The 132,220-nt window shown below is 46.3% G+C and overlaps 19 non-coding genes across 19 annotated transcripts; all 19 read right to left on the bottom strand.

Annotated features, from left to right (window-relative positions):
• Positions 1–1,160: 1,160 nt before the first annotated feature.
• On the bottom strand, positions 1,161–1,233 carry TRNAM-CAU (transfer RNA methionine (anticodon CAU)). Its single transcript has one exon. It is a non-coding gene; the product is annotated as a tRNA-Met (tRNA).
• Positions 1,234–8,359: 7,126 nt separating this feature from the next.
• On the bottom strand, positions 8,360–8,432 carry TRNAM-CAU (transfer RNA methionine (anticodon CAU)). Its single transcript has one exon. It is a non-coding gene; the product is annotated as a tRNA-Met (tRNA).
• A 7,125-nt stretch (positions 8,433–15,557) lies between these two features.
• Positions 15,558–15,630, bottom strand: TRNAM-CAU (transfer RNA methionine (anticodon CAU)). The gene has a single exon. It is a non-coding gene; the product is annotated as a tRNA-Met (tRNA).
• Positions 15,631–22,756: 7,126 nt separating this feature from the next.
• Positions 22,757–22,829, bottom strand: TRNAM-CAU (transfer RNA methionine (anticodon CAU)). Its single transcript has one exon. It is a non-coding gene; the product is annotated as a tRNA-Met (tRNA).
• Positions 22,830–29,954: 7,125 nt separating this feature from the next.
• Positions 29,955–30,027, bottom strand: TRNAM-CAU (transfer RNA methionine (anticodon CAU)). The gene has a single exon. It is a non-coding gene; the product is annotated as a tRNA-Met (tRNA).
• A 7,124-nt stretch (positions 30,028–37,151) lies between these two features.
• Positions 37,152–37,224, bottom strand: TRNAM-CAU (transfer RNA methionine (anticodon CAU)). The gene has a single exon. It is a non-coding gene; the product is annotated as a tRNA-Met (tRNA).
• Positions 37,225–44,349: 7,125 nt separating this feature from the next.
• On the bottom strand, positions 44,350–44,422 carry TRNAM-CAU (transfer RNA methionine (anticodon CAU)). Its single transcript has one exon. It is a non-coding gene; the product is annotated as a tRNA-Met (tRNA).
• A 7,125-nt stretch (positions 44,423–51,547) lies between these two features.
• TRNAM-CAU (transfer RNA methionine (anticodon CAU)) lies at positions 51,548–51,620 on the bottom strand. Its single transcript has one exon. It is a non-coding gene; the product is annotated as a tRNA-Met (tRNA).
• A 7,124-nt stretch (positions 51,621–58,744) lies between these two features.
• Positions 58,745–58,817, bottom strand: TRNAM-CAU (transfer RNA methionine (anticodon CAU)). Its single transcript has one exon. It is a non-coding gene; the product is annotated as a tRNA-Met (tRNA).
• Positions 58,818–65,942: 7,125 nt separating this feature from the next.
• TRNAM-CAU (transfer RNA methionine (anticodon CAU)) lies at positions 65,943–66,015 on the bottom strand. The gene has a single exon. It is a non-coding gene; the product is annotated as a tRNA-Met (tRNA).
• A 7,125-nt stretch (positions 66,016–73,140) lies between these two features.
• Positions 73,141–73,213, bottom strand: TRNAM-CAU (transfer RNA methionine (anticodon CAU)). The gene has a single exon. It is a non-coding gene; the product is annotated as a tRNA-Met (tRNA).
• A 7,126-nt stretch (positions 73,214–80,339) lies between these two features.
• Positions 80,340–80,412, bottom strand: TRNAM-CAU (transfer RNA methionine (anticodon CAU)). The gene has a single exon. It is a non-coding gene; the product is annotated as a tRNA-Met (tRNA).
• Positions 80,413–87,537: 7,125 nt separating this feature from the next.
• TRNAM-CAU (transfer RNA methionine (anticodon CAU)) lies at positions 87,538–87,610 on the bottom strand. Its single transcript has one exon. It is a non-coding gene; the product is annotated as a tRNA-Met (tRNA).
• A 7,125-nt stretch (positions 87,611–94,735) lies between these two features.
• TRNAM-CAU (transfer RNA methionine (anticodon CAU)) lies at positions 94,736–94,808 on the bottom strand. Its single transcript has one exon. It is a non-coding gene; the product is annotated as a tRNA-Met (tRNA).
• Positions 94,809–101,934: 7,126 nt separating this feature from the next.
• On the bottom strand, positions 101,935–102,007 carry TRNAM-CAU (transfer RNA methionine (anticodon CAU)). The gene has a single exon. It is a non-coding gene; the product is annotated as a tRNA-Met (tRNA).
• A 7,125-nt stretch (positions 102,008–109,132) lies between these two features.
• On the bottom strand, positions 109,133–109,205 carry TRNAM-CAU (transfer RNA methionine (anticodon CAU)). The gene has a single exon. It is a non-coding gene; the product is annotated as a tRNA-Met (tRNA).
• A 7,125-nt stretch (positions 109,206–116,330) lies between these two features.
• On the bottom strand, positions 116,331–116,403 carry TRNAM-CAU (transfer RNA methionine (anticodon CAU)). The gene has a single exon. It is a non-coding gene; the product is annotated as a tRNA-Met (tRNA).
• A 7,125-nt stretch (positions 116,404–123,528) lies between these two features.
• On the bottom strand, positions 123,529–123,601 carry TRNAM-CAU (transfer RNA methionine (anticodon CAU)). Its single transcript has one exon. It is a non-coding gene; the product is annotated as a tRNA-Met (tRNA).
• A 1,641-nt stretch (positions 123,602–125,242) lies between these two features.
• TRNAM-CAU (transfer RNA methionine (anticodon CAU)) lies at positions 125,243–125,315 on the bottom strand. Its single transcript has one exon. It is a non-coding gene; the product is annotated as a tRNA-Met (tRNA).
• Positions 125,316–132,220: the final 6,905 nt, after the last annotated feature.

Below are 132,220 nucleotides of genomic sequence, written 5' to 3' on the forward strand. Positions count from 1 at the left end.
TTGTATGGGCCGGCAATAAAATGCAGTGCCTCTCTTCTCTCATATCTCGTCGGTGATCTGAGGATGGCTGTGTGACAAGCAAGGTAAACAACCCCGCTCAGGCAGAAAAGAGCGACCACCGTGGTATTTGAACACTTAACATCTCTTTGTAATCGTCAGTGAATAGTAATGAGGGGACATTAGTTATTTTGTAGCTCAAAGCCCAAAATTAAGTTGCAGAGAGTTATCCAAGTCTTTGCCTGTTTTCAAGGCAAAAACATTTGAACTGTTTCTCATTTTCAGGCCCCTGCCGGCAGTGAATTCACTGTATCACTGGCACCGTTAACAGCGGTGCCAGTGATTCAGTGGTTCTCAATGGGCACTTACCGTGACTGCGCCAGCTGCAATATCCCGGTAATATCGGGATATCGGGCGGTGGAAGCAGTAAGCTGTGTTTGCTGTTGGCGGCTTACCGGCAAACTCGTAAGGAACACCATAGTCTTTCCGATAAAAGACATGCCGCTACTCTGGGCTGGCAAGTACCCGCCCATTTAAAGCACATTAGTACATAATGCCCCGAGAGTAGATGATGCTAGACTTTGGTTTTTGTGTTGTGTTTCAATGTACAGCTCAGATGAAGCAACTGCAGTTGTCTTGTTCTCGGACCCAAAATGGGATGCTTTCTTGAATCTATAGGTTGCCTTGATAACTAACCGGTAGGCTTTCAAAGGCACTGGACCATTCTTATTGACAGGAGTGGATATCAAGAAAATGGCAGACCTGTGTGATTTTGGGAATTCATTTTTTGAAATCTCCTGTCAACCTTCAACGTAATCCGTGATGAGATTCCCCCGGATCCATATATATTGGTTTGAGTGCGGCACCATACGTTGCCTGGATCACATGCTTTTTTACACACGAGCACAAACTATCTTTCTCCTGCACTTTGAATGACATGAGCTGGTAATCCCGCGTTCCTTTGAGATTAATCGAAAACCAGGCCACTGTTACTGCAATTAATGTGATTTATTAATGGATGACTTGATTTATGAATGGATGAATTGGAGTGAGAATGTGCAGTGATTTCATGGATCTGCACAACAGCCGAAGGAGAATAATATTTAAAAGTAAAGGTTGAAAAGGCCCGAAGCAGTTAATTCTAATGAATAGTCAAAAGTAAATGCCCTCTGTGAGGCTCGAACTCACGACCTTCAGATTATGAGACTGACGCGCTGCCTACTGCGCTAAGAAGGCACTGTCGTTCTGTACCTCAACACGGCTTATACCAGAAACCCAGGCCAATTGCATTTATGTATATTGGCTTCCATGCTGTCACTGCTATCATTACATTCAAACTCTCCTTAAGACTACCAATAATAGTTTTCAGATTCGATTTTGTTCTGCATATGCTAATGATTCTGCATCTAAAACTTGCCACAATACTACAGAATCGGATAAAAAAAAAACAATGTTGAAAAGTAGAACACCTGCTGAGCTCATTTCACCCATAAACATTTTTACTGAAGGTGATTTCCCTTGCAGAAAAAGTCGTCTACAACCAGAGAGGGTGAGGGGAGTTAGTCATGCTGATCGAATTTCACCGCTAGACGGCGCAGAAAGTTGTCAACAGTGAAGGAAATGTGATGTATACTAGAATGGCCTGCATCCCTTGCGGTATAGATCCAGGGATGGAGCCAGCCTCCATTTTCTGGTGGGATGCTGGAGGGAAGGTTTGCCTGCTGATCAGCTTCCTGCATGACCACGAGAGTGCGTAAAAGCTGTCATATAGCAGTCAGGCTCGGACTGGGACAAGAAAGACGGCCGGGCACCTAAAAGAAAAGTGCCCAGTCCTTCGCCTCAAAAAGAGGGGCCCTCAAACCAGCATCCGTGAATCACGTCAATTCACAACATTGCATGCACCGGTAAGATAACCAAATGGGCGACTACACCTGCTGCAGAAATCTGTGGAGGCATGTTATGGTATCAGGTGTGACCTGCCTTACAGAGGCAGCTCACATCCTGTAAGCTGGTCTTGAGTACCTGGCACACACTGCCAACAACTCCCACACTTTGTTGGGGCCACCTGTTACCGCTGGCGATACCACAACTCTCTGAACTTGCAGGGCATAGCTCCTGCAAGAACACGTTATGCTCGAGGCCACGCACCGGTATGATAATCCAGTGGGTGAACACACCTGCCGCAGGAATCTGTTGAATTAGGTTGTGTGTCGCACAGGCATCACCCGGCATTACAGAAGAATCACAGATACACCCCACGTTGTGAATGCGAGTACCTGGGCTGGCCCACGCTGCCTCAATCTACCACTCTCCATTGGTGCCACCGCGGACCCCAAGCCAATCCGACAACTCACCCCTGCAAGAACAGGCTATGCATGAAAAGGAGTGGATTAATGCATGTGCTGTACAATTCTGGGGACTGTGATGTGTGCAGTGGTGGAAGTGGAAATACGAAACTAGTGGTACTCTGGCTGCATCCAAAAAGGAGGGAGTGGGATGGCCAAACAGCTGTTGGAGGGGGGTGGGTGGAATGGACTAGGAGGATCACAAACTTTGGCTGAACGCTAAGCGCCACTCTTCAAATTTGATCACATACCTTCCAAGCTTGACTGGGTACAAATAGTTTGGATTTCAAGGCCTTCAGTAATAATGTCTTATAGAGTTTACTTACAAAAAACAGAAATGGCATAATCGAGCCACATGTCAACATGTAAATCCGTATAGCAACATGTTAAGCCAAAAGAATATTTTGTGGCTTTAATTTTCACATCCTGAATAGTAAGCTATACGTCCCAGAAGGTGAGATAATGGCAACCTGAAAAATCTATATAAACACACTGTACTTTCAGTGATTTAACACATGCAACAAAATAAGTTGTGCAATAAACACTGATATGGAGATTCATTGTCACAAAATTCCAGCTGGCCCAACTTCCTCCTGCCCATCCATCCATCCATGGATCCATTACTATATACACCAACCTATGCCGTCCATCCATCCATTCATCTATCCATTGGTCAAGGCACTCTGTAGCGCATAAAGGAATTCAGGTGGGAATTCATGAACCTTGAAGAGGGTTTTTCTTTTAAACAGGTGCTTTTTGGTTGGTGAAGCTCTGTTGCTGGCACACAGATAGCTGCATCATAAGAGCAGCAGAGTAAATATGTAAACTTTGTGTCTCAATGATGCTTCTGTGCTTTGCTCTGTTAAGCGAGTCCACTTAAAAAAGGCACATAATTAGGATAATACATTAATGCACTTTCTGGCTCCATATTTACAGTCTCGTTCACAGGACTGAGCAAAATTTGCAGTGAACTGCATGTGCCTGCAGTTTCTGGGGCATTTCCACGTAAAGCGCACTCACATGCTGAGCGGCAATAGACAGGGACTCTATGCCTGCAAAGTTCCCATTGCCATCAACTCTCAGATCCTCCAGCACACGACTGGCCCTTACAGCAGTAGTGGTGGAAGAAGGGTGCATCAAACTGGCTGTGCTAGGTCAAAACTGTGTGGAGTGTGCTCGGCGTTGAATGAACGAGCCACGTTTCAAGAGACCTAAAACTGAACAGATCTAATCTTTTGCCCTGCATTTCCAAGCACTAATTCAACTTATTTTTTCATCAGAAGCATACACATTGAACCACCATTCTCCAATCTGTCTACCTGCCCCAGGCTAACCACAAGGTACTCTCCCCAGAGAACCGGACCTGATGCATCAGCAGATTAATAATTGCTGGAATGCCTCATCTGCTCGTTGTCCATGAAAGCGATGTTGAAAAAATTTGATTAGTGACATAAAGCAACTACTTTTGGTGCATATTTCAAGATATCAGTCATCAGGTGGAGCGTGCTGTGTTGCTGACCTGCACCAACCATAAAGAAGATCACTGCAGGTAAAAGGGGAGTTTAGAAATAAAAAAAATATTTGTATGCATATGCAGTGTGTATGTGCGTCGCAAATTGATACCAGCACAGGGTGGGTTAGTCTCTCCAAAACATCTCTGCAGTCATGGACCTCGTCTCGGCCGATTTAAATGAACATAAAACACGCAGAATGTGTGGAGGCATGTAGTCCGTTTACACGCACTTCCATGTACTGCACGATCCTACAGAGAGAGAGTTACAGAAATGGGCAGGGCCAGCCGCACAATGGAACTTAATTGTTTGAAAAAGAAACTAAACTCGGAGCATGATTTCCTGAACTATACAGAATGGAACAGACAGTTGTGTTAGATCAAACAAATCATTGAACTCTGCCATGCGTACACTTTAGCGTATTCACTGTTAGAAATGTAAAAGATAAGGGAATGGGATCTTAGGGCACATATTTCTTTAAGATATATAGATTGTTACTGGGACATTTCACTCTGTCAAAAAGGATGTTTTCATGATGTCATGTTCCATTGAAGTATGTGTACATTGGGCAGTTTACCCGCTGGGTATGTCATTTCAGTTATACACACTCTGCTATCTGGTGCTGGGAATTATTTTCTTGTTCATTCAGTTAACTTAATAAAGGTTCATTTTTAACAAATACATATATTTTTAGATTTACTGGTAGCACTAGGAATACTAGTAACAAGAGAATAAAAGTACAAAGCAAGCAAAACTGCAAAATAAACGGTGTGCTCTTAGCGGCATGCCTACAGTGACTTCTAAATGAAGCAATGCTTCAACGGGTCTATGGCATGGATGGCTGCTCTGCTTTCTTTCTCCTTTTGACCTTCAGCACATCTATCCTTTTCAAGAAGTAGCCGGGTCCTTTCTATTCATTTTAAAGAGGTTTCAGACGGCAGCAGCTTCAGGGCAATCACTAGTTAATTTAAGTTGCTTAACAGCAGGGGTCTTTGCATGGAGTGGATGGGCCTCGAGTACTGGGCTTGCAGACGGTCTACAAGCCCAGTCCAGTCCTCCAGAGTAAAAAAAGCTATAAAGGGTAGATGACCTGGCCGGGCACTGGCCCCTTTATTTTATGTTTTTATCTTTACTTACTATTTGTGATCACGTCGGCCCACGTGCATGCACAAATAATGTCTTCTGCTGTCCACCTCGGCTGGGTTGCAGAGCTGGGTTGAGCTAGGCGGAGCCTTCTGTTGGCCTGCTGTAGCTCCGGATAGAGGCCTTGTCGCTGTTGTTACACTTGCAAGTTGCATGTGCTTTGCTTTGCAATAGCCAGAGGGCCAGAGGCCTGCAGGCTGCTACTCCATGTCAAAAATTCCTTCCTTGTTTACCAAATGTGCGGGGGGCTGTCGTGGTGAGTGACCGACCGCACCCAGACCCAGCAGCACAATACACCATGCACATGCGGTCCGCTCACGTGATTGACTGCCAAGCCAGCCCAAGCCACATTGCAGCAGCAGGCCCCTGGCAGTTGCCTGGTCGCTGCCCCGACGCTCACAGCGAGGAGGACTATACACTAGGCAGGTCACCCCGCGCACCACCCTAACCCAAAACAAACATGCACACAACACAGGACAGGAACCGCCCATATCAGAAGGCGAGCTCTCAGCTCTCTCCCTCCCAACCCCCAGGACAATTTGTTACAATTTGGTGTTTAACCTGGCACCACACCGGCAGATGGCTGGGGACACACACTGCCCATCACGGCCTCAGCTATTGTGTGCATTCATCAAAGCAAAGTTAACACTTACTAAGTGTTAACCTTCTTTGATGGATGCCTTCTGCATTCCATCAGCTGTGCGGCGGCGAGTAACTCAGAGCAATATGTAACATTACCTTGCCTAAAGTAACTTAAGTTACTCAATCGCAAAAATAATGTTATATTCCAAACTGGCCCCAGGGTGGCTTGTAAAACTGGCCCCAGGCCATCCCGAGTCCGAATTGCATTCTGCCGGTGGCAGAACGTCCGATAGGGCAGTCCGCCCCTGACAGCAGTGAAGGAAATGAGATGCAAACTACAGTGCCCTGAATCCCCTGAGGTATAAATACAGGGTTTGAGCAACTCTCAACTTTTGTTTGGGGGGAGGTTGCATTTTGGTGGCTGATGGACAGTTTTGAAAAGTGTGTTACAAGTGGAGCCATGCATGGTCACCCAACGCCTAGTGCCCCTCCAAGTGCCTGCAAGCCCACTATCAATTGTGCCTATGTTTTGTGCACTCTTACCTCGGTAACCCACAGCATACAAACGTGTCTCTCTGCACCCGACTGACATGAGGAAAATATGTGAAGCTTAATGTCAGTGCTGATAAGTTTTCTGTGCTGCGAATCAAACAGGGCAACTTCTCGAGACCAGGCGAGATGACTAAAGTTCCCAGCCTATCAAGCAAACATGCATCGGAGTCTCACCAGAACTGGATGTGTGGCCTGCAGGTTATACAGAGAGGTCTGAAGTCAGTCCATTAACCCATTGGGCACTCTTATCTGGTTTCAAACTGGGGACTTGCACATTTCAAATTCAGAGGAGCGCTTCTGGAAAATTAGGTGTTCTGGAATGCAGGTCGGAATCTGTCAGTGACTGGCCATGCAAATAACTTTCAGGTGTGTCATTTATTCTTTGGAGATGACCCCCACACACCGCTCCCTGCCACTCCTGACCCCAGGGGAGTATACAGCATTGCAAGAGTGGGGGAGCGAACCACAAAAAAGTCCTGCAACATGTCCCCCAAACACAGCTTGGAAAATCCAGACTAAACTGACATGCAATCGTTTCCGCCGCGCCATTTGATAAACAACGGCGTGTGCGCTGCAGCTAGAACTTTACTTTCTTAAGTCCCTGAGCGCATTCACTAGTCCGATTTCAGAAATTAGTCAAATCATTTCTTTCTGGAGTCGTACACTCTGACCCCGGAAAGAAATGACCTGACTTCTTTCAGAAGTTCAGACTAGTAAATGCGCGCAGGACTGGAGCTGAAGTCAGAGCATGCAACACTGTCTGGTGTCCATGTCCCTCACCGCTCCAGGCTGCATCTGATGCAGCAGCCCAAAACGAGGTGGGACATGGGCACCTATTTGCCGTGTGCTGTTGGTCGAATGGCAAAACCCTCGTTGTTAGGGTGGACAACTTCACAAAATGGTTTCACAGGACACTGTCCTTGCCCTTCCGAACTCCCAAGCATCCACAATCCCATTTGGCGTGTTATGTGCCCCACCGAGACCTATCAAACCTTGGGGATTGTCCCAGGGTCTCTGGGTTTTCATGCTCTTCTCCGAGTACCTGGGGAAGAGCAAGAAATCTCTGGGTTTGTATGGGCCGGCAATAAAATGCAGTGCCTCTCTTCTCTCATATCTCGTCGGTGATCTGAGGATGGCTGTGTGACAAGCAAGGTAAACAACCCCGCTCAGGCAGAAAAGAGCGACCACCGTGGTATTTGAACACTTAACATCTCTTTGTAATCGTCAGTGAATAGTAATGAGGGGACATTAGTTATTTTGTAGCTCAAAGCCCAAAATTAAGTTGCAGAGAGTTATCCAAGTCTTTGGCTGTTTTCAAGGCAAAAACATTTGAACTGTTTCTCATTTTCAGGCCCCTGCCGGCAGTGAATTCACTGTATCACTGGCACCGTTAACAGCGGTGCCAGTGATTCAGTGGTTCTCAATGGGCACTTACCGTGACTGCGCCAGCTGCAATATCCCGGTAATATCGGGATATCGGGCGGTGGAAGCAGTAAGCTGTGTTTGCTGTTGGCGGCTTACCGGCAAACTCGTAAGGAACACCATAGTCTTTCCGATAAAAGACATGCCGCTACTCTGGGCTGGCAAGTACCCGCCCATTTAAAGCACATTAGTACATAATGCCCCGAGAGTAGATGATGCTAGACTTTGGTTTTTGTGTTGTGTTTCAATGTACAGCTCAGATGAAGCAACTGCAGTTGTCTTGTTCTCGGACCCAAAATGGGATGCTTTCTTGAATCTATAGGTTGCCTTGATAACTAACCGGTAGGCTTTCAAAGGCACTGGACCATTCTTATTGACAGGAGTGGATATCAAGAAAATGGCAGACCTGTGTGATTTTGGGAATTCATTTTTTGAAATCTCCTGTCAACCTTCAACGTAATCCGTGATGAGATTCCCCCGGATCCATATATATTGGTTTGAGTGCGGCACCATACGTTGCCTGGATCACATGCTTTTTTACACACGAGCACAAACTATCTTTCTCCTGCACTTTGAATGACATGAGCTGGTAATCCCGCGTTCCTTTGAGATTAATCGAAAACCAGGCCACTGTTACTGCAATTAATGTGATTTATTAATGGATGACTTGATTTATGAATGGATGAATTGGAGTGAGAATGTGCAGTGATTTCATGGATCTGCACAACAGCCGAAGGAGAATAATATTTAAAAGTAAAGGTTGAAAAGGCCCGAAGCAGTTAATTCTAATGAATAGTCAAAAGTAAATGCCCTCTGTGAGGCTCGAACTCACGATCTTCAGATTATGAGACTGACGCGCTGCCTACTGCGCTAAGAAGGCACTGTCGTTCTGTACCTCAACACGGCTTATACCAGAAACCCAGGCCAATTGCATTTATGTATATTGGCTTCCATGCTGTCACTGCTATCATTACATTCAAACTCTCCTTAAGACTACCAATAATAGTTTTCAGATTCGATTTTGTTCTGCATATGCTAATGATTCTGCATCTAAAACTTGCCACAATACTACAGAATCGGATAAAAAAAAACAATGTTGAAAAGTAGAACACCTGCTGAGCTCATTTCACCCATAAACATTTTTACTGAAGGTGATTTCCCTTGCAGAAAAAGTCGTCTACAACCAGAGAGGGTGAGGGGAGTTAGTCATGCTGATCGAATTTCACCGCTAGACGGCGCAGAAAGTTGTCAACAGTGAAGGAAATGTGATGTATACTAGAATGGCCTGCATCCCTTGCGGTATAGATCCAGGGATGGAGCCAGCCTCCATTTTCTGGTGGGATGCTGGAGGGAAGGTTTGCCTGCTGATCAGCTTCCTGCATGACCACGAGAGTGCGTAAAAGCTGTCATATAGCAGTCAGGCTCGGACTGGGACAAGAAAGACGGCCGGGCACCTAAAAGAAAAGTGGCCAGTCCTTCGCCTCAAAAAGAGGGGCCCTCAAACCAGCATCCGTGAATCACGTCAATTCACAACATTGCATGCACCGGTAAGATAACCAAATGGGCGACTACACCTGCTGCAGAAATCTGTGGAGGCATGTTATGGTATCAGGTGTGACCTGCCTTACAGAGGCAGCTCACATCCTGTAAGCTGGTCTTGAGTACCTGGCACACACTGCCAACAACTCCCACACTTTGTTGGGGCCACCTGTTACCGCTGGCGATACCACAACTCTCTGAACTTGCAGGGCATAGCTCCTGCAAGAACACGTTATGCTCGAGGCCACGCACCGGTATGATAATCCAGTGGGTGAACACACCTGCCGCAGGAATCTGTTGAATTAGGTTGTGTGTCGCACAGGCATCACCCGGCATTACAGAAGAATCACAGATACACCCCACGTTGTGAATGCGAGTACCTGGGCTGGCCCACGCTGCCTCAATCTACCACTCTCCATTGGTGCCACTGCGGACCCCAAGCCAATCCGACAACTCACCCCTGCAAGAACAGGCTATGCATGAAAAGGAGTGGATTAATGCATGTGCTGTACAATTCTGGGGACTGTGATGTGTGCAGTGGTGGAAGTGGAAATACGAAACTAGTGGTACTCTGGCTGCATCCAAAAAGGAGGGAGTGGGATGGCCAAACAGCTGTTGGAGGGGGGTGGGTGGAATGGACTAGGAGGATCACAAACTTTGGCTGAACGCTAAGCGCCACTCTTCAAATTTGATCACATACCTTCCAAGCTTGACTGGGTACAAATAGTTTGGATTTCAAGGCCTTCAGTAATAATGTCTTATAGAGTTTACTTACAAAAAACAGAAATGGCATAATCGAGCCACATGACAACATGTAAATCCGTATAGCAACATGTTAAGCCAAAAGAATATTTTGTGGCTTTAATTTTCACATCCTGAATAGTAAGCTATACGTCCCAGAAGGTGAGATAATGGCAACCTGAAAAATCTATATAAACACACTGTACTTTCAGTGATTTAACACATGCAACAAAATAAGTTGTGCAATAAACACTGATATGGAGATTCATTGTCACAAAATTCCAGCTGGCCCAACTTCCTCCTGCCCATCCATCCATCCATGGATCCATTACTATATACACCAACCTATGCCGTCCATCCATCCATTCATCTATCCATTGGTCAAGGCACTCTGTAGCGCATAAAGGAATTCAGGTGGGAATTCATGAACCTTGAAGAGGGTTTTTCTTTTAAACAGGTGCTTTTTGGTTGGTGAAGCTCTGTTGCTGGCACACAGATAGCTGCATCATAAGAGCAGCAGAGTAAATATGTAAACTTTGTGTCTCAATGATGCTTCTGTGCTTTGCTCTGTTAAGCGAGTCCACTTAAAAAAGGCACATAATTAGGATAATACATTAATGCACTTTCTGGCTCCATATTTACAGTCTCGTTCACAGGACTGAGCAAAATTTGCAGTGAACTGCATGTGCCTGCAGTTTCTGGGGCATTTCCACGTAAAGCGCACTCACATGCTGAGCGGCAATAGACAGGGACTCTATGCCTGCAAAGTTCCCATTGCCATCAACTCTCAGATCCTCCAGCACACGGCTGGCCCTTACAGCAGTAGTGGTGGAAGAAGGGTGCATCAAACTGGCTGTGCTAGGTCAAAACTGTGTGGAGTGTGCTCGGCGTTGAATGAACGAGCCACGTTTCAAGAGACCTAAAACTGAACAGATCTAATCTTTTGCCCTGCATTTCCAAGCACTAATTCAACTTATTTTTTCATCAGAAGCATACACATTGAACCACCATTCTCCAATCTGTCTACCTGCCCCAGGCTAACCACAAGGTACTCTCCCCAGAGAACCGGACCTGATGCATCAGCAGATTAATAATTGCTGGAATGCCTCATCTGCTCGTTGTCCATGAAAGCGATGTTGAAAAAATTTGATTAGTGACATAAAGCAACTACTTTTGGTGCATATTTCAAGATATCAGTCATCAGGTGGAGCGTGCTGTGTTGCTGACCTGCACCAACCATAAAGAAGATCACTGCAGGTAAAAGGGGAGTTTAGAAATAAAAAAAATATTTGTATGCATATGCAGTGTGTATGTGCGTCGCAAATTGATACCAGCACAGGGTGGGTTAGTCTCTCCAAAACATCTCTGCAGTCATGGACCTCGTCTCGGCCGATTTAAATGAACATAAAACACGCAGAATGTGTGGAGGCATGTAGTCCGTTTACACGCACTTCCATGTACTGCACGATCCTACAGAGAGAGAGTTACAGAAATGGGCAGGGCCAGCCGCACAATGGAACTTAATTGTTTGAAAAAGAAACTAAACTCGGAGCATGATTTCCTGAACTATACAGAATGGAACAGACAGTTGTGTTAGATCAAACAAATCATTGAACTCTGCCATGCGTACACTTTAGCGTATTCACTGTTAGAAATGTAAAAGATAAGGGAATGGGATCTTAGGGCACATATTTCTTTAAGATATATAGATTGTTACTGGGACATTTCACTCTGTCAAAAAGGATGTTTTCATGATGTCATGTTCCATTGAAGTATGTGTACATTGGGCAGTTTACCCGCTGGGTATGTCATTTCAGTTATACACACTCTGCTATCTGGTGCTGGGAATTATTTTCTTGTTCATTCAGTTAACTTAATAAAGGTTCATTTTTAACAAATACATATATTTTTAGATTTACTGGTAGCACTAGGAATACTAGTAACAAGAGAATAAAAGTACAAAGCAAGCAAAACTGCAAAATAAACGGTGTGCTCTTAGCGGCATGCCTACAGTGACTTCTAAATGAAGCAATGCTTCAACGGGTCTATGGCATGGATGGCTGCTCTGCTTTCTTTCTCCTTTTGACCTTCAGCACATCTATCCTTTTCAAGAAGTAGCCGGGTCCTTTCTATTCATTTTAAAGAGGTTTCAGACGGCAGCAGCTTCAGGGCAATCACTAGTTAATTTAAGTTGCTTAACAGCAGGGGTCTTTGCATGGAGTGGATGGGCCTCGAGTACTGGGCTTGCAGACGGTCTACAAGCCCAGTCCAGTCCTCCAGAGTAAAAAAAGCTATAAAGGGTAGATGACCTGGCCGGGCACTGGCCCCTTTATTTTATGTTTTTATCTTTACTTACTATTTGTGATCACGTCGGCCCACGTGCATGCACAAATAATGTCTTCTGCTGTCCACCTCGGCTGGGTTGCAGAGCTGGGTTGAGCTAGGCGGAGCCTTCTGTTGGCCTGCTGTAGCTCCGGATAGAGGCCTTGTCGCTGTTGTTACACTTGCAAGTTGCATGTGCTTTGCTTTGCAATAGCCAGAGGGCCAGAGGCCTGCAGGCTGCTACTCCATGTCAAAAATTCCTTCCTTGTTTACCAAATGTGCGGGGGGCTGTCGTGGTGAGTGACCGACCGCACCCAGACCCAGCAGCACAATACACCATGCACATGCGGTCCGCTCACGTGATTGACTGCCAAGCCAGCCCAAGCCACATTGCAGCAGCAGGCCCCTGGCAGTTGCCTGGTCGCTGCCCCGACGCTCACAGCGAGGAGGACTATACACTAGGCAGGTCACCCCGCGCACCACCCTAACCCAAAACAAACATGCACACAACACAGGACAGGAACCGCCCATATCAGAAGGCGAGCTCTCAGCTCTCTCCCTCCCAACCCCCAGGACAATTTGTTACAATTTGGTGTTTAACCTGGCACCACACCGGCAGATGGCTGGGGACACACACTGCCCATCACGGCCTCAGCTATTGTGTGCATTCATCTAGGCAAAGTTAACACTTACTAAGTGTTAACCTTCTTTGATGGATGCCTTCTGCATTCCATCAGCTGTGCGGCGGCGAGTAACTCAGAGCAATATGTAACATTACCTTGCCTAAAGTAACTTAAGTTACTCAATCGCAAAAATAATGTTATATTCCAAACTGGCCCCAGGGTGGCTTGTAAAACTGGCCCCAGGCCATCCCGAGTCCGAATTGCATTCTGCCGGTGGCAGAACGTCCGATAGGGCAGTCCGCCCCTGACAGCAGTGAAGGAAATGAGATGCAAACTACAGTGCCCTGAATCCCCTGAGGTATAAATACAGGGTTTGAGCAACTCTCAACTTTTGTTTGGGGGGAGGTTGCATTTTGGTGGCTGATGGACAGTTTTGAAAAGTGTGTTACAAGTGGAGCCATGCATGGTCACCCAACGCCTAGTGCCCCTCCAAGTGCCTGCAAGCCCACTATCAATTGTGCCTATGTTTTGTGCACTCTTACCTCGGTAACCCACAGCATACAAACGTGTCTCTCTGCACCCGACTGACATGAGGAAAATATGTGAAGCTTAATGTCAGTGCTGATAAGTTTTCTGTGCTGCGAATCAAACAGGGCAACTTCTCGAGACCAGGCGAGATGACTAAAGTTCCCAGCCTATCAAGCAAACATGCATCGGAGTCTCACCAGAACTGGATGTGTGGCCTGCAGGTTATACAGAGAGGTCTGAAGTCAGTCCATTAACCCATTGGGCACTCTTATCTGGTTTCAAACTGGGGACTTGCACATTTCAAATTCAGAGGAGCGCTTCTGGAAAATTAGGTGTTCTGGAATGCAGGTCGGAATCTGTCAGTGACTGGCCATGCAAATAACTTTCAGGTGTGTCATTTATTCTTTGGAGATGACCCCCACACACCGCTCCCTGCCACTCCTGACCCCAGGGGAGTATACAGCATTGCAAGAGTGGGGGAGCGAGCCACAAAAAAGTCCTGCAACATGTCCCCCAAACACAGCTTGGAAAATCCAGACTAAACTGACATGCAATCGTTTCCGCCGCGCCATTTGATAAACAACGGCGTGTGCGCTGCAGCTAGAACTTTACTTTCTTAAGTCCCTGAGCGCATTCACTAGTCCGATTTCAGAAATTAGTCAAATCATTTCTTTCTGGAGTCGTACACTCTGACCCCGGAAAGAAATGACCTGACTTCTTTCAGAAGTTCAGACTAGTAAATGCGCGCAGGACTGGAGCTGAAGTCAGAGCATGCAACACTGTCTGGTGTCCATGTCCCTCACCGCTCCAGGCTGCATCTGATGCAGCAGCCCAAAACGAGGTGGGACATGGGCACCTATTTGCCGTGTGCTGTTGGTCGAATGGCAAAACCCTCGTTGTTAGGGTGGACAACTTCACAAAATGGTTTCACAGGACACTGTCCTTGCCCTTCCGAACTCCCAAGCATCCACAATCCCATTTGGCGTGTTATGTGCCCCACCGAGACCTATCAAACCTTGGGGATTGTCCCAGGGTCTCTGGGTTTTCATGCTCTTCTCCGAGTACCTGGGGAAGAGCAAGAAATCTCTGGGTTTGTATGGGCCGGCAATAAAATGCAGTGCCTCTCTTCTCTCATATCTCGTCGGTGATCTGAGGATGGCTGTGTGACAAGCAAGGTAAACAACCCCGCTCAGGCAGAAAAGAGCGACCACCGTGGTATTTGAACACTTAACATCTCTTTGTAATCGTCAGTGAATAGTAATGAGGGGACATTAGTTATTTTGTAGCTCAAAGCCCAAAATTAAGTTGCAGAGAGTTATCCAAGTCTTTGCCTGTTTTCAAGGCAAAAACATTTGAACTGTTTCTCATTTTCAGGCCCCTGCCGGCAGTGAATTCACTGTATCACTGGCACCGTTAACAGCGGTGCCAGTGATTCAGTGGTTCTCAATGGGCACTTACCGTGACTGCGCCAGCTGCAATATCCCGGTAATATCGGGATATCGGGCGGTGGAAGCAGTAAGCTGTGTTTGCTGTTGGCGGCTTACCGGCAAACTCGTAAGGAACACCATAGTCTTTCCGATAAAAGACATGCCGCTACTCTGGGCTGGCAAGTACCCGCCCATTTAAAGCACATTAGTACATAATGCCCCGAGAGTAGATGATGCTAGACTTTGGTTTTTGTGTTGTGTTTCAATGTACAGCTCAGATGAAGCAACTGCAGTTGTCTTGTTCTCGGACCCAAAATGGGATGCTTTCTTGAATCTATAGGTTGCCTTGATAACTAACCGGTAGGCTTTCAAAGGCACTGGACCATTCTTATTGACAGGAGTGGATATCAAGAAAATGGCAGACCTGTGTGATTTTGGGAATTCATTTTTTGAAATCTCCTGTCAACCTTCAACGTAATCCGTGATGAGATTCCCACGGAACCATATATATTGGTTTGAGTGCGGCACCATACGTTGCCTGGATCACATGCTTTTTTACACACGAGCACAAACTATCTTTCTCCTGCACTTTGAATGACATGAGCTGGTAATCCCGCGTTCCTTTGAGATTAATCGAAAACCAGGCCACTGTTACTGCAATTAATGTGATTTATTAATGGATGACTTGATTTATGAATGGATGAATTGGAGTGAGAATGTGCAGTGATTTCATGGATCTGCACAACAGCCGAAGGAGAATAATATTTAAAAGTAAAGGTTGAAAAGGCCCGAAGCAGTTAATTCTAATGAATAGTCAAAAGTAAATGCCCTCTGTGAGGCTCGAACTCACGACCTTCAGATTATGAGACTGACGCGCTGCCTACTGCGCTAAGAAGGCACTGTCGTTCTGTACCTCAACACGGCTTATACCAGAAACCCAGGCCAATTGCATTTATGTATATTGGCTTCCATGCTGTCACTGCTATCATTACATTCAAACTCTCCTTAAGACTACCAATAATAGTTTTCAGATTCGATTTTGTTCTGCATATGCTAATGATTCTGCATCTAAAACTTGCCACAATACTACAGAATCGGATAAAAAAAAAACAATGTTGAAAAGTAGAACACCTGCTGAGCTCATTTCACCCATAAACATTTTTACTGAAGGTGATTTCCCTTGCAGAAAAAGTCGTCTACAACCAGAGAGGGTGAGGGGAGTTAGTCATGCTGATCGAATTTCACCGCTAGACGGCGCAGAAAGTTGTCAACAGTGAAGGAAATGTGATGTATACTAGAATGGCCTGCATCCCTTGCGGTATAGATCCAGGGATGGAGCCAGCCTCCATTTTCTGGTGGGATGCTGGAGGGAAGGTTTGCCTGCTGATCAGCTTCCTGCATGACCACGAGAGTGCGTAAAAGCTGTCATATAGCAGTCAGGCTCGGACTGGGACAAGAAAGACGGCCGGGCACCTAAAAGAAAAGTGGCCAGTCCTTCGCCTCAAAAAGAGGGGCCCTCAAACCAGCATCCGTGAATCACGTCAATTCACAACATTGCATGCACCGGTAAGATAACCAAATGGGCGACTACACCTGCTGCAGAAATCTGTGGAGGTATGTTATGGTATCAGGTGTGACCTGCCTTACAGAGGCAGCTCACATCCTGTAAGCTGGTCTTGAGTACCTGGCACACACTGCCAACAACTCCCACACTTTGTTGGGGCCACCTGTTACCGCTGGCGATACCACAACTCTCTGAACTTGCAGGGCATAGCTCCTGCAAGAACACGTTATGCTCGAGGCCACGCACCGGTATGATAATCCAGTGGGTGAACACACCTGCCGCAGGAATCTGTTGAATTAGGTTGTGTGTCGCACAGGCATCACCCGGCATTACAGAAGAATCACAGATACACCCCACGTTGTGAATGCGAGTACCTGGGCTGGCCCACGCTGCCTCAATCTACCACTCTCCATTGGTGCCACCGCGGACCCCAAGCCAATCCGACAACTCACCCCTGCAAGAACAGGCTATGCATGAAAAGGAGTGGATTAATGCATGTGCTGTACAATTCTGGGGACTGTGATGTGTGCAGTGGTGGAAGTGGAAATACGAAACTAGTGGTACTCTGGCTGCATCCAAAAAGGAGGGAGTGGGATGGCCAAACAGCTGTTGGAGGGGGGTGGGTGGAATGGACTAGGAGGATCACAAACTTTGGCTGAACGCTAAGCGCCACTCTTCAAATTTGATCACATACCTTCCAAGCTTGACTGGGTACAAATAGTTTGGATTTCAAGGCCTTCAGTAATAATGTCTTATAGAGTTTACTTACAAAAAACAGAAATGGCATAATCGAGCCACATGTCAACATGTAAATCCGTATAGCAACATGTTAAGCCAAAAGAATATTTTGTGGCTTTAATTTTCACATCCTGAATAGTAAGCTATACGTCCCAGAAGGTGAGATAATGGCAACCTGAAAAATCTATATAAACACACTGTACTTTCAGTGATTTAACACATGCAACAAAATAAGTTGTGCAATAAACACTGATATGGAGATTCATTGTCACAAAATTCCAGCTGGCCCAACTTCCTCCTGCCCATCCATCCATCCATGGATCCATTACTATATACACCAACCTATGCCGTCCATCCATCCATTCATCTATCCATTGGTCAAGGCACTCTGTAGCGCATAAAGGAATTCAGGTGGGAATTCATGAACCTTGAAGAGGGTTTTTCTTTTAAACAGGTGCTTTTTGGTTGGTGAAGCTCTGTTGCTGGCACACAGATAGCTGCATCATAAGAGCAGCAGAGTAAATATGTAAACTTTGTGTCTCAATGATGCTTCTGTGCTTTGCTCTGTTAAGCGAGTCCACTTAAAAAAGGCACATAATTAGGATAATACATTAATGCACTTTCTGGCTCCATATTTACAGTCTCGTTCACAGGACTGAGCAAAATTTGCAGTGAACTGCATGTGCCTGCAGTTTCTGGGGCATTTCCACGTAAAGCGCACTCACATGCTGAGCGGCAATAGACAGGGACTCTATGCCTGCAAAGTTCCCATTGCCATCAACTCTCAGATCCTCCAGCACACGGCTGGCCCTTACAGCAGTAGTGGTGGAAGAAGGGTGCATCAAACTGGCTGTGCTAGGTCAAAACTGTGTGGAGTGTGCTCGGCGTTGAATGAACGAGCCACGTTTCAAGAGACCTAAAACTGAACAGATCTAATCTTTTGCCCTGCATTTCCAAGCACTAATTCAACTTATTTTTTCATCAGAAGCATACACATTGAACCACCATTCTCCAATCTGTCTACCTGCCCCAGGCTAACCACAAGGTACTCTCCCCAGAGAACCGGACCTGATGCATCAGCAGATTAATAATTGCTGGAATGCCTCATCTGCTCGTTGTCCATGAAAGCGATGTTGAAAAAATTTGATTAGTGACATAAAGCAACTACTTTTGGTGCATATTTCAAGATATCAGTCATCAGGTGGAGCGTGCTGTGTTGCTGACCTGCACCAACCATAAAGAAGATCACTGCAGGTAAAAGGGGAGTTTAGAAATAAAAAAAATATTTGTATGCATATGCAGTGTGTATGTGCGTCGCAAATTGATACCAGCACAGGGTGGGTTAGTCTCTCCAAAACATCTCTGCAGTCATGGACCTCGTCTCGGCCGATTTAAATGAACATAAAACACGCAGAATGTGTGGAGGCATGTCGTCCGTTTACACGCACTTCCATGTACTGCACGATCCTACAGAGAGAGAGTTACAGAAATGGGCAGGGCCAGCCGCACAATGGAACTTAATTGTTTGAAAAAGAAACTAAACTCGGAGCATGATTTCCTGAACTATACAGAATGGAACAGACAGTTGTGTTAGATCAAACAAATCATTGAACTCTGCCATGCGTACACTTTAGCGTATTCACTGTTAGAAATGTAAAAGATAAGGGAATGGGATCTTAGGGCACATATTTCTTTAAGATATATAGATTGTTACTGGGACATTTCACTCTGTCAAAAAGGATGTTTTCATGATGTCATGTTCCATTGAAGTATGTGTACATTGGGCAGTTTACCCGCTGGGTATGTCATTTCAGTTATACACACTCTGCTATCTGGTGCTGGGAATTATTTTCTTGTTCATTCAGTTAACTTAATAAAGGTTCATTTTTAACAAATACATATATTTTTAGATTTACTGGTAGCACTAGGAATACTAGTAACAAGAGAATAAAAGTACAAAGCAAGCAAAACTGCAAAATAAACGGTGTGCTCTTAGCGGCATGCCTACAGTGACTTCTAAATGAAGCAATGCTTCAACGGGTCTATGGCATGGATGGCTGCTCTGCTTTCTTTCTCCTTTTGACCTTCAGCACATCTATCCTTTTCAAGAAGTAGCCGGGTCCTTTCTATTCATTTTAAAGAGGTTTCAGACGGCAGCAGCTTCAGGGCAATCACTAGTTAATTTAAGTTGCTTAACAGCAGGGGTCTTTGCATGGAGTGGATGGGCCTCGAGTACTGGGCTTGCAGACGGTCTACAAGCCCAGTCCAGTCCTCCAGAGTAAAAAAAGCTATAAAGGGTAGATGACCTGGCCGGGCACTGGCCCCTTTATTTTATGTTTTTATCTTTACTTACTATTTGTGATCACGTCGGCCCACGTGCATGCACAAATAATGTCTTCTGCTGTCCACCTCGGCTGGGTTGCAGAGCTGGGTTGAGCTAGGCGGAGCCTTCTGTTGGCCTGCTGTAGCTCCGGATAGAGGCCTTGTCGCTGTTGTTACACTTGCAAGTTGCATGTGCTTTGCTTTGCAATAGCCAGAGGGCCAGAGGCCTGCAGGCTGCTACTCCATGTCAAAAATTCCTTCCTTGTTTACCAAATGTGCGGGGGGCTGTCGTGGTGAGTGACCGACCGCACCCAGACCCAGCAGCACAATACACCATGCACATGCGGTCCGCTCACGTGATTGACTGCCAAGCCAGCCCAAGCCACATTGCAGCAGCAGGCCCCTGGCAGTTGCCTGGTCGCTGCCCCGACGCTCACAGCGAGGAGGACTATACACTAGGCAGGTCACCCCGCGCACCACCCTAACCCAAAACAAACATGCACACAACACAGGACAGGAACCGCCCATATCAGAAGGCGAGCTCTCAGCTCTCTCCCTCCCAACCCCCAGGACAATTTGTTACAATTTGGTGTTTAACCTGGCACCACACCGGCAGATGGCTGGGGACACACACTGCCCATCACGGCCTCAGCTATTGTGTGCATTCATCAAAGCAAAGTTAACACTTACTAAGTGTTAACCTTCTTTGATGGATGCCTTCTGCATTCCATCAGCTGTGCGGCGGCGAGTAACTCAGAGCAATATGTAACATTACCTTGCCTAAAGTAACTTAAGTTACTCAATCGCAAAAATAATGTTATATTCCAAACTGGCCCCAGGGTGGCTTGTAAAACTGGCCCCAGGCCATCCCGAGTCCGAATTGCATTCTGCCGGTGGCAGAACGTCCGATAGGGCAGTCCGCCCCTGACAGCAGTGAAGGAAATGAGATGCAAACTACAGTGCCCTGAATCCCCTGAGGTATAAATACAGGGTTTGAGCAACTCTCAACTTTTGATTGGGGGGAGGTTGCATTTTGGTGGCTGATGGACAGTTTTGAAAAGTGTGTTACAAGTGGAGCCATGCATGGTCACCCAACGCCTAGTGCCCCTCCAAGTGCCTGCAAGCCCACTATCAATTGTGCCTATGTTTTGTGCACTCTTACCTCGGTAACCCACAGCATACAAACGTGTCTCTCTGCACCCGACTGACATGAGGAAAATATGTGAAGCTTAATGTCAGTGCTGATAAGTTTTCTGTGCTGCAAATCAAACAGGGCAACTTCTCGAGACCAGGCGAGATGACTAAAGTTCCCAGCCTATCAAGCAAACATGCATCGGAGTCTCACCAGAACTGGATGTGTGGCCTGCAGGTTATACAGAGAGGTCTGAAGTCAGTCCATTAACCCATTGGGCACTCTTATCTGGTTTCAAACTGGGGACTTGCACATTTCAAATTCAGAGGAGCGCTTCTGGAAAATTAGGTGTTCTGGAATGCAGGTCGGAATCTGTCAGTGACTGGCCATGCAAATAACTTTCAGGTGTGTCATTTATTCTTTGGAGATGACCCCCACACACCGCTCCCTGCCACTCCTGACCCCAGGGGAGTATACAGCATTGCAAGAGTGGGGGAGCGAGCCACAAAAAAGTCCTGCAACATGTCCCCCAAACACAGCTTGGAAAATCCAGACTAAACTGACATGCAATCGTTTCCGCCGCGCCATTTGATAAACAACGGCGTGTGCGCTGCAGCTAGAACTTTACTTTCTTAAGTCCCTGAGCGCATTCACTAGTCCGATTTCAGAAATTAGTCAAATCATTTCTTTCTGGAGTCGTACACTCTGACCCCGGAAAGAAATGACCTGACTTCTTTCAGAAGTTCAGACTAGTAAATGCGCGCAGGACTGGAGCTGAAGTCAGAGCATGCAACACTGTCTGGTGTCCATGTCCCTCACCGCTCCAGGCTGCATCTGATGCAGCAGCCCAAAACGAGGTGGGACATGGGCACCTATTTGCCGTGTGCTGTTGGTCGAATGGCAAAACCCTCGTTGTTAGGGTGGACAACTTCACAAAATGGTTTCACAGGACACTGTCCTTGCCCTTCCGAACTCCCAAGCATCCACAATCCCATTTGGCGTGTTATGTGCCCCACCGAGACCTATCAAACCTTGGGGATTGTCCCAGGGTCTCTGGGTTTTCATGCTCTTCTCCGAGTACCTGGGGAAGAGCAAGAAATCTCTGGGTTTGTATGGGCCGGCAATAAAATGCAGTGCCTCTCTTCTCTCATATCTCGTCGGTGATCTGAGGATGGCTGTGTGACAAGCAAGGTAAACAACCCCGCTCAGGCAGAAAAGAGCGACCACCGTGGTATTTGAACACTTAACATCTCTTTGTAATCGTCAGTGAATAGTAATGAGGGGACATTAGTTATTTTGTAGCTCAAAGCCCAAAATTAAGTTGCAGAGAGTTATCCAAGTCTTTGCCTGTTTTCAAGGCAAAAACATTTGAACTGTTTCTCATTTTCAGGCACCTGCCGGCAGTGAATTCACTGTATCACTGGCACCGTTAACAGCGGTGCCAGTGATTCAGTGGTTCTCAATGGGCACTTACCGTGACTGCGCCAGCTGCAATATCCCGGTAATATCGGGATATCGGGCGGTGGAAGCAGTAAGCTGTGTTTGCTGTTGGCGGCTTACCGGCAAACTCGTAAGGAACACCATAGTCTTTCCGATAAAAGACATGCCGCTACTCTGGGCTGGCAAGTACCCGCCCATTTAAAGCACATTAGTACATAATGCCCCGAGAGTAGATGATGCTAGACTTTGGTTTTTGTGTTGTGTTTCAATGTACAGCTCAGATGAAGCAACTGCAGTTGTCTTGTTCTCGGACCCAAAATGGGATGCTTTCTTGAATCTATAGGTTGCCTTGATAACTAACCGGTAGGCTTTCAAAGGCACTGGACCATTCTTATTGACAGGAGTGGATATCAAGAAAATGGCAGACCTGTGTGATTTTGGGAATTAATTTTTTGAAATCTCCTGTCAACCTTCAACGTAATCCGTGATGAGATTCCCCCGGATCCATATATATTGGTTTGAGTGCGGCACCATACGTTGCCTGGATCACATGCTTTTTTACACACGAGCACAAACTATCTTTCTCCTGCACTTTGAATGACATGAGCTGGTAATCCCGCGTTCCTTTGAGATTAATCGAAAACCAGGCCACTGTTACTGCAATTAATATGATTTATTAATGGATGACTTGATTTATGAATGGATGAATTGGAGTGAGAATGTGCAGTGATTTCATGGATCTGCACAACAGCCGAAGGAGAATAATATTTAAAAGTAAAGGTTGAAAAGGCCCGAAGCAGTTAATTCTAATGAATAGTCAAAAGTAAATGCCCTCTGTGAGGCTCGAACTCACGACCTTCAGATTATGAGACTGACGCGCTGCCTACTGCGCTAAGAAGGCACTGTCGTTCTGTACCTCAACACGGCCTATACCAGAAACCCAGGCCAATTGCATTTATGTATATTGGCTTCCATGCTGTCACTGCTATCATTACATTCAAACTCTCCTTAAGACTACCAATAATAGTTTTCAGATTCGATTTTGTTCTGCATATGCTAATGATTCTGCATCTAAAACTTGCCACAATACTACAGAATCGGATAAAAAAAAACAATGTTGAAAAGTAGAACACCTGCTGAGCTCATTTCACCCATAAACATTTTTACTGAAGGTGATTTCCCTTGCAGAAAAAGTCGTCTACAACCAGAGAGGGTGAGGGGAGTTAGTCATGCTGATCGAATTTCACCGCTAGACGGCGCAGAAAGTTGTCAACAGTGAAGGAAATGTGATGTATACTAGAATGGCCTGCATCCCTTGCGGTATAGATCCAGGGATGGAGCCAGCCTCCATTTTCTGGTGGGATGCTGGAGGGAAGGTTTGCCTGCTGATCAGCTTCCTGCATGACCACGAGAGTGCGTAAAAGCTGTCATATAGCAGTCAGGCTCGGACTGGGACAAGAAAGACGGCCGGGCACCTAAAAGAAAAGTGGCCAGTCCTTCGCCTCAAAAAGAGGGGCCCTCAAACCAGCATCCGTGAATCACGTCAATTCACAACATTGCATGCACCGGTAAGATAACCAAATGGGCGACTACACCTGCTGCAGAAATCTGTGGAGGCATGTTATGGTATCAGGTGTGACCTGCCTTACAGAGGCAGCTCACATCCTGTAAGCTGGTCTTGAGTACCTGGCACACACTGCCAACAACTCCCACACTTTGTTGGGGCCACCTGTTACCGCTGGCGATACCACAACTCTCTGAACTTGCAGGGCATAGCTCCTGCAAGAACACGTTATGCTCGAGGCCACGCACCGGTATGATAATCCAGTGGGTGAACACACCTGCCGCAGGAATCTGTTGAATTAGGTTGTGTGTCGCACAGGCATCACCCGGCATTACAGAAGAATCACAGATACACCCCACGTTGTGAATGCGAGTACCTGGGCTGGCCCACGCTGCCTCAATCTACCACTCTCCATTGGTGCCACCGCGGACCCCAAGCCAATCCGACAACTCACCCCTGCAAGAACAGGCTATGCATGAAAAGGAGTGGATTAATGCATGTGCTGTACAATTCTGGGGACTGTGATGTGTGCAGTGGTGGAAGTGGAAATACGAAACTAGTGGTACTCTGGCTGCATCCAAAAAGGAGGGAGTGGGATGGCCAAACAGCTGTTGGAGGGGGGTGGGTGGAATGGACTAGGAGGATCACAAACTTTGGCTGAACGCTAAGCGCCACTCTTCAAATTTGATCACATACCTTCCAAGCTTGACTGGGTACAAATAGTTTGGATTTCAAGGCCTTCAGTAATAATGTCTTATAGAGTTTACTTACAAAAAACAGAAATGGCATAATCGAGCCACATGACAACATGTAAATCCGTATAGCAACATGTTAAGCCAAAAGAATATTTTGTGGCTTTAATTTTCACATCCTGAATAGTAAGCTATACGTCCCAGAAGGTGAGATAATGGCAACCTGAAAAATCTATATAAACACACTGTACTTTCAGTGATTTAACACATGCAACAAAATAAGTTGTGCAATAAACACTGATATGGAGATTCATTGTCACAAAATTCCAGCTGGCCCAACTTCCTCCTGCCCATCCATCCATCCATGGATCCATTACTATATACACCAACCTATGCCGTCCATCCATCCATTCATCTATCCATTGGTCAAGGCACTCTGTAGCGCATAAAGGAATTCAGGTGGGAATTCATGAACCTTGAAGAGGGTTTTTCTTTTAAACAGGTGCTTTTTGGTTGGTGAAGCTCTGTTGCTGGCACACAGATAGCTGCATCATAAGAGCAGCAGAGTAAATATGTAAACTTTGTGTCTCAATGATGCTTCTGTGCTTTGCTCTGTTAAGCGAGTCCACTTAAAAAAGGCACATAATTAGGATAATACATTAATGCACTTTCTGGCTCCATATTTACAGTCTCGTTCACAGGACTGAGCAAAATTTGCAGTGAACTGCATGTGCCTGCAGTTTCTGGGGCATTTCCACGTAAAGCGCACTCACATGCTGAGCGGCAATAGACAGGGACTCTATGCCTGCAAAGTTCCCATTGCCATCAACTCTCAGATCCTCCAGCACACGGCTGGCCCTTACAGCAGTAGTGGTGGAAGAAGGGTGCATCAAACTGGCTGTGCTAGGTCAAAACTGTGTGGAGTGTGCTCGGCGTTGAATGAACGAGCCACGTTTCAAGAGACCTAAAACTGAACAGATCTAATCTTTTGCCCTGCATTTCCAAGCACTAATTCAACTTATTTTTTCATCAGAAGCATACACATTGAACCACCATTCTCCAATCTGTCTACCTGCCCCAGGCTAACCACAAGGTACTCTCCCCAGAGAACCGGACCTGATGCATCAGCAGATTAATAATTGCTGGAATGCCTCATCTGCTCGTTGTCCATGAAAGCGATGTTGAAAAAATTTGATTAGTGACATAAAGCAACTACTTTTGGTGCATATTTCAAGATATCAGTCATCAGGTGGAGCGTGCTGTGTTGCTGACCTGCACCAACCATAAAGAAGATCACTGCAGGTAAAAGGGGAGTTTAGAAATAAAAAAAATATTTGTATGCATATGCAGTGTGTATGTGCGTCGCAAATTGATACCAGCACAGGGTGGGTTAGTCTCTCCAAAACATCTCTGCAGTCATGGACCTCGTCTCGGCCGATTTAAATGAACATAAAACACGCAGAATGTGTGGAGGCATGTAGTCCGTTTACACGCACTTCCATGTACTGCACGATCCTACAGAGAGAGAGTTACAGAAATGGGCAGGGCCAGCCGCACAATGGAACTTAATTGTTTGAAAAAGAAACTAAACTCGGAGCATGATTTCCTGAACTATACAGAATGGAACAGACAGTTGTGTTAGATCAAACAAATCATTGAACTCTGCCATGCGTACACTTTAGCGTATTCACTGTTAGAAATGTAAAAGATAAGGGAATGGGATCTTAGGGCACATATTTCTTTAAGATATATAGATTGTTACTGGGACATTTCACTCTGTCAAAAAGGATGTTTTCATGATGTCATGTTCCATTGAAGTATGTGTACATTGGGCAGTTTACCCGCTGGGTATGTCATTTCAGTTATACACACTCTGCTATCTGGTGCTGGGAATTATTTTCTTGTTCATTCAGTTAACTTAATAAAGGTTCATTTTTAACAAATACATATATTTTTAGATTTACTGGTAGCACTAGGAATACTAGTAACAAGAGAATAAAAGTACAAAGCAAGCAAAACTGCAAAATAAACGGTGTGCTCTTAGCGGCATGCCTACAGTGACTTCTAAATGAAGCAATGCTTCAACGGGTCTATGGCATGGATGGCTGCTCTGCTTTCTTTCTCCTTTTGACCTTCAGCACATCTATCCTTTTCAAGAAGTAGCCGGGTCCTTTCTATTCATTTTAAAGAGGTTTCAGACGGCAGCAGCTTCAGGGCAATCACTAGTTAATTTAAGTTGCTTAACAGCAGGGGTCTTTGCATGGAGTGGATGGGCCTCGAGTACTGGGCTTGCAGACGGTCTACAAGCCCAGTCCAGTCCTCCAGAGTAAAAAAAGCTATAAAGGGTAGATGACCTGGCCGGGCACTGGCCCCTTTATTTTATGTTTTTATCTTTACTTACTATTTGTGATCACGTCGGCCCACGTGCATGCACAAATAATGTCTTCTGCTGTCCACCTCGGCTGGGTTGCAGAGCTGGGTTGAGCTAGGCGGAGCCTTCTGTTGGCCTGCTGTAGCTCCGGATAGAGGCCTTGTCGCTGTTGTTACACTTGCAAGTTGCATGTGCTTTGCTTTGCAATAGCCAGAGGGCCAGAGGCCTGCAGGCTGCTACTCCATGTCAAAAATTCCTTCCTTGTTTACCAAATGTGCGGGGGGCTGTCGTGGTGAGTGACCGACCGCACCCAGACCCAGCAGCACAATACACCATGCACATGCGGTCCGCTCACGTGATTGACTGCCAAGCCAGCCCAAGCCACATTGCAGCAGCAGGCCCCTGGCAGTTGCCTGGTCGCTGCCCCGACGCTCACAGCGAGGAGGACTATACACTAGGCAGGTCACCCCGCGCACCACCCTAACCCAAAACAAACATGCACACAACACAGGACAGGAACCGCCCATATCAGAAGGCGAGCTCTCAGCTCTCTCCCTCCCAACCCCCAGGACAATTTGTTACAATTTGGTGTTTAACCTGGCACCACACCGGCAGATGGCTGGGGACACACACTGCCCATCACGGCCTCAGCTATTGTGTGCATTCATCAAAGCAAAGTTAACACTTACTAAGTGTTAACCTTCTTTGATGGATGCCTTCTGCATTCCATCAGCTGTGCGGCGGCGAGTAACTCAGAGCAATATGTAACATTACCTTGCCTAAAGTAACTTAAGTTACTCAATCGCAAAAATAATGTTATATTCCAAACTGGCCCCAGGGTGGCTTGTAAAACTGGCCCCAGGCCATCCCGAGTCCGAATTGCATTCTGCCGGTGGCAGAACGTCCGATAGGGCAGTCCGCCCCTGACAGCAGTGAAGGAAATGAGATGCAAACTACAGTGCCCTGAATCCCCTGAGGTATAAATACAGGGTTTGAGCAACTCTCAACTTTTGATTGGGGGGAGGTTGCATTTTGGTGGCTGATGGACAGTTTTGAAAAGTGTGTTACAAGTGGAGCCATGCATGGTCACCCAACGCCTAGTGCCCCTCCAAGTGCCTGCAAGCCCACTATCAATTGTGCCTATGTTTTGTGCACTCTTACCTCGGTAACCCACAGCATACAAACGTGTCTCTCTGCACCCGACTGACATGAGGAAAATATGTGAAGCTTAATGTCAGTGCTGATAAGTTTTCTGTGCTGCAAATCAAACAGGGCAACTTCTCGAGACCAGGCGAGATGACTAAAGTTCCCAGCCTATCAAGCAAACATGCATCGGAGTCTCACCAGAACTGGATGTGTGGCCTGCAGGTTATACAGAGAGGTCTGAAGTCAGTCCATTAACCCATTGGGCACTCTTATCTGGTTTCAAACTGGGGACTTGCACATTTCAAATTCAGAGGAGCGCTTCTGGAAAATTAGGTGTTCTGGAATGCAGGTCGGAATCTGTCAGTGACTGGCCATGCAAATAACTTTCAGGTGTGTCATTTATTCTTTGGAGATGACCCCCACACACCGCTCCCTGCCACTCCTGACCCCAGGGGAGTATACAGCATTGCAAGAGTGGGGGAGCGAGCCACAAAAAAGTCCTGCAACATGTCCCCCAAACACAGCTTGGAAAATCCAGACTAAACTGACATGCAATCGTTTCCGCCGCGCCATTTGATAAACAACGGCGTGTGCGCTGCAGCTAGAACTTTACTTTCTTAAGTCCCTGAGCGCATTCACTAGTCCGATTTCAGAAATTAGTCAAATCATTTCTTTCTGGAGTCGTACACTCTGACCCCGGAAAGAAATGACCTGACTTCTTTCAGAAGTTCAGACTAGTAAATGCGCGCAGGACTGGAGCTGAAGTCAGAGCATGCAACACTGTCTGGTGTCCATGTCCCTCACCGCTCCAGGCTGCATCTGATGCAGCAGCCCAAAACGAGGTGGGACATGGGCACCTATTTGCCGTGTGCTGTTGGTCGAATGGCAAAACCCTCGTTGTTAGGGTGGACAACTTCACAAAATGGTTTCACAGGACACTGTCCTTGCCCTTCCGAACTCCCAAGCATCCACAATCCCATTTGGCGTGTTATGTGCCCCACCGAGACCTATCAAACCTTGGGGATTGTCCCAGGGTCTCTGGGTTTTCATGCTCTTCTCCGAGTACCTGGGGAAGAGCAAGAAATCTCTGGGTTTGTATGGGCCGGCAATAAAATGCAGTGCCTCTCTTCTCTCATATCTCGTCGGTGATCTGAGGATGGCTGTGTGACAAGCAAGGTAAACAACCCCGCTCAGGCAGAAAAGAGCGACCACCGTGGTATTTGAACACTTAACATCTCTTTGTAATCGTCAGTGAATAGTAATGAGGGGACATTAGTTATTTTGTAGCTCAAAGCCCAAAATTAAGTTGCAGAGAGTTATCCAAGTCTTTGCCTGTTTTCAAGGCAAAAACATTTGAACTGTTTCTCATTTTCAGGCACCTGCCGGCAGTGAATTCACTGTATCACTGGCACCGTTAACAGCGGTGCCAGTGATTCAGTGGTTCTCAATGGGCACTTACCGTGACTGCGCCAGCTGCAATATCCCGGTAATATCGGGATATCGGGCGGTGGAAGCAGTAAGCTGTGTTTGCTGTTGGCGGCTTACCGGCAAACTCGTAAGGAACACCATAGTCTTTCCGATAAAAGACATGCCGCTACTCTGGGCTGGCAAGTACCCGCCCATTTAAAGCACATTAGTACATAATGCCCCGAGAGTAGATGATGCTAGACTTTGGTTTTTGTGTTGTGTTTCAATGTACAGCTCAGATGAAGCAACTGCAGTTGTCTTGTTCTCGGACCCAAAATGGGATGCTTTCTTGAATCTATAGGTTGCCTTGATAACTAACCGGTAGGCTTTCAAAGGCACTGGACCATTCTTATTGACAGGAGTGGATATCAAGAAAATGGCAGACCTGTGTGATTTTGGGAATTCATTTTTTGAAATCTCCTGTCAACCTTCAACGTAATCCGTGATGAGATTCCCCCGGATCCATATATATTGGTTTGAGTGCGGCACCATACGTTGCCTGGATCACATGCTTTTTTACACACGAGCACAAACTATCTTTCTCCTGCACTTTGAATGACATGAGCTGGTAATCCCGCGTTCCTTTGAGATTAATCGAAAACCAGGCCACTGTTACTGCAATTAATATGATTTATTAATGGATGACTTGATTTATGAATGGATGAATTGGAGTGAGAATGTGCAGTGATTTCATGGATCTGCACAACAGCCGAAGGAGAATAATATTTAAAAGTAAAGGTTGAAAAGGCCCGAAGCAGTTAATTCTAATGAATAGTCAAAAGTAAATGCCCTCTGTGAGGCTCGAACTCACGACCTTCAGATTATGAGACTGACGCGCTGCCTACTGCGCTAAGAAGGCACTGTCGTTCTGTACCTCAACACGGCCTATACCAGAAACCCAGGCCAATTGCATTTATGTATATTGGCTTCCATGCTGTCACTGCTATCATTACATTCAAACTCTCCTTAAGACTACCAATAATAGTTTTCAGATTCGATTTTGTTCTGCATATGCTAATGATTCTGCATCTAAAACTTGCCACAATACTACAGAATCGGATAAAAAAAACAATGTTGAAAAGTAGAACACCTGCTGAGCTCATTTCACCCATAAACATTTTTACTGAAGGTGATTTCCCTTGCAGAAAAAGTCGTCTACAACCAGAGAGGGTGAGGGGAGTTAGTCATGCTGATCGAATTTCACCGCTAGACGGCGCAGAAAGTTGTCAACAGTGAAGGAAATGTGATGTATACTAGAATGGCCTGCATCCCTTGCGGTATAGATCCAGGGATGGAGCCAGCCTCCATTTTCTGGTGGGATGCTGGAGGGAAGGTTTGCCTGCTGATCAGCTTCCTGCATGACCACGAGAGTGCGTAAAAGCTGTCATATAGCAGTCAGGCTCGGACTGGGACAAGAAAGACGGCCGGGCACCTAAAAGAAAAGTGGCCAGTCCTTCGCCTCAAAAAGAGGGGCCCTCAAACCAGCATCCGTGAATCACGTCAATTCACAACATTGCATGCACCGGTAAGATAACCAAATGGGCGACTACACCTGCTGCAGAAATCTGTGGAGGCATGTTATGGTATCAGGTGTGACCTGCCTTACAGAGGCAGCTCACATCCTGTAAGCTGGTCTTGAGTACCTGGCACACACTGCCAACAACTCCCACACTTTGTTGGGGCCACCTGTTACCGCTGGCGATACCACAACTCTCTGAACTTGCAGGGCATAGCTCCTGCAAGAACACGTTATGCTCGAGGCCACGCACCGGTATGATAATCCAGTGGGTGAACACACCTGCCGCAGGAATCTGTTGAATTAGGTTGTGTGTCGCACAGGCATCACCCGGCATTACAGAAGAATCACAGATACACCCCACGTTGTGAATGCGAGTACCTGGGCTGGCCCACGCTGCCTCAATCTACCACTCTCCATTGGTGCCACCGCGGACCCCAAGCCAATCCGACAACTCACCCCTGCAAGAACAGGCTATGCATGAAAAGGAGTGGATTAATGCATGTGCTGTACAATTCTGGGGACTGTGATGTGTGCAGTGGTGGAAGTGGAAATACGAAACTAGTGGTACTCTGGCTGCATCCAAAAAGGAGGGAGTGGGATGGCCAAACAGCTGTTGGAGGGGGGTGGGTGGAATGGACTAGGAGGATCACAAACTTTGGCTGAACGCTAAGCGCCACTCTTCAAATTTGATCACATACCTTCCAAGCTTGACTGGGTACAAATAGTTTGGATTTCAAGGCCTTCAGTAATAATGTCTTATAGAGTTTACTTACAAAAAACAGAAATGGCATAATCGAGCCACATGACAACATGTAAATCCGTATAGCAACATGTTAAGCCAAAAGAATATTTTGTGGCTTTAATTTTCACATCCTGAATAGTAAGCTATACGTCCCAGAAGGTGAGATAATGGCAACCTGAAAAATCTATATAAACACACTGTACTTTCAGTGATTTAACACATGCAACAAAATAAGTTGTGCAATAAACACTGATATGGAGATTCATTGTCACAAAATTCCAGCTGGCCCAACTTCCTCCTGCCCATCCATCCATCCATGGATCCATTACTATATACACCAACCTATGCCGTCCATCCATCCATTCATCTATCCATTGGTCAAGGCACTCTGTAGCGCATAAAGGAATTCAGGTGGGAATTCATGAACCTTGAAGAGGGTTTTTCTTTTAAACAGGTGCTTTTTGGTTGGTGAAGCTCTGTTGCTGGCACACAGATAGCTGCATCATAAGAGCAGCAGAGTAAATATGTAAACTTTGTGTCTCAATGATGCTTCTGTGCTTTGCTCTGTTAAGCGAGTCCACTTAAAAAAGGCACATAATTAGGATAATACATTAATGCACTTTCTGGCTCCATATTTACAGTCTCGTTCACAGGACTGAGCAAAATTTGCAGTGAACTGCATGTGCCTGCAGTTTCTGGGGCATTTCCACGTAAAGCGCACTCACATGCTGAGCGGCAATAGACAGGGACTCTATGCCTGCAAAGTTCCCATTGCCATCAACTCTCAGATCCTCCAGCACACGGCTGGCCCTTACAGCAGTAGTGGTGGAAGAAGGGTGCATCAAACTGGCTGTGCTAGGTCAAAACTGTGTGGAGTGTGCTCGGCGTTGAATGAACGAGCCACGTTTCAAGAGACCTAAAACTGAACAGATCTAATCTTTTGCCCTGCATTTCCAAGCACTAATTCAACTTATTTTTTCATCAGAAGCATACACATTGAACCACCATTCTCCAATCTGTCTACCTGCCCCAGGCTAACCACAAGGTACTCTCCCCAGAGAACCGGACCTGATGCATCAGCAGATTAATAATTGCTGGAATGCCTCATCTGCTCGTTGTCCATGAAAGCGATGTTGAAAAAATTTGATTAGTGACATAAAGCAACTACTTTTGGTGCATATTTCAAGATATCAGTCATCAGGTGGAGCGTGCTGTGTTGCTGACCTGCACCAACCATAAAGAAGATCACTGCAGGTAAAAGGGGAGTTTAGAAATAAAAAAAATATTTGTATGCATATGCAGTGTGTATGTGCGTCGCAAATTGATACCAGCACAGGGTGGGTTAGTCTCTCCAAAACATCTCTGCAGTCATGGACCTCGTCTCGGCCGATTTAAATGAACATAAAACACGCAGAATGTGTGGAGGCATGTAGTCCGTTTACACGCACTTCCATGTACTGCACGATCCTACAGAGAGAGAGTTACAGAAATGGGCAGGGCCAGCCGCACAATGGAACTTAATTGTTTGAAAAAGAAACTAAACTCGGAGCATGATTTCCTGAACTATACAGAATGGAACAGACAGTTGTGTTAGATCAAACAAATCATTGAACTCTGCCATGCGTACACTTTAGCGTATTCACTGTTAGAAATGTAAAAGATAAGGGAATGGGATCTTAGGGCACATATTTCTTTAAGATATATAGATTGTTACTGGGACATTTCACTCTGTCAAAAAGGATGTTTTCATGATGTCATGTTCCATTGAAGTATGTGTACATTGGGCAGTTTACCCGCTGGGTATGTCATTTCAGTTATACACACTCTGCTATCTGGTGCTGGGAATTATTTTCTTGTTCATTCAGTTAACTTAATAAAGGTTCATTTTTAACAAATACATATATTTTTAGATTTACTGGTAGCACTAGGAATACTAGTAACAAGAGAATAAAAGTACAAAGCAAGCAAAACTGCAAAATAAACGGTGTGCTCTTAGCGGCATGCCTACAGTGACTTCTAAATGAAGCAATGCTTCAACGGGTCTATGGCATGGATGGCTGCTCTGCTTTCTTTCTCCTTTTGACCTTCAGCACATCTATCCTTTTCAAGAAGTAGCCGGGTCCTTTCTATTCATTTTAAAGAGGTTTCAGACGGCAGCAGCTTCAGGGCAATCACTAGTTAATTTAAGTTGCTTAACAGCAGGGGTCTTTGCATGGAGTGGATGGGCCTCGAGTACTGGGCTTGCAGACGGTCTACAAGCCCAGTCCAGTCCTCCAGAGTAAAAAAAGCTATAAAGGGTAGATGACCTGGCCGGGCACTGGCCCCTTTATTTTATGTTTTTATCTTTACTTACTATTTGTGATCACGTCGGCCCACGTGCATGCACAAATAATGTCTTCTGCTGTCCACCTCGGCTGGGTTGCAGAGCTGGGTTGAGCTAGGCGGAGCCTTCTGTTGGCCTGCTGTAGCTCCGGATAGAGGCCTTGTCGCTGTTGTTACACTTGCAAGTTGCATGTGCTTTGCTTTGCAATAGCCAGAGGGCCAGAGGCCTGCAGGCTGCTACTCCATGTCAAAAATTCCTTCCTTGTTTACCAAATGTGCGGGGGGCTGTCGTGGTGAGTGACCGACCGCACCCAGACCCAGCAGCACAATACACCATGCACATGCGGTCCGCTCACGTGATTGACTGCCAAGCCAGCCCAAGCCACATTGCAGCAGCAGGCCCCTGGCAGTTGCCTGGTCGCTGCCCCGACGCTCACAGCGAGGAGGACTATACACTAGGCAGGTCACCCCGCGCACCACCCTAACCCAAAACAAACATGCACACAACACAGGACAGGAACCGCCCATATCAGAAGGCGAGCTCTCAGCTCTCTCCCTCCCAACCCCCAGGACAATTTGTTACAATTTGGTGTTTAACCTGGCACCACACCGGCAGATGGCTGGGGACACACACTGCCCATCACGGCCTCAGCTATTGTGTGCATTCATCAAAGCAAAGTTAACACTTACTAAGTGTTAACCTTCTTTGATGGATGCCTTCTGCATTCCATCAGCTGTGCGGCGGCGAGTAACTCAGAGCAATATGTAACATTACCTTGCCTAAAGTAACTTAAGTTACTCAATCGCAAAAATAATGTTATATTCCAAACTGGCCCCAGGGTGGCTTGTAAAACTGGCCCCAGGCCATCCCGAGTCCGAATTGCATTCTGCCGGTGGCAGAACGTCCGATAGGGCAGTCCGCCCCTGACAGCAGTGAAGGAAATGAGATGCAAACTACAGTGCCCTGAATCCCCTGAGGTATAAATACAGGGTTTGAGCAACTCTCAACTTTTGTTTGGGGGGAGGTTGCATTTTGGTGGCTGATGGACAGTTTTGAAAAGTGTGTTACAAGTGGAGCCATGCATGGTCACCCAACGCCTAGTGCCCCTCCAAGTGCCTGCAAGCCCACTATCAATTGTGCCTATGTTTTGTGCACTCTTACCTCGGTAACCCACAGCATACAAACGTGTCTCTCTGCACCCGACTGACATGAGGAAAATATGTGAAGCTTAATGTCAGTGCTGATAAGTTTTCTGTGCTGCGAATCAAACAGGGCAACTTCTCGAGACCAGGCGAGATGACTAAAGTTCCCAGCCTATCAAGCAAACATGCATCGGAGTCTCACCAGAACTGGATGTGTGGCCTGCAGGTTATACAGAGAGGTCTGAAGTCAGTCCATTAACCCATTGGGCACTCTTATCTGGTTTCAAACTGGGGACTTGCACATTTCAAATTCAGAGGAGCGCTTCTGGAAAATTAGGTGTTCTGGAATGCAGGTCGGAATCTGTCAGTGACTGGCCATGCAAATAACTTTCAGGTGTGTCATTTATTCTTTGGAGATGACCCCCACACACCGCTCCCTGCCACTCCTGACCCCAGGGGAGTATACAGCATTGCAAGAGTGGGGGAGCGAGCCACAAAAAAGTCCTGCAACATGTCCCCCAAACACAGCTTGGAAAATCCAGACTAAACTGACATGCAATCGTTTCCGCCGCGCCATTTGATAAACAACGGCGTGTGCGCTGCAGCTAGAACTTTACTTTCTTAAGTCCCTGAGCGCATTCACTAGTCCGATTTCAGAAATTAGTCAAATCATTTCTTTCTGGAGTCGTACACTCTGACCCCGGAAAGAAATGACCTGACTTCTTTCAGAAGTTCAGACTAGTAAATGCGCGCAGGACTGGAGCTGAAGTCAGAGCATGCAACACTGTCTGGTGTCCATGTCCCTCACCGCTCCAGGCTGCATCTGATGCAGCAGCCCAAAACGAGGTGGGACATGGGCACCTATTTGCCGTGTGCTGTTGGTCGAATGGCAAAACCCTCGTTGTTAGGGTGGACAACTTCACAAAATGGTTTCACAGGACACTGTCCTTGCCCTTCCGAACTCCCAAGCATCCACAATCCCATTTGGCGTGTTATGTGCCCCACCGAGACCTATCAAACCTTGGGGATTGTCCCAGGGTCTCTGGGTTTTCATGCTCTTCTCCGAGTACCTGGGGAAGAGCAAGAAATCTCTGGGTTTGTATGGGCCGGCAATAAAATGCAGTGCCTCTCTTCTCTCATATCTCGTCGGTGATCTGAGGATGGCTGTGTGACAAGCAAGGTAAACAACCCCGCTCAGGCAGAAAAGAGCGACCACCGTGGTATTTGAACACTTAACATCTCTTTGTAATCGTCAGTGAATAGTAATGAGGGGACATTAGTTATTTTGTAGCTCAAAGCCCAAAATTAAGTTGCAGAGAGTTATCCAAGTCTTTGCCTGTTTTCAAGGCAAAAACATTTGAACTGTTTCTCATTTTCAGGCCCCTGCCGGCAGTGAATTCACTGTATCACTGGCACCGTTAACAGCGGTGCCAGTGATTCAGTGGTTCTCAATGGGCACTTACCGTGACTGCGCCAGCTGCAATATCCCGGTAATATCGGGATATCGGGCGGTGGAAGCAGTAAGCTGTGTTTGCTGTTGGCGGCTTACCGGCAAACTCGTAAGGAACACCATAGTCTTTCCGATAAAAGACATGCCGCTACTCTGGGCTGGCAAGTACCCGCCCATTTAAAGCACATTAGTACATAATGCCCCGAGAGTAGATGATGCTAGACTTTGGTTTTTGTGTTGTGTTTCAATGTACAGCTCAGATGAAGCAACTGCAGTTGTCTTGTTCTCGGACCCAAAATGGGATGCTTTCTTGAATCTATAGGTTGCCTTGATAACTAACCGGTAGGCTTTCAAAGGCACTGGACCATTCTTATTGACAGGAGTGGATATCAAGAAAATGGCAGACCTGTGTGATTTTGGGAATTCATTTTTTGAAATCTCCTGTCAACCTTCAACGTAATCCGTGATGAGATTCCCCCGGATCCATATATATTGGTTTGAGTGCGGCACCATACGTTGCCTGGATCACATGCTTTTTTACACACGAGCACAAACTATCTTTCTCCTGCACTTTGAATGACATGAGCTGGTAATCCCGCGTTCCTTTGAGATTAATCGAAAACCAGGCCACTGTTACTGCAATTAATGTGATTTATTAATGGATGACTTGATTTATGAATGGATGAATTGGAGTGAGAATGTGCAGTGATTTCATGGATCTGCACAACAGCCGAAGGAGAATAATATTTAAAAGTAAAGGTTGAAAAGGCCCGAAGCAGTTAATTCTAATGAATAGTCAAAAGTAAATGCCCTCTGTGAGGCTCGAACTCACGACCTTCAGATTATGAGACTGACGCGCTGCCTACTGCGCTAAGAAGGCACTGTCGTTCTATACCTCAACACGGCTTATACCAGAAACCCAGGCCAATTGCATTTATGTATATTGGCTTCCATGCTGTCACTGCTATCATTACATTAAAACTCTCCTTAAGACTACCAATAATAGTTTTCAGATTCGATTTTGTTCTGCATATGCTAATGATTCTGCATCTAAAACTTGCCACAATACTACAGAATCGGATAAAAAAAAACAATGTTGAAAAGTAGAACACCTGCTGAGCTCATTTCACCCATAAACATTTTTACTGAAGGTGATTTCCCTTGCAGAAAAAGTCGTCTACAACCAGAGAGGGTGAGGGGAGTTAGTCATGCTGATCGAATTTCACCGCTAGACGGCGCAGAAAGTTGTCAACAGTGAAGGAAATGTGATGTATACTAGAATGGCCTGCATCCCTTGCGGTATAGATCCAGGGATGGAGCCAGCCTCCATTTTCTGGTGGGATGCTGGAGGGAAGGTTTGCCTGCTGATCAGCTTCCTGCATGACCACGAGAGTGCGTAAAAGCTGTCATATAGCAGTCAGGCTCGGACTGGGACAAGAAAGACGGCCGGGCACCTAAAAGAAAAGTGGCCAGTCCTTCGCCTCAAAAAGAGGGGCCCTCAAACCAGCATCCGTGAATCACGTCAATTCACAACATTGCATGCACCGGTAAGATAACCAAATGGGCGACTACACCTGCTGCAGAAATCTGTGGAGGCATGTTATGGTATCAGGTGTGACCTGCCTTACAGAGGCAGCTCACATCCTGTAAGCTGGTCTTGAGTACCTGGCACACACTGCCAACAACTCCCACACTTTGTTGGGGCCACCTGTTACCGCTGGCGATACCACAACTCTCTGAACTTGCAGGGCATAGCTCCTGCAAGAACACGTTATGCTCGAGGCCACGCACCGGTATGATAATCCAGTGGGTGAACACACCTGCCGCAGGAATCTGTTGAATTAGGTTGTGTGTCGCACAGGCATCACCCGGCATTACAGAAGAATCACAGATACACCCCACGTTGTGAATGCGAGTACCTGGGCTGGCCCACGCTGCCTCAATCTACCACTCTCCATTGGTGCCACTGCGGACCCCAAGCCAATCCGACAACTCACCCCTGCAAGAACAGGCTATGCATGAAAAGGAGTGGATTAATGCATGTGCTGTACAATTCTGGGGACTGTGATGTGTGCAGTGGTGGAAGTGGAAATACGAAACTAGTGGTACTCTGGCTGCATCCAAAAAGGAGGGAGTGGGATGGCCAAACAGCTGTTGGAGGGGGGTGGGTGGAATGGACTAGGAGGATCACAAACTTTGGCTGAACGCTAAGCGCCACTCTTCAAATTTGATCACATACCTTCCAAGCTTGACTGGGTACAAATAGTTTGGATTTCAAGGCCTTCAGTAATAATGTCTTATAGAGTTTACTTACAAAAAACAGAAATGGCATAATCGAGCCACATGACAACATGTAAATCCGTATAGCAACATGTTAAGCCAAAAGAATATTTTGTGGCTTTAATTTTCACATCCTGAATAGTAAGCTATACGTCCCAGAAGGTGAGATAATGGCAACCTGAAAAATCTATATAAACACACTGTACTTTCAGTGATTTAACACATGCAACAAAATAAGTTGTGCAATAAACACTGATATGGAGATTCATTGTCACAAAATTCCAGCTGGCCCAACTTCCTCCTGCCCATCCATCCATCCATGGATCCATTACTATATACACCAACCTATGCCGTCCATCCATCCATTCATCTATCCATTGGTCAAGGCACTCTGTAGCGCATAAAGGAATTCAGGTGGGAATTCATGAACCTTGAAGAGGGTTTTTCTTTTAAACAGGTGCTTTTTGGTTGGTGAAGCTCTGTTGCTGGCACACAGATAGCTGCATCATAAGAGCAGCAGAGTAAATATGTAAACTTTGTGTCTCAATGATGCTTCTGTGCTTTGCTCTGTTAAGCGAGTCCACTTAAAAAAGGCACATAATTAGGATAATACATTAATGCACTTTCTGGCTCCATATTTACAGTCTCGTTCACAGGACTGAGCAAAATTTGCAGTGAACTGCATGTGCCTGCAGTTTCTGGGGCATTTCCACGTAAAGCGCACTCACATGCTGAGCGGCAATAGACAGGGACTCTATGCCTGCAAAGTTCCCATTGCCATCAACTCTCAGATCCTCCAGCACACGGCTGGCCCTTACAGCAGTAGTGGTGGAAGAAGGGTGCATCAAACTGGCTGTGCTAGGTCAAAACTGTGTGGAGTGTGCTCGGCGTTGAATGAACGAGCCACGTTTCAAGAGACCTAAAACTGAACAGATCTAATCTTTTGCCCTGCATTTCCAAGCACTAATTCAACTTATTTTTTCATCAGAAGCATACACATTGAACCACCATTCTCCAATCTGTCTACCTGCCCCAGGCTAACCACAAGGTACTCTCCCCAGAGAACCGGACCTGATGCATCAGCAGATTAATAATTGCTGGAATGCCTCATCTGCTCGTTGTCCATGAAAGCGATGTTGAAAAAATTTGATTAGTGACATAAAGCAACTACTTTTGGTGCATATTTCAAGATATCAGTCATCAGGTGGAGCGTGCTGTGTTGCTGACCTGCACCAACCATAAAGAAGATCACTGCAGGTAAAAGGGGAGTTTAGAAATAAAAAAAATATTTGTATGCATATGCAGTGTGTATGTGCGTCGCAAATTGATACCAGCACAGGGTGGGTTAGTCTCTCCAAAACATCTCTGCAGTCATGGACCTCGTCTCGGCCGATTTAAATGAACATAAAACACGCAGAATGTGTGGAGGCATGTAGTCCGTTTACACGCACTTCCATGTACTGCACGATCCTACAGAGAGAGAGTTACAGAAATGGGCAGGGCCAGCCGCACAATGGAACTTAATTGTTTGAAAAAGAAACTAAACTCGGAGCATGATTTCCTGAACTATACAGAATGGAACAGACAGTTGTGTTAGATCAAACAAATCATTGAACTCTGCCATGCGTACACTTTAGCGTATTCACTGTTAGAAATGTAAAAGATAAGGGAATGGGATCTTAGGGCACATATTTCTTTAAGATATATAGATTGTTACTGGGACATTTCACTCTGTCAAAAAGGATGTTTTCATGATGTCATGTTCCATTGAAGTATGTGTACATTGGGCAGTTTACCCGCTGGGTATGTCATTTCAGTTATACACACTCTGCTATCTGGTGCTGGGAATTATTTTCTTGTTCATTCAGTTAACTTAATAAAGGTTCATTTTTAACAAATACATATATTTTTAGATTTACTGGTAGCACTAGGAATACTAGTAACAAAAGAATAAAAGTACAAAGCAAGCAAAACTGCAAAATAAACGGTGTGCTCTTAGCGGCATGCCTACAGTGACTTCTAAATGAAGCAATGCTTCAACGGGTCTATGGCATGGATGGCTGCTCTGCTTTCTTTCTCCTTTTGACCTTCAGCACATCTATCCTTTTCAAGAAGTAGCCGGGTCCTTTCTATTCATTTTAAAGAGGTTTCAGACGGCAGCAGCTTCAGGGCAATCACTAGTTAATTTAAGTTGCTTAACAGCAGGGGTCTTTGCATGGAGTGGATGGGCCTCGAGTACTGGGCTTGCAGACGGTCTACAAGCCCAGTCCAGTCCTCCAGAGTAAAAAAAGCTATAAAGGGTAGATGACCTGGCCGGGCACTGGCCCCTTTATTTTATGTTTTTATCTTTACTTACTATTTGTGATCACGTCGGCCCACGTGCATGCACAAATAATGTCTTCTGCTGTCCACCTCGGCTGGGTTGCAGAGCTGGGTTGAGCTAGGCGGAGCCTTCTGTTGGCCTGCTGTAGCTCCGGATAGAGGCCTTGACGCTGTTGTTACACTTGCAAGTTGCATGTGCTTTGCTTTGCAATAGCCAGAGGGCCAGAGGCCTGCAGGCTGCTACTCCATGTCAAAAATTCCTTCCTTGTTTACCAAATGTGCGGGGGGCTGTCGTGGTGAGTGACCGACCGCACCCAGACCCAGCAGCACAATACACCATGCACATGCGGTCCGCTCACGTGATTGACTGCCAAGCCAGCCCAAGCCACATTGCAGCAGCAGGCCCCTGGCAGTTGCCTGGTCGCTGCCCCGACGCTCACAGCGAGGAGGACTATACACTAGGCAGGTCACCCCGCGCACCACCCTAACCCAAAACAAACATGCACACAACACAGGACAGGAACCGCCCATATCAGAAGGCGAGCTCTCAGCTCTCTCCCTCCCAACCCCCAGGACAATTTGTTACAATTTGGTGTTTAACCTGGCACCACACCGGCAGATGGCTGGGGACACACACTGCCCATCACGGCCTCAGCTATTGTGTGCATTCATCAAAGCAAAGTTAACACTTACTAAGTGTTAACCTTCTTTGATGGATGCCTTCTGCATTCCATCAGCTGTGCGGCGGCGAGTAACTCAGAGCAATATGTAACATTACCTTGCCTAAAGTAACTTAAGTTACTCAATCGCAAAAATAATGTTATATTCCAAACTGGCCCCAGGGTGGCTTGTAAAACTGGCCCCAGGCCATCCCGAGTCCGAATTGCATTCTGCCGGTGGCAGAACGTCCGATAGGGCAGTCCGCCCCTGACAGCAGTGAAGGAAATGAGATGCAAACTACAGTGCCCTGAATCCCCTGAGGTATAAATACAGGGTTTGAGCAACTCTCAACTTTTGTTTGGGGGGAGGTTGCATTTTGGTGGCTGATGGACAGTTTTGAAAAGTGTGTTACAAGTGGAGCCATGCATGGTCACCCAACGCCTAGTGCCCCTCCAAGTGCCTGCAAGCCCACTATCAATTGTGCCTATGTTTTGTGCACTCTTACCTCGGTAACCCACAGCATACAAACGTGTCTCTCTGCACCCGACTGACATGAGGAAAATATGTGAAGCTTAATGTCAGTGCTGATAAGTTTTCTGTGCTGCGAATCAAACAGGGCAACTTCTCGAGACCAGGCGAGATGACTAAAGTTCCCAGCCTATCAAGCAAACATGCATCGGAGTCTCACCAGAACTGGATGTGTGGCCTGCAGGTTATACAGAGAGGTCTGAAGTCAGTCCATTAACCCATTGGGCACTCTTATCTGGTTTCAAACTGGGGACTTGCACATTTCAAATTCAGAGGAGCGCTTCTGGAAAATTAGGTGTTCTGGAATGCAGGTCGGAATCTGTCAGTGACTGGCCATGCAAATAACTTTCAGGTGTGTCATTTATTCTTTGGAGATGACCCCCACACACCGCTCCCTGCCACTCCTGACCCCAGGGGAGTATACAGCATTGCAAGAGTGGGGGAGCGAGCCACAAAAAAGTCCTGCAACATGTCCCCCAAACACAGCTTGGAAAATCCAGACTAAACTGACATGCAATCGTTTCCGCCGCGCCATTTGATAAACAACGGCGTGTGCGCTGCAGCTAGAACTTTACTTTCTTAAGTCCCTGAGCGCATTCACTAGTCCGATTTCAGAAATTAGTCAAATCATTTCTTTCTGGAGTCGTACACTCTGACCCCGGAAAGAAATGACCTGACTTCTTTCAGAAGTTCAGACTAGTAAATGCGCGCAGGACTGGAGCTGAAGTCAGAGCATGCAACACTGTCTGGTGTCCATGTCCCTCACCGCTCCAGGCTGCATCTGATGCAGCAGCCCAAAACGAGGTGGGACATGGGCACCTATTTGCCGTGTGCTGTTGGTCGAATGGCAAAACCCTCGTTGTTAGGGTGGACAACTTCACAAAATGGTTTCACAGGACACTGTCCTTGCCCTTCCGAACTCCCAAGCATCCACAATCCCATTTGGCGTGTTATGTGCCCCACCGAGACCTATCAAACCTTGGGGATTGTCCCAGGGTCTCTGGGTTTTCATGCTCTTCTCCGAGTACCTGGGGAAGAGCAAGAAATCTCTGGGTTTGTATGGGCCGGCAATAAAATGCAGTGCCTCTCTTCTCTCATATCTCGTCGGTGATCTGAGGATGGCTGTGTGACAAGCAAGGTAAACAACCCCGCTCAGGCAGAAAAGAGCGACCACCGTGGTATTTGAACACTTAACATCTCTTTGTAATCGTCAGTGAATAGTAATGAGGGGACATTAGTTATTTTGTAGCTCAAAGCCCAAAATTAAGTTGCAGAGAGTTATCCAAGTCTTTGCCTGTTTTCAAGGCAAAAACATTTGAACTGTTTCTCATTTTCAGGCCCCTGCCGGCAGTGAATTCACTGTATCACTGGCACCGTTAACAGCGGTGCCAGTGATTCAGTGGTTCTCAATGGGCACTTACCGTGACTGCGCCAGCTGCAATATCCCGGTAATATCGGGATATCGGGCGGTGGAAGCAGTAAGCTGTGTTTGCTGTTGGCGGCTTACCGGCAAACTCGTAAGGAACACCATAGTCTTTCCGATAAAAGACATGCCGCTACTCTGGGCTGGCAAGTACCCGCCCATTTAAAGCACATTAGTACATAATGCCCCGAGAGTAGATGATGCTAGACTTTGGTTTTTGTGTTGTGTTTCAATGTACAGCTCAGATGAAGCAACTGCAGTTGTCTTGTTCTCGGACCCAAAATGGGATGCTTTCTTGAATCTATAGGTTGCCTTGATAACTAACCGGTAGGCTTTCAAAGGCACTGGACCATTCTTATTGACAGGAGTGGATATCAAGAAAATGGCAGACCTGTGTGATTTTGGGAATTCATTTTTTGAAATCTCCTGTCAACCTTCAACGTAATCCGTGATGAGATTCCCCCGGATCCATATATATTGGTTTGAGTGCGGCACCATACGTTGCCTGGATCACATGCTTTTTTACACACGAGCACAAACTATCTTTCTCCTGCACTTTGAATGACATGAGCTGGTAATCCCGCGTTCCTTTGAGATTAATCGAAAACCAGGCCACTGTTACTGAAATTAATGTGATTTATTAATGGATGACTTGATTTATGAATGGATGAATTGGAGTGAGAATGTGCAGTGATTTCATGGATCTGCACAACAGCCGAAGGAGAATAATATTTAAAAGTAAAGGTTGAAAAGGCCCGAAGCAGTTAATTCTAATGAATAGTCAAAAGTAAATGCCCTCTGTGAGGCTCGAACTCACGACCTTCAGATTATGAGACTGACGCGCTGCCTACTGCGCTAAGAAGGCACTGTCGTTCTGTACCTCAACACGGCTTATACCAGAAACCCAGGCCAATTGCATTTATGTATATTGGCTTCCATGCTGTCACTGCTATCATTACATTCAAACTCTCCTTAAGACTACCAATAATAGTTTTCAGATTCGATTTTGTTCTGCATATGCTAATGATTCTGCATCTAAAACTTGCCACAATACTACAGAATCGGATAAAAAAAAACAATGTTGAAAAGTAGAACACCTGCTGAGCTCATTTCACCCATAAACATTTTTACTGAAGGTGATTTCCCTTGCAGAAAAAGTCGTCTACAACCAGAGAGGGTGAGGGGAGTTAGTCATGCTGATCGAATTTCACCGCTAGACGGCGCAGAAAGTTGTCAACAGTGAAGGAAATGTGATGTATACTAGAATGGCCTGCATCCCTTGCGGTATAGATCCAGGGATGGAGCCAGCCTCCATTTTCTGGTGGGATGCTGGAGGGAAGGTTTGCCTGCTGATCAGCTTCCTGCATGACCACGAGAGTGCGTAAAAGCTGTCATATAGCAGTCAGGCTCGGACTGGGACAAGAAAGACGGCCGGGCACCTAAAAGAAAAGTGCCCAGTCCTTCGCCTCAAAAAGAGGGGCCCTCAAACCAGCATCCGTGAATCACGTCAATTCACAACATTGCATGCACCGGTAAGATAACCAAATGGGCGACTACACCTGCTGCAGAAATCTGTGGAGGCATGTTATGGTATCAGGTGTGACCTGCCTTACAGAGGCAGCTCACATCCTGTAAGCTGGTCTTGAGTACCTGGCACACACTGCCAACAACTCCCACACTTTGTTGGGGCCACCTGTTACCGCTGGCGATACCACAACTCTCTGAACTTGCAGGGCATAGCTCCTGCAAGAACACGTTATGCTCGAGGCCACGCACCGGTATGATAATCCAGTGGGTGAACACACCTGCCGCAGGAATCTGTTGAATTAGGTTGTGTGTCGCACAGGCATCACCCGGCATTACAGAAGAATCACAGATACACCCCACGTTGTGAATGCGAGTACCTGGGCTGGCCCACGCTGCCTCAATCTACCACTCTCCATTGGTGCCACTGAGGACCCCAAGCCAATCCGACAACTCACCCCTGCAAGAACAGGCTATGCATGAAAAGGAGTGGGTTAATGCATGTGCTGTACAATTCTGGGGACTGTGATGTGTGCAGTGGTGGAAGTGGAAATACGAAACTAGTGGTACTCTGGCTGCATCCAAAAAGGAGGGAGTGGGATGGCCAAACAGCTGTTGGAGGGGGGTGGGTGGAATGGACTAGGAGGATCACAAACTTTGGCTGAACGCTAAGCGCCACTCTTCAAATTTGATCACATACCTTCCAAGCTTGACTGGGTACAAATAGTTTGGATTTCAAGGCCTTCAGTAATAATGTCTTATAGAGTTTACTTACAAAAAACAGAAATGGCATAATCGAGCCACATGTCAACATGTAAATCCGTATAGCAACATGTTAAGCCAAAAGAATATTTTGTGGCTTTAATTTTCACATCCTGAATAGTAAGCTATACGTCCCAGAAGGTGAGATAATGGCAACCTGAAAAATCTATATAAACACACTGTACTTTCAGTGATTTAACACATGCAACAAAATAAGTTGTGCAATAAACACTGATATGGAGATTCATTGTCACAAAATTCCAGCTGGCCCAACTTCCTCCTGCCCATCCATCCATCCATGGATCCATTACTATATACACCAACCTATGCCGTCCATCCATCCATTCATCTATCCATTGGTCAAGGCACTCTGTAGCGCATAAAGGAATTCAGGTGGGAATTCATGAACCTTGAAGAGGGTTTTTCTTTTAAACAGGTGCTTTTTGGTTGGTGAAGCTCTGTTGCTGGCACACAGATAGCTGCATCATAAGAGCAGCAGAGTAAATATGTAAACTTTGTGTCTCAATGATGCTTCTGTGCTTTGCTCTGTTAAGCGAGTCCACTTAAAAAAGGCACATAATTAGGATAATACATTAATGCACTTTCTGGCTCCATATTTACAGTCTCGTTCACAGGACTGAGCAAAATTTGCAGTGAACTGCATGTGCCTGCAGTTTCTGGGGCATTTCCACGTAAAGCGCACTCACATGCTGAGCGGCAATAGACAGGGACTCTATGCCTGCAAAGTTCCCATTGCCATCAACTCTCAGATCCTCCAGCACACGACTGGCCCTTACAGCAGTAGTGGTGGAAGAAGGGTGCATCAAACTGGCTGTGCTAGGTCAAAACTGTGTGGAGTGTGCTCGGCGTTGAATGAACGAGCCACGTTTCAAGAGACCTAAAACTGAACAGATCTAATCTTTTGCCCTGCATTTCCAAGCACTAATTCAACTTATTTTTTCATCAGAAGCATACACATTGAACCACCATTCTCCAATCTGTCTACCTGCCCCAGGCTAACCACAAGGTACTCTCCCCAGAGAACCGGACCTGATGCATCAGCAGATTAATAATTGCTGGAATGCCTCATCTGCTCGTTGTCCATGAAAGCGATGTTGAAAAAATTTGATTAGTGACATAAAGCAACTACTTTTGGTGCATATTTCAAGATATCAGTCATCAGGTGGAGCGTGCTGTGTTGCTGACCTGCACCAACCATAAAGAAGATCACTGCAGGTAAAAGGGGAGTTTAGAAATAAAAAAAATATTTGTATGCATATGCAGTGTGTATGTGCGTCGCAAATTGATACCAGCACAGGGTGGGTTAGTCTCTCCAAAACATCTCTGCAGTCATGGACCTCGTCTCGGCCGATTTAAATGAACATAAAACACGCAGAATGTGTGGAGGCATGTAGTCCGTTTACACGCACTTCCATGTACTGCACGATCCTACAGAGAGAGAGTTACAGAAATGGGCAGGGCCAGCCGCACAATGGAACTTAATTGTTTGAAAAAGAAACTAAACTCGGAGCATGATTTCCTGAACTATACAGAATGGAACAGACAGTTGTGTTAGATCAAACAAATCATTGAACTCTGCCATGCGTACACTTTAGCGTATTCACTGTTAGAAATGTAAAAGATAAGGGAATGGGATCTTAGGGCACATATTTCTTTAAGATATATAGATTGTTACTGGGACATTTCACTCTGTCAAAAAGGATGTTTTCATGATGTCATGTTCCATTGAAGTATGTGTACATTGGGCAGTTTACCCGCTGGGTATGTCATTTCAGTTATACACACTCTGCTATCTGGTGCTGGGAATTATTTTCTTGTTCATTCAGTTAACTTAATAAAGGTTCATTTTTAACAAATACATATATTTTTAGATTTACTGGTAGCACTAGGAATACTAGTAACAAGAGAATAAAAGTACAAAGCAAGCAAAACTGCAAAATAAACGGTGTGCTCTTAGCGGCATGCCTACAGTGACTTCTAAATGAAGCAATGCTTCAACGGGTCTATGGCATGGATGGCTGCTCTGCTTTCTTTCTCCTTTTGACCTTCAGCACATCTATCCTTTTCAAGAAGTAGCCGGGTCCTTTCTATTCATTTTAAAGAGGTTTCAGACGGCAGCAGCTTCAGGGCAATCACTAGTTAATTTAAGTTGCTTAACAGCAGGGGTCTTTGCATGGAGTGGATGGGCCTCGAGTACTGGGCTTGCAGACGGTCTACAAGCCCAGTCCAGTCCTCCAGAGTAAAAAAAGCTATAAAGGGTAGATGACCTGGCCGGGCACTGGCCCCTTTATTTTATGTTTTTATCTTTACTTACTATTTGTGATCACGTCGGCCCACGTGCATGCACAAATAATGTCTTCTGCTGTCCACCTCGGCTGGGTTGCAGAGCTGGGTTGAGCTAGGCGGAGCCTTCTGTTGGCCTGCTGTAGCTCCGGATAGAGGCCTTGTCGCTGTTGTTACACTTGCAAGTTGCATGTGCTTTGCTTTGCAATAGCCAGAGGGCCAGAGGCCTGCAGGCTGCTACTCCATGTCAAAAATTCCTTCCTTGTTTACCAAATGTGCGGGGGGCTGTCGTGGTGAGTGACCGACCGCACCCAGACCCAGCAGCACAATACACCATGCACATGCGGTCCGCTCACGTGATTGACTGCCAAGCCAGCCCAAGCCACATTGCAGCAGCAGGCCCCTGGCAGTTGCCTGGTCGCTGCCCCGACGCTCACAGCGAGGAGGACTATACACTAGGCAGGTCACCCCGCGCACCACCCTAACCCAAAACAAACATGCACACAACACAGGACAGGAACCGCCCATATCAGAAGGCGAGCTCTCAGCTCTCTCCCTCCCAACCCCCAGGACAATTTGTTACAATTTGGTGTTTAACCTGGCACCACACCGGCAGATGGCTGGGGACACACACTGCCCATCACGGCCTCAGCTATTGTGTGCATTCATCAAAGCAAAGTTAACACTTACTAAGTGTTAACCTTCTTTGATGGATGCCTTCTGCATTCCATCAGCTGTGCGGCGGCGAGTAACTCAGAGCAATATGTAACATTACCTTGCCTAAAGTAACTTAAGTTACTCAATCGCAAAAATAATGTTATATTCCAAACTGGCCCCAGGGTGGCTTGTAAAACTGGCCCCAGGCCATCCCGAGTCCGAATTGCATTCTGCCGGTGGCAGAACGTCCGATAGGGCAGTCCGCCCCTGACAGCAGTGAAGGAAATGAGATGCAAACTACAGTGCCCTGAATCCCCTGAGGTATAAATACAGGGTTTGAGCAACTCTCAACTTTTGATTGGGGGGAGGTTGCATTTTGGTGGCTGATGGACAGTTTTGAAAAGTGTGTTACAAGTGGAGCCATGCATGGTCACCCAACGCCTAGTGCCCCTCCAAGTGCCTGCAAGCCCACTATCAATTGTGCCTATGTTTTGTGCACTCTTACCTCGGTAACCCACAGCATACAAACGTGTCTCTCTGCACCCGACTGACATGAGGAAAATATGTGAAGCTTAATGTCAGTGCTGATAAGTTTTCTGTGCTGCAAATCAAACAGGGCAACTTCTCGAGACCAGGCGAGATGACTAAAGTTCCCAGCCTATCAAGCAAACATGCATCGGAGTCTCACCAGAACTGGATGTGTGGCCTGCAGGTTATACAGAGAGGTCTGAAGTCAGTCCATTAACCCATTGGGCACTCTTATCTGGTTTCAAACTGGGGACTTGCACATTTCAAATTCAGAGGAGCGCTTCTGGAAAATTAGGTGTTCTGGAATGCAGGTCGGAATCTGTCAGTGACTGGCCATGCAAATAACTTTCAGGTGTGTCATTTATTCTTTGGAGATGACCCCCACACACCGCTCCCTGCCACTCCTGACCCCAGGGGAGTATACAGCATTGCAAGAGTGGGGGAGCGAGCCACAAAAAAGTCCTGCAACATGTCCCCCAAACACAGCTTGGAAAATCCAGACTAAACTGACATGCAATCGTTTCCGCCGCGCCATTTGATAAACAACGGCGTGTGCGCTGCAGCTAGAACTTTACTTTCTTAAGTCCCTGAGCGCATTCACTAGTCCGATTTCAGAAATTAGTCAAATCATTTCTTTCTGGAGTCGTACACTCTGACCCCGGAAAGAAATGACCTGACTTCTTTCAGAAGTTCAGACTAGTAAATGCGCGCAGGACTGGAGCTGAAGTCAGAGCATGCAACACTGTCTGGTGTCCATGTCCCTCACCGCTCCAGGCTGCATCTGATGCAGCAGCCCAAAACGAGGTGGGACATGGGCACCTATTTGCCGTGTGCTGTTGGTCGAATGGCAAAACCCTCGTTGTTAGGGTGGACAACTTCACAAAATGGTTTCACAGGACACTGTCCTTGCCCTTCCGAACTCCCAAGCATCCACAATCCCATTTGGCGTGTTATGTGCCCCACCGAGACCTATCAAACCTTGGGGATTGTCCCAGGGTCTCTGGGTTTTCATGCTCTTCTCCGAGTACCTGGGGAAGAGCAAGAAATCTCTGGGTTTGTATGGGCCGGCAATAAAATGCAGTGCCTCTCTTCTCTCATATCTCGTCGGTGATCTGAGGATGGCTGTGTGACAAGCAAGGTAAACAACCCCGCTCAGGCAGAAAAGAGCGACCACCGTGGTATTTGAACACTTAACATCTCTTTGTAATCGTCAGTGAATAGTAATGAGGGGACATTAGTTATTTTGTAGCTCAAAGCCCAAAATTAAGTTGCAGAGAGTTATCCAAGTCTTTGCCTGTTTTCAAGGCAAAAACATTTGAACTGTTTCTCATTTTCAGGCACCTGCCGGCAGTGAATTCACTGTATCACTGGCACCGTTAACAGCGGTGCCAGTGATTCAGTGGTTCTCAATGGGCACTTACCGTGACTGCGCCAGCTGCAATATCCCGGTAATATCGGGATATCGGGCGGTGGAAGCAGTAAGCTGTGTTTGCTGTTGGCGGCTTACCGGCAAACTCGTAAGGAACACCATAGTCTTTCCGATAAAAGACATGCCGCTACTCTGGGCTGGCAAGTACCCGCCCATTTAAAGCACATTAGTACATAATGCCCCGAGAGTAGATGATGCTAGACTTTGGTTTTTGTGTTGTGTTTCAATGTACAGCTCAGATGAAGCAACTGCAGTTGTCTTGTTCTCGGACCCAAAATGGGATGCTTTCTTGAATCTATAGGTTGCCTTGATAACTAACCGGTAGGCTTTCAAAGGCACTGGACCATTCTTATTGACAGGAGTGGATATCAAGAAAATGGCAGACCTGTGTGATTTTGGGAATTCATTTTTTGAAATCTCCTGTCAACCTTCAACGTAATCCGTGATGAGATTCCCCCGGATCCATATATATTGGTTTGAGTGCGGCACCATACGTTGCCTGGATCACATGCTTTTTTACACACGAGCACAAACTATCTTTCTCCTGCACTTTGAATGACATGAGCTGGTAATCCCGCGTTCCTTTGAGATTAATCGAAAACCAGGCCACTGTTACTGCAATTAATATGATTTATTAATGGATGACTTGATTTATGAATGGATGAATTGGAGTGAGAATGTGCAGTGATTTCATGGATCTGCACAACAGCCGAAGGAGAATAATATTTAAAAGTAAAGGTTGAAAAGGCCCGAAGCAGTTAATTCTAATGAATAGTCAAAAGTAAATGCCCTCTGTGAGGCTCGAACTCACGACCTTCAGATTATGAGACTGACGCGCTGCCTACTGCGCTAAGAAGGCACTGTCGTTCTGTACCTCAACACGGCCTATACCAGAAACCCAGGCCAATTGCATTTATGTATATTGGCTTCCATGCTGTCACTGCTATCATTACATTCAAACTCTCCTTAAGACTACCAATAATAGTTTTCAGATTCGATTTTGTTCTGCATATGCTAATGATTCTGCATCTAAAACTTGCCACAATACTACAGAATCGGATAAAAAAAACAATGTTGAAAAGTAGAACACCTGCTGAGCTCATTTCACCCATAAACATTTTTACTGAAGGTGATTTCCCTTGCAGAAAAAGTCGTCTACAACCAGAGAGGGTGAGGGGAGTTAGTCATGCTGATCGAATTTCACCGCTAGACGGCGCAGAAAGTTGTCAACAGTGAAGGAAATGTGATGTATACTAGAATGGCCTGCATCCCTTGCGGTATAGATCCAGGGATGGAGCCAGCCTCCATTTTCTGGTGGGATGCTGGAGGGAAGGTTTGCCTGCTGATCAGCTTCCTGCATGACCACGAGAGTGCGTAAAAGCTGTCATATAGCAGTCAGGCTCGGACTGGGACAAGAAAGACGGCCGGGCACCTAAAAGAAAAGTGGCCAGTCCTTCGCCTCAAAAAGAGGGGCCCTCAAACCAGCATCCGTGAATCACGTCAATTCACAACATTGCATGCACCGGTAAGATAACCAAATGGGCGACTACACCTGCTGCAGAAATCTGTGGAGGCATGTTATGGTATCAGGTGTGACCTGCCTTACAGAGGCAGCTCACATCCTGTAAGCTGGTCTTGAGTACCTGGCACACACTGCCAACAACTCCCACACTTTGTTGGGGCCACCTGTTACCGCTGGCGATACCACAACTCTCTGAACTTGCAGGGCATAGCTCCTGCAAGAACACGTTATGCTCGAGGCCACGCACCGGTATGATAATCCAGTGGGTGAACACACCTGCCGCAGGAATCTGTTGAATTAGGTTGTGTGTCGCACAGGCATCACCCGGCATTACAGAAGAATCACAGATACACCCCACGTTGTGAATGCGAGTACCTGGGCTGGCCCACGCTGCCTCAATCTACCACTCTCCATTGGTGCCACCGCGGACCCCAAGCCAATCCGACAACTCACCCCTGCAAGAACAGGCTATGCATGAAAAGGAGTGGATTAATGCATGTGCTGTACAATTCTGGGGACTGTGATGTGTGCAGTGGTGGAAGTGGAAATACGAAACTAGTGGTACTCTGGCTGCATCCAAAAAGGAGGGAGTGGGATGGCCAAACAGCTGTTGGAGGGGGGTGGGTGGAATGGACTAGGAGGATCACAAACTTTGGCTGAACGCTAAGCGCCACTCTTCAAATTTGATCACATACCTTCCAAGCTTGACTGGGTACAAATAGTTTGGATTTCAAGGCCTTCAGTAATAATGTCTTATAGAGTTTACTTACAAAAAACAGAAATGGCATAATCGAGCCACATGACAACATGTAAATCCGTATAGCAACATGTTAAGCCAAAAGAATATTTTGTGGCTTTAATTTTCACATCCTGAATAGTAAGCTATACGTCCCAGAAGGTGAGATAATGGCAACCTGAAAAATCTATATAAACACACTGTACTTTCAGTGATTTAACACATGCAACAAAATAAGTTGTGCAATAAACACTGATATGGAGATTCATTGTCACAAAATTCCAGCTGGCCCAACTTCCTCCTGCCCATCCATCCATCCATGGATCCATTACTATATACACCAACCTATGCCGTCCATCCATCCATTCATCTATCCATTGGTCAAGGCACTCTGTAGCGCATAAAGGAATTCAGGTGGGAATTCATGAACCTTGAAGAGGGTTTTTCTTTTAAACAGGTGCTTTTTGGTTGGTGAAGCTCTGTTGCTGGCACACAGATAGCTGCATCATAAGAGCAGCAGAGTAAATATGTAAACTTTGTGTCTCAATGATGCTTCTGTGCTTTGCTCTGTTAAGCGAGTCCACTTAAAAAAGGCACATAATTAGGATAATACATTAATGCACTTTCTGGCTCCATATTTACAGTCTCGTTCACAGGACTGAGCAAAATTTGCAGTGAACTGCATGTGCCTGCAGTTTCTGGGGCATTTCCACGTAAAGCGCACTCACATGCTGAGCGGCAATAGACAGGGACTCTATGCCTGCAAAGTTCCCATTGCCATCAACTCTCAGATCCTCCAGCACACGGCTGGCCCTTACAGCAGTAGTGGTGGAAGAAGGGTGCATCAAACTGGCTGTGCTAGGTCAAAACTGTGTGGAGTGTGCTCGGCGTTGAATGAACGAGCCACGTTTCAAGAGACCTAAAACTGAACAGATCTAATCTTTTGCCCTGCATTTCCAAGCACTAATTCAACTTATTTTTTCATCAGAAGCATACACATTGAACCACCATTCTCCAATCTGTCTACCTGCCCCAGGCTAACCACAAGGTACTCTCCCCAGAGAACCGGACCTGATGCATCAGCAGATTAATAATTGCTGGAATGCCTCATCTGCTCGTTGTCCATGAAAGCGATGTTGAAAAAATTTGATTAGTGACATAAAGCAACTACTTTTGGTGCATATTTCAAGATATCAGTCATCAGGTGGAGCGTGCTGTGTTGCTGACCTGCACCAACCATAAAGAAGATCACTGCAGGTAAAAGGGGAGTTTAGAAATAAAAAAAATATTTGTATGCATATGCAGTGTGTATGTGCGTCGCAAATTGATACCAGCACAGGGTGGGTTAGTCTCTCCAAAACATCTCTGCAGTCATGGACCTCGTCTCGGCCGATTTAAATGAACATAAAACACGCAGAATGTGTGGAGGCATGTAGTCCGTTTACACGCACTTCCATGTACTGCACGATCCTACAGAGAGAGAGTTACAGAAATGGGCAGGGCCAGCCGCACAATGGAACTTAATTGTTTGAAAAAGAAACTAAACTCGGAGCATGATTTCCTGAACTATACAGAATGGAACAGACAGTTGTGTTAGATCAAACAAATCATTGAACTCTGCCATGCGTACACTTTAGCGTATTCACTGTTAGAAATGTAAAAGATAAGGGAATGGGATCTTAGGGCACATATTTCTTTAAGATATATAGATTGTTACTGGGACATTTCACTCTGTCAAAAAGGATGTTTTCATGATGTCATGTTCCATTGAAGTATGTGTACATTGGGCAGTTTACCCGCTGGGTATGTCATTTCAGTTATACACACTCTGCTATCTGGTGCTGGGAATTATTTTCTTGTTCATTCAGTTAACTTAATAAAGGTTCATTTTTAACAAATACATATATTTTTAGATTTACTGGTAGCACTAGGAATACTAGTAACAAGAGAATAAAAGTACAAAGCAAGCAAAACTGCAAAATAAACGGTGTGCTCTTAGCGGCATGCCTACAGTGACTTCTAAATGAAGCAATGCTTCAACGGGTCTATGGCATGGATGGCTGCTCTGCTTTCTTTCTCCTTTTGACCTTCAGCACATCTATCCTTTTCAAGAAGTAGCCGGGTCCTTTCTATTCATTTTAAAGAGGTTTCAGACGGCAGCAGCTTCAGGGCAATCACTAGTTAATTTAAGTTGCTTAACAGCAGGGGTCTTTGCATGGAGTGGATGGGCCTCGAGTACTGGGCTTGCAGACGGTCTACAAGCCCAGTCCAGTCCTCCAGAGTAAAAAAAGCTATAAAGGGTAGATGACCTGGCCGGGCACTGGCCCCTTTATTTTATGTTTTTATCTTTACTTACTATTTGTGATCACGTCGGCCCACGTGCATGCACAAATAATGTCTTCTGCTGTCCACCTCGGCTGGGTTGCAGAGCTGGGTTGAGCTAGGCGGAGCCTTCTGTTGGCCTGCTGTAGCTCCGGATAGAGGCCTTGTCGCTGTTGTTACACTTGCAAGTTGCATGTGCTTTGCTTTGCAATAGCCAGAGGGCCAGAGGCCTGCAGGCTGCTACTCCATGTCAAAAATTCCTTCCTTGTTTACCAAATGTGCGGGGGGCTGTCGTGGTGAGTGACCGACCGCACCCAGACCCAGCAGCACAATACACCATGCACATGCGGTCCGCTCACGTGATTGACTGCCAAGCCAGCCCAAGCCACATTGCAGCAGCAGGCCCCTGGCAGTTGCCTGGTCGCTGCCCCGACGCTCACAGCGAGGAGGACTATACACTAGGCAGGTCACCCCGCGCACCACCCTAACCCAAAACAAACATGCACACAACACAGGACAGGAACCGCCCATATCAGAAGGCGAGCTCTCAGCTCTCTCCCTCCCAACCCCCAGGACAATTTGTTACAATTTGGTGTTTAACCTGGCACCACACCGGCAGATGGCTGGGGACACACACTGCCCATCACGGCCTCAGCTATTGTGTGCATTCATCAAAGCAAAGTTAACACTTACTAAGTGTTAACCTTCTTTGATGGATGCCTTCTGCATTCCATCAGCTGTGCGGCGGCGAGTAACTCAGAGCAATATGTAACATTACCTTGCCTAAAGTAACTTAAGTTACTCAATCGCAAAAATAATGTTATATTCCAAACTGGCCCCAGGGTGGCTTGTAAAACTGGCCCCAGGCCATCCCGAGTCCGAATTGCATTCTGCCGGTGGCAGAACGTCCGATAGGGCAGTCCGCCCCTGACAGCAGTGAAGGAAATGAGATGCAAACTACAGTGCCCTGAATCCCCTGAGGTATAAATACAGGGTTTGAGCAACTCTCAACTTTTGTTTGGGGGGAGGTTGCATTTTGGTGGCTGATGGACAGTTTTGAAAAGTGTGTTACAAGTGGAGCCATGCATGGTCACCCAACGCCTAGTGCCCCTCCAAGTGCCTGCAAGCCCACTATCAATTGTGCCTATGTTTTGTGCACTCTTACCTCGGTAACCCACAGCATACAAACGTGTCTCTCTGCACCCGACTGACATGAGGAAAATATGTGAAGCTTAATGTCAGTGCTGATAAGTTTTCTGTGCTGCGAATCAAACAGGGCAACTTCTCGAGACCAGGCGAGATGACTAAAGTTCCCAGCCTATCAAGCAAACATGCATCGGAGTCTCACCAGAACTGGATGTGTGGCCTGCAGGTTATACAGAGAGGTCTGAAGTCAGTCCATTAACCCATTGGGCACTCTTATCTGGTTTCAAACTGGGGACTTGCACATTTCAAATTCAGAGGAGCGCTTCTGGAAAATTAGGTGTTCTGGAATGCAGGTCGGAATCTGTCAGTGACTGGCCATGCAAATAACTTTCAGGTGTGTCATTTATTCTTTGGAGATGACCCCCACACACCGCTCCCTGCCACTCCTGACCCCAGGGGAGTATACAGCATTGCAAGAGTGGGGGAGCGAGCCACAAAAAAGTCCTGCAACATGTCCCCCAAACACAGCTTGGAAAATCCAGACTAAACTGACATGCAATCGTTTCCGCCGCGCCATTTGATAAACAACGGCGTGTGCGCTGCAGCTAGAACTTTACTTTCTTAAGTCCCTGAGCGCATTCACTAGTCCGATTTCAGAAATTAGTCAAATCATTTCTTTCTGGAGTCGTACACTCTGACCCCGGAAAGAAATGACCTGACTTCTTTCAGAAGTTCAGACTAGTAAATGCGCGCAGGACTGGAGCTGAAGTCAGAGCATGCAACACTGTCTGGTGTCCATGTCCCTCACCGCTCCAGGCTGCATCTGATGCAGCAGCCCAAAACGAGGTGGGACATGGGCACCTATTTGCCGTGTGCTGTTGGTCGAATGGCAAAACCCTCGTTGTTAGGGTGGACAACTTCACAAAATGGTTTCACAGGACACTGTCCTTGCCCTTCCGAACTCCCAAGCATCCACAATCCCATTTGGCGTGTTATGTGCCCCACCGAGACCTATCAAACCTTGGGGATTGTCCCAGGGTCTCTGGGTTTTCATGCTCTTCTCCGAGTACCTGGGGAAGAGCAAGAAATCTCTGGGTTTGTATGGGCCGGCAATAAAATGCAGTGCCTCTCTTCTCTCATATCTCGTCGGTGATCTGAGGATGGCTGTGTGACAAGCAAGGTAAACAACCCCGCTCAGGCAGAAAAGAGCGACCACCGTGGTATTTGAACACTTAACATCTCTTTGTAATCGTCAGTGAATAGTAATGAGGGGACATTAGTTATTTTGTAGCTCAAAGCCCAAAATTAAGTTGCAGAGAGTTATCCAAGTCTTTGCCTGTTTTCAAGGCAAAAACATTTGAACTGTTTCTCATTTTCAGGCCCCTGCCGGCAGTGAATTCACTGTATCACTGGCACCGTTAACAGCGGTGCCAGTGATTCAGTGGTTCTCAATGGGCACTTACCGTGACTGCGCCAGCTGCAATATCCCGGTAATATCGGGATATCGGGCGGTGGAAGCAGTAAGCTGTGTTTGCTGTTGGCGGCTTACCGGCAAACTCGTAAGGAACACCATAGTCTTTCCGATAAAAGACATGCCGCTACTCTGGGCTGGCAAGTACCCGCCCATTTAAAGCACATTAGTACATAATGCCCCGAGAGTAGATGATGCTAGACTTTGGTTTTTGTGTTGTGTTTCAATGTACAGCTCAGATGAAGCAACTGCAGTTGTCTTGTTCTCGGACCCAAAATGGGATGCTTTCTTGAATCTATAGGTTGCCTTGATAACTAACCGGTAGGCTTTCAAAGGCACTGGACCATTCTTATTGACAGGAGTGGATATCAAGAAAATGGCAGACCTGTGTGATTTTGGGAATTCATTTTTTGAAATCTCCTGTCAACCTTCAACGTAATCCGTGATGAGATTCCCCCGGATCCATATATATTGGTTTGAGTGCGGCACCATACGTTGCCTGGATCACATGCTTTTTTACACACGAGCACAAACTATCTTTCTCCTGCACTTTGAATGACATGAGCTGGTAATCCCGCGTTCCTTTGAGATTAATCGAAAACCAGGCCACTGTTACTGCAATTAATGTGATTTATTAATGGATGACTTGATTTATGAATGGATGAATTGGAGTGAGAATGTGCAGTGATTTCATGGATCTGCACAACAGCCGAAGGAGAATAATATTTAAAAGTAAAGGTTGAAAAGGCCCGAAGCAGTTAATTCTAATGAATAGTCAAAAGTAAATGCCCTCTGTGAGGCTCGAACTCACGACCTTCAGATTATGAGACTGACGCGCTGCCTACTGCGCTAAGAAGGCACTGTCGTTCTATACCTCAACACGGCTTATACCAGAAACCCAGGCCAATTGCATTTATGTATATTGGCTTCCATGCTGTCACTGCTATCATTACATTAAAACTCTCCTTAAGACTACCAATAATAGTTTTCAGATTCGATTTTGTTCTGCATATGCTAATGATTCTGCATCTAAAACTTGCCACAATACTACAGAATCGGATAAAAAAAAACAATGTTGAAAAGTAGAACACCTGCTGAGCTCATTTCACCCATAAACATTTTTACTGAAGGTGATTTCCCTTGCAGAAAAAGTCGTCTACAACCAGAGAGGGTGAGGGGAGTTAGTCATGCTGATCGAATTTCACCGCTAGACGGCGCAGAAAGTTGTCAACAGTGAAGGAAATGTGATGTATACTAGAATGGCCTGCATCCCTTGCGGTATAGATCCAGGGATGGAGCCAGCCTCCATTTTCTGGTGGGATGCTGGAGGGAAGGTTTGCCTGCTGATCAGCTTCCTGCATGACCACGAGAGTGCGTAAAAGCTGTCATATAGCAGTCAGGCTCGGACTGGGACAAGAAAGACGGCCGGGCACCTAAAAGAAAAGTGGCCAGTCCTTCGCCTCAAAAAGAGGGGCCCTCAAACCAGCATCCGTGAATCACGTCAATTCACAACATTGCATGCACCGGTAAGATAACCAAATGGGCGACTACACCTGCTGCAGAAATCTGTGGAGGCATGTTATGGTATCAGGTGTGACCTGCCTTACAGAGGCAGCTCACATCCTGTAAGCTGGTCTTGAGTACCTGGCACACACTGCCAACAACTCCCACACTTTGTTGGGGCCACCTGTTACCGCTGGCGATACCACAACTCTCTGAACTTGCAGGGCATAGCTCCTGCAAGAACACGTTATGCTCGAGGCCACGCACCGGTATGATAATCCAGTGGGTGAACACACCTGCCGCAGGAATCTGTTGAATTAGGTTGTGTGTCGCACAGGCATCACCCGGCATTACAGAAGAATCACAGATACACCCCACGTTGTGAATGCGAGTACCTGGGCTGGCCCACGCTGCCTCAATCTACCACTCTCCATTGGTGCCACTGCGGACCCCAAGCCAATCCGACAACTCACCCCTGCAAGAACAGGCTATGCATGAAAAGGAGTGGATTAATGCATGTGCTGTACAATTCTGGGGACTGTGATGTGTGCAGTGGTGGAAGTGGAAATACGAAACTAGTGGTACTCTGGCTGCATCCAAAAAGGAGGGAGTGGGATGGCCAAACAGCTGTTGGAGGGGGGTGGGTGGAATGGACTAGGAGGATCACAAACTTTGGCTGAACGCTAAGCGCCACTCTTCAAATTTGATCACATACCTTCCAAGCTTGACTGGGTACAAATAGTTTGGATTTCAAGGCCTTCAGTAATAATGTCTTATAGAGTTTACTTACAAAAAACAGAAATGGCATAATCGAGCCACATGACAACATGTAAATCCGTATAGCAACATGTTAAGCCAAAAGAATATTTTGTGGCTTTAATTTTCACATCCTGAATAGTAAGCTATACGTCCCAGAAGGTGAGATAATGGCAACCTGAAAAATCTATATAAACACACTGTACTTTCAGTGATTTAACACATGCAACAAAATAAGTTGTGCAATAAACACTGATATGGAGATTCATTGTCACAAAATTCCAGCTGGCCCAACTTCCTCCTGCCCATCCATCCATCCATGGATCCATTACTATATACACCAACCTATGCCGTCCATCCATCCATTCATCTATCCATTGGTCAAGGCACTCTGTAGCGCATAAAGGAATTCAGGTGGGAATTCATGAACCTTGAAGAGGGTTTTTCTTTTAAACAGGTGCTTTTTGGTTGGTGAAGCTCTGTTGCTGGCACACAGATAGCTGCATCATAAGAGCAGCAGAGTAAATATGTAAACTTTGTGTCTCAATGATGCTTCTGTGCTTTGCTCTGTTAAGCGAGTCCACTTAAAAAAGGCACATAATTAGGATAATACATTAATGCACTTTCTGGCTCCATATTTACAGTCTCGTTCACAGGACTGAGCAAAATTTGCAGTGAACTGCATGTGCCTGCAGTTTCTGGGGCATTTCCACGTAAAGCGCACTCACATGCTGAGCGGCAATAGACAGGGACTCTATGCCTGCAAAGTTCCCATTGCCATCAACTCTCAGATCCTCCAGCACACGGCTGGCCCTTACAGCAGTAGTGGTGGAAGAAGGGTGCATCAAACTGGCTGTGCTAGGTCAAAACTGTGTGGAGTGTGCTCGGCGTTGAATGAACGAGCCACGTTTCAAGAGACCTAAAACTGAACAGATCTAATCTTTTGCCCTGCATTTCCAAGCACTAATTCAACTTATTTTTTCATCAGAAGCATACACATTGAACCACCATTCTCCAATCTGTCTACCTGCCCCAGGCTAACCACAAGGTACTCTCCCCAGAGAACCGGACCTGATGCATCAGCAGATTAATAATTGCTGGAATGCCTCATCTGCTCGTTGTCCATGAAAGCGATGTTGAAAAAATTTGATTAGTGACATAAAGCAACTACTTTTGGTGCATATTTCAAGATATCAGTCATCAGGTGGAGCGTGCTGTGTTGCTGACCTGCACCAACCATAAAGAAGATCACTGCAGGTAAAAGGGGAGTTTAGAAATAAAAAAAATATTTGTATGCATATGCAGTGTGTATGTGCGTCGCAAATTGATACCAGCACAGGGTGGGTTAGTCTCTCCAAAACATCTCTGCAGTCATGGACCTCGTCTCGGCCGATTTAAATGAACATAAAACACGCAGAATGTGTGGAGGCATGTAGTCCGTTTACACGCACTTCCATGTACTGCACGATCCTACAGAGAGAGAGTTACAGAAATGGGCAGGGCCAGCCGCACAATGGAACTTAATTGTTTGAAAAAGAAACTAAACTCGGAGCATGATTTCCTGAACTATACAGAATGGAACAGACAGTTGTGTTAGATCAAACAAATCATTGAACTCTGCCATGCGTACACTTTAGCGTATTCACTGTTAGAAATGTAAAAGATAAGGGAATGGGATCTTAGGGCACATATTTCTTTAAGATATATAGATTGTTACTGGGACATTTCACTCTGTCAAAAAGGATGTTTTCATGATGTCATGTTCCATTGAAGTATGTGTACATTGGGCAGTTTACCCGCTGGGTATGTCATTTCAGTTATACACACTCTGCTATCTGGTGCTGGGAATTATTTTCTTGTTCATTCAGTTAACTTAATAAAGGTTCATTTTTAACAAATACATATATTTTTAGATTTACTGGTAGCACTAGGAATACTAGTAACAAAAGAATAAAAGTACAAAGCAAGCAAAACTGCAAAATAAACGGTGTGCTCTTAGCGGCATGCCTACAGTGACTTCTAAATGAAGCAATGCTTCAACGGGTCTATGGCATGGATGGCTGCTCTGCTTTCTTTCTCCTTTTGACCTTCAGCACATCTATCCTTTTCAAGAAGTAGCCGGGTCCTTTCTATTCATTTTAAAGAGGTTTCAGACGGCAGCAGCTTCAGGGCAATCACTAGTTAATTTAAGTTGCTTAACAGCAGGGGTCTTTGCATGGAGTGGATGGGCCTCGAGTACTGGGCTTGCAGACGGTCTACAAGCCCAGTCCAGTCCTCCAGAGTAAAAAAAGCTATAAAGGGTAGATGACCTGGCCGGGCACTGGCCCCTTTATTTTATGTTTTTATCTTTACTTACTATTTGTGATCACGTCGGCCCACGTGCATGCACAAATAATGTCTTCTGCTGTCCACCTCGGCTGGGTTGCAGAGCTGGGTTGAGCTAGGCGGAGCCTTCTGTTGGCCTGCTGTAGCTCCGGATAGAGGCCTTGACGCTGTTGTTACACTTGCAAGTTGCATGTGCTTTGCTTTGCAATAGCCAGAGGGCCAGAGGCCTGCAGGCTGCTACTCCATGTCAAAAATTCCTTCCTTGTTTACCAAATGTGCGGGGGGCTGTCGTGGTGAGTGACCGACCGCACCCAGACCCAGCAGCACAATACACCATGCACATGCGGTCCGCTCACGTGATTGACTGCCAAGCCAGCCCAAGCCACATTGCAGCAGCAGGCCCCTGGCAGTTGCCTGGTCGCTGCCCCGACGCTCACAGCGAGGAGGACTATACACTAGGCAGGTCACCCCGCGCACCACCCTAACCCAAAACAAACATGCACACAACACAGGACAGGAACCGCCCATATCAGAAGGCGAGCTCTCAGCTCTCTCCCTCCCAACCCCCAGGACAATTTGTTACAATTTGGTGTTTAACCTGGCACCACACCGGCAGATGGCTGGGGACACACACTGCCCATCACGGCCTCAGCTATTGTGTGCATTCATCAAAGCAAAGTTAACACTTACTAAGTGTTAACCTTCTTTGATGGATGCCTTCTGCATTCCATCAGCTGTGCGGCGGCGAGTAACTCAGAGCAATATGTAACATTACCTTGCCTAAAGTAACTTAAGTTACTCAATCGCAAAAATAATGTTATATTCCAAACTGGCCCCAGGGTGGCTTGTAAAACTGGCCCCAGGCCATCCCGAGTCCGAATTGCATTCTGCCGGTGGCAGAACGTCCGATAGGGCAGTCCGCCCCTGACAGCAGTGAAGGAAATGAGATGCAAACTACAGTGCCCTGAATCCCCTGAGGTATAAATACAGGGTTTGAGCAACTCTCAACTTTTGTTTGGGGGGAGGTTGCATTTTGGTGGCTGATGGACAGTTTTGAAAAGTGTGTTACAAGTGGAGCCATGCATGGTCACCCAACGCCTAGTGCCCCTCCAAGTGCCTGCAAGCCCACTATCAATTGTGCCTATGTTTTGTGCACTCTTACCTCGGTAACCCACAGCATACAAACGTGTCTCTCTGCACCCGACTGACATGAGGAAAATATGTGAAGCTTAATGTCAGTGCTGATAAGTTTTCTGTGCTGCGAATCAAACAGGGCAACTTCTCGAGACCAGGCGAGATGACTAAAGTTCCCAGCCTATCAAGCAAACATGCATCGGAGTCTCACCAGAACTGGATGTGTGGCCTGCAGGTTATACAGAGAGGTCTGAAGTCAGTCCATTAACCCATTGGGCACTCTTATCTGGTTTCAAACTGGGGACTTGCACATTTCAAATTCAGAGGAGCGCTTCTGGAAAATTAGGTGTTCTGGAATGCAGGTCGGAATCTGTCAGTGACTGGCCATGCAAATAACTTTCAGGTGTGTCATTTATTCTTTGGAGATGACCCCCACACACCGCTCCCTGCCACTCCTGACCCCAGGGGAGTATACAGCATTGCAAGAGTGGGGGAGCGAGCCACAAAAAAGTCCTGCAACATGTCCCCCAAACACAGCTTGGAAAATCCAGACTAAACTGACATGCAATCGTTTCCGCCGCGCCATTTGATAAACAACGGCGTGTGCGCTGCAGCTAGAACTTTACTTTCTTAAGTCCCTGAGCGCATTCACTAGTCCGATTTCAGAAATTAGTCAAATCATTTCTTTCTGGAGTCGTACACTCTGACCCCGGAAAGAAATGACCTGACTTCTTTCAGAAGTTCAGACTAGTAAATGCGCGCAGGACTGGAGCTGAAGTCAGAGCATGCAACACTGTCTGGTGTCCATGTCCCTCACCGCTCCAGGCTGCATCTGATGCAGCAGCCCAAAACGAGGTGGGACATGGGCACCTATTTGCCGTGTGCTGTTGGTCGAATGGCAAAACCCTCGTTGTTAGGGTGGACAACTTCACAAAATGGTTTCACAGGACACTGTCCTTGCCCTTCCGAACTCCCAAGCATCCACAATCCCATTTGGCGTGTTATGTGCCCCACCGAGACCTATCAAACCTTGGGGATTGTCCCAGGGTCTCTGGGTTTTCATGCTCTTCTCCGAGTACCTGGGGAAGAGCAAGAAATCTCTGGGTTTGTATGGGCCGGCAATAAAATGCAGTGCCTCTCTTCTCTCATATCTCGTCGGTGATCTGAGGATGGCTGTGTGACAAGCAAGGTAAACAACCCCGCTCAGGCAGAAAAGAGCGACCACCGTGGTATTTGAACACTTAACATCTCTTTGTAATCGTCAGTGAATAGTAATGAGGGGACATTAGTTATTTTGTAGCTCAAAGCCCAAAATTAAGTTGCAGAGAGTTATCCAAGTCTTTGCCTGTTTTCAAGGCAAAAACATTTGAACTGTTTCTCATTTTCAGGCACCTGCCGGCAGTGAATTCACTGTATCACTGGCACCGTTAACAGCGGTGCCAGTGATTCAGTGGTTCTCAATGGGCACTTACCGTGACTGCGCCAGCTGCAATATCCCGGTAATATCGGGATATCGGGCGGTGGAAGCAGTAAGCTGTGTTTGCTGTTGGCGGCTTACCGGCAAACTCGTAAGGAACACCATAGTCTTTCCGATAAAAGACATGCCGCTACTCTGGGCTGGCAAGTACCCGCCCATTTAAAGCACATTAGTACATAATGCCCCGAGAGTAGATGATGCTAGACTTTGGTTTTTGTGTTGTGTTTCAATGTACAGCTCAGATGAAGCAACTGCAGTTGTCTTGTTCTCGGACCCAAAATGGGATGCTTTCTTGAATCTATAGGTTGCCTTGATAACTAACCGGTAGGCTTTCAAAGGCACTGGACCATTCTTATTGACAGGAGTGGATATCAAGAAAATGGCAGACCTGTGTGATTTTGGGAATTCATTTTTTGAAATCTCCTGTCAACCTTCAACGTAATCCGTGATGAGATTCCCCCGGATCCATATATATTGGTTTGAGTGCGGCACCATACGTTGCCTGGATCACATGCTTTTTTACACACGAGCACAAACTATCTTTCTCCTGCACTTTGAATGACATGAGCTGGTAATCCCGCGTTCCTTTGAGATTAATCGAAAACCAGGCCACTGTTACTGCAATTAATATGATTTATTAATGGATGACTTGATTTATGAATGGATGAATTGGAGTGAGAATGTGCAGTGATTTCATGGATCTGCACAACAGCCGAAGGAGAATAATATTTAAAAGTAAAGGTTGAAAAGGCCCGAAGCAGTTAATTCTAATGAATAGTCAAAAGTAAATGCCCTCTGTGAGGCTCGAACTCACGACCTTCAGATTATGAGACTGACGCGCTGCCTACTGCGCTAAGAAGGCACTGTCGTTCCGTACCTCAACACGGCCTATACCAGAAACCCAGGCCAATTGCATTTATGTATATTGGCTTCCATGCTGTCACTGCTATCATTACATTCAAACTCTCCTTAAGACTACCAATAATAGTTTTCAGATTCGATTTTGTTCTGCATATGCTAATGATTCTGCATCTAAAACTTGCCACAATACTACAGAATCGGATAAAAAAAAACAATGTTGAAAAGTAGAACACCTGCTGAGCTCATTTCACCCATAAACATTTTTACTGAAGGTGATTTCCCTTGCAGAAAAAGTCGTCTACAACCAGAGAGGGTGAGGGGAGTTAGTCATGCTGATCGAATTTCACCGCTAGACGGCGCAGAAAGTTGTCAACAGTGAAGGAAATGTGATGTATACTAGAATGGCCTGCATCCCTTGCGGTATAGATCCAGGGATGGAGCCAGCCTCCATTTTCTGGTGGGATGCTGGAGGGAAGGTTTGCCTGCTGATCAGCTTCCTGCATGACCACGAGAGTGCGTAAAAGCTGTCATATAGCAGTCAGGCTCGGACTGGGACAAGAAAGACGGCCGGGCACCTAAAAGAAAAGTGGCCAGTCCTTCGCCTCAAAAAGAGGGGCCCTCAAACCAGCATCCGTGAATCACGTCAATTCACAACATTGCATGCACCGGTAAGATAACCAAATGGGCGACTACACCTGCTGCAGAAATCTGTGGAGGCATGTTATGGTATCAGGTGTGACCTGCCTTACAGAGGCAGCTCACATCCTGTAAGCTGGTCTTGAGTACCTGGCACACACTGCCAACAACTCCCACACTTTGTTGGGGCCACCTGTTACCGCTGGCGATACCACAACTCTCTGAACTTGCAGGGCATAGCTCCTGCAAGAACACGTTATGCTCGAGGCCACGCACCGGTATGATAATCCAGTGGGTGAACACACCTGCCGCAGGAATCTGTTGAATTAGGTTGTGTGTCGCACAGGCATCACCCGGCATTACAGAAGAATCACAGATACACCCCACGTTGTGAATGCGAGTACCTGGGCTGGCCCACGCTGCCTCAATCTACCACTCTCCATTGGTGCCACCGCGGACCCCAAGCCAATCCGACAACTCACCCCTGCAAGAACAGGCTATGCATGAAAAGGAGTGGATTAATGCATGTGCTGTACAATTCTGGGGACTGTGATGTGTGCAGTGGTGGAAGTGGAAATACGAAACTAGTGGTACTCTGGCTGCATCCAAAAAGGAGGGAGTGGGATGGCCAAACAGCTGTTGGAGGGGGGTGGGTGGAATGGACTAGGAGGATCACAAACTTTGGCTGAACGCTAAGCGCCACTCTTCAAATTTGATCACATACCTTCCAAGCTTGACTGGGTACAAATAGTTTGGATTTCAAGGCCTTCAGTAATAATGTCTTATAGAGTTTACTTACAAAAAACAGAAATGGCATAATCGAGCCACATGACAACATGTAAATCCGTATAGCAACATGTTAAGCCAAAAGAATATTTTGTGGCTTTAATTTTCACATCCTGAATAGTAAGCTATACGTCCCAGAAGGTGAGATAATGGCAACCTGAAAAATCTATATAAACACACTGTACTTTCAGTGATTTAACACATGCAACAAAATAAGTTGTGCAATAAACACTGATATGGAGATTCATTGTCACAAAATTCCAGCTGGCCCAACTTCCTCCTGCCCATCCATCCATCCATGGATCCATTACTATATACACCAACCTATGCCGTCCATCCATCCATTCATCTATCCATTGGTCAAGGCACTCTGTAGCGCATAAAGGAATTCAGGTGGGAATTCATGAACCTTGAAGAGGGTTTTTCTTTTAAACAGGTGCTTTTTGGTTGGTGAAGCTCTGTTGCTGGCACACAGATAGCTGCATCATAAGAGCAGCAGAGTAAATATGTAAACTTTGTGTCTCAATGATGCTTCTGTGCTTTGCTCTGTTAAGCGAGTCCACTTAAAAAAGGCACATAATTAGGATAATACATTAATGCACTTTCTGGCTCCATATTTACAGTCTCGTTCACAGGACTGAGCAAAATTTGCAGTGAACTGCATGTGCCTGCAGTTTCTGGGGCATTTCCACGTAAAGCGCACTCACATGCTGAGCGGCAATAGACAGGGACTCTATGCCTGCAAAGTTCCCATTGCCATCAACTCTCAGATCCTCCAGCACACGGCTGGCCCTTACAGCAGTAGTGGTGGAAGAAGGGTGCATCAAACTGGCTGTGCTAGGTCAAAACTGTGTGGAGTGTGCTCGGCGTTGAATGAACGAGCCACGTTTCAAGAGACCTAAAACTGAACAGATCTAATCTTTTGCCCTGCATTTCCAAGCACTAATTCAACTTATTTTTTCATCAGAAGCATACACATTGAACCACCATTCTCCAATCTGTCTACCTGCCCCAGGCTAACCACAAGGTACTCTCCCCAGAGAACCGGACCTGATGCATCAGCAGATTAATAATTGCTGGAATGCCTCATCTGCTCGTTGTCCATGAAAGCGATGTTGAAAAAATTTGATTAGTGACATAAAGCAACTACTTTTGGTGCATATTTCAAGATATCAGTCATCAGGTGGAGCGTGCTGTGTTGCTGACCTGCACCAACCATAAAGAAGATCACTGCAGGTAAAAGGGGAGTTTAGAAATAAAAAAAATATTTGTATGCATATGCAGTGTGTATGTGCGTCGCAAATTGATACCAGCACAGGGTGGGTTAGTCTCTCCAAAACATCTCTGCAGTCATGGACCTCGTCTCGGCCGATTTAAATGAACATAAAACACGCAGAATGTGTGGAGGCATGTAGTCCGTTTACACGCACTTCCATGTACTGCACGATCCTACAGAGAGAGAGTTACAGAAATGGGCAGGGCCAGCCGCACAATGGAACTTAATTGTTTGAAAAAGAAACTAAACTCGGAGCATGATTTCCTGAACTATACAGAATGGAACAGACAGTTGTGTTAGATCAAACAAATCATTGAACTCTGCCATGCGTACACTTTAGCGTATTCACTGTTAGAAATGTAAAAGATAAGGGAATGGGATCTTAGGGCACATATTTCTTTAAGATATATAGATTGTTACTGGGACATTTCACTCTGTCAAAAAGGATGTTTTCATGATGTCATGTTCCATTGAAGTATGTGTACATTGGGCAGTTTACCCGCTGGGTATGTCATTTCAGTTATACACACTCTGCTATCTGGTGCTGGGAATTATTTTCTTGTTCATTCAGTTAACTTAATAAAGGTTCATTTTTAACAAATACATATATTTTTAGATTTACTGGTAGCACTAGGAATACTAGTAACAAGAGAATAAAAGTACAAAGCAAGCAAAACTGCAAAATAAACGGTGTGCTCTTAGCGGCATGCCTACAGTGACTTCTAAATGAAGCAATGCTTCAACGGGTCTATGGCATGGATGGCTGCTCTGCTTTCTTTCTCCTTTTGACCTTCAGCACATCTATCCTTTTCAAGAAGTAGCCGGGTCCTTTCTATTCATTTTAAAGAGGTTTCAGACGGCAGCAGCTTCAGGGCAATCACTAGTTAATTTAAGTTGCTTAACAGCAGGGGTCTTTGCATGGAGTGGATGGGCCTCGAGTACTGGGCTTGCAGACGGTCTACAAGCCCAGTCCAGTCCTCCAGAGTAAAAAAAGCTATAAAGGGTAGATGACCTGGCCGGGCACTGGCCCCTTTATTTTATGTTTTTATCTTTACTTACTATTTGTGATCACGTCGGCCCACGTGCATGCACAAATAATGTCTTCTGCTGTCCACCTCGGCTGGGTTGCAGAGCTGGGTTGAGCTAGGCGGAGCCTTCTGTTGGCCTGCTGTAGCTCCGGATAGAGGCCTTGTCGCTGTTGTTACACTTGCAAGTTGCATGTGCTTTGCTTTGCAATAGCCAGAGGGCCAGAGGCCTGCAGGCTGCTACTCCATGTCAAAAATTCCTTCCTTGTTTACCAAATGTGCGGGGGGCTGTCGTGGTGAGTGACCGACCGCACCCAGACCCAGCAGCACAATACACCATGCACATGCGGTCCGCTCACGTGATTGACTGCCAAGCCAGCCCAAGCCACATTGCAGCAGCAGGCCCCTGGCAGTTGCCTGGTCGCTGCCCCGACGCTCACAGCGAGGAGGACTATACACTAGGCAGGTCACCCCGCGCACCACCCTAACCCAAAACAAACATGCACACAACACAGGACAGGAACCGCCCATATCAGAAGGCGAGCTCTCAGCTCTCTCCCTCCCAACCCCCAGGACAATTTGTTACAATTTGGTGTTTAACCTGGCACCACACCGGCAGATGGCTGGCGACACACACTGCCCATCACGGCCTCAGCTATTGTGTGCATTCATCAAAGCAAAGTTAACACTTACTAAGTGTTAACCTTCTTTGATGGATGCCTTCTGCATTCCATCAGCTGTGCGGCGGCGAGTAACTCAGAGCAATATGTAACATTACCTTGCCTAAAGTAACTTAAGTTACTCAATCGCAAAAATAATGTTATATTCCAAACTGGCCCCAGGGTGGCTTGTAAAACTGGCCCCAGGCCATCCCGAGTCCGAATTGCATTCTGCCGGTGGCAGAACGTCCGATAGGGCAGTCCGCCCCTGACAGCAGTGAAGGAAATGAGATGCAAACTACAGTGCCCTGAATCCCCTGAGGTATAAATACAGGGTTTGAGCAACTCTCAACTTTTGTTTGGGGGGAGGTTGCATTTTGGTGGCTGATGGACAGTTTTGAAAAGTGTGTTACAAGTGGAGCCATGCATGGTCACCCAACGCCTAGTGTCCCTCCAAGTGCCTGCAAGCCCACTATCAATTGTGCCTATGTTTTGTGCACTCTTACCTCGGTAACCCACAGCATACAAACGTGTCTCTCTGCACCCGACTGACATGAGGAAAATATGTGAAGCTTAATGTCAGTGCTGATAAGTTTTCTGTGCTGCGAATCAAACAGGGCAACTTCTCGAGACCAGGCGAGATGACTAAAGTTCCCAGCCTATCAAGCAAACATGCATCGGAGTCTCACCAGAACTGGATGTGTGGCCTGCAGGTTATACAGAGAGGTCTGAAGTCAGTCCATTAACCCATTGGGCACTCTTATCTGGTTTCAAACTGGGGACTTGCACATTTCAAATTCAGAGGAGCGCTTCTGGAAAATTAGGTGTTCTGGAATGCAGGTCGGAATCTGTCAGTGACTGGCCATGCAAATAACTTTCAGGTGTGTCATTTATTCTTTGGAGATGACCCCCACACACCGCTCCCTGCCACTCCTGACCCCAGGGGAGTATACAGCATTGCAAGAGTGGGGGAGCGAGCCACAAAAAAGTCCTGCAACATGTCCCCCAAACACAGCTTGGAAAATCCAGACTAAACTGACATGCAATCGTTTCCGCCGCGCCATTTGATAAACAACGGCGTGTGCGCTGCAGCTAGAACTTTACTTTCTTAAGTCCCTGAGCGCATTCACTAGTCCGATTTCAGAAATTAGTCAAATCATTTCTTTCTGGAGTCGTACACTCTGACCCCGGAAAGAAATGACCTGACTTCTTTCAGAAGTTCAGACTAGTAAATGCGCGCAGGACTGGAGCTGAAGTCAGAGCATGCAACACTGTCTGGTGTCCATGTCCCTCACCGCTCCAGGCTGCATCTGATGCAGCAGCCCAAAACGAGGTGGGACATGGGCACCTATTTGCCGTGTGCTGTTGGTCGAATGGCAAAACCCTCGTTGTTAGGGTGGACAACTTCACAAAATGGTTTCACAGGACACTGTCCTTGCCCTTCCGAACTCCCAAGCATCCACAATCCCATTTGGCGTGTTATGTGCCCCACCGAGACCTATCAAACCTTGGGGATTGTCCCAGGGTCTCTGGGTTTTCATGCTCTTCTCCGAGTACCTGGGGAAGAGCAAGAAATCTCTGGGTTTGTATGGGCCGGCAATAAAATGCAGTGCCTCTCTTCTCTCATATCTCGTCGGTGATCTGAGGATGGCTGTGTGACAAGCAAGGTAAACAACCCCGCTCAGGCAGAAAAGAGCGACCACCGTGGTATTTGAACACTTAACATCTCTTTGTAATCGTCAGTGAATAGTAATGAGGGGACATTAGTTATTTTGTAGCTCAAAGCCCAAAATTAAGTTGCAGAGAGTTATCCAAGTCTTTGCCTGTTTTCAAGGCAAAAACATTTGAACTGTTTCTCATTTTCAGGCCCCTGCCGGCAGTGAATTCACTGTATCACTGGCACCGTTAACAGCGGTGCCAGTGATTCAGTGGTTCTCAATGGGCACTTACCGTGACTGCGCCAGCTGCAATATCCCGGTAATATCGGGATATCGGGCGGTGGAAGCAGTAAGCTGTGTTTGCTGTTGGCGGCTTACCGGCAAACTCGTAAGGAACACCATAGTCTTTCCGATAAAAGACATGCCGCTACTCTGGGCTGGCAAGTACCCGCCCATTTAAAGCACATTAGTACATAATGCCCCGAGAGTAGATGATGCTAGACTTTGGTTTTTGTGTTGTGTTTCAATGTACAGCTCAGATGAAGCAACTGCAGTTGTCTTGTTCTCGGACCCAAAATGGGATGCTTTCTTGAATCTATAGGTTGCCTTGATAACTAACCGGTAGGCTTTCAAAGGCACTGGACCATTCTTATTGACAGGAGTGGATATCAAGAAAATGGCAGACCTGTGTGATTTTGGGAATTCATTTTTTGAAATCTCCTGTCAACCTTCAACGTAATCCGTGATGAGATTCCCCCGGATCCATATATATTGGTTTGAGTGCGGCACCATACGTTGCCTGGATCACATGCTTTTTTACACACGAGCACAAACTATCTTTCTCCTGCACTTTGAATGACATGAGCTGGTAATCCCGCGTTCCTTTGAGATTAATCGAAAACCAGGCCACTGTTACTGCAATTAATGTGATTTATTAATGGATGACTTGATTTATGAATGGATGAATTGGAGTGAGAATGTGCAGTGATTTCATGGATCTGCACAACAGCCGAAGGAGAATAATATTTAAAAGTAAAGGTTGAAAAGGCCCGAAGCAGTTAATTCTAATGAATAGTCAAAAGTAAATGCCCTCTGTGAGGCTCGAACTCACGACCTTCAGATTATGAGACTGACGCGCTGCCTACTGCGCTAAGAAGGCACTGTCGTTCTATACCTCAACACGGCTTATACCAGAAACCCAGGCCAATTGCATTTATGTATATTGGCTTCCATGCTGTCACTGCTATCATTACATTCAAACTCTCCTTAAGACTACCAATAATAGTTTTCAGATTCGATTTTGTTCTGCATATGCTAATGATTCTGCATCTAAAACTTGCCACAATACTACAGAATCGGATAAAAAAAAAACAATGTTGAAAAGTAGAACACCTGCTGAGCTCATTTCACCCATAAACATTTTTACTGAAGGTGATTTCCCTTGCAGATAAAGTCGTCTACAACCAGAGAGGGTGAGGGGAGTTAGTCATGCTGATCGAATTTCACCGCTAGACGGCGCAGAAAGTTGTCAACAGTGAAGGAAATGTGATGTATACTAGAATGGCCTGCATCCCTTGCGGTATAGATCCAGGGATGGAGCCAGCCTCCATTTTCTGGTGGGATGCTGGAGGGAAGGTTTGCCTGCTGATCAGCTTCCTGCATGACCACGAGAGTGCGTAAAAGCTGTCATATAGCAGTCAGGCTCGGACTGGGACAAGAAAGACGGCCGGGCACCTAAAAGAAAAGTGGCCAGTCCTTCGCCTCAAAAAGAGGGGCCCTCAAACCAGCATCCGTGAATCACGTCAATTCACAACATTGCATGCACCGGTAAGATAACCAAATGGGCGACTACACCTGCTGCAGAAATCTGTGGAGGCATGTTATGGTATCAGGTGTGACCTGCCTTACAGAGGCAGCTCACATCCTGTAAGCTGGTCTTGAGTACCTGGCACACACTGCCAACAACTCCCACACTTTGTTGGGGCCACCTGTTACCGCTGGCGATACCACAACTCTCTGAACTTGCAGGGCATAGCTCCTGCAAGAACACGTTATGCTCGAGGCCACGCACCGGTATGATAATCCAGTGGGTGAACACACCTGCCGCAGGAATCTGTTGAATTAGGTTGTGTGTCGCACAGGCATCACCCGGCATTACAGAAGAATCACAGATACACCCCACGTTGTGAATGCGAGTACCTGGGCTGGCCCACGCTGCCTCAATCTACCACTCTCCATTGGTGCCACTGAGGACCCCAAGCCAATCCGACAACTCACCCCTGCAAGAACAGGCTATGCATGAAAAGGAGTGGATTAATGCATGTGCTGTACAATTCTGGGGACTGTGATGTGTGCAGTGGTGGAAGTGGAAATACGAAACTAGTGGTACTCTGGCTGCATCCAAAAAGGAGGGAGTGGGATGGCCAAACAGCTGTTGGAGGGGGGTGGGTGGAATGGACTAGGAGGATCACAAACTTTGGCTGAACGCTAAGCGCCACTCTTCAAATTTGATCACATACCTTCCAAGCTTGACTGGGTACAAATAGTTTGGATTTCAAGGCCTTCAGTAATAATGTCTTATAGAGTTTACTTACAAAAAACAGAAATGGCATAATCGAGCCACATGACAACATGTAAATCCGTATAGCAACATGTTAAGCCAAAAGAATATTTTGTGGCTTTAATTTTCACATCCTGAATAGTAAGCTATACGTCCCAGAAGGTGAGATAATGGCAACCTGAAAAATCTATATAAACACACTGTACTTTCAGTGATTTAACACATGCAACAAAATAAGTTGTGCAATAAACACTGATATGGAGATTCATTGTCACAAAATTCCAGCTGGCCCAACTTCCTCCTGCCCATCCATCCATCCATGGATCCATTACTATATACACCAACCTATGCCGTCCATCCATCCATTCATCTATCCATTGGTCAAGGCACTCTGTAGCGCATAAAGGAATTCAGGTGGGAATTCATGAACCTTGAAGAGGGTTTTTCTGTTAAACAGGTGCTTTTTGGTTGGTGAAGCTCTGTTGCTGGCACACAGATAGCTGCATCATAAGAGCAGCAGAGTAAATATGTAAACTTTGTGTCTCAATGATGCTTCTGTGCTTTGCTCTGTTAAGCGAGTCCACTTAAAAAAGGCACATAATTAGGATAATACATTAATGCACTTTCTGGCTCCATATTTACAGTCTCGTTCACAGGACTGAGCAAAATTTGCAGTGAACTGCATGTGCCTGCAGTTTCTGGGGCATTTCCACGTAAAGCGCACTCACATGCTGAGCGGCAATAGACAGGGACTCTATGCCTGCAAAGTTCCCATTGCCATCAACTCTCAGATCCTCCAGCACACGGCTGGCCCTTACAGCAGTCGTGGTGGAAGAAGGGTGCATCAAACTGGCTGTGCTAGGTCAAAACTGTGTGGAGTGTGCTCGGCGTTGAATGAACGAGCCACGTTTCAAGAGACCTAAAACTGAACAGATCTAATCTTTTGCCCTGCATTTCCAAGCACTAATTCAACTTATTTTTTCATCAGAAGCATACACATTGAACCACCATTCTCCAATCTGTCTACCTGCCCCAGGCTAACCACAAGGTACTCTCCCCAGAGAACCGGACCTGATGCATCAGCAGATTAATAATTGCTGGAATGCCTCATCTGCTCGTTGTCCATGAAAGCGATGTTGAAAAAATTTGATTAGTGACATAAAGCAACTACTTTTGGTGCATATTTCAAGATATCAGTCATCAGGTGGAGCGTGCTGTGTTGCTGACCTGCACCAACCATAAAGAAGATCACTGCAGGTAAAAGGGGAGTTTAGAAATAAAAAAAATATTTGTATGCATATGCAGTGTGTATGTGCGTCGCAAATTGATACCAGCACAGGGTGGGTTAGTCTCTCCAAAACATCTCTGCAGTCATGGACCTCGTCTCGGCCGATTTAAATGAACATAAAACACGCAGAATGTGTGGAGGCATGTAGTCCGTTTACACGCACTTCCATGTACTGCACGATCCTACAGAGAGAGAGTTACAGAAATGGGCAGGGCCAGCCGCACAATGGAACTTAATTGTTTGAAAAAGAAACTAAACTCGGAGCATGATTTCCTGAACTATACAGAATGGAACAGACAGTTGTGTTAGATCAAACAAATCATTGAACTCTGCCATGCGTACACTTTAGCGTATTCACTGTTAGAAATGTAAAAGATAAGGGAATGGGATCTTAGGGCACATATTTCTTTAAGATATATAGATTGTTACTGGGACATTTCACTCTGTCAAAAAGGATGTTTTCATGATGTCATGTTCCATTGAAGTATGTGTACATTGGGCAGTTTACCCGCTGGGTATGTCATTTCAGTTATACACACTCTGCTATCTGGTGCTGGGAATTATTTTCTTGTTCATTCAGTTAACTTAATAAAGGTTCATTTTTAACAAATACATATATTTTTAGATTTACTGGTAGCACTAGGAATACTAGTAACAAGAGAATAAAAGTACAAAGCAAGCAAAACTGCAAAATAAACGGTGTGCTCTTAGCGGCATGCCTACAGTGACTTCTAAATGAAGCAATGCTTCAACGGGTCTATGGCATGGATGGCTGCTCTGCTTTCTTTCTCCTTTTGACCTTCAGCACATCTATCCTTTTCAAGAAGTAGCCGGGTCCTTTCTATTCATTTTAAAGAGGTTTCAGACGGCAGCAGCTTCAGGGCAATCACTAGTTAATTTAAGTTGCTTAACAGCAGGGGTCTTTGCATGGAGTGGATGGGCCTCGAGTACTGGGCTTGCAGACGGTCTACAAGCCCAGTCCAGTCCTCCAGAGTAAAAAAAGCTATAAAGGGTAGATGACCTGGCCGGGCACTGGCCCCTTTATTTTATGTTTTTATCTTTACTTACTATTTGTGATCACGTCGGCCCACGTGCATGCACAAATAATGTCTTCTGCTGTCCACCTCGGCTGGGTTGCAGAGCTGGGTTGAGCTAGGCGGAGCCTTCTGTTGGCCTGCTGTAGCTCCGGATAGAGGCCTTGTCGCTGTTGTTACACTTGCAAGTTGCATGTGCTTTGCTTTGCAATAGCCAGAGGGCCAGAGGCCTGCAGGCTGCTACTCCATGTCAAAAATTCCTTCCTTGTTTACCAAATGTGCGGGGGGCTGTCGTGGTGAGTGACCGACCGCACCCAGACCCAGCAGCACAATACACCATGCACATGCGGTCCGCTCACGTGATTGACTGCCAAGCCAGCCCAAGCCACATTGCAGCAGCAGGCCCCTGGCAGTTGCCTGGTCGCTGCCCCGACGCTCACAGCGAGGAGGACTATACACTAGGCAGGTCACCCCGCGCACCACCCTAACCCAAAACAAACATGCACACAACACAGGACAGGAACCGCCCATATCAGAAGGCGAGCTCTCAGCTCTCTCCCTCCCAACCCCCAGGACAATTTGTTACAATTTGGTGTTTAACCTGGCACCACACCGGCAGATGGCTGGGGACACACACTGCCCATCACGGCCTCAGCTATTGTGTGCATTCATCAAAGCAAAGTTAACACTTACTAAGTGTTAACCTTCTTTGATGGATGCCTTCTGCATTCCATCAGCTGTGCGGCGGCGAGTAACTCAGAGCAATATGTAACATTACCTTGCCTAAAGTAACTTAAGTTACTCAATCGCAAAAATAATGTTATATTCCAAACTGGCCCCAGGGTGGCTTGTAAAACTGGCCCCAGGCCATCCCGAGTCCGAATTGCATTCTGCCGGTGGCAGAACGTCCGATAGGGCAGTCCGCCCCTGACAGCAGTGAAGGAAATGAGATGCAAACTACAGTGCCCTGAATCCCCTGAGGTATAAATACAGGGTTTGAGCAACTCTCAACTTTTGTTTGGGGGGAGGTTGCATTTTGGTGGCTGATGGACAGTTTTGAAAAGTGTGTTACAAGTGGAGCCATGCATGGTCACCCAACGCCTAGTGCCCCTCCAAGTGCCTGCAAGCCCACTATCAATTGTGCCTATGTTTTGTGCACTCTTACCTCGGTAACCCACAGCATACAAACGTGTCTCTCTGCACCCGACTGACATGAGGAAAATATGTGAAGCTTAATGTCAGTGCTGATAAGTTTTCTGTGCTGCGAATCAAACAGGGCAACTTCTCGAGACCAGGCGAGATGACTAAAGTTCCCAGCCTATCAAGCAAACATGCATCGGAGTCTCACCAGAACTGGATGTGTGGCCTGCAGGTTATACAGAGAGGTCTGAAGTCAGTCCATTAACCCATTGGGCACTCTTATCTGGTTTCAAACTGGGGACTTGCACATTTCAAATTCAGAGGAGCGCTTCTGGAAAATTAGGTGTTCTGGAATGCAGGTCGGAATCTGTCAGTGACTGGCCATGCAAATAACTTTCAGGTGTGTCATTTATTCTTTGGAGATGACCCCCACACACCGCTCCCTGCCACTCCTGACCCCAGGGGAGTATACAGCATTGCAAGAGTGGGGGAGCGAGCCACAAAAAAGTCCTGCAACATGTCCCCCAAACACAGCTTGGAAAATCCAGACTAAACTGACATGCAATCGTTTCCGCCGCGCCATTTGATAAACAACGGCGTGTGCGCTGCAGCTAGAACTTTACTTTCTTAAGTCCCTGAGCGCATTCACTAGTCCGATTTCAGAAATTAGTCAAATCATTTCTTTCTGGAGTCGTACACTCTGACCCCGGAAAGAAATGACCTGACTTCTTTCAGAAGTTCAGACTAGTAAATGCGCGCAGGACTGGAGCTGAAGTCAGAGCATGCAACACTGTCTGGTGTCCATGTCCCTCACCGCTCCAGGCTGCATCTGATGCAGCAGCCCAAAACGAGGTGGGACATGGGCACCTATTTGCCGTGTGCTGTTGGTCGAATGGCAAAACCCTCGTTGTTAGGGTGGACAACTTCACAAAATGGTTTCACAGGACACTGTCCTTGCCCTTCCGAACTCCCAAGCATCCACAATCCCATTTGGCGTGTTATGTGCCCCACCGAGACCTATCAAACCTTGGGGATTGTCCCAGGGTCTCTGGGTTTTCATGCTCTTCTCCGAGTACCTGGGGAAGAGCAAGAAATCTCTGGGTTTGTATGGGCCGGCAATAAAATGCAGTGCCTCTCTTCTCTCATATCTCGTCGGTGATCTGAGGATGGCTGTGTGACAAGCAAGGTAAACAACCCCGCTCAGGCAGAAAAGAGCGACCACCGTGGTATTTGAACACTTAACATCTCTTTGTAATCGTCAGTGAATAGTAATGAGGGGACATTAGTTATTTTGTAGCTCAAAGCCCAAAATTAAGTTGCAGAGAGTTATCCAAGTCTTTGCCTGTTTTCAAGGCAAAAACATTTGAACTGTTTCTCATTTTCAGGCCCCTGCCGGCAGTGAATTCACTGTATCACTGGCACCGTTAACAGCGGTGCCAGTGATTCAGTGGTTCTCAATGGGCACTTACCGTGACTGCGCCAGCTGCAATATCCCGGTAATATCGGGATATCGGGCGGTGGAAGCAGTAAGCTGTGTTTGCTGTTGGCGGCTTACCGGCAAACTCGTAAGGAACACCATAGTCTTTCCGATAAAAGACATGCCGCTACTCTGGGCTGGCAAGTACCCGCCCATTTAAAGCACATTAGTACATAATGCCCCGAGAGTAGATGATGCTAGACTTTGGTTTTTGTGTTGTGTTTCAATGTACAGCTCAGATGAAGCAACTGCAGTTGTCTTGTTCTCGGACCCAAAATGGGATGCTTTCTTGAATCTATAGGTTGCCTTGATAACTAACCGGTAGGCTTTCAAAGGCACTGGACCATTCTTATTGACAGGAGTGGATATCAAGAAAATGGCAGACCTGTGTGATTTTGGGAATTCATTTTTTGAAATCTCCTGTCAACCTTCAACGTAATCCGTGATGAGATTCCCCCGGATCCATATATATTGGTTTGAGTGCGGCACCATACGTTGCCTGGATCACATGCTTTTTTACACACGAGCACAAACTATCTTTCTCCTGCACTTTGAATGACATGAGCTGGTAATCCCGCGTTCCTTTGAGATTAATCGAAAACCAGGCCACTGTTACTGCAATTAATGTGATTTATTAATGGATGACTTGATTTACGAATGGATGAATTGGAGTGAGAATGTGCAGTGATTTCATGGATCTGCACAACAGCCGAAGGAGAATAATATTTAAAAGTAAAGGTTGAAAAGGCCCGAAGCAGTTAATTCTAATGAATAGTCAAAAGTAAATGCCCTCTGTGAGGCTCGAACTCACGACCTTCAGATTATGAGACTGACGCGCTGCCTACTGCGCTAAGAAGGCACTGTCGTCCTATACCTCAACACGGCTTATACCAGAAACCCAGGCCAATTGCATTTATGTATATTGGCTTCCATGCTGTCACTGCTATCATTACATTCAAACTCTCCTTAAGACTACCAATAATAGTTTTCAGATTCGATTTTGTTCTGCATATGCTAATGATTCTGCATCTAAAACTTGCCACAATACTACAGAATCGGATAAAAAAAAAACAATGTTGAAAAGTAGAACACCTGCTGAGCTCATTTCACCCATAAACATTTTTACTGAAGGTGATTTCCCTTGCAGAAAAAGTCGTCTACAACCAGAGAGGGTGAGGGGAGTTAGTCATGCTGATCGAATTTCACCGCTAGACGGCGCAGAAAGTTGTCAACAGTGAAGGAAATGTGATGTATACTAGAATGGCCTGCATCCCTTGCGGTATAGATCCAGGGATGGAGCCAGCCTCCATTTTCTGGTGGGATGCTGGAGGGAAGGTTTGCCTGCTGATCAGCTTCCTGCATGACCACGAGAGTGCGTAAAAGCTGTCATATAGCAGTCAGGCTCGGACTGGGACAAGAAAGACGGCCGGGCACCTAAAAGAAAAGTGCCCAGTCCTTCGCCTCAAAAAGAGGGGCCCTCAAACCAGCATCCGTGAATCACGTCAATTCACAACATTGCATGCACCGGTAAGATAACCAAATGGGCGACTACACCTGCTGCAGAAACCTGTGGAGGCATGTTATGGTATCAGGTGTGACCTGCCTTACAGAGGCAGCTCACATCCTGTAAGCTGGTCTTGAGTACCTGGCACACACTGCCAACAACTCCCACACTTTGTTGGGGCCACCTGTTACCGCTGGCGATACCACAACTCTCTGAACTTGCAGGGCATAGCTCCTGCAAGAACACGTTATGCTTGAGGCCACGCACCGGTATGATAATCCAGTGGGTGAACACACCTGCCGCAGGAATCTGTTGAATTAGGTTGTGTGTCGCACAGGCATCACCCGGCATTACAGAAGAATCACAGATACACCCCACGTTGTGAATGCGAGTACCTGGGCTGGCCCACGCTGCCTCAATCTACCACTCTCCATTGGTGCCACCGCGGACCCCAAGCCAATCCGACAACTCACCCCTGCAAGAACAGGCTATGCATGAAAAGGAGTGGATTAATGCATGTGCTGTACAATTCTGGGGACTGTGATGTGTGCAGTGGTGGAAGTGGAAATACGAAACTAGTGGTACTCTGGCTGCATCCAAAAAGGAGGGAGTGGGATGGCCAAACAGCTGTTGGAGGGGGGTGGGTGGAATGGACTAGGAGGATCACAAACTTTGGCTGAACGCTAAGCGCCACTCTTCAAATTTGATCACATACCTTCCAAGCTTGACTGGGTACAAATAGTTTGGATTTCAAGGCCTTCAGTAATAATGTCTTATAGAGTTTACTTACAAAAAACAGAAATGGCATAATCGAGCCACATGACAACATGTAAATCCGTATAGCAACATGTTAAGCCAAAAGAATATTTTGTGGCTTTAATTTTCACATCCTGAATAGTAAGCTATACGTCCCAGAAGGTGAGATAATGGCAACCTGAAAAATCTATATAAACACACTGTACTTTCAGTGATTTAACACATGCAACAAAATAAGTTGTGCAATAAACACTGATATGGAGATTCATTGTCACAAAATTCCAGCTGGCCCAACTTCCTCCTGCCCATCCATCCATCCATGGATCCATTACTATATACACCAACCTATGCCGTCCATCCATCCATTCATCTATCCATTGGTCAAGGCACTCTGTAGCGCATAAAGGAATTCAGGTGGGAATTCATGAACCTTGAAGAGGGTTTTTCTTTTAAACAGGTGCTTTTTGGTTGGTGAAGCTCTGTTGCTGGCACACAGATAGCTGCATCATAAGAGCAGCAGAGTAAATATGTAAACTTTGTGTCTCAATGATGCTTCTGTGCTTTGCTCTGTTAAGCGAGTCCACTTAAAAAAGGCACATAATTAGGATAATACATTAATGCACTTTCTGGCTCCATATTTACAGTCTCGTTCACAGGACTGAGCAAAATTTGCAGTGAACTGCATGTGCCTGCAGTTTCTGGGGCATTTCCACGTAAAGCGCACTCACATGCTGAGCGGCAATAGACAGGGACTCTATGCCTGCAAAGTTCCCATTGCCATCAACTCTCAGATCCTCCAGCACACGGCTGGCCCTTACAGCAGTAGTGGTGGAAGAAGGGTGCATCAAACTGGCTGTGCTAGGTCAAAACTGTGTGGAGTGTGCTCGACGTTGAATGAACGAGCCACGTTTCAAGAGACCTAAAACTGAACAGATCTAATCTTTTGCCCTGCATTTCCAAGCACTAATTCAACTTATTTTTTCATCAGAAGCATACACATTGAACCACCATTCTCCAATCTGTCTACCTGCCCCAGGCTAACCACAAGGTACTCTCCCCAGAGAACCGGACCTGATGCATCAGCAGATTAATAATTGCTGGAATGCCTCATCTGCTCGTTGTCCATGAAAGCGATGTTGAAAAAATTTGATTAGTGACATAAAGCAACTACTTTTGGTGCATATTTCAAGATATCAGTCATCAGGTGGAGCGTGCTGTGTTGCTGACCTGCACCAACCATAAAGAAGATCACTGCAGGTAAAAGGGGAGTTTAGAAATAAAAAAAATATTTGTATGCATACGCAGTGTGTATGTGCGTCGCAAATTGATACCAGCACAGGGTGGGTTAGTCTCTCCAAAACATCTCTGCAGTCATGGACCTCGTCTCGGCCGATTTAAATGAACATAAAACACGCAGAATGTGTGGAGGCATGTAGTCCGTTTACACGCACTTCCATGTACTGCACGATCCTACAGAGAGAGAGTTACAGAAATGGGCAGGGCCAGCCGCACAATGGAACTTAATTGTTTGAAAAAGAAACTAAACTCGGAGCATGATTTCCTGAACTATACAGAATGGAACAGACAGTTGTGTTAGATCAAACAAATCATTGAACTCTGCCATGCGTACACTTTAGCGTATTCACTGTTAGAAATGTAAAAGATAAGGGAATGGGATCTTAGGGCACATATTTCTTTAAGATATATAGATTGTTACTGGGACATTTCACTCTGTCAAAAAGGATGTTTTCATGATGTCATGTTCCATTGAAGTATGTGTACATTGGGCAGTTTACCCGCTGGGTATGTCATTTCAGTTATACACACTCTGCTATCTGGTGCTGGGAATTATTTTCTTGTTCATTCAGTTAACTTAATAAAGGTTCATTTTTAACAAATACATATATTTTTAGATTTACTGGTAGCACTAGGAATACTAGTAACAAGAGAATAAAAGTACAAAGCAAGCAAAACTGCAAAATAAACGGTGTGCTCTTAGCGGCATGCCTACAGTGACTTCTAAATGAAGCAATGCTTCAACGGGTCTATGGCATGGATGGCTGCTCTGCTTTCTTTCTCCTTTTGACCTTCAGCACATCTATCCTTTTCAAGAAGTAGCCGGGTCCTTTCTATTCATTTTAAAGAGGTTTCAGACGGCAGCAGCTTCAGGGCAATCACTAGTTAATTTAAGTTGCTTAACAGCAGGGGTCTTTGCATGGAGTGGATGGGCCTCGAGTACTGGGCTTGCAGACGGTCTACAAGCCCAGTCCAGTCCTCCAGAGTAAAAAAAGCTATAAAGGGTAGATGACCTGGCCGGGCACTGGCCCCTTTATTTTATGTTTTTATCTTTACTTACTATTTGTGATCACGTCGGCCCACGTGCATGCACAAATAATGTCTTCTGCTGTCCACCTCGGCTGGGTTGCAGAGCTGGGTTGAGCTAGGCGGAGCCTTCTGTTGGCCTGCTGTAGCTCCGGATAGAGGCCTTGTCGCTGTTGTTACACTTGCAAGTTGCATGTGCTTTGCTTTGCAATAGCCAGAGGGCCAGAGGCCTGCAGGCTGCTACTCCATGTCAAAAATTCCTTCCTTGTTTACCAAATGTGCGGGGGGCTGTCGTGGTGAGTGACCGACCGCACCCAGACCCAGCAGCACAATACACCATGCACATGCGGTCCGCTCACGTGATTGACTGCCAAGCCAGCCCAAGCCACATTGCAGCAGCAGGCCCCTGGCAGTTGCCTGGTCGCTGCCCCGACGCTCACAGCGAGGAGGACTATACACTAGGCAGGTCACCCCGCGCACCACCCTAACCCAAAACAAACATGCACACAACACAGGACAGGAACCGCCCATATCAGAAGGCGAGCTCTCAGCTCTCTCCCTCCCAACCCCCAGGACAATTTGTTACAATTTGGTGTTTAACCTGGCACCACACCGGCAGATGGCTGGGGACACACACTGCCCATCACAGCCTCAGCTATTGTGTGCATTCATCAAAGCAAAGTTAACACTTACTAAGTGTTAACCTTCTTTGATGGATGCCTTCTGCATTCCATCAGCTGTGCGGCGGCGAGTAACTCAGAGCAATATGTAACATTACCTTGCCTAAAGTAACTTAAGTTACTCAATCGTAAAAATAATGTTATATTCCAAACTGGCCCCAGGGTGGCTTGTAAAACTGGCCCCAGGCCATCCCGAGTCCGAATTGCATTCTGCCGGTGGCAGAACGTCCGATAGGGCAGTCCGCCCCTGACAGCAGTGAAGGAAATGAGATGCAAACTACAGTGCCCTGAATCCCCTGAGGTATAAATACAGGGTTTGAGCAACTCTCAACTTTTGTTTGGGGGGAGGTTGCATTTTGGTGGCTGATGGACAGTTTTGAAAAGTGTGTTACAAGTGGAGCCATGCATGGTCACCCAACGCCTAGTGCCCCTCCAAGTGCCTGCAAGCCCACTATCAATTGTGCCTATGTTTTGTGCACTCTTACCTCGGTAACCCACAGCATACAAACGTGTCTCTCTGCACCCGACTGACATGAGGAAAATATGTGAAGCTTAATGTCAGTGCTGATAAGTTTTCTGTGCTGCGAATCAAACAGGGCAACTTCTCGAGACCAGGCGAGATGACTAAAGTTCCCAGCCTATCAAGCAAACATGCATCGGAGTCTCACCAGAACTGGATGTGTGGCCTGCAGGTTATACAGAGAGGTCTGAAGTCAGTCCATTAACCCATTGGGCACTCTTATCTGGTTTCAAACTGGGGACTTGCACATTTCAAATTCAGAGGAGCGCTTCTGGAAAATTAGGTGTTCTGGAATGCAGGTCGGAATCTGTCAGTGACTGGCCATGCAAATAACTTTCAGGTGTGTCATTTATTCTTTGGAGATGACCCCCACACACCGCTCCCTGCCACTCCTGACCCCAGGGGAGTATACAGCATTGCAAGAGTGGGGGAGCGAGCCACAAAAAAGTCCTGCAACATGTCCCCCAAACACAGCTTGGAAAATCCAGACTAAACTGACATGCAATCGTTTCCGCCGCGCCATTTGATAAACAACGGCGTGTGCGCTGCAGCTAGAACTTTACTTTCTTAAGTCCCTGAGCGCATTCACTAGTCCGATTTCAGAAATTAGTCAAATCATTTCTTTCTGGAGTCGTACACTCTGACCCCGGAAAGAAATGACCTGACTTCTTTCAGAAGTTCAGACTAGTAAATGCGCGCAGGACTGGAGCTGAAGTCAGAGCATGCAACACTGTCTGGTGTCCATGTCCCTCACCGCTCCAGGCTGCATCTGATGCAGCAGCCCAAAACGAGGTGGGACATGGGCACCTATTTGCCGTGTGCTGTTGGTCGAATGGCAAAACCCTCGTTGTTAGGGTGGACAACTTCACAAAATGGTTTCACAGGACACTGTCCTTGCCCTTCCGAACTCCCAAGCATCCACAATCCCATTTGGCGTGTTATGTGCCCCACCGAGACCTATCAAACCTTGGGGATTGTCCCAGGGTCTCTGGGTTTTCATGCTCTTCTCCGAGTACCTGGGGAAGAGCAAGAAATCTCTGGGTTTGTATGGGCCGGCAATAAAATGCAGTGCCTCTCTTCTCTCATATCTCGTCGGTGATCTGAGGATGGCTGTGTGACAAGCAAGGTAAACAACCCCGCTCAGGCAGAAAAGAGCGACCACCGTGGTATTTGAACACTTAACATCTCTTTGTAATCGTCAGTGAATAGTAATGAGGGGACATTAGTTATTTTGTAGCTCAAAGCCCAAAATTAAGTTGCAGAGAGTTATCCAAGTCTTTGCCTGTTTTCAAGGCAAAAACATTTGAACTGTTTCTCATTTTCAGGCCCCTGCCGGCAGTGAATTCACTGTATCACTGGCACCGTTAACAGCGGTGCCAGTGATTCAGTGGTTCTCAATGGGCACTTACCGTGACTGCGCCAGCTGCAATATCCCGGTAATATCGGGATATCGGGCGGTGGAAGCAGTAAGCTGTGTTTGCTGTTGGCGGCTTACCGGCAAACTCGTAAGGAACACCATAGTCTTTCCGATAAAAGACATGCCGCTACTCTGGGCTGGCAAGTACCCGCCCATTTAAAGCACATTAGTACATAATGCCCCGAGAGTAGATGATGCTAGACTTTGGTTTTTGTGTTGTGTTTCAATGTACAGCTCAGATGAAGCAACTGCAGTTGTCTTGTTCTCGGACCCAAAATGGGATGCTTTCTTGAATCTATAGGTTGCCTTGATAACTAACCGGTAGGCTTTCAAAGGCACTGGACCATTCTTATTGACAGGAGTGGATATCAAGAAAATGGCAGACCTGTGTGATTTTGGGAATTCATTTTTTGAATCTCCTGTCAACCTTCAACGTAATCCGTGATGAGATTACCCCGGATCCATATATATTGGTTTGAGTGCGGCACCATACGTTGCCTGGATCACATGCTTTTTTACACACGAGCACAAACTATCTTTCTCCTGCACTTTGAATGACATGAGCTGGTAATCCCGCGTTCCTTTGAGATTAATCGAAAACCAGGCCACTGTTACTGCAATTAATGTGATTTATTAATGGATGACTTGATTTATGAATGGATGAATTGGAGTGAGAATGTGCAGTGATTTCATGGATCTGCACAACAGCCGAAGGAGAATAATATTTAAAAGTAAAGGTTGAAAAGGCCCGAAGCAGTTAATTCTAATGAATAGTCAAAAGTAAATGCCCTCTGTGAGGCTCGAACTCACGACCTTCAGATTATGAGACTGACGCGCTGCCTACTGCGCTAAGAAGGCACTGTCGTTCTGTACCTCAACACGGCCTATACCAGAAACCCAGGCCAATTGCATTTATGTATATTGGCTTCCATGCTGTCACTGCTATCATTACATTCAAACTCTCCTTAAGACTACCAATAATAGTTTTCAGATTCGATTTTGTTCTGCATATGCTAATGATTCTGCATCTAAAACTTGCCACAATACTACAGAATCGGATAAAAAAAAAACAATGTTGAAAAGTAGAACACCTGCTGAGCTCATTTCACCCATAAACATTTTTACTGAAGGTGATTTCCCTTGCAGAAAAAGTCGTCTACAACCAGAGAGGGTGAGGGGAGTTAGTCATGCTGATCGAATTTCACCGCTAGACGGCGCAGAAAGTTGTCAACAGTGAAGGAAATGTGATGTATACTAGAATGGCCTGCATCCCTTGCGGTATAGATCCAGGGATGGAGCCAGCCTCCATTTTCTGGTGGGATGCTGGAGGGAAGGTTTGCCTGCTGATCAGCTTCCTGCATGACCACGAGAGTGCGTAAAAGCTGTCATATAGCAGTCAGGCTCGGACTGGGACAAGAAAGACGGCCGGGCACCTAAAAGAAAAGTGCCCAGTCCTTCGCCTCAAAAAGAGGGGCCCTCAAACCAGCATCCGTGAATCACGTCAATTCACAACATTGCATGCACCGGTAAGATAACCAAATGGGCGACTACACCTGCTGCAGAAACCTGTGGAGGCATGTTATGGTATCAGGTGTGACCTGCCTTACAGAGGCAGCTCACATCCTGTAAGCTGGTCTTGAGTACCTGGCACACACTGCCAACAACTCCCACACTTTGTTGGGGCCACCTGTTACCGCTGGCGATACCACAACTCTCTGAACTTGCAGGGCATAGCTCCTGCAAGAACACGTTATGCTCGAGGCCACGCACCGGTATGATAATCCAGTGGGTGAACACACCTGCCGCAGGAATCTGTTGAATTAGGTTGTGTGTCGCACAGGCATCACCCGGCATTACAGAAGAATCACAGATACACCCCACGTTGTGAATGCGAGTACCTGGGCTGGCCCACGCTGCCTCAATCTACCACTCTCCATTGGTGCCACCGCGGACCCCAAGCCAATCCGACAACTCACCCCTGCAAGAACAGGCTATGCATGAAAAGGAGTGGATTAATGCATGTGCTGTACAATTCTGGGGACTGTGATGTGTGCAGTGGTGGAAGTGGAAATACGAAACTAGTGGTACTCTGGCTGCATCCAAAAAGGAGGGAGTGGGATGGCCAAACAGCTGTTGGAGGGGGGTGGGTGGAATGGACTAGGAGGATCACAAACTTTGGCTGAACGCTAAGCGCCACTCTTCAAATTTGATCACATACCTTCCAAGCTTGACTGGGTACAAATAGTTTGGATTTCAAGGCCTTCAGTAATAATGTCTTATAGAGTTTACTTACAAAAAACAGAAATGGCATAATCGAGCCACATGACAACATGTAAATCCGTATAGCAACATGTTAAGCCAAAAGAATATTTTGTGGCTTTAATTTTCACATCCTGAATAGTAAGCTATACGTCCCAGAAGGTGAGATAATGGCAACCTGAAAAATCTATATAAACACACTGTACTTTCAGTGATTTAACACATGCAACAAAATAAGTTGTGCAATAAACACTGATATGGAGATTCATTGTCACAAAATTCCAGCTGGCCCAACTTCCTCCTGCCCATCCATCCATCCATGGATCCATTACTATATACACCAACCTATGCCGTCCATCCATCCATTCATCTATCCATTGGTCAAGGCACTCTGTAGCGCATAAAGGAATTCAGGTGGGAATTCATGAACCTTGAAGAGGGTTTTTCTTTTAAACAGGTGCTTTTTGGTTGGTGAAGCTCTGTTGCTGGCACACAGATAGCTGCATCATAAGAGCAGCAGAGTAAATATGTAAACTTTGTGTCTCAATGATGCTTCTGTGCTTTGCTCTGTTAAGCGAGTCCACTTAAAAAAGGCACATAATTAGGATAATACATTAATGCACTTTCTGGCTCCATATTTACAGTCTCGTTCACAGGACTGAGCAAAATTTGCAGTGAACTGCATGTGCCTGCAGTTTCTGGGGCATTTCCACGTAAAGCGCACTCACATGCTGAGCGGCAATAGACAGGGACTCTATGCCTGCAAAGTTCCCATTGCCATCAACTCTCAGATCCTCCAGCACACGGCTGGCCCTTACAGCAGTAGTGGTGGAAGAAGGGTGCATCAAACTGGCTGTGCTAGGTCAAAACTGTGTGGAGTGTGCTCGACGTTGAATGAACGAGCCACGTTTCAAGAGACCTAAAACTGAACAGATCTAATCTTTTGCCCTGCATTTCCAAGCACTAATTCAACTTATTTTTTCATCAGAAGCATACACATTGAACCACCATTCTCCAATCTGTCTACCTGCCCCAGGCTAACCACAAGGTACTCTCCCCAGAGAACCGGACCTGATGCATCAGCAGATTAATAATTGCTGGAATGCCTCATCTGCTCGTTGTCCATGAAAGCGATGTTGAAAAAATTTGATTAGTGACATAAAGCAACTACTTTTGGTGCATATTTCAAGATATCAGTCATCAGGTGGAGCGTGCTGTGTTGCTGACCTGCACCAACCATAAAGAAGATCACTGCAGGTAAAAGGGGAGTTTAGAAATAAAAAAAATATTTGTATGCATATGCAGTGTGTATGTGCGTCGCAAATTGATACCAGCACAGGGTGGGTTAGTCTCTCCAAAACATCTCTGCAGTCATGGACCTCGTCTCGGCCGATTTAAATGAACATAAAACACGCAGAATGTGTGGAGGCATGTAGTCCGTTTACACGCACTTCCATGTACTGCACGATCCTACAGAGAGAGAGTTACAGAAATGGGCAGGGCCAGCCGCACAATGGAACTTAATTGTTTGAAAAAGAAACTAAACTCGGAGCATGATTTCCTGAACTATACAGAATGGAACAGACAGTTGTGTTAGATCAAACAAATCATTGAACTCTGCCATGCGTACACTTTAGCGTATTCACTGTTAGAAATGTAAAAGATAAGGGAATGGGATCTTAGGGCACATATTTCTTTAAGATATATAGATTGTTACTGGGACATTTCACTCTGTCAAAAAGGATGTTTTCATGATGTCATGTTCCATTGAAGTATGTGTACATTGGGCAGTTTACCCGCTGGGTATGTCATTTCAGTTATACACACTCTGCTATCTGGTGCTGGGAATTATTTTCTTGTTCATTCAGTTAACTTAATAAAGGTTCATTTTTAACAAATACATATATTTTTAGATTTACTGGTAGCACTAGGAATACTAGTAACAAGAGAATAAAAGTACAAAGCAAGCAAAACTGCAAAATAAACGGTGTGCTCTTAGCGGCATGCCTACAGTGACTTCTAAATGAAGCAATGCTTCAACGGGTCTATGGCATGGATGGCTGCTCTGCTTTCTTTCTCCTTTTGACCTTCAGCACATCTATCCTTTTCAAGAAGTAGCCGGGTCCTTTCTATTCATTTTAAAGAGGTTTCAGACGGCAGCAGCTTCAGGGCAATCACTAGTTAATTTAAGTTGCTTAACAGCAGGGGTCTTTGCATGGAGTGGATGGGCCTCGAGTACTGGGCTTGCAGACGGTCTACAAGCCCAGTCCAGTCCTCCAGAGTAAAAAAAGCTATAAAGGGTAGATGACCTGGCCGGGCACTGGCCCCTTTATTTTATGTTTTTATCTTTACTTACTATTTGTGATCACGTCGGCCCACGTGCATGCACAAATAATGTCTTCTGCTGTCCACCTCGGCTGGGTTGCAGAGCTGGGTTGAGCTAGGCGGAGCCTTCTGTTGGCCTGCTGTAGCTCCGGATAGAGGCCTTGTCGCTGTTGTTACACTTGCAAGTTGCATGTGCTTTGCTTTGCAATAGCCAGAGGGCCAGAGGCCTGCAGGCTGCTACTCCATGTCAAAAATTCCTTCCTTGTTTACCAAATGTGCGGGGGGCTGTCGTGGTGAGTGACCGACCGCACCCAGACCCAGCAGCACAATACACCATGCACATGCGGTCCGCTCACGTGATTGACTGCCAAGCCAGCCCAAGCCACATTGCAGCAGCAGGCCCCTGGCAGTTGCCTGGTCGCTGCCCCGACGCTCACAGCGAGGAGGACTATACACTAGGCAGGTCACCCCGCGCACCACCCTAACCCAAAACAAACATGCACACAACACAGGACAGGAACCGCCCATATCAGAAGGCGAGCTCTCAGCTCTCTCCCTCCCAACCCCCAGGACAATTTGTTACAATTTGGTGTTTAACCTGGCACCACACCGGCAGATGGCTGGGGACACACACTGCCCATCACAGCCTCAGCTATTGTGTGCATTCATCAAAGCAAAGTTAACACTTACTAAGTGTTAACCTTCTTTGATGGATGCCTTCTGCATTCCATCAGCTGTGCGGCGGCGAGTAACTCAGAGCAATATGTAACATTACCTTGCCTAAAGTAACTTAAGTTACTCAATCGCAAAAATAATGTTATATTCCAAACTGGCCCCAGGGTGGCTTGTAAAACTGGCCCCAGGCCATCCCGAGTCCGAATTGCATTCTGCCGGTGGCAGAACGTCCGATAGGGCAGTCCGCCCCTGACAGCAGTGAAGGAAATGAGATGCAAACTACAGTGCCCTGAATCCCCTGAGGTATAAATACAGGGTTTGAGCAACTCTCAACTTTTGTTTGGGGGGAGGTTGCATTTTGGTGGCTGATGGACAGTTTTGAAAAGTGTGTTACAAGTGGAGCCATGCATGGTCACCCAACGCCTAGTGCCCCTCCAAGTGCCTGCAAGCCCACTATCAATTGTGCCTATGTTTTGTGCACTCTTACCTCGGTAACCCACAGCATACAAACGTGTCTCTCTGCACCCGACTGACATGAGGAAAATATGTGAAGCTTAATGTCAGTGCTGATAAGTTTTCTGTGCTGCGAATCAAACAGGGCAACTTCTCGAGACCAGGCGAGATGACTAAAGTTCCCAGCCTATCAAGCAAACATGCATCGGAGTCTCACCAGAACTGGATGTGTGGCCTGCAGGTTATACAGAGAGGTCTGAAGTCAGTCCATTAACCCATTGGGCACTCTTATCTGGTTTCAAACTGGGGACTTGCACATTTCAAATTCAGAGGAGCGCTTCTGGAAAATTAGGTGTTCTGGAATGCAGGTCGGAATCTGTCAGTGACTGGCCATGCAAATAACTTTCAGGTGTGTCATTTATTCTTTGGAGATGACCCCCACACACCGCTCCCTGCCACTCCTGACCCCAGGGGAGTATACAGCATTGCAAGAGTGGGGGAGCGAGCCACAAAAAAGTCCTGCAACATGTCCCCCAAACACAGCTTGGAAAATCCAGACTAAACTGACATGCAATCGTTTCCGCCGCGCCATTTGATAAACAACGGCGTGTGCGCTGCAGCTAGAACTTTACTTTCTTAAGTCCCTGAGCGCATTCACTAGTCCGATTTCAGAAATTAGTCAAATCATTTCTTTCTGGAGTCGTACACTCTGACCCCGGAAAGAAATGACCTGACTTCTTTCAGAAGTTCAGACTAGTAAATGCGCGCAGGACTGGAGCTGAAGTCAGAGCATGCAACACTGTCTGGTGTCCATGTCCCTCACCGCTCCAGGCTGCATCTGATGCAGCAGCCCAAAACGAGGTGGGACATGGGCACCTATTTGCCGTGTGCTGTTGGTCGAATGGCAAAACCCTCGTTGTTAGGGTGGACAACTTCACAAAATGGTTTCACAGGACACTGTCCTTGCCCTTCCGAACTCCCAAGCATCCACAATCCCATTTGGCGTGTTATGTGCCCCACCGAGACCTATCAAACCTTGGGGATTGTCCCAGGGTCTCTGGGTTTTCATGCTCTTCTCCGAGTACCTGGGGAAGAGCAAGAAATCTCTGGGTTTGTATGGGCCGGCAATAAAATGCAGTGCCTCTCTTCTCTCATATCTCGTCGGTGATCTGAGGATGGCTGTGTGACAAGCAAGGTAAACAACCCCGCTCAGGCAGAAAAGAGCGACCACCGTGGTATTTGAACACTTAACATCTCTTTGTAATCGTCAGTGAATAGTAATGAGGGGACATTAGTTATTTTGTAGCTCAAAGCCCAAAATTAAGTTGCAGAGAGTTATCCAAGTCTTTGCCTGTTTTCAAGGCAAAAACATTTGAACTGTTTCTCATTTTCAGGCCCCTGCCGGCAGTGAATTCACTGTATCACTGGCACCGTTAACAGCGGTGCCAGTGATTCAGTGGTTCTCAATGGGCACTTACCGTGACTGCGCCAGCTGCAATATCCCGGTAATATCGGGATATCGGGCGGTGGAAGCAGTAAGCTGTGTTTGCTGTTGGCGGCTTACCGGCAAACTCGTAAGGAACACCATAGTCTTTCCGATAAAAGACATGCCGCTACTCTGGGCTGGCAAGTACCCGCCCATTTAAAGCACATTAGTACATAATGCCCCGAGAGTAGATGATGCTAGACTTTGGTTTTTGTGTTGTGTTTCAATGTACAGCTCAGATGAAGCAACTGCAGTTGTCTTGTTCTCGGACCCAAAATGGGATGCTTTCTTGAATCTATAGGTTGCCTTGATAACTAACCGGTAGGCTTTCAAAGGCACTGGACCATTCTTATTGACAGGAGTGGATATCAAGAAAATGGCAGACCTGTGTGATTTTGGGAATTCATTTTTTGAATCTCCTGTCAACCTTCAACGTAATCCGTGATGAGATTACCCCGGATCCATATATATTGGTTTGAGTGCGGCACCATACGTTGCCTGGATCACATGCTTTTTTACACACGAGCACAAACTATCTTTCTCCTGCACTTTGAATGACATGAGCTGGTAATCCCGCGTTCCTTTGAGATTAATCGAAAACCAGGCCACTGTTACTGCAATTAATGTGATTTATTAATGGATGACTTGATTTATGAATGGATGAATTGGAGTGAGAATGTGCAGTGATTTCATGGATCTGCACAACAGCCGAAGGAGAATAATATTTAAAAGTAAAGGTTGAAAAGGCCCGAAGCAGTTAATTCTAATGAATAGTCAAAAGTAAATGCCCTCTGTGAGGCTCGAACTCACGACCTTCAGATTATGAGACTGACGCGCTGCCTACTGCGCTAAGAAAGCACTGTCGTTCAATACCTCAACACGGCTTATACCAGAAACCCAGGCCAATTGCATTTATGTATATTGGCTTCCATGCTGTCACTGCTATCATTACATTCAAACTCTCCTTAAGACTACCAATAATAGTTTTCAGATTCGATTTTGTTCTGCATATGCTAATGATTCTGCATCTAAAACTTGCCACAATACTACAGAATCGGATAAAAAAAAAACAATGTTGAAAAGTAGAACACCTGCTGAGCTCATTTCACCCATAAACATTTTTACTGAAGGTGATTTCCCTTGCAGAAAAAGTCGTCTACAACCAGAGAGGGTGAGGGGAGTTAGTCATGCTGATCGAATTTCACCGCTAGACGGCGCAGAAAGTTGTCAACAGTGAAGGAAATGTGATGTATACTAGAATGGCCTGCATCCCTTGCGGTATAGATCCAGGGATGGAGCCAGCCTCCATTTTCTGGTGGGATGCTGGAGGGAAGGTTTGCCTGCTGATCAGCTTCCTGCATGACCACGAGAGTGCGTAAAAGCTGTCATATAGCAGTCAGGCTCGGACTGGGACAAGAAAGACGGCCGGGCACCTAAAAGAAAAGTGCCCAGTCCTTCGCCTCAAAAAGAGGGGCCCTCAAACCAGCATCCGTGAATCACGTCAATTCACAACATTGCATGCACCGGTAAGATAACCAAATGGGCGACTACACCTGCTGCAGAAATCTGTGGAGGCATGTTATGGTATCAGGTGTGACCTGCCTTACAGAGGCAGCTCACATCCTGTAAGCTGGTCTTGAGTACCTGGCACACACTGCCAACAACTCCCACACTTTGTTGGGGCCACCTGTTACCGCTGGCGATACCACAACTCTCTGAACTTGCAGGGCATAGCTCCTGCAAGAACACGTTATGCTCGAGGCCACGCACCGGTATGATAATCCAGTGGGTGAACACACCTGCCGCAGGAATCTGTTGAATTAGGTTGTGTGTCGCACAGGCATCACCCGGCATTACAGAAGAATCACAGATACACCCCACGTTGTGAATGCGAGTACCTGGGCTGGCCCACGCTGCCTCAATCTACCACTCTCCATTGGTGCCACCGCGGACCCCAAGCCAATCCGACAACTCACCCCTGCAAGAACAGGCTATGCATGAAAAGGAGTGGATTAATGCATGTGCTGTACAATTCTGGGGACTGTGATGTGTGCAGTGGTGGAAGTGGAAATACGAAACTAGTGGTACTCTGGCTGCATCCAAAAAGGAGGGAGTGGGATGGCCAAACAGCTGTTGGAGGGGGGTGGGTGGAATGGACTAGGAGGATCACAAACTTTGGCTGAACGCTAAGCGCCACTCTTCAAATTTGATCACATACCTTCCAAGCTTGACTGGGTACAAATAGTTTGGATTTCAAGGCCTTCAGTAATAATGTCTTATAGAGTTTACTTACAAAAAACAGAAATGGCATAATCGAGCCACATGACAACATGTAAATCCGTATAGCAACATGTTAAGCCAAAAGAATATTTTGTGGCTTTAATTTTCACATCCTGAATAGTAAGCTATACGTCCCAGAAGGTGAGATAATGGCAACCTGAAAAATCTATATAAACACACTGTACTTTCAGTGATTTAACACATGCAACAAAATAAGTTGTGCAATAAACACTGATATGGAGATTCATTGTCACAAAATTCCAGCTGGCCCAACTTCCTCCTGCCCATCCATCCATCCATGGATCCATTACTATATACACCAACCTATGCCGTCCATCCATCCATTCATCTATCCATTGGTCAAGGCACTCTGTAGCGCATAAAGGAATTCAGGTGGGAATTCATGAACCTTGAAGAGGGTTTTTCTTTTAAACAGGTGCTTTTTGGTTGGTGAAGCTCTGTTGCTGGCACACAGATAGCTGCATCATAAGAGCAGCAGAGTAAATATGTAAACTTTGTGTCTCAATGATGCTTCTGTGCTTTGCTCTGTTAAGCGAGTCCACTTAAAAAAGGCACATAATTAGGATAATACATTAATGCACTTTCTGGCTCCATATTTACAGTCTCGTTCACAGGACTGAGCAAAATTTGCAGTGAACTGCATGTGCCTGCAGTTTCTGGGGCATTTCCACGTAAAGCGCACTCACATGCTGAGCGGCAATAGACAGGGACTCTATGCCTGCAAAGTTCCCATTGCCATCAACTCTCAGATCCTCCAGCACACGGCTGGCCCTTACAGCAGTAGTGGTGGAAGAAGGGTGCATCAAACTGGCTGTGCTAGGTCAAAACTGTGTGGAGTGTGCTCGGCGTTGAATGAACGAGCCACGTTTCAAGAGACCTAAAACTGAACAGATCTAATCTTTTGCCCTGCATTTCCAAGCACTAATTCAACTTATTTTTTCATCAGAAGCATACACATTGAACCACCATTCTCCAATCTGTCTACCTGCCCCAGGCTAACCACAAGGTACTCTCCCCAGAGAACCGGACCTGATGCATCAGCAGATTAATAATTGCTGGAATGCCTCATCTGCTCGTTGTCCATGAAAGCGATGTTGAAAAAATTTGATTAGTGACATAAAGCAACTACTTTTGGTGCATATTTCAAGATATCAGTCATCAGGTGGAGCGTGCTGTGTTGCTGACCTGCACCAACCATAAAGAAGATCACTGCAGGTAAAAGGGGAGTTTAGAAATAAAAAAAATATTTGTATGCATATGCAGTGTGTATGTGCGTCGCAAATTGATACCAGCACAGGGTGGGTTAGTCTCTCCAAAACATCTCTGCAGTCATGGACCTCGTCTCGGCCGATTTAAATGAACATAAAACACGCAGAATGTGTGGAGGCATGTAGTCCGTTTACACGCACTTCCATGTACTGCACGATCCTACAGAGAGAGAGTTACAGAAATGGGCAGGGCCAGCCGCACAATGGAACTTAATTGTTTGAAAAAGAAACTAAACTCGGAGCATGATTTCCTGAACTATACAGAATGGAACAGACAGTTGTGTTAGATCAAACAAATCATTGAACTCTGCCATGCGTACACTTTAGCGTATTCACTGTTAGAAATGTAAAAGATAAGGGAATGGGATCTTAGGGCACATATTTCTTTAAGATATATAGATTGTTACTGGGACATTTCACTCTGTCAAAAAGGATGTTTTCATGATGTCATGTTCCATTGAAGTATGTGTACATTGGGCAGTTTACCCGCTGGGTATGTCATTTCAGTTATACACACTCTGCTATCTGGTGCTGGGAATTATTTTCTTGTTCATTCAGTTAACTTAATAAAGGTTCATTTTTAACAAATACATATATTTTTAGATTTACTGGTAGCACTAGGAATACTAGTAACAAGAGAATAAAAGTACAAAGCAAGCAAAACTGCAAAATAAACGGTGTGCTCTTAGCGGCATGCCTACAGTGACTTCTAAATGAAGCAATGCTTCAACGGGTCTATGGCATGGATGGCTGCTCTGCTTTCTTTCTCCTTTTGACCTTCAGCACATCTATCCTTTTCAAGAAGTAGCCGGGTCCTTTCTATTCATTTTAAAGAGGTTTCAGACGGCAGCAGCTTCAGGGCAATCACTAGTTAATTTAAGTTGCTTAACAGCAGGGGTCTTTGCATGGAGTGGATGGGCCTCGAGTACTGGGCTTGCAGACGGTCTACAAGCCCAGTCCAGTCCTCCAGAGTAAAAAAAGCTATAAAGGGTAGATGACCTGGCCGGGCACTGGCCCCTTTATTTTATGTTTTTATCTTTACTTACTATTTGTGATCACGTCGGCCCACGTGCATGCACAAATAATGTCTTCTGCTGTCCACCTCGGCTGGGTTGCAGAGCTGGGTTGAGCTAGGCGGAGCCTTCTGTTGGCCTGCTGTAGCTCCGGATAGAGGCCTTGTCGCTGTTGTTACACTTGCACGTTGCATGTGCTTTGCTTTGCAATAGCCAGAGGGCCAGAGGCCTGCAGGCTGCTACTCCATGTCAAAAATTCCTTCCTTGTTTACCAAATGTGCGGGGGGCTGTCGTGGTGAGTGACCGACCGCACCCAGACCCAGCAGCACAATACACCATGCACATGCGGTCCGCTCACGTGATTGACTGCCAAGCCAGCCCAAGCCACATTGCAGCAGCAGGCCCCTGGCAGTTGCCTGGTCGCTGCCCCGACGCTCACAGCGAGGAGGACTATACACTAGGCAGGTCACCCCGCGCACCACCCTAACCCAAAACAAACATGCACACAACACAGGACAGGAACCGCCCATATCAGAAGGCGAGCTCTCAGCTCTCTCCCTCCCAACCCCCAGGACAATTTGTTACAATTTGGTGTTTAACCTGGCACCACACCGGCAGATGGCTGGGGACACACACTGCCCATCACGGCCTCAGCTATTGTGTGCATTCATCAAAGCAAAGTTAACACTTACTAAGTGTTAACCTTCTTTGATGGATGCCTTCTGCATTCCATCAGCTGTGCGGCGGCGAGTAACTCAGAGCAATATGTAACATTACCTTGCCTAAAGTAACTTAAGTTACTCAATCGCAAAAATAATGTTATATTCCAAACTGGCCCCAGGGTGGCTTGTAAAACTGGCCCCAGGCCATCCCGAGTCCGAATTGCATTCTGCCGGTGGCAGAACGTCCGATAGGGCAGTCCGCCCCTGACAGCAGTGAAGGAAATGAGATGCAAACTACAGTGCCCTGAATCCCCTGAGGTATAAATACAGGGTTTGAGCAACTCTCAACTTTTGTTTGGGGGGAGGTTGCATTTTGGTGGCTGATGGACAGTTTTGAAAAGTGTGTTACAAGTGGAGCCATGCATGGTCACCCAACGCCTAGTGCCCCTCCAAGTGCCTGCAAGCCCACTATCAATTGTGCCTATGTTTTGTGCACTCTTACCTCGGTAACCCACAGCATACAAACGTGTCTCTCTGCACCCGACTGACATGAGGAAAATATGTGAAGCTTAATGTCAGTGCTGATAAGTTTTCTGTGCTGCGAATCAAACAGGGCAACTTCTCGAGACCAGGCGAGATGACTAAAGTTCCCAGCCTATCAAGCAAACATGCATCGGAGTCTCACCAGAACTGGATGTGTGGCCTGCAGGTTATACAGAGAGGTCTGAAGTCAGTCCATTAACCCATTGGGCACTCTTATCTGGTTTCAAACTGGGGACTTGCACATTTCAAATTCAGAGGAGCGCTTCTGGAAAATTAGGTGTTCTGGAATGCAGGTCGGAATCTGTCAGTGACTGGCCATGCAAATAACTTTCAGGTGTGTCATTTATTCTTTGGAGATGACCCCCACACACCGCTCCCTGCCACTCCTGACCCCAGGGGAGTATACAGCATTGCAAGAGTGGGGGAGCGAGCCACAAAAAAGTCCTGCAACATGTCCCCCAAACACAGCTTGGAAAATCCAGACTAAACTGACATGCAATCGTTTCCGCCGCGCCATTTGATAAACAACGGCGTGTGCGCTGCAGCTAGAACTTTACTTTCTTAAGTCCCTGAGCGCATTCACTAGTCCGATTTCAGAAATTAGTCAAATCATTTCTTTCTGGAGTCGTACACTCTGACCCCGGAAAGAAATGACCTGACTTCTTTCAGAAGTTCAGACTAGTAAATGCGCGCAGGACTGGAGCTGAAGTCAGAGCATGCAACACTGTCTGGTGTCCATGTCCCTCACCGCTCCAGGCTGCATCTGATGCAGCAGCCCAAAACGAGGTGGGACATGGGCACCTATTTGCCGTGTGCTGTTGGTCGAATGGCAAAACCCTCGTTGTTAGGGTGGACAACTTCACAAAATGGTTTCACAGGACACTGTCCTTGCCCTTCCGAACTCCCAAGCATCCACAATCCCATTTGGCGTGTTATGTGCCCCACCGAGACCTATCAAACCTTGGGGATTGTCCCAGGGTCTCTGGGTTTTCATGCTCTTCTCCGAGTACCTGGGGAAGAGCAAGAAATCTCTGGGTTTGTATGGGCCGGCAATAAAATGCAGTGCCTCTCTTCTCTCATATCTCGTCGGTGATCTGAGGATGGCTGTGTGACAAGCAAGGTAAACAACCCCGCTCAGGCAGAAAAGAGCGACCACCGTGGTATTTGAACACTTAACATCTCTTTGTAATCGTCAGTGAATAGTAATGAGGGGACATTAGTTATTTTGTAGCTCAAAGCCCAAAATTAAGTTGCAGAGAGTTATCCAAGTCTTTGCCTGTTTTCAAGGCAAAAACATTTGAACTGTTTCTCATTTTCAGGCCCCTGCCGGCAGTGAATTCACTGTATCACTGGCACCGTTAACAGCGGTGCCAGTGATTCGGTGGTTCTCAATGGGCACTTACCGTGACTGCGCCAGCTGCAATATCCCGGTAATATCGGGATATCGGGCGGTGGAAGCAGTAAGCTGTGTTTGCTGTTGGCGGCTTACCGGCAAACTCGTAAGGAACACCATAGTCTTTCCGATAAAAGACATGCCGCTACTCTGGGCTGGCAAGTACCCGCCCATTTAAAGCACATTAGTACATAATGCCCCGAGAGTAGATGATGCTAGACTTTGGTTTTTGTGTTGTGTTTCAATGTACAGCTCAGATGAAGCAACTGCAGTTGTCTTGTTCTCGGACCCAAAATGGGATGCTTTCTTGAATCTATAGGTTGCCTTGATAACTAACCGGTAGGCTTTCAAAGGCACTGGACCATTCTTATTGACAGGAGTGGATATCAAGAAAATGGCAGACCTGTGTGATTTTGGGAATTCATTTTTTGAAATCTCCTGTCAACCTTCAACGTAATCCGTGATGAGATTCCCCCGGATCCATATATATTGGTTTGAGTGCGGCACCATACGTTGCCTGGATCACATGCTTTTTTACACACGAGCACAAACTATCTTTCTCCTGCACTTTGAATGACATGAGCTGGTAATCCCGCGTTCCTTTGAGATTAATCGAAAACCAGGCCACTGTTACTGCAATTAATGTGATTTATTAATGGATGACTTGATTTACGAATGGATGAATTGGAGTGAGAATGTGCAGTGATTTCATGGATCTGCACAACAGCCGAAGGAGAATAATATTTAAAAGTAAAGGTTGAAAAGGCCCGAAGCAGTTAATTCTAATGAATAGTCAAAAGTAAATGCCCTCTGTGAGGCTCGAACTCACGACCTTCAGATTATGAGACTGACGCGCTGCCTACTGCGCTAAGAAGGCACTGTCGTTCTGTACCTCAACACGGCTTATACCAGAAACCCAGGCCAATTGCATTTATGTATATTGGCTTCCATGCTGTCACTGCTATCATTACATTCAAACTCTCCTTAAGACTACCAATAATAGTTTTCAGATTCGATTTTGTTCTGCATATGCTAATGATTCTGCATCTAAAACTTGCCACAATACTACAGAATCGGATAAAAAACAACAATGTTGAAAAGTAGAACACCTGCTGAGCTCATTTCACCCATAAACATTTTTACTGAAGGTGATTTCCCTTGCAGAAAAAGTCGTCTACAACCAGAGAGGGTGAGGGGAGTTAGTCATGCTGATCGAATTTCACCGCTAGACGGCGCAGAAAGTTATCAACAGTGAAGGAAATGTGATGTATACTAGAATGGCCTGCATCCCTTGCGGTATAGATCCAGGGATGGAGCCAGCCTCCATTTTCTGGTGGGATGCTGGAGGGAAGGTTTGCCTGCTGATCAGCTTCCTGCATGACCACGAGAGTGCGTAAAAGCTGTCATATAGCAGTCAGGCTCGGACTGGGACAAGAAAGACGGCCGGGCACCTAAAAGAAAAGTGGCCAGTCCTTCGCCTCAAAAAGAGGGGCCCTCAAACCAGCATCCGTGAATCACGTCAATTCACAACATTGCATGCACCGGTAAGATAACCAAATGGGCGACTACACCTGCTGCAGAAATCTGTGGAGGCATGTTATGGTATCAGGTGTGACCTGCCTTACAGAGGCAGCTCACATCCTGTAAGCTGGTCTTGAGTACCTGGCACACACTGCCAACAACTCCCACACTTTGTTGGGGCCACCTGTTACCGCTGGCGATACCACAACTCTCTGAACTTGCAGGGCATAGCTCCTGCAAGAACACGTTATGCTCGAGGCCACGCACCGGTATGATAATCCAGTGGGTGAACACACCTGCCGCAGGAATCTGTTGAATTAGGTTGTGTGTCGCACAGGCATCACCCGGCATTACAGAAGAATCACAGATACACCCCACGTTGTGAATGCGAGTACCTGGGCTGGCCCACGCTGCCTCAATCTACCACTCTCCATTGGTGCCACCGCGGACCCCAAGCCAATCCGACAACTCACCCCTGCAAGAACAGGCTATGCATGAAAAGGAGTGGATTAATGCATGTGCTGTACAATTCTGGGGACTGTGATGTGTGCAGTGGTGGAAGTGGAAATACGAAACTAGTGGTACTCTGGCTGCATCCAAAAAGGAGGGAGTGGGATGGCCAAACAGCTGTTGGAGGGGGGTGGGTGGAATGGACTAGGAGGATCACAAACTTTGGCTGAACGCTAAGCGCCACTCTTCAAATTTGATCACATACCTTCCAAGCTTGACTGGGTACAAATAGTTTGGATTTCAAGGCCTTCAGTAATAATGTCTTATAGAGTTTACTTACAAAAAACAGAAATGGCATAATCGAGCCACATGACAACATGTAAATCCGTATAGCAACATGTTAAGCCAAAAGAATATTTTGTGGCTTTAATTTTCACATCCTGAATAGTAAGCTATACGTCCCAGAAGGTGAGATAATGGCAACCTGAAAAATCTATATAAACACACTGTACTTTCAGTGATTTAACACATGCAACAAAATAAGTTGTGCAATAAACACTGATATGGAGATTCATTGTCACAAAATTCCAGCTGGCCCAACTTCCTCCTGCCCATCCATCCATCCATGGATCCATTACTATATACACCAACCTATGCCATCCATCCATCCATTCATCTATCCATTGGTCAAGGCACTCTGTAGCGCATAAAGGAATTCAGGTGGGAATTCATGAACCTTGAAGAGGGTTTTTCTTTTAAACAGGTGCTTTTTGGTTGGTGAAGCTCTGTTGCTGGCACACAGATAGCTGCATCATAAGAGCAGCAGAGTAAATATGTAAACTTTGTGTCTCAATGATGCTTCTGTGCTTTGCTCTGTTAAGCGAGTCCACTTAAAAAAGGCACATAATTAGGATAATACATTAATGCACTTTCTGGCTCCATATTTACAGTCTCGTTCACAGGACTGAGCAAAATTTGCAGTGAACTGCATGTGCCTGCAGTTTCTGGGGCATTTCCACGTAAAGCGCACTCACATGCTGAGCGGCAATAGACAGGGACTCTATGCCTGCAAAGTTCCCATTGCCATCAACTCTCAGATCCTCCAGCACACGGCTGGCCCTTACAGCAGTAGTGGTGGAAGAAGGGTGCATCAAACTGGCTGTGCTAGGTCAAAACTGTGTGGAGTGTGCTCGGCGTTGAATGAACGAGCCACGTTTCAAGAGACCTAAAACTGAACAGATCTAATCTTTTGCCCTGCATTTCCAAGCACTAATTCAACTTATTTTTTCATCAGAAGCATACACATTGAACCACCATTCTCCAATCTGTCTACCTGCCCCAGGCTAACCACAAGGTACTCTCCCCAGAGAACCGGACCTGATGCATCAGTCGATTAATAATTGCTGGAATGCCTCATCTGCTCGTTGTCCATGAAAGCGATGTTGAAAAAATTTGATTAGTGACATAAAGCAACTACTTTTGGTGCATATTTCAAGATATCAGTCATCAGGTGGAGCGTGCTGTGTTGCTGACCTGCACCAACCATAAAGAAGATCACTGCAGGAAAAAGGGAAGTTTAGAAATAAAAAAAATATTTGTATGCATATGCAGTGTGTATGTGCGTCGCAAATTGATACCAGCACAGGGTGGGTTAGTCTCTCCAAAACATCTCTGCAGTCATGGACCTCGTCTCGGCCGATTTAAATGAACATAAAACACGCAGAATGTGTGGAGGCATGTAGTCCGTTTAAACGCACTTCCATGTACTGCACGATCCTACAGAGAGAGAGTTACAGAAATGGGCAGGGCCAGCCGCACAATGGAACTTAATTGTTTGAAAAAGAAACTAAACTCGGAGCATGATTTCCTGAACTATACAGAATGGAACAGACAGTTGTGTTAGATCAAACAAATCATTGAACTCTGCCATGCGTACACTTTAGCGTATTCACTGTTAGAAATGTAAAAGATAAGGGAATGGGATCTTAGGGCACATATTTCTTTAAGATATATAGATTGTTACTGGGACATTTCACTCTGTCAAAAAGGATGTTTTCATGATGTCATGTTCCATTGAAGTATGTGTACATTGGGCAGTTTACCCGCTGGGTATGTCATTTCAGTTATACACACTCTGCTATCTGGTGCTGGGAATTATTTTCTTGTTCATTCAGTTAACTTAATAAAGGTTCATTTTTAACAAATACATATATTTTTAGATTTACTGGTAGCACTAGGAATACTAGTAACAAGAGAATAAAAGTACAAAGCAAGCAAAACTGCAAAATAAACGGTGTGCTCTTAGCGGCATGCCTACAGTGACTTCTAAATGAAGCAATGCTTCAACGGGTCTATGGCATGGATGGCTGCTCTGCTTTCTTTCTCCTTTTGACCTTCAGCACATCTATCCTTTTCAAGAAGTAGCCGGGTCCTTTCTATTCATTTTAAAGAGGTTTCAGACGGCAGCAGCTTCAGGGCAATCACTAGTTAATTTAAGTTGCTTAACAGCAGGGGTCTTTGCATGGAGTGGATGGGCCTCGAGTACTGGGCTTGCAGACGGTCTACAAGCCCAGTCCAGTCCTCCAGAGTAAAAAAAGCTATAAAGGGTAGATGACCTGGCCAGGCACTGGCCCCTTTATTTTATGTTTTTATCTTTACTTACTATTTGTGATCACGTCGGCCCACGTGCATGCACAAATAATGTCTTCTGCTGTCCACCTCGGCTGGGTTGCAGAGCTGGGTTGAGCTAGGCGGAGCCTTCTGTTGGCCTGCTGTAGCTCCGGATAGAGGCCTTGTCGCTGTTGTTACACTTGCAAGTTGCATGTGCTTTGCTTTGCAATAGCCAGAGGGCCAGAGGCCTGCAGGCTGCTACTCCATGTCAAAAATTCCTTCCTTGTTTACCAAATGTGCGGGGGGCTGTCGTGGTGAGTGACCGACCGCACCCAGACCCAGCAGCACAATACACCATGCACATGCGGTCCGCTCACGTGATTGACTGCCAAGCCAGCCCAAGCCACATTGCAGCAGCAGGCCCCTGGCAGTTGCCTGGTCGCTGCCCCGACGCTCACAGCGAGGAGGACTATACACTAGGCAGGTCACCCCGCGCACCACCCTAACCCAAAACAAACATGCACACAACACAGGACAGGAACCGCCCATATCAGAAGGCGAGCTCTCAGCTCTCTCCCTCCCAACCCCCAGGACAATTTGTTACAATTTGGTGTTTAACCTGGCACCACACCGGCAGATGGCTGGGGACACACACTGCCCATCACGGCCTCAGCTATTGTGTGCATTCATCAAAGCAAAGTTAACACTTACTAAGTGTTAACCTTCTTTGATGGATGCCTTCTGCATTCCATCAGCTGTGCGGCGGCGAGTAACTCAGAGCAATATGTAACATTACCTTGCCTAAAGTAACTTAAGTTACTCAATCGCAAAAATAATGTTATATTCCAAACTGGCCCCAGGGTGGCTTGTAAAACTGGCCCCAGGCCATCCCGAGTCCGAATTGCATTCTGCCGGTGGCAGAACGTCCGATAGGGCAGTCCGCCCCTGACAGCAGTGAAGGAAATGAGATGCAAACTACAGTGCCCTGAATCCCCTGAGGTATAAATACAGGGTTTGAGCAACTCTCAACTTTTGTTTGGGGGGAGGTTGCATTTTGGTGGCTGATGGACAGTTTTGAAAAGTGTGTTACAAGTGGAGCCATGCATGGTCACCCAACGCCTAGTGCCCCTCCAAGTGCCTGCAAGCCCACTATCAATTGTGCCTATGTTTTGTGCACTCTTACCTCGGTAACCCACAGCATACAAACGTGTCTCTCTGCACCCGACTGACATGAGGAAAATATGTGAAGCTTAATGTCAGTGCTGATAAGTTTTCTGTGCTGCGAATCAAACAGGGCAACTTCTCGAGACCAGGCGAGATGACTAAAGTTCCCAGCCTATCAAGCAAACATGCATCGGAGTCTCACCAGAACTGGATGTGTGGCCTGCAGGTTATACAGAGAGGTCTGAAGTCAGTCCATTAACCCATTGGGCACTCTTATCTGGTTTCAAACTGGGGACTTGCACATTTCAAATTCAGAGGAGCGCTTCTGGAAAATTAGGTGTTCTGGAATGCAGGTCGGAATCTGTCAGTGACTGGCCATGCAAATAACTTTCAGGTGTGTCATTTATTCTTTGGAGATGACCCCCACACACCGCTCCCTGCCACTCCTGACCCCAGGGGAGTATACAGCATTGCAAGAGTGGGGGAGCGAGCCACAAAAAAGTCCTGCAACATGTCCCCCAAACACAGCTTGGAAAATCCAGACTAAACTGACATGCAATCGTTTCCGCCGCGCCATTTGATAAACAACGGCGTGTGCGCTGCAGCTAGAACTTTACTTTCTTAAGTCCCTGAGCGCATTCACTAGTCCGATTTCAGAAATTAGTCAAATCATTTCTTTCTGGAGTCGTACACTCTGACCCCGGAAAGAAATGACCTGACTTCTTTCAGAAGTTCAGACTAGTAAATGCGCGCAGGACTGGAGCTGAAGTCAGAGCATGCAACACTGTCTGGTGTCCATGTCCCTCACCGCTCCAGGCTGCATCTGATGCAGCAGCCCAAAACGAGGTGGGACATGGGCACCTATTTGCCGTGTGCTGTTGGTCGAATGGCAAAACCCTCGTTGTTAGGGTGGACAACTTCACAAAATGGTTTCACAGGACACTGTCCTTGCCCTTCCGAACTCCCAAGCATCCACAATCCCATTTGGCGTGTTATGTGCCCCACCGAGACCTATCAAACCTTGGGGATTGTCCCAGGGTCTCTGGGTTTTCATGCTCTTCTCCGAGTACCTGGGGAAGAGCAAGAAATCTCTGGGTTTGTATGGGCCGGCAATAAAATGCAGTGCCTCTCTTCTCTCATATCTCGTCGGTGATCTCAGGATGGCTGTGTGACAAGCAAGGTAAACAACCCCGCTCAGGCAGAAAAGAGCGACCACCGTGGTATTTGAACACTTAACATCTCTTTGTAATCGTCAGTGAATAGTAATGAGGGGACATTAGTTATTTTGTAGCTCAAAGCCCAAAATTAAGTTGCAGAGAGTTATCCAAGTCTTTGCCTGTTTTCAAGGCAAAAACATTTGAACTGTTTCTCATTTTCAGGCCCCTGCCGGCAGTGAATTCACTGTATCACTGGCACCGTTAACAGCGGTGCCAGTGATTCAGTGGTTCTCAATGGGCACTTACCGTGACTGCGCCAGCTGCAATATCCCGGTAATATCGGGATATCGGGCGGTGGAAGCAGTAAGCTGTGTTTGCTGTTGGCGGCTTACCGGCAAACTCGTAAGGAACACCATAGTCTTTCCGATAAAAGACATGCCGCTACTCTGGGCTGGCAAGTACCCGCCCATTTAAAGCACATTAGTACATAATGCCCCGAGAGTAGATGATGCTAGACTTTGGTTTTTGTGTTGTGTTTCAATGTACAGCTCAGATGAAGCAACTGCAGTTGTCTTGTTCTCGGACCCAAAATGGGATGCTTTCTTGAATCTATAGGTTGCCTTGATAACTAACCGGTAGGCTTTCAAAGGCACTGGACCATTCTTATTGACAGGAGTGGATATCAAGAAAATGGCAGACCTGTGTGATTTTGGGAATTCATTTTTTGAAATCTCCTGTCAACCTTCAACGTAATCCGTGATGAGATTCCCCCGGATCCATATATATTGGTTTGAGTGCGACACCATACGTTGCCTGGATCACATGCTTTTTTACACACGAGCACAAACTATCTTTCTCCTGCACTTTGAATGACATGAGCTGGTAATCCCGCGTTCCTTTGAGATTAATCGAAAACCAGGCCACTGTTACTGCAATTAATGTGATTTATTAATGGATGACTTGATTTACGAATGGATGAATTGGAGTGAGAACGTGCAGTGATTTCATGGATCTGCACAACAGCCGAAGGAGAATAATATTTAAAAGTAAAGGTTGAAAAGGCCCGAAGCAGTTAATTCTAATGAATAGTCAAAAGTAAATGCCCTCTGTGAGGCTTGAACTCACGACCTTCAGATTATGAGACTGACGCGCTGCCTACTGCGCTAAGAAGGCACTGTCGTTGTGTACCTCAACACGGCTTATACCAGAAACCCAGGCCAATTGCATTTATGTATATTGGCTTCCATGCTGTCACTGCTATCATTACATTCAAACTCTCCTTAAGACTACCAATAATAGTTTTCAGATTCGATTTTGTTCTGCATATGCTAATGATTCTGCATCTAAAACTTGCCACAATACTACAGAATCGGATAAAAAAAAACAATGTTGAAAAGTAGAACACCTGCTGAGCTCATTTCACCCATAAACATTTTTACTGAAGGTGATTTCCCTTGCAGAAAAAGTCGTCTACAACCAGAGAGGGTGAGGGGAGTTAGTCATGCTGATCGAATTTCACCGCTAGACGGCGCAGAAAGTTGTCAACAGTGAAGGAAATGTGATGTATACTAGAATGGCCTGCATCCCTTGCGGTATAGATCCAGGGATGGAGCCAGCCTCCATTTTCTGGTGGGATGCTGGAGGGAAGGTTTGCCTGCTGATCAGCTTCCTGCATGACCACGAGAGTGCGTAAAAGCTGTCATATAGCAGTCAGGCTCGGACTGGGACAAGAAAGACGGCCGGGCACCTAAAAGAAAAGTGGCCAGTCCTTCGCCTCAAAAAGAGGGGCCCTCAAACCAGCATCCGTGAATCACGTCAATTCACAACATTGCATGCACCGGTAAGATAACCAAATGGGCGACTACACCTGCTGCAGAAATCTGTGGAGGCATGTTATGGTATCAGGTGTGACCTGCCTTACAGAGGCAGCTCACATCCTGTAAGCTGGTCTTGAGTACCTGGCACACACTGCCAACAACTCCCACACTTTGTTGGGGCCACCTGTTACCGCTGGCGATACCACAACTCTCTGAACTTGCAGGGCATAGCTCCTGCAAGAACACGTTATGCTCGAGGCCACGCACCGGTATGATAATCCAGTGGGTGAACACACCTGCCGCAGGAATCTGTTGAATTAGGTTGTGTGTCGCACAGGCATCACCCGGCATTACAGAAGAATCACAGATACACCCCACGTTGTGAATGCGAGTACCTGGGCTGGCCCACGCTGCCTCAATCTACCACTCTCCATTGGTGCCACCGCGGACCCCAAGCCAATCCGACAACTCACCCCTGCAAGAACAGGCTATGCATGAAAAGGAGTGGATTAATGCATGTGCTGTACAATTCTGGGGACTGTGATGTGTGCAGTGGTGGAAGTGGAAATACGAAACTAGTGGTACTCTGGCTGCATCCAAAAAGGAGGGAGTGGGATGGCCAAACAGCTGTTGGAGGGGGGTGGGTGGAATGGACTAGGAGGATCACAAACTTTGGCTGAACGCTAAGCGCCACTCTTCAAATTTGATCACATACCTTCCAAGCTTGACTGGGTACAAATAGTTTGGATTTCAAGGCCTTCAGTAATAATGTCTTATAGAGTTTACTTACAAAAAACAGAAATGGCATAATCGAGCCACATGACAACATGTAAATCCGTATAGCAACATGTTAAGCCAAAAGAATATTTTGTGGCTTTAATTTTCACATCCTGAATAGTAAGCTATACGTCCCAGAAGGTGAGATAATGGCAACCTGAAAAATCTATATAAACACACTGTACTTTCAGTGATTTAACACATGCAACAAAATAAGTTGTGCAATAAACACTGATATGGAGATTCATTGTCACAAAATTCCAGCTGGCCCAACTTCCTCCTGCCCATCCATCCATCCATGGATCCATTACTATATACACCAACCTATGCCGTCCATCCATCCATTCATCTATCCATTGGTCAAGGCACTCTGTAGCGCATAAAGGAATTCAGGTGGGAATTCATGAACCTTGAAGAGGGTTTTTCTTTTAAACAGGTGCTTTTTGGTTGGTGAAGCTCTGTTGCTGGCACACAGATAGCTGCATCATAAGAGCAGCAGAGTAAATATGTAAACTTTGTGTCTCAATGATGCTTCTGTGCTTTGCTCTGTTAAGCGAGTCCACTTAAAAAAGGCACATAATTAGGATAATACATTAATGCACTTTCTGGCTCCATATTTACAGTCTCGTTCACAGGACTGAGCAAAATTTGCAGTGAACTGCATGTGCCTGCAGTTTCTGGGGCATTTCCACGTAAAGCGCACTCACATGCTGAGCGGCAATAGACAGGGACTCTATGCCTGCAAAGTTCCCATTGCCATCAACTCTCAGATCCTCCAGCACACGGCTGGCCCTTACAGCAGTAGTGGTGGAAGAAGGGTGCATCAAACTGGCTGTGCTAGGTCAAAACTGTGTGGAGTGTGCTCGGCGTTGAATGAACGAGCCACGTTTCAAGAGACCTAAAACTGAACAGATCTAATCTTTTGCCCTGCATTTCCAAGCACTAATTCAACTTATTTTTTCATCAGAAGCATACACATTGAACCACCATTCTCCAATCTGTCTACCTGCCCCAGGCTAACCACAAGGTACTCTCCCCAGAGAACCGGACCTGATGCATCAGTCGATTAATAATTGCTGGAATGCCTCATCTGCTCGTTGTCCATGAAAGCGATGTTGAAAAAATTTGATTAGTGACATAAAGCAACTACTTTTGGTGCATATTTCAAGATATCAGTCATCAGGTGGAGCGTGCTGTGTTGCTGACCTGCACCAACCATAAAGAAGATCACTGCAGGAAAAAGGGAAGTTTAGAAATAAAAAAAATATTTGTATGCATATGCAGTGTGTATGTGCGTCGCAAATTGATACCAGCACAGGGTGGGTTAGTCTCTCCAAAACATCTCTGCAGTCATGGACCTCGTCTCGGCCGATTTAAATGAACATAAAACACGCAGAATGTGTGGAGGCATGTAGTCCGTTTAAACGCACTTCCATGTACTGCACGATCCTACAGAGAGAGAGTTACAGAAATGGGCAGGGCCAGCCGCACAATGGAACTTAATTGTTTGAAAAAGAAACTAAACTCGGAGCATGATTTCCTGAACTATACAGAATGGAACAGACAGTTGTGTTAGATCAAACAAATCATTGAACTCTGCCATGCGTACACTTTAGCGTATTCACTGTTAGAAATGTAAAAGATAAGGGAATGGGATCTTAGGGCACATATTTCTTTAAGATATATAGATTGTTACTGGGACATTTCACTCTGTCAAAAAGGATGTTTTCATGATGTCATGTTCCATTGAAGTATGTGTACATTGGGCAGTTTACCCGCTGGGTATGTCATTTCAGTTATACACACTCTGCTATCTGGTGCTGGGAATTATTTTCTTGTTCATTCAGTTAACTTAATAAAGGTTCATTTTTAACAAATACATATATTTTTAGATTTACTGGTAGCACTAGGAATACTAGTAACAAGAGAATAAAAGTACAAAGCAAGCAAAACTGCAAAATAAACGGTGTGCTCTTAGCGGCATGCCTACAGTGACTTCTAAATGAAGCAATGCTTCAACGGGTCTATGGCATGGATGGCTGCTCTGCTTTCTTTCTCCTTTTGACCTTCAGCACATCTATCCTTTTCAAGAAGTAGCCGGGTCCTTTCTATTCATTTTAAAGAGGTTTCAGACGGCAGCAGCTTCAGGGCAATCACTAGTTAATTTAAGTTGCTTAACAGCAGGGGTCTTTGCATGGAGTGGATGGGCCTCGAGTACTGGGCTTGCAGACGGTCTACAAGCCCAGTCCAGTCCTCCAGAGTAAAAAAAGCTATAAAGGGTAGATGACCTGGCCGGGCACTGGCCCCTTTATTTTATGTTTTTATCTTTACTTACTATTTGTGATCACGTCGGCCCACGTGCATGCACAAATAATGTCTTCTGCTGTCCACCTCGGCTGGGTTGCAGAGCTGGGTTGAGCTAGGCGGAGCCTTCTGTTGGCCTGCTGTAGCTCCGGATAGAGGCCTTGTCGCTGTTGTTACACTTGCAAGTTGCATGTGCTTTGCTTTGCAATAGCCAGAGGGCCAGAGGCCTGCAGGCTGCTACTCCATGTCAAAAATTCCTTCCTTGTTTACCAAATGTGCGGGGGGCTGTCGTGGTGAGTGACCGACCGCACCCAGACCCAGCAGCACAATACACCATGCACATGCGGTCCGCTCACGTGATTGACTGCCAAGCCAGCCCAAGCCACATTGCAGCAGCAGGCCCCTGGCAGTTGCCTGGTCGCTGCCCCGACGCTCACAGCGAGGAGGACTATACACTAGGCAGGTCACCCCGCGCACCACCCTAACCCAAAACAAACATGCACACAACACAGGACAGGAACCGCCCATATCAGAAGGCGAGCTCTCAGCTCTCTCCCTCCCAACCCCCAGGACAATTTGTTACAATTTGGTGTTTAACCTGGCACCACACCGGCAGATGGCTGGGGACACACACTGCCCATCACGGCCTCAGCTATTGTGTGCATTCATCAAAGCAAAGTTAACACTTACTAAGTGTTAACCTTCTTTGATGGATGCCTTCTGCATTCCATCAGCTGTGCGGCGGCGAGTAACTCAGAGCAATATGTAACATTACCTTGCCTAAAGTAACTTAAGTTACTCAATCGCAAAAATAATGTTATATTCCAAACTGGCCCCAGGGTGGCTTGTAAAACTGGCCCCAGGCCATCCCGAGTCCGAATTGCATTCTGCCGGTGGCAGAACGTCCGATAGGGCAGTCCGCCCCTGACAGCAGTGAAGGAAATGAGATGCAAACTACAGTGCCCTGAATCCCCTGAGGTATAAATACAGGGTTTGAGCAACTCTCAACTTTTGTTTGGGGGGAGGTTGCATTTTGGTGGCTGATGGACAGTTTTGAAAAGTGTGTTACAAGTGGAGCCATGCATGGTCACCCAACGCCTAGTGCCCCTCCAAGTGCCTGCAAGCCCACTATCAATTGTGCCTATGTTTTGTGCACTCTTACCTCGGTAACCCACAGCATACAAACGTGTCTCTCTGCACCCGACTGACATGAGGAAAATATGTGAAGCTTAATGTCAGTGCTGATAAGTTTTCTGTGCTGCGAATCAAACAGGGCAACTTCTCGAGACCAGGCGAGATGACTAAAGTTCCCAGCCTATCAAGCAAACATGCATCGGAGTCTCACCAGAACTGGATGTGTGGCCTGCAGGTTATACAGAGAGGTCTGAAGTCAGTCCATTAACCCATTGGGCACTCTTATCTGGTTTCAAACTGGGGACTTGCACATTTCAAATTCAGAGGAGCGCTTCTGGAAAATTAGGTGTTCTGGAATGCAGGTCGGAATCTGTCAGTGACTGGCCATGCAAATAACTTTCAGGTGTGTCATTTATTCTTTGGAGATGACCCCCACACACCGCTCCCTGCCACTCCTGACCCCAGGGGAGTATACAGCATTGCAAGAGTGGGGGAGCGAGCCACAAAAAAGTCCTGCAACATGTCCCCCAAACACAGCTTGGAAAATCCAGACTAAACTGACATGCAATCGTTTCCGCCGCGCCATTTGATAAACAACGGCGTGTGCGCTGCAGCTAGAACTTTACTTTCTTAAGTCCCTGAGCGCATTCACTAGTCCGATTTCAGAAATTAGTCAAATCATTTCTTTCTGGAGTCGTACACTCTGACCCCGGAAAGAAATGACCTGACTTCTTTCAGAAGTTCAGACTAGTAAATGCGCGCAGGACTGGAGCTGAAGTCAGAGCATGCAACACTGTCTGGTGTCCATGTCCCTCACCGCTCCAGGCTGCATCTGATGCAGCAGCCCAAAACGAGGTGGGACATGGGCACCTATTTGCCGTGTGCTGTTGGTCGAATGGCAAAACCCTCGTTGTTAGGGTGGACAACTTCACAAAATGGTTTCACAGGACACTGTCCTTGCCCTTCCGAACTCCCAAGCATCCACAATCCCATTTGGCGTGTTATGTGCCCCACCGAGACCTATCAAACCTTGGGGATTGTCCCAGGGTCTCTGGGTTTTCATGCTCTTCTCCGAGTACCTGGGGAAGAGCAAGAAATCTCTGGGTTTGTATGGGCCGGCAATAAAATGCAGTGCCTCTCTTCTCTCATATCTCGTCGGTGATCTCAGGATGGCTGTGTGACAAGCAAGGTAAACAACCCCGCTCAGGCAGAAAAGAGCGACCACCGTGGTATTTGAACACTTAACATCTCTTTGTAATCGTCAGTGAATAGTAATGAGGGGACATTAGTTATTTTGTAGCTCAAAGCCCAAAATTAAGTTGCAGAGAGTTATCCAAGTCTTTGCCTGTTTTCAAGGCAAAAACATTTGAACTGTTTCTCATTTTCAGGCCCCTGCCGGCAGTGAATTCACTGTATCACTGGCACCGTTAACAGCGGTGCCAGTGATTCAGTGGTTCTCAATGGGCACTTACCGTGACTGCGCCAGCTGCAATATCCCGGTAATATCGGGATATCGGGCGGTGGAAGCAGTAAGCTGTGTTTGCTGTTGGCGGCTTACCGGCAAACTCGTAAGGAACACCATAGTCTTTCCGATAAAAGACATGCCGCTACTCTGGGCTGGCAAGTACCCGCCCATTTAAAGCACATTAGTACATAATGCCCCGAGAGTAGATGATGCTAGACTTTGGTTTTTGTGTTGTGTTTCAATGTACAGCTCAGATGAAGCAACTGCAGTTGTCTTGTTCTCGGACCCAAAATGGGATGCTTTCTTGAATCTATAGGTTGCCTTGATAACTAACCGGTAGGCTTTCAAAGGCACTGGACCATTCTTATTGACAGGAGTGGATATCAAGAAAATGGCAGACCTGTGTGATTTTGGGAATTCATTTTTTGAAATCTCCTGTCAACCTTCAACGTAATCCGTGATGAGATTCCCCCGGATCCATATATATTGGTTTGAGTGCGACACCATACGTTGCCTGGATCACATGCTTTTTTACACACGAGCACAAACTATCTTTCTCCTGCACTTTGAATGACATGAGCTGGTAATCCCGCGTTCCTTTGAGATTAATCGAAAACCAGGCCACTGTTACTGCAATTAATGTGATTTATTAATGGATGACTTGATTTACGAATGGATGAATTGGAGTGAGAATGTGCAGTGATTTCATGGATCTGCACAACAGCCGAAGGAGAATAATATTTAAAAGTAAAGGTTGAAAAGGCCCGAAGCAGTTAATTCTAATGAATAGTCAAAAGTAAATGCCCTCTGTGAGGCTCGAACTCACGACCTTCAGATTATGAGACTGACGCGCTGCCTACTGCGCTAAGAAGGCACTGTCGTTCTGTACCTCAACACGGCTTATACCAGAAACCCAGGCCAATTGCATTTATGTATATTGGCTTCCATGCTGTCACTGCTATCATTACATTCAAACTCTCCTTAAGACTACCAATAATAGTTTTCAGATTCGATTTTGTTCTGCATATGCTAATGATTCTGCATCTAAAACTTGCCACAATACTACAGAATCGGATAAAAAAAAACAATGTTGAAAAGTAGAACACCTGCTGAGCTCATTTCACCCATAAACATTTTTACTGAAGGTGATTTCCCTTGCAGAAAAAGTCGTCTACAACCAGAGAGGGTGAGGGGAGTTAGTCATGCTGATCGAATTTCACCGCTAGACGGCGCAGAAAGTTGTCAACAGTGAAGGAAATGTGATGTATACTAGAATGGCCTGCATCCCTTGCGGTATAGATCCAGGGATGGAGCCAGCCTCCATTTTCTGGTGGGATGCTGGAGGGAAGGTTTGCCTGCTGATCAGCTTCCTGCATGACCACGAGAGTGCGTAAAAGCTGTCATATAGCAGTCAGGCTCGGACTGGGACAAGAAAGACGGCCGGGCACCTAAAAGAAAAGTGGCCAGTCCTTCGCCTCAAAAAGAGGGGCCCTCAAACCAGCATCCGTGAATCACGTCAATTCACAACATTGCATGCACCGGTAAGATAACCAAATGGGCGACTACACCTGCTGCAGAAATCTGTGGAGGCATGTTATGGTATCAGGTGTGACCTGCCTTACAGAGGCAGCTCACATCCTGTAAGCTGGTCTTGAGTACCTGGCACACACTGCCAACAACTCCCACACTTTGTTGGGGCCACCTGTTACCGCTGGCGATACCACAACTCTCTGAACTTGCAGGGCATAGCTCCTGCAAGAACACGTTATGCTCGAGGCCACGCACCGGTATGATAATCCAGTGGGTGAACACACCTGCCGCAGGAATCTGTTGAATTAGGTTGTGTGTCGCACAGGCATCACCCGGCATTACAGAAGAATCACAGATACACCCCACGTTGTGAATGCGAGTACCTGGGCTGGCCCACGCTGCCTCAATCTACCACTCTCCATTGGTGCCACCGCGGACCCCAAGCCAATCCGACAACTCACCCCTGCAAGAACAGGCTATGCATGAAAAGGAGTGGATTAATGCATGTGCTGTACAATTCTGGGGACTGTGATGTGTGCAGTGGTGGAAGTGGAAATACGAAACTAGTGGTACTCTGGCTGCATCCAAAAAGGAGGGAGTGGGATGGCCAAACAGCTGTTGGAGGGGGGTGGGTGGAATGGACTAGGAGGATCACAAACTTTGGCTGAACGCTAAGCGCCACTCTTCAAATTTGATCACATACCTTCCAAGCTTGACTGGGTACAAATAGTTTGGATTTCAAGGCCTTCAGTAATAATGTCTTATAGAGTTTACTTACAAAAAACAGAAATGGCATAATCGAGCCACATGACAACATGTAAATCCGTATAGCAACATGTTAAGCCAAAAGAATATTTTGTGGCTTTAATTTTCACATCCTGAATAGTAAGCTATACGTCCCAGAAGGTGAGATAATGGCAACCTGAAAAATCTATATAAACACACTGTACTTTCAGTGATTTAACACATGCAACAAAATAAGTTGTGCAATAAACACTGATATGGAGATTCATTGTCACAAAATTCCAGCTGGCCCAACTTCCTCCTGCCCATCCATCCATCCATGGATCCATTACTATATACACCAACCTATGCCGTCCATCCATCCATTCATCTATCCATTGGTCAAGGCACTCTGTAGCGCATAAAGGAATTCAGGTGGGAATTCATGAACCTTGAAGAGGGTTTTTCTTTTAAACAGGTGCTTTTTGGTTGGTGAAGCTCTGTTGCTGGCACACAGATAGCTGCATCATAAGAGCAGCAGAGTAAATATGTAAACTTTGTGTCTCAATGATGCTTCTGTGCTTTGCTCTGTTAAGCGAGTCCACTTAAAAAAGGCACATAATTAGGATAATACATTAATGCACTTTCTGGCTCCATATTTACAGTCTCGTTCACAAGACTGAGCAAAATCTGCAGTGAACTGCATGTGCCTGCAGTTTCTGGGGCATTTCCACGTAAAGCGCACTCACATGCTGAGCGGCAATAGACAGGGACTCTATGCCTGCAAAGTTCCCATTGCCATCAACTCTCAGATCCTCCAGCACACGGCTGGCCCTTACAGCAGTAGTGGTGGAAGAAGGGTGCATCAAACTGGCTGTGCTAGGTCAAAACTGTGTGGAGTGTGCTCGGCGTTGAATGAACGAGCCACGTTTCAAGAGACCTAAAACTGAACAGATCTAATCTTTTGCCCTGCATTTCCAAGCACTAATTCAACTTATTTTTTCATCAGAAGCATACACATTGAACCACCATTCTCCAATCTGTCTACCTGCCCCAGGCTAACCACAAGGTACTCTCCCTAGAGAACCGGACCTGATGCATCAGCAGATTAATAATTGCTGGAATGCCTCATCTGCTCGTTGTCCATGAAAGCGATGTTGAAAAAATTTGATTAGTGACATAAAGCAACTACTTTTGGTGCATATTTCAAGATATCAGTCATCAGGTGGAGCGTGCTGTGTTGCTGACCTGCACCAACCATAAAGAAGATCACTGCAGGTAAAAGGGAAGTTTAGAAATAAAAAAAATATTTGTATGCATATGCAGTGTGTATGTGCGTCGCAAATTGATACCAGCACAGGGTGGGTTAGTCTCTCCAAAACATCTCTGCAGTCATGGACCTCGTCTCGGCCGATTTAAATGAACATAAAACACGCAGAATGTGTGGAGGCATGTAGTCCGTTTACACGCACTTGCATGTACTGCACGATCCTACAGAGAGAGAGTTACAGAAATGGGCAGGGCCAGCCGCACAATGGAACTTAATTGTTTGAAAAAGAAACTAAACTCGGAGCATGATTTCCTGAACTATACAGAATGGAACAGACAGTTGTGTTAGATCAAACAAATCATTGAACTCTGCCATGCGTACACTTTAGCGTATTCACTGTTAGAAATGTAAAAGATAAGGGAATGGGATCTTAGGGCACATATTTCTTTAAGATATATAGATTGTTACTGGGACATTTCACTCTGTCAAAAAGGATGTTTTCATGATGTCATGTTCCATTGAAGTATGTGTACATTGGGCAGTTTACCCGCTGGGTATGTCATTTCAGTTATACACACTCTGCTATCTGGTGCTGGGAATTATTTTCTTGTTCATTCAGTTAACTTAATAAAGGTTCATTTTTAACAAATACATATATTTTTAGATTTACTGGTAGCACTAGGAATACTAGTAACAAGAGAATAAAAGTACAAAGCAAGCAAAACTGCAAAATAAACGGTGTGCTCTTAGCGGCATGCCTACAGTGACTTCTAAATGAAGCAATGCTTCAACGGGTCTATGGCATGGATGGCTGCTCTGCTTTCTTTCTCCTTTTGACCTTCAGCACATCTATCCTTTTCAAGAAGTAGCCGGGTCCTTTCTATTCATTTTAAAGAGGTTTCAGACGGCAGCAGCTTCAGGGCAATCACTAGTTAATTTAAGTTGCTTAACAGCAGGGGTCTTTGCATGGAGTGGATGGGCCTCGAGTACTGGGCTTGCAGACGGTCTACAAGCCCAGTCCAGTCCTCCAGAGTAAAAAAAGCTATAAAGGGTAGATGACCTGGCCGGGCACTGGCCCCTTTATTTTATGTTTTTATCTTTACTTACTATTTGTGATCACGTCGGCCCACGTGCATGCACAAATAATGTCTTCTGCTGTCCACCTCGGCTGGGTTGCAGAGCTGGGTTGAGCTAGGCAGAGCCTTCTGTTGGCCTGCTGTAGCTCCGGATAGAGGCCTTGTCGCTGTTGTTACACTTGCAAGTTGCATGTGCTTTGCTTTGCAATAGCCAGAGGGCCAGAGGCCTGCAGGCTGCTACTCCATGTCAAAAATTCCTTCCTTGTTTACCAAATGTGCGGGGGGCTGTCGTGGTGAGTGACCGACCGCACCCAGACCCAGCAGCACAATACACCATGCACATGCGGTCCGCTCACGTGATTGACTGCCAAGCCAGCCCAAGCCACATTGCAGCAGCAGGCCCCTGGCAGTTGCCTGGTCGCTGCCCCGACGCTCACAGCGAGGAGGACTATACACTAGGCAGGTCACCCCGCGCACCACCCTAACCCAAAACAAACATGCACACAACACAGGACAGGAACCGCCCATATCAGAAGGCGAGCTCTCAGCTCTCTCCCTCCCAACCCCCAGGACAATTTGTTACAATTTGGTGTTTAACCTGGCACCACACCGGCAGATGGCTGGGGACACACACTGCCCATCACGGCCTCAGCTATTGTGTGCATTCATCAAAGCAAAGTTAACACTTACTAAGTGTTAACCTTCTTTGATGGATGCCTTCTGCATTCCATCAGCTGTGCGGCGGCGAGTAACTCAGAGCAATATGTAACATTACCTTGCCTAAAGTAACTTAAGTTACTCAATCGCAAAAATAATGTTATATTCCAAACTGGCCCCAGGGTGGCTTGTAAAACTGGCCCCAGGCCATCCCGAGTCCGAATTGCATTCTGCCGGTGGCAGAACGTCCGATAGGGCAGTCCGCCCCTGACAGCAGTGAAGGAAATGAGATGCAAACTACAGTGCCCTGAATCCCCTGAGGTATAAATACAGGGTTTGAGCAACTCTCAACTTTTGTTTGGGGGGAGGTTGCATTTTGGTGGCTGATGGACAGTTTTGAAAAGTGTGTTACAAGTGGAGCCATGCATGGTCACCCAACGCCTAGTGCCCCTCCAAGTGCCTGCAAGCCCACTATCAATTGTGCCTATGTTTTGTGCACTCTTACCTCGGTAACCCACAGCATACAAACGTGTCTCTCTGCACCCGACTGACATGAGGAAAATATGTGAAGCTTAATGTCAGTGCTGATAAGTTTTCTGTGCTGCGAATCAAACAGGGCAACTTCTCGAGACCAGGCGAGATGACTAAAGTTCCCAGCCTATCAAGCAAACATGCATCGGAGTCTCACCAGAACTGGATGTGTGGCCTGCAGGTTATACAGAGAGGTCTGAAGTCAGTCCATTAACCCATTGGGCACTCTTATCTGGTTTCAAACTGGGGACTTGCACATTTCAAATTCAGAGGAGCGCTTCTGGAAAATTAGGTGTTCTGGAATGCAGGTCGGAATCTGTCAGTGACTGGCCATGCAAATAACTTTCAGGTGTGTCATTTATTCTTTGGAGATGACCCCCACACACCGCTCCCTGCCACTCCTGACCCCAGGGGAGTATACAGCATTGCAAGAGTGGGGGAGCGAGCCACAAAAAAGTCCTGCAACATGTCCCCCAAACACAGCTTGGAAAATCCAGACTAAACTGACATGCAATCGTTTCCGCCGCGCCATTTGATAAACAACGGCGTGTGCGCTGCAGCTAGAACTTTACTTTCTTAAGTCCCTGAGCGCATTCACTAGTCCGATTTCAGAAATTAGTCAAATCATTTCTTTCTGGAGTCGTACACTCTGACCCCGGAAAGAAATGACCTGACTTCTTTCAGAAGTTCAGACTAGTAAATGCGCGCAGGACTGGAGCTGAAGTCAGAGCATGCAACACTGTCTGGTGTCCATGTCCCTCACCGCTCCAGGCTGCATCTGATGCAGCAGCCCAAAACGAGGTGGGACATGGGCACCTATTTGCCGTGTGCTGTTGGTCGAATGGCAAAACCCTCGTTGTTAGGGTGGACAACTTCACAAAATGGTTTCACAGGACACTGTCCTTGCCCTTCCGAACTCCCAAGCATCCACAATCCCATTTGGCGTGTTATGTGCCCCACCGAGACCTATCAAACCTTGGGGATTGTCCCAGGGTCTCTGGGTTTTCATGCTCTTCTCCGAGTACCTGGGGAAGAGCAAGAAATCTCTGGGTTTGTATGGGCCGGCAATAAAATGCAGTGCCTCTCTTCTCTCATATCTCGTCGGTGATCTCAGGATGGCTGTGTGACAAGCAAGGTAAACAACCCCGCTCAGGCAGAAAAGAGCGACCACCGTGGTATTTGAACACTTAACATCTCTTTGTAATCGTCAGTGAATAGTAATGAGGGGACATTAGTTATTTTGTAGCTCAAAGCCCAAAATTAAGTTGCAGAGAGTTATCCAAGTCTTTGCCTGTTTTCAAGGCAAAAACATTTGAACTGTTTCTCATTTTCAGGCCCCTGCCGGCAGTGAATTCACTGTATCACTGGCACCGTTAACAGCGGTGCCAGTGATTCAGTGGTTCTCAATGGGCACTTACCGTGACTGCGCCAGCTGCAATATCCCGGTAATATCGGGATATCGGGCGGTGGAAGCAGTAAGCTGTGTTTGCTGTTGGCGGCTTACCGGCAAACTCGTAAGGAACACCATAGTCTTTCCGATAAAAGACATGCCGCTACTCTGGGCTGGCAAGTACCCGCCCATTTAAAGCACATTAGTACATAATGCCCCGAGAGTAGATGATGCTAGACTTTGGTTTTTGTGTTGTGTTTCAATGTACAGCTCAGATGAAGCAACTGCAGTTGTCTTGTTCTCGGACCCAAAATGGGATGCTTTCTTGAATCTATAGGTTGCCTTGATAACTAACCGGTAGGCTTTCAAAGGCACTGGACCATTCTTATTGACAGGAGTGGATATCAAGAAAATGGCAGACCTGTGTGATTTTGGGAATTCATTTTTTGAAATCTCCTGTCAACCTTCAACGTAATCCGTGATGAGATTCCCCCGGATCCATATATATTGGTTTGAGTGCGGCACCATACGTTGCCTGGATCACATGCTTTTTTACACACGAGCACAAACTATCTTTCTCCTGCACTTTGAATGACATGAGCTGGTAATCCCGCGTTCCTTTGAGATTAATCGAAAACCAGGCCACTGTTACTGCAATTAATGTGATTTATTAATGGATGACTTGATTTACGAATGGATGAATTGGAGTGAGAATGTGCAGTGATTTCATGGATCTGCACAACAGCCGAAGGAGAATAATATTTAAAAGTAAAGGTTGAAAAGGCCCGAAGCAGTTAATTCTAATGAATAGTCAAAAGTAAATGCCCTCTGTGAGGCTCGAACTCACGACCTTCAGATTATGAGACTGACGCGCTGCCTACTGCGCTAAGAAGGCACTGTCGTTGTGTACCTCAACACGGCTTATACCAGAAACCCAGGCCAATTGCATTTATGTATATTGGCTTCCATGCTGTCACTGCTATCATTACATTCAAACTCTCCTTAAGACTACCAATAATAGTTTTCAGATTCGATTTTGTTCTGCATATGCTAATGATTCTGCATCTAAAACTTGCCACAATACTACAGAATCGGATAAAAAACAACAATGTTGAAAAGTAGAACACCTGCTGAGCTCATTTCACCCATAAACATTTTTACTGAAGGTGATTTCCCTTGCAGAAAAAGTCGTCTACAACCAGAGAGGGTGAGGGGAGTTAGTCATGCTGATCGAATTTCACCGCTAGACGGCGCAGAAAGTTGTCAACAGTGAAGGAAATGTGATGTATACTAGAATGGCCTGCATCCCTTGCGGTATAGATCCAGGGTTGGAGCCAGCCTCCGAGTACCTGGGGAAGAGCAAGAAATCTCTGGGTTTGTATGGGCCGGCAATAAAATGCAGTGCCTCTCTTCTCTCATATCTCGTCGGTGATCTCAGGATGGCTGTGTGACAAGCAAGGTAAACAACCCCGCTCAGGCAGAAAAGAGCGACCACCGTGGTATTTGAACACTTAACATCTCTTTGTAATCGTCAGTGAATAGTAATGAGGGGACATTAGTTATTTTGTAGCTCAAAGCCCAAAATTAAGTTGCAGAGAGTTATCCAAGTCTTTGCCTGTTTTCAAGGCAAAAACATTTGAACTGTTTCTCATTTTCAGGCCCCTGCCGGCAGTGAATTCACTGTATCACTGGCACCGTTAACAGCGGTGCCAGTGATTCAGTGGTTCTCAATGGGCACTTACCGTGACTGCGCCAGCTGCAATATCCCGGTAATATCGGGATATCGGGCGGTGGAAGCAGTAAGCTGTGTTTGCTGTTGGCGGCTTACCGGCAAACTCGTAAGGAACACCATAGTCTTTCCGATAAAAGACATGCCGCTACTCTGGGCTGGCAAGTACCCGCCCATTTAAAGCACATTAGTACATAATGCCTCGAGAGTAGATGATGCTAGACTTTGGTTTTTGTGTTGTGTTTCAATGTACAGCTCAGATGAAGCAACTGCAGTTGTCTTGTTCTCGGACCCAAAATGGGATGCTTTCTTGAATCTATAGGTTGCCTTGATAACTAACCGGTAGGCTTTCAAAGGCACTGGACCATTCTTATTGACAGGAGTGGATATCAAGAAAATGGCAGACCTGTGTGATTTTGGGAATTCATTTTTTGAAATCTCCTGTCAACCTTCAACGTAATCCGTGATGAGATTCCCCCGGATCCATATATATTGGTTTGAGTGCGGCACCATACGTTGCCTGGATCACATGCTTTTTTACACACGAGCACAAACTATCTTTCTCCTGCACTTTGAATGACATGAGCTGGTAATCCCGCGTTCCTTTGAGATTAATCGAAAACCAGGCCACTGTTACTGCAATTAATGTGATTTATTAATGGATGACTTGATTTACGAATGGATGAATTGGAGTGAGAATGTGCAGTGATTTCATGGATCTGCACAACAGCCGAAGGAGAATAATATTTAAAAGTAAAGGTTGAAAAGGCCCGAAGCAGTTAATTCTAATGAATAGTCAAAAGTAAATGCCCTCTGTGAGGCTCGAACTCACGACCTTCAGATTATGAGACTAACGCGCTGCCTACTGCGCTAAGAAGGCACTGTCGTTGTGTACCTCAACACGGCTTATACCAGAAACCCAGGCCAATTGCATTTATGTATATTGGCTTCCATGCTGTCACTGCTATCATTACATTCAAACTCTCCTTAAGACTACCAATAATAGTTTTCAGATTCGATTTTGTTCTGCATATGCTAATGATTCTGCATCTAAAACTTGCCACAATACTACAGAATCGGATAAAAAACAACAATGTTGAAAAGTAGAACACCTGCTGAGCTCATTTCACCCATAAACATTTTTACTGAAGGTGATTTCCCTTGCAGAAAAAGTCGTCTACAACCAGAGAGGGTGAGGGGAGTTAGTCATGCTGATCGAATTTCACCGCTAGACGGCGCAGAAAGTTGTCAACAGTGAAGGAAATGTGATGTATACTAGAATGGCCTGCATCCCTTGCGGTATAGATCCAGGGATGGAGCCAGCCTCCATTTTCTGGTGGGATGCTGGAGGGAAGGTTTGCCTGCTGATCAGCTTCCTGCATGACCACGAGAGTGCGTAAAAGCTGTCATATAGCAGTCAGGCTCGGACTGGGACAAGAAAGACGGCCGGGCACCTAAAAGAAAAGTGGCCAGTCCTTCGCCTCAAAAAGAGGGGCCCTCAAACCAGCATCCGTGAATCACGTCAATTCACAACATTGCATGCACCGGTAAGATAACCAAATGGGCGACTACACCTGCTGCAGAAATCTGTGGAGGCATGTTATGGTATCAGGTGTGACCTGCCTTACAGAGGCAGCTCACATCCTGTAAGCTGGTCTTGAGTACCTGGCACACACTGCCAACAACTCCCACACTTTGTTGGGGCCACCTGTTACCGCTGGCGATACCACAACTCTCTGAACTTGCAGGGCATAGCTCCTGCAAGAACACGTTATGCTCGAGGCCACGCACCGGTATGATAATCCAGTGGGTGAACACACCTGCCGCAGGAATCTGTTGAATTAGGTTGTGTGTCGCACAGGCATCACCCGGCATTACAGAAGAATCACAGATACACCCCACGTTGTGAATGCGAGTACCTGGGCTGGCCCACGCTGCCTCAATCTACCACTCTCCATTGGTGCCACCGCGGACCCCAAGCCAATCCGACAACTCACCCCTGCAAGAACACGCTATGCATGAAAAGGAGTGGATTAATGCATGTGCAGTACAATTCTGGGGACTGTGATGTGTGCAGTGGTGGAAGTGGAAATACGAAACTAGTGGTACTCTGGCTGCATCCAAAAAGGAGGGAGTGGGATGGCCAAACAGCTGTTGGAGGGGGGTGGGTGGAATGGACTAGGAGGATCACAAACTTTGGCTGAACGCTAAGCGCCACTCTTCAAATTTGATCACATACCTTCCAAGCTTGACTGGGTACAAATAGTTTGGATTTCAAGGCCTTCAGTAATAATGTCTTATAGAGTTTACTTACAAAAAACAGAAATGGCATAATCGAGCCACATGACAACATGTAAATCCGTATAGCAACATGTTAAGCCAAAAGAATATTTTGTGGCTTTAATTTTCACATCCTGAATAGTAAGCTATACGTCCCAGAAGGTGAGATAATGGCAACCTGAAAAATCTATATAAACACACTGTACTTTCAGTGATTTAACACATGCAACAAAATAAGTTGTGCAATAAACACTGATATGGAGATTCATTGTCACAAAATTCCAGCTGGCCCAACTTCCTCCTGCCCATCCATCCATCCATGGATCCATTACTATATACACCAACCTATGCCGTCCATCCATCCATTCATCTATCCATTGGTCAAGGCACTCTGTAGCGCATAAAAGAATTCAGGTGGGAATTCATGAACCTTGAAGAGGGTTTTTCTTTTAAACAGGTGCTTTTTGGTTGGTGAAGCTCTGTTGCTGGCACACAGATAGATGCATCATAAGAGCAGCAGAGTAAATATGTAAACTTTGTGTCTCAATGATGCTTATGTGCTTTGCTCTGTTAAGCGAGTCCACTTAAAAAAGGCACATAATTAGGATAATACATTAATGCACTTTCTGGCTCCATATTTACAGTCTCGTTCACAGGACTGAGCAAAATTTGCAGTGAACTGCATGTGCCTGCAGTTTCTGGGGCATTTCCACGTAAAGCGCACTCACATGCTGAGCGGCAATAGACAGGGACTCTATGCCTGCAAAGTTCCCATTGCCATCAACTCTCAGATCCTCCAGCACACGGCTGGCCCTTACAGCAGTAGTGGTGGAAGAAGGGTGCATCAAACTGGCTGTGCTAGGTCAAAACTGTGTGGAGTGTGCTCGGCGTTGAATGAACGAGCCACGTTTCAAGAGACCTAAAACTGAACAGATCTAATCTTTTGCCCTGCATTTCCAAGCACTAATTCAACTTATTTTTTCATCAGAAGCATACACATTGAACCACCATTCTCCAATCTGTCTACCTGCCCCAGGCTAACCACAAGGTACTCTCCCCAGAGAACCGGACCTGATGCATCAGTCGATTAATAATTGCTGGAATGCCTCATCTGCTCGTTGTCCATGAAAGCGATGTTGAAAAAATTTGATTAGTGACATAAAGCAACTACTTTTGGTGCATATTTCAAGATATCAGTCATCAGGTGGAGCGTGCTGTGTTGCTGACCTGCACCAACCATAAAGAAGATCACTGCAGGAAAAAGGGAAGTTTAGAAATAAAAAAAATATTTGTATGCATATGCAGTGTGTATGTGCGTCGCAAATTGATACCAGCACAGGGTGGGTTAGTCTCTCCAAAACATCTCTGCAGTCATGGACCTCGTCTCGGCCGATTTAAATGAACATAAAACACGCAGAATGTGTGGAGGCATGTAGTCCGTTTACACGCACTTCCATGTACTGCACGATCCTACAGAGAGAGAGTTACAGAAATGGGCAGGGCCAGCCGCACAATGGAACTTAATTGTTTGAAAAAGAAACTAAACTCGGAGCATGATTTCCTGAACTATACAGAATGGAACAGACAGTTGTGTTAGATCAAACAAATCATTGAACTCTGCCATGCGTACACTTTAGCGTATTCACTGTTAGAAATGTAAAAGATAAGGGAATGGGATCTTAGGGCACATATTTCTTTAAGATATATAGATTGTTACTGGGACATTTCACTCTGTCAAAAAGGATGTTTTCATGATGTCATGTTCCATTGAAGTATGTGTACATTGGGCAGTTTACCCGCTGGGTATGTCATTTCAGTTATACACACTCTGCTATCTGGTGCTGGGAATTATTTTCTTGTTCATTCAGTTAACTTAATAAAGGTTCATTTTTAACAAATACATATATTTTTAGATTTACTGGTAGCACTAGGAATACTAGTAACAAGAGAATAAAAGTACAAAGCAAGCAAAACTGCAAAATAAACGGTGTGCTCTTAGCGGCATGCCTACAGTGACTTCTAAATGAAGCAATGCTTCAACGGGTCTATGGCATGGATGGCTGCTCTGCTTTCTTTCTCCTTTTGACCTTCAGCACATCTATCCTTTTCAAGAAGTAGCCGGGTCCTTTCTATTCATTTTAAAGAGGTTTCAGACGGCAGCAGCTTCAGGGCAATCACTAGTTAATTTAAGTTGCTTAACAGCAGGGGTCTTTGCATGGAGTGGATGGGCCTCGAGTACTGGGCTTGCAGACGGTCTACAAGCCCAGTCCAGTCCTCCAGAGTAAAAAAAGCTATAAAGGGTAGATGACCTGGCCGGGCACTGGCCCCTTTATTTTATGTTTTTATCTTTACTTACTATTTGTGATCACGTCGGCCCACGTGCATGCACAAATAATGTCTTCTGCTGTCCACCTCGGCTGGGTTGCAGAGCTGGGTTGAGCTAGGCGGAGCCTTCTGTTGGCCTGCTGTAGCTCCGGATAGAGGCCTTGTCGCTGTTGTTACACTTGCAAGTTGCATGTGCTTTGCTTTGCAATAGCCAGAGGGCCAGAGGCCTGCAGGCTGCTACTCCATGTCAAAAATTCCTTCCTTGTTTACCAAATGTGCGGGGGGCTGTCGTGGTGAGTGACCGACCGCACCCAGACCCAGCAGCACAATACACCATGCACATGCGGTCCGCTCACGTGATTGACTGCCAAGCCAGCCCAAGCCACATTGCAGCACCAGGCCCCTGGCAGTTGCCTGGTCGCTGCCCCGACGCTCACAGCGAGGAGGACTATACACTAGGCAGGTCACCCCGCGCACCACCCTAACCCAAAACAAACATGCACACAACACAGGACAGGAACCGCCCATATCAGAAGGCGAGCTCTCAGCTCTCTCCCTCCCAACCCCCAGGACAATTTGTTACAATTTGGTGTTTAACCTGGCACCACACCGGCAGATGGCTGGGGACACACACTGCCCATCACGGCCTCAGCTATTGTGTGCATTCATCAAAGCAAAGTTAACACTTACTAAGTGTTAACCTACTTTGATGGATGCCTTCTGCATTCCATCAGCTGTGCGGCGGCGAGTAACTCAGAGCAATATGTAACATTACCTTGCCTAAAGTAACTTAAGTTACTCAATCGCAAAAATAATGTTATATTCCAAACTGGCCCCAGGGTGGCTTGTAAAACTGGCCCCAGGCCATCCCGAGTCCGAATTGCATTCTGCCGGTGGCAGAACGTCCGATAGGGCAGTCCGCCCCTGACAGCAGTGAAGGAAATGAGATGCAAACTACAGTGCCCTGAATCCCCTGAGGTATAAATACAGGGTTTGAGCAACTCTCAACTTTTGTTTGGGGGGAGGTTGCATTTTGGTGGCTGATGGACAGTTTTGAAAAGTGTGTTACAAGTGGAGCCATGCATGGTCACCCAACGCCTAGTGCCCCTCCAAGTGCCTGCAAGCCCACTATCAATTGTGCCTATGTTTTGTGCACTCTTACCTCGGTAACCCACAGCATACAAACGTGTCTCTCTGCACCCGACTGACATGAGGAAAATATGTGAAGCTTAATGTCAGTGCTGATAAGTTTTCTGTGCTGCGAATCAAACAGGGCAACTTCTCGAGACCAGGCGAGATGACTAAAGTTCCCAGCCTATCAAGCAAACATGCATCGGAGTCTCACCAGAACTGGATGTGTGGCCTGCAGGTTATACAGAGAGGTCTGAAGTCAGTCCATTAACCCATTGGGCACTCTTATCTGGTTTCAAACTGGGGACTTGCACATTTCAAATTCAGAGGAGCGCTTCTGGAAAATTAGGTGTTCTGGAATGCAGGTCGGAATCTGTCAGTGACTGGCCATGCAAATAACTTTCAGGTGTGTCATTTATTCTTTGGAGATGACCCCCACACACCGCTCCCTGCCACTCCTGACCCCAGGGGAGTATACAGCATTGCAAGAGTGGGGGAGCGAGCCACAAAAAAGTCCTGCAACATGTCCCCCAAACACAGCTTGGAAAATCCAGACTAAACTGACATGCAATCGTTTCCGCCGCGCCATTTGATAAACAACGGCGTGTGCGCTGCAGCTAGAACTTTACTTTCTTAAGTCCCTGAGCGCATTCACTAGTCCGATTTCAGAAATTAGTCAAATCATTTCTTTCTGGAGTCGTACACTCTGACCCCGGAAAGAAATGACCTGACTTCTTTCAGAAGTTCAGACTAGTAAATGCGCGCAGGACTGGAGCTGAAGTCAGAGCATGCAACACTGTCTGGTGTCCATGTCCCTCACCGCTCCAGGCTGCATCTGATGCAGCAACCCAAAACGAGGTGGGACATGGGCACCTATTTGCCGTGTGCTGTTGGTCGAATGGCAAAACCCTCGTTGTTAGGGTGGACAACTTCACAAAATGGTTTCACAGGACACTGTCCTTGCCCTTCCGAACTCCCAAGCATCCACAATCCCATTTGGCGTGTTATGTGCCCCACCGAGACCTATCAAACCTTGGGGATTGTCCCAGGGTCTCTGGGTTTTCATGCTCTTCTCCGAGTACCTGGGGAAGAGCAAGAAATCTCTGGGTTTGTATGGGCCGGCAATAAAATGCAGTGCCTGTCTTCTCTCATATCTCGTCGGTGATCTCAGGATGGCTGTGTGACAAGCAAGGTAAACAACCCCGCTCAGGCAGAAAAGAGCGACCACCGTGGTATTTGAACACTTAACATCTCTTTGTAATCGTCAGTGAATAGTAATGAGGGGACATTAGTTATTTTGTAGCTCAAAGCCCAAAATTAAGTTGCAGAGAGTTATCCAAGTCTTTGCCTGTTTTCAAGGCAAAAACATTTGAACTGTTTCTCATTTTCAGGCCCCTGCCGGCAGTGAATTCACTGTATCACTGGCACCGTTAACAGTGGTGCCAGTGATTCAGTGGTTCTCAATGGGCACTTACCGTGACTGCGCCAGCTGCAATATCCCGGTAATATCGGGATATCGGGCGGTGGAAGCAGTAAGCTGTGTTTGCTGTTGGCGGCTTACCGGCAAACTCGTAAGGAACACCATAGTCTTTCCGATAAAAGACATGCCGCTACTCTGGGCTGGCAAGTACCCGCCCATTTAAAGCACATTAGTACATAATGCCCCGAGAGTAGATGATGCTAGACTTTGGTTTTTGTGTTGTGTTTCAATGTACAGCTCAGATGAAGCAACTGCAGTTGTCTTGTTCTCGGACCCAAAATGGGATGCTTTCTTGAATCTATAGGTTGCCTTGATAACTAACCGGTAGGCTTTCAAAGGCACTGGACCATTCTTATTGACAGGAGTGGATATCAAGAAAATGGCAGACCTGTGTGATTTTGGGAATTCATTTTTTGAAATCTCCTGTCAACCTTCAACGTAATCCGTGATGAGATTCCCCCGGATCCATATATATTGGTTTGAGTGCGGCACCATACGTTGCCTGGATCACATGCTTTTTTACACACGAGCACAAACTATCTTTCTCCTGCACTTTGAATGACATGAGC

The sequence above is a fragment of the Ambystoma mexicanum genome, assembly GCF_040938575.1.
Source record: "Ambystoma mexicanum isolate Mex_15411 chromosome 12 unlocalized genomic scaffold, UKY_AmexF1_1 Mex_chr12_unloc.2, whole genome shotgun sequence".
Classification (NCBI taxonomy): domain Eukaryota; kingdom Metazoa; phylum Chordata; class Amphibia; order Caudata; family Ambystomatidae; genus Ambystoma; species Ambystoma mexicanum.